Raw genomic sequence first — 144179 nt, 5'->3', positions numbered from 1 at the left:
CTCTCATCGACGTTTCTAGCTCTCTATCCCTCTCTCCTCCTCTCTGTAAAAAAATCAATAAAATATATATTTTTAAAAATCTTCATATAATCAAAAACATTTCCTTTACTTGACTCATTACAAGGGCCTTGTGCCAAGAGTACATCTTCCATGCAAGAGTGGAAGGCAACTCCACTTTTTAAAAGAGGTTTTGTTGTTACACAGACTATATTCTACCCTTTCAGCAGCTTCTGGTTTTTCATGTGCTCCTTATTCAGCCCTTGGATTCCCTGCCCAATTTCCCACTGACTTTCTCATTAAACTTTCAACAAGTGTATTGGTATGTCCTTGGGGTCTTTCCCATTCAAAATTGTTACAAATACACATGAGCCACATGAATGCAGTTTAAATTGTTTCAGTTTACCAGATTTCTACTTCATTACTGAGACTTTACACATGGTTAAAAAAGTAACATTAGCAAATAGAAAGAACTTTACCTTAATGAAAAACCCATCATTGACTTAGTGACCTGCCACTAATCTAAACAGGATGGTTTCAGAGGCATTATGTTTCTTACTAACTTAATGAAAGAAAAGAGGGAAGGAGGAGAGGAGGAAGGACTAGTAAATGAATTCTAACTTTCCATTATGAAGGTTTAGGTCCTCTTTCTCCATCCATATGATATATGTAAACTAGAGGCCCAATGCATAGATTTGTGCACAGGTGGGATCCCTCAGCCTGGCCTGCATCCTCTCATAACCTGGGACCCCTGGGAGATGTCAGACTGCCAGTTTCCACCCAATCCCTGCAGGCCTGTGGGTATTGGGCCAAAACCGGCAGTCCGACATCCCCCGAGGATGTAGTAGTGCACGAAGGAGCAGGGGGCCAGGGAGGAGCCTGAGCTCGGGCCATATGCCACACTACTCCTGCTCATCCTAAGCCTGCTGCACCTGCCGCCACCACTCAATAGCCACCACCACTAGGTAGCGCTGTCATGGAGGCAGGAGAGGCTCATGCCTCTGCAGCTTCATTCGCCAGCTGTGAGCCTGGCATCTGAGGTACATTGGTCAGCTGAACATCACCCCCACTGTAGGAGCACACTGACTACCAGGAGGCAGCTCCTGCAATGAGCATCTGCCCCCTGGTGGTCAGTGTGCATCATCATGTAACTGGTTGACCAGTCGTTTGGTTGCTTAGGCTTTTATATATAAATATACATATTTTTGGAATTAATTTTCAAAGGTAATTAAGTGAGCTAGGACTACTCAGTTTCAGCATCACAATTATGATGGAACTAGAGGCCCGGTGCACAAATTCATGCATGGAGGGGTCCAGCCAGCCTACGCCTATCAGGGCCGATCAGTCCAGGCCAGCCAGGAGGAAGGGCCAGCCCTGCCCCCTGGATGAACTTCTGGTCAAACTCCTGGTTAAGGGGACAATTTGCATATTAGCCTTTTATTATATAGGATGGGTTCAGAGAGTCCACATAGCCAAAGGAATAGGACCATAGACAAGAATTGATTTTAGGAAAAAGTCCTTTTTTCTTTTGGCCAACTGTCTGGAATTATTTGTCTGGGGCCAGGTTAGGCATATATTTTCATAATAAAAATACTTCTGCCCAGCCGAAACTGGTTTGGCTCAGTGGATAGAGCCTCGACCTGCAGATTGAAAGGTCCCAGGTTCGATTTCGGTCAAGGGCATGTACCTTGGTTGTGGGCACATCCCTAGTGGGGGTTGTGCAAGAGGCGGCTGATCGATGATTCTCTCTCATGGATGTTTCTAACTCTCTATCCCCTTCCTTCCTCTCTGTAAAAAATAAATAAAATATATATTTTTAAAAATACTTCTGCCCAGACAGGGTGGCTCAGTGGTTGAGCAACAACCCATGAACTAAGAGGTCACCAGTTCAATTCCCAGTCAGGACACTGTAGAAGTTTAGAGGATCATCAAAAAATTAAAAATACCAAAAAAATTTAAAATGCAACTACTACATGATGCAGCAATTCCATTTCTGAGTATATATCCAAATAAAATGAAATCACTAACTTGAAAAGATACAGGGTGGGGCAAAAGTAGGTTTACAGTTGTTTGTATGAAAAATAATACAATAATCCTATATAAAACCCTAATATGCAAATTGACCCAATGGCAGAATAACTGGTCATTATGACATGCACTTACCACCAGGGGACAGATGCTCAATGCAGGAGCTACCCCTTGGAGGTCAGTGTGCTCCCAAAGGGGGAGCACTCAGCCAGAAGCCAGACTCATGGCTAACAAGTACAGCAGTGGTGGCGGAAGCCTCTCCTGCCTCCCCTGCAGGCGGGTGTAAAGGAGTGAGGAATCCTGGACGAGAGCCACGGACTGTGAGAGGGATGTCTGACTGCTGGCTTAGACCCAATCCCCCGAGGGGTCCAGGACTGCAAGAGGGCGCAGGCCGGGCTGAGGGACTCGCCCCCCAGTACACAAATTTTGTGCACCAGGCCTCTTTATTAATAAATAAATAATAATACAAGAATAAACTGTTTCATATACTCCCAATGTAAATCTATTTTTGCCTTTCCCTATATATTATGTAATATATTGAATATATATAATTTATTATATTGGACTCTATTATATGGGATTAAAGGCCCAATGCCTGAATTCATGCACCAGTGAGGTCCCTTGGCTTGGCCTATGGGATCGGGCCGAAATTGGCTCTCCAACATTCCCTGAGGGGTCCTGGATTGCAAGAGGGTGCAAGCCACGCCAAGGGGCCCCACCAGTGCACAATCTGGGGTCGAAGAGAAATGCAGGAGGTTGGCCAGCTGGGGAGACTGCAGGAGGGCACCATGGCATATCTGGCCCATCTCACTCAGTCCTGATCAACCAGACCCCAGCAGCAAGCTAACCTACCAGTCAGAGCATCTGTTCCCTGGTGCTCAGTGCATGTCATAGCGAGTGGCTAAGTGGTCTTAGCATATCATTAGCATATTACACTTTGATTGGTTGAAGGGCCAACTGGTTGACTGGACACTTAGCATATTAGGCTTTTATTAAATAGGTTTCTATTTGCATTAAGTGCATAAATGTATTATTTGTTATAACTTCTTGGCAAATGGAAACTATATATTATGTTTACAATAATATATTGATAATCTATATATATAAAAGGCTAAGCGACTGTCCAACTGTCCAACTGGCTGGTAGGTATGATGCACACTGACCACCAGGGGGCATACACTCAATGTAGGAGCTGCCAAGCTGCAGTGACTTGGCAGCAGCGGTTCCCGGGTGATGCATCCTGAACCAGAGAGGAGGGAGCCCGATTCCGGGGTGTGTCACCTGAGAACTGCCCTCTTGAAATCCGGAACCCCTTGGGGGATATTGGAGAGCCAGTTTAGGCCCGATCCCCATAGGCCAGCCTGAGGCACCCCATCTGCCAGAGGAATTCCGCTCACTCTGTAGATACCCTTTGAGCCATAGCACCACCCAGGTGTGACCAGCGCCACCCAGGGACCACACGGGAGGTTGGCTCTAGGGTATGTCTGGCCTGCTGGCCACCTTCTAGTTAACTTCCTTTCAATGTGCATGCATGCGTGCACTGGAGCACTAGTTTCAAAATAATCTTTGATAAGGCTTTTTGCATTGTATTCTGTTCTGTGTTTAGATGTATTGGCTCACAACTGGATTATAGACTATTTGGAGAACCTTAACTCATCAAAACAATGATCTTCTTTAAGGAACTGCTCCTTTCTCACGTCTTCTGGGTGTTTCTGTAAATGCCAATCACAGTCCCTCCTTTTCCTTATCCATAATAAGTAGCCCATGGGGTGGGTGAATGGCCCCAGCAGGGCCAAAGTTGAGCTCTTCCCAGATTATTCTGGATTGCAGCTATGGAGGAAGTTTTCTTTCCTCAGTCAGAACACAGTTGAGAATGGTATCTGGGGCTTCCATGTCCCAGGCCAGGTAGTCTCTGTGGAGAATTCTCTCTGCAGTGAGAGAGAATAAGATCACCAAGCAGAGCAGAGAGAAGCAGAAATAATATAGTCTATGCGAGTATGTGTGTGTGTGTGTGTGTGTGTGTGTGTGTGTGTGTGTGTGTGTGTTGGGGGTGATGGTGAGCATTACTGATACATTTGTGTTCATGAATCTTGTGTATATGAGATGATAAATTTCTACTCCACCTCTTCCCCCTTAAGGTAGTTTGATCTATGAATAAGCTCACTTGACATAATTGTGCAGTATTAACATATTCATGAAGTACTTTAAACAGTACTCTGGAATTCTGGCCACAGAAGATAGTGTACCGGCCAATAGCTGTCCTCACCATAAGTATTCATGCTTACAGAAATACAGTGGTAAAATTTTTAAAATATTAATATTGAATATATCTGAGCCCAGCCAGTGTAGTTCAGTGGTTGAGCATCAGCCTATGAACCAGGAGATCACAGTTCGATTCGCAGTCAGGGCATATGCACGAGTTGCAGGTTCAATCCCCAGTAGGGGACATGCAGAAGGCAGCTGACAATGACTCTCTCTCATTATCTCTCTCTCTCTCTCTCTCTCTCCTCCCCCCTTTCCCTTCCTCTTTGAAATCAATAAAATATGTATTTAAAAAAAATTGGACACCTATGCTTGAACAAAAGCATTTTTGTAGGAGTTGTGGAGTCCAACACCTATACACCAAGGACCTAGGAGGATTCTTGCCCACCTGTGCAAACCTGCCCTAACCCCTCTCTTTAGTTGAGAAAAAAACTGGAGAGCATTGACCCATGGAAGAGAGAGAATTTACAGAAATCCAGCTTTCAAAGGGGAGAGTCCACCATGCCATTGGAGCAAAAATATATATACAAGTTTGGACACAACACGGGAGAGATAGTAAGAACTTTACCAGGACTATCTCTTGCTTAAGGCAACACTGCAGAGGGCTGTCCTATCAGGCGGTGCCAACCTATCTTAAATTCCAAGCTCTTAAATTCTAAGTGGAAAAAGAGAGCAGTGAGTACCCAGCTGCTCCAGTGGTGCAGGATGCAGTTGGAGCAGCACCCAGAATACAGCAATGGGAACTCCATAACTGGGGGTGTAGCGAAGGAAAGAGGCAGATAAGAACATAAAACTGCATTAAAGAGCCCAGCCATTGTGGCTCATTGGTTGAGATCAGAAAGTCAGGCTTGATTCCTGGTCAGGATTGTGGGCTCGATCCCTAGTGTGTGGTGTGAGGAGGTAGCTGATCAATGATTATATCTCATTATTTATGTTTCTTTTATTTAATTTTTTAAATATATTTTATTGATTTCAGAGAGAAAGGGAGAGGGAGAGAAACAACCTGGACATATGCCCTTGACCGGAATCAAATCCAGGATTCCTCAGTCCACAAGCTGACGCTCTATACACTGAGTCAAACTACCTAGGGCTCATCATTGATGTTTCTATCTCTGTCTACCCCTTTCCCTTCCTCTCTGAAATCAATAAAAATATATATTTTAAAACTCATTAAAGGGACACCATTCTGCTGACTACACTCAGCAAGAAGTCCAACCAAGAGCCTCTGGGGTGGGGGATGGGGATACCACATCCAGAGAAGCTCTGCTGGCACCCCCTACCCTGAGTGCTAAATACACACTTCCCGGCACTCTGCCACTGGCTTCCTGTGCAGAGAATGCAAGCAGCTAGAGCAGCAGTCAGAGCAAGATCTGGTAGATAAGGAGCATGCACAGGATATGAGGTCTATGCGCAAGGGAGAAACCACAAACTTGAATTATAGCACCACCTGCTGGAAAACAAAAGAGGTTTCTAGCAGCCAGCCTGCAAAGTTGTAAGAACCCAAAAAAGACATGTTTAATTAAGAATTCTGCCACAAGAGGGAGCAAGAAGAACGGAGCTGAAGTCCTCAGACAAAAGCAGAGAAAACCCCAGAAAAGAGCAATGCCAGTGAGCAGAATTCCCCAACTGAAGGCAACTAACAAAGATTTAAGGCGGTATCTGCAGCTTCAAGTGTGAAAACAGTGATGCAGTACTATAAATAACATGAAAAAGCAAGGAAACATGTCATCACCAAAAGAAGAATTCTTTAATAACTGTTGAAAAGAACATTTTGCTATCTAGCTAGTAAAGAATTTAAGAGTTGTTTTGAAGAAACTCAAGAAACTACAAGAAACTACAGACAATTCAATGATAGCACACACACAAAAAAAATACATGTTCAAAATGAGATATTTGCCAAAGAGATAGATTTTTTTTTTTAAAGCAAAACTTCTGGAGCTAAAGAAATCAATGAATAGGAAAGAAAACAAGATAATGGCACAGGTAAACACCTGAATTGTTGCCTCGCACAACTTCAAAACTATAACTAAAAGAGAAAACAGATATTATCCAGAACCACAGGAAGGTTGGCTGAGTGGAAATTCTATAACTAGAAGGGAAGAGAAAAGCACACTGAGACTCCGAGGAGCTGCGGAAGTAAAGGCAGAGGTATGGAGGCCTATGTGCGGAGAGAGCTGGCAACTGAGTATACAGCTGTCTTTTTCAAGCAGGAGGGAGACACAAGCTTCCAACTGCTCCTAACTCCAGTTCTGGGTGAGACTCTGGGAACCCAGACTCATAGAGGGAGAAACTGGACTGTCTGGCAGTGGGCAGAATTTGAGGGAGGCTTTCTCTCAGAGGTGCTTACAGCAATTACAGAGGGACACTGAGACCTGGGGGGCCTCTTAGGGCAGGGCTGATGGAAAGCCATTGCTGCTTGCTCTGCCCTGAGTCTCTGCCCCATCCAAGCTGTGTGCAGAGGATTTTGCATTTGGTCCTTTGAAATCTAAACTTACCTAACAAACTGCAACTGAGTCAGTGAAACCCAGCACATCCAAAAGAAGGCCCAAAGCGCCGCAGCAACTTGCATTGCTTCACAGCTGGGCCTCATCTGAACACCTCCAAACCCCAAACAAAGAAAAGGAATCTGCAGATCTCTCTGTAGCTCCTGCTGGGTGGCCTCAGGCAGAGGCTAAATTAGCACCTCCTTGTATCCAGGGGTCAGAGTAGGACCATCCAGATTACAACTTGTCAGATTCATAAGGGACACACTCAGGGGGCAGACTCAATGAACACCAAAGCCCCACTGAAGCAAGTATTGCCTCATAAGAGTGTCTCCAGCACAGAAGTTCTCCCAGCGGAGACACAGCTGATCCTCACAGCCAATTGGCCTGGAGGTCAATTCCTCCCAGTGATACCAACAATGACCAAGGCTTAACTACAACAAGACTGTGCATACAGCCCACCAGGAGGGTCCACCTCAGGTAATTGGGGAGGCTGAGCCACTGGGCCTACAGGATACCTAGCACACAAAGCCACTCTATCAATTCAGGGAAACAGCCAAAATGTGGAGACAAAGAAACAGGTAACACTAATAAATTTAGTGAGACCCTCAAGGATATAAAAAAGGACTAACTAGAAATTAAGCATATACTGAAATAAAAAGTAATATACAGAGATCCAACAACAGACTAGAGCAATGGTCAACAGACTGCAACAATGTTAACTAATGAGTTTGCTGACCATTGGGATAGGGGCTTAATCACAAGGAACAACAACAGCCTGTAATTATTGGAATCAAGAGTCTAGGTCAGTGGTCAGCAAACTCATTAATCAACAGATGGGCAAACCACGGTTTGTGAGCCACATGTGGCTCATGAGCCGCAGTTTGCTGACCACTAGACTAGAGGATCCCAAGAATCAAGTCAAAGATTTGAAATACGAAGAAGCCAAAAACACTCAACCAGAAAGTAAAAAGAAAAAAGAATCCAAAAATATGAAGATAGTGTAAGGAGCCTCTGGGACAACTTCAAGCATACCAAAATCAGAATTATGGGGGTGTCAGAAGAGAGAGAGCAAGCTACTGAAAACCTATTTGAAGAATATAATGATTGAAAACTTTCCCTACCTGGTGAAAGAAATAGACTTACAAGTCCAGGACTGCACAGAACCCCAAACAAGAGGAATCCAAAGAGAACCATACCAAGACATATCATAATAAAAATGCCAAGGGCAAAAGACAAAGAAAGAATATTAAAAGTAGCAAGAGGAAAACGATTACCTACAAGGGAACACCCATATGATTGTCAGCTAATTTCTTAACAGAAACCATGCAGGCCAGATGTGGCAAGAAATATTCAAAGTGATGAATAGCAAGACCCTACAATGAAGATTACTCTACCCAGCAAAGCTATCATTCAGAACTGAAGGGCAAATAAATAGCTTCACAGATTAAAAACAAACAAACAAAAAAAAAACTAAAGGAGTTCATTACCACCAAACCACTATTATATGAAATGCTGAAAGGTATTCTTTAAGAAGAGGAAGAAGAAAAAAAGTGTAAAGATAAAAATTATGTACAACAAATACCTATCTATCAACAAGTGAATCTTAAAAATCAAGTGAATAAAAAATATGATGAACAGAATAAACTGATGAATATAATAGAATCAGGGGCATAGAAAGAGAGTGGACTGACAATTCTTGTGAGGGAAAGGGTGTGGAAGGTATGGGAAGGGACTGGACAAAAATCATACACGTATGGATGAGGACGGGGGGAGAGGGGAGAGGGCGGTTAAGGGCAGAGGGAGAGGTTGGAACCAGGTGGAGGGAAGCTATGGGGGGGAAAAAGATGAACAATTGTAATAATCTGAACAATAAAGATTTATTGAAATGAAAATAAATAAATAAAATAAAAATATAAAAAATAATAAATAGAAATCAATGAATAAAAATTTTTAAAAATGCAATACAGTACATCTGCAGTATAGAAGAGAAAATTAAAGACAATAAAAGTATATTTCGCTCAGTGGATAGGGCGTTGGCCTATGGACTGAGGAGTTTCAGGTTCGGTTTCAGTCAACGGCACATGCCTGGGTTGCAGGCTAGATCCCCAGAGTGGAGTTGTGCAGGAGGCAACCAATCAAATGATTCTCTCGCATCATTGATGTTTCTATCTCTCTCTTCCCCTTCCTCTCTGAAATCAATAAAATGTTTTATAAATATATTTAAAAACTATAAAAATACATAATGAATGAGAATATAGAAATTTTGAAGTAACCCAGTTAGAGAACAACATAAAAAAAAAAAAAAAAAAAAAAGAGAGAGAGAAGAGCCAAAATCGGTTTGGCTCAATGGATAGAGCGTCGGCTTAGGGACTGAAGGGTCCCAGGTTCGATTCCGGTCAAGAGCATGTACCTGGGTTGCAGGCATAACCCCAGTAGGGGGTGTGTGTTGGGAGCCAGCAGAGTTGAGGCAAGCAACTCAGTCTTAAGGAAATAGAATTAAGTTCTTTCTAGCAGAAGTTATGCGGTGCCCTGAGGGCTTGGCCAGAAGATAAGGTTAACCTGGGGCTTAGAATCTCCTGTCTTCCTGCCTCTTCCCCTACCTGATCCTCCCCCCTAGACAGCCCAGCCTTGGAATGTTGCACCTTGGAATGTTAACATCTTTGCAACTTCCCCTTCCTGATCCTCCCCCATGGACACTGCCAGGGACCCCTCTGTATGGGCGGCCCTGCCCCCCTTTGTCTCTGCTGTATAAATACAGCCATTTCAGAGAATAAAACTGAGGCTTGATCAGAACCTTGTCTTGCCTTCATTCTTTCCCGTTCCTTGTTTGTTTCATTCTCTTAGGTGGTTCCTGCGTGCCCCGTTGTTGTCCCGCGGGTCGGGACAGGTGTGCAAGACGCAGCTGATCGATGACTCTCTCTCATTGATGTTTCTAACTCTCTATCTCTCTCCCTTCCTCTCTGTACAAAATCAATAAAATATATTTTAAAAAAAATAAAAAATAAAAAAGAGAGAAGAAAACCTACGTTATTTGTGTGATTTCATCATAAAAAACACATAAATATTAGAAAAATCAGATTTCCAGAATGATGAGAAATGGAAAAAAGGGCAGAAAGCTTAAAGATATTAATAGCTAGAAAGTAAAATAAAAAATAAATAAATGGAACTACATCAAACTAAAAAGCTTTTGCACAGCAAAAGAAACCGTTAACAAAAAGGCAAGTGACCTAATGGGAGAAGATATTTGCAAACCATACTGACAATAAGGGGCTAAAATCCAAAATATGCCTGGTCAGTGTGGCTCAGTAAACTAGGAGGTCAGGGTTCGATTCCAGGTCAGGGCACATGCCCACATTGTAGGCTTGATCCCCAGTAGAGGGTGTGCAGGACGCACCACTCAATGATTCTCTCTCATCATTGATGTTTCTATCTCTCTTTCCTTCTCCCATCTTCTCTAAAATCAACAAAAAAATATTTTTTTAAAAAAGGGAGAAGACTCAAAATCAGAAATAAGGTATATTAACTGATACTACAGAGATAAAAAGATAAAAAGCATCATAAATGACCACTATGAACAATTTTATGCTATGTTGACTAATGAGTTTGCCGACCACTGGGTTAGATAGATAGTTTTCCCACCAACTGAAGGGTCTGGCTTCCATTCTGGTCAAGAGCATATACCTGGCTTCCAGGTTCAATTCCCCACCATAAGGCAACCAATCCATGTCTCTCTCTCCCATCAATGTTTCTCTCTCTCTGTCTCTCCCCATCCCTTCTATTCTCTCTCAAAATCAATGGAAAAATATCCTTGGGTAAGGATTTTTAAAAAAATATATTTTATTGATTTTTTACAGAGAGGAAGGGAGAGAGATAGAGAGCTAGAAACATCGATGAGAGAGTAACATCGACCAGCTGCCTCTTCCACACCCCCTACCGGGGATGTGCTCGCAACCAAGGTACATGCCCTTGACGGGAATCGAACCCAGGACCTTTCAGTCCATAGACTGACGCTCTACCACTGAGCCAAACCGGCTTTGGCAGGATTTTTTTTTTTTTAATGGTTGGAACTATTCAGTTAAGTTGCAGGCTGGAGAAAAAATGGGACATCTGTAATACTTTCAACTAAAGGTACATTTAAAATAAATAAATAACTACAATAAAGTTATAATTATAGAAAAAAAGAATGTATTACAGATGTCCTCTTTTTCCCTCCATTGACCCCTCCACTCCACATCCATTCCCCCCCACCACCACCAACACCCCCAACCGCCTTCACCACACTGTTGTCTGTGCCCATAGGTTGTGTGTGTGTGTGCATGTAGGTTCTTTGGTTGATCTCACCCCACCCATCACTTTCAATATTATCTATCAATTTTGTCTGGTCTTTAATTATTTCTTTGTCATACTTAAGATTAATCTGTCAATAAGTGGCGATGTTTACCAACTTACAAATTAAATTCTCTTTTCTTTTTCTTTCTCCATGAGGTCATCTGGGAAACTCCAAAACTAATGAACTCCAAGGCTCTGCCTACTCCTCACCTGTATCCAAACTGTTCCTAATAGTTTTGACCTTCTCCAATAATTTTGTTTTCCTATTTTTTTGTCCTTAATCTTCACACACTGATCAATCTTACTTGAAGATACTAAATCATATTTCAAAAATCTATCAATCAATCACATTTCCAAGTGAATAAAACCATCAAATAAAAATAAAAATATGCACACACTAATCAGTTGTGTTTCTCTACACCACATGTGTCAAACACAAGGCCCGCGGGCCAAATCCGTCCCGCCAGGCCTTGCAATGTGGCCCGCACCGCGCTGTCATCACTGCACTCCGCTGTGTTTCCATCACAATGACAGTTTATGACTGTTCAGTAAACCATTCGGCCCGCGATTTAGGCTGGATTTTAGATTTTGGCCCCTTCTCTGATTGAGTTCGACACCCCTACTCTACACTAACAAAACATCTGAAAACGAAATTAAGGAAATTATAACATTCATAATAGCTTCAAAAAACAATACTTAGGAATAGATTTAACCAAGGAAGTAAAAGATGTGTACAATGAGCCTTGGACAGTATGGCTCAGTTGGTTGAGTGACGTCCTGTTCACCAAAAGGTCCCTGGTTCAGCCCTAGCTGGTTTGGCTCAGTGGATAGAGCATCAGCATCCAGACTGAAGGGTCTCAGGTTCGATTCTGGTTGAGGGCACATGCCTGGGTTTCATGCTTGATCCCCAGTGTGTGTGTGTGTGGGCGGGGGAAGGAGTGCAGGAGGTAACCAATCAATGATTCTCTCTCATCATTGATGTTTCTCTCTCTCACTTTCTCTTTTTCTCTCTGAAATCAATGAAAAAATATTTTTTTAAAAAGGTCCCTGAGAAAACCAAGATGGTGGTATAGAGTAGACACCTGACCAAGATGGTGGTATAGGGTAGACACCTAAATGCAGCCTACCACAACAAATTTGAATTTAGAACTGGAAAACAGAGGAGGCATTGCCCTGAAGCACCGGACAGCTAGCTGAGAGGAAGCTCTGCCATCTGGGAAGGAGAAAGACGGCACGCTGAACTTCAGGAACTGTGAAGGTATGGAGAACTGTGCACGCAAAAAGGTGCTGGCTTAATCCCAGTCCGCAGAGAGGAAGGGCCAGACTGAGATTGCAGCTGGCTTACTCCCGGCGCGCGAAGAGGCCAGGCAGGGCTGAGTTCACTACTGGCTTACTCACGATGCACGAAGAGGGCGGACAGCTAATGCTCTGCTGGCTTTCTTGTTTGAGAGGAAAACAGAATCACCCTATTGCTCTGATAGACGGCCCCAGACAGGGAGAGGCCAGACTGTCAGGCAGCGGGCAGAGATCTCTTGGAGGTGTGTGAAGCCAGAGGCCATTACTGCGGGACTTGGGGAGGAGCCCACGGGAAAACAAAGCTTGTCTGCACCAACCTGAGACTCTGCCCCCATCCAAGCTGAGCACAGAGGCTCTCCCAGAGGCTGGTTTTCTCTAAGGAGGGACTGGCCAGAATCCAAAGCTTGTCTGCGCCTTTACCAAAGAGGTGAGCAAGTCTGCAACCAATCTTCCAAAACTCACCAGGAACAGGACTTTTCTAAGGCGAGACTGACAGGGAACCAAAGATTGTCCGCGCCACCCCGAGACCCCACCCCATCCAAGCAGAGTACAGAAGCACTCCTAGCTGAGACACTGCTGATAATCACAGCCAACTGGCTTGGAGATCAACGCTTCCCAGTGATACAAACAATAAGCAAGGCTTAACAACAAGACTGCATACACAGATCACAAAGGGCTACACCAAGACTGTCCACCACAGGTAACTGGGAAGGCTGTTCTACTGGGCTCTACCAGAACAACTAACACACAAAACTATTCCATCAAATCAGGGAAACAACTAAAATGCAGACAAGAGGAAGGACACAAAGGAAGGAGATGGAGGAAAAGAAAAGATTGGACATTGAGTTCAAAACTATAGCTATAAGGTTATTCAACAATATCCTAAAAAAAAAAGGCTGATAAAATAAATAAGACCTATGAGGACATGAAAAGGAACAACTAGAAATAATAAGGGATCAATTAGAAAAGAAGAAAACATTGTCTGAAATAAAAAATATTACACAGAGTCTTAAAAACAGAATGGAAGATCACAAGAATCAAGACAAAAATTTAGAACACAAAGAGCCAGAGGACACTTCTCCACAGAAGCAAGAAGAAAAGAGAACCCAGAAAGTTGAAGATAGTGTAAGAAACCTCTGGGACAATTTCAAGCGAACCAACATCAGAATTATGGGGATCTCAGAAGAAGAGAGACAGCAAGATACCGAAAACATACTGGAAGAAATAGTGACAGAAAACTTCCCCCACCTGGGGAAAGAAATAGACTTACAAGTCCAGGAAGCCCGCAGAACCCCAAACAAAAGGGATCCAAGGAGGACCACACCAAGACACGTCATAATTAAAATTCCAAGAGCAAAAGACAAAGAGAGAATATTAAAAGCAGCAAGAGAAAAGCAGGTAGTTACCTATAAAGTAGCACCCATATGATTGTCAGCTGATTTCTCAACAGAAACCATGCAGGCCAGACAGGAATGGCAAGAAATATTCAAGGTGATGAATAGCAAGAACCTACAGCCAAAAATACTCTACCCAGCAAAGCTATCACTCAGAATCAAAGGCCAGATAAAGAGCTTCACAAATAAAATAAAAAAGCTAAAAGTCCAGGATGGGAGCAGCCAGGCCTGGAGCAGCAGCTGCCAGGTCCGGAGCGGCCGGGCCCAGAACGGCCGGGCCCGGAGCGGCCAGGTCAGGAGCAGCAGCAGCCAGGCCAGGAGCGGCAGTGGCCAGACCCAGAGCAGCTGGTTGTGGAGTGGACCAGAGCAACAGAGGCCAGGCCCGGAGCAGCCAGGCCCAGAACAGCTCACTCCTCACCTGCCCCCGCCCCAAGGCTGCCTCTCAGACATGGCTGGAAACTTTTGGGGGAACTTGAGGGTCTGCTGAATCAAGTGATGAAGGCTTAGATCTGGATGTGTTGAGTTAGTATAGCGCTGGGGTGTTGATCTGTGAGTGCCTTGTGTGGGGCCTGGAAGAGGTTGGTTGATCTATTTGGAAATGTCTTTTGTGTGAAGTGTATCCTTGGGCATGTGGAGGTATTATTGACTTGAGAAAATGCTAAGTAACTGATTTACTATCTGAAAAATTTAAAGTTCTGAAAGTTTAAGGTCTCTTGCCAAAAAGATGTTTTAAAGCTAACACCTTAATTTTAATGGAGAAAGGGGAAGACAAGCCCTTCCTACCCAGAACAGGTAATCCAATTCCAACCAGCAGCTATCTTTAAACAATGTGTCCATTTACACTTGAATGGCTACACCTTTTGATAGTCTAAGGGCAAGTTTACATGTAAACAAGTTTGCTTCTCAATTCCCAGAGCAGAAAAAAAACAAGGTTTAAAATTATTAGATTTTAAAATTTATTCTTAGAAGTGTAAAAGTTTATTAATTAAAAACAACAACAACAACAACAAAAGGAGATTGAAAAACCTGATGAACAATATTAGCTGTTGATTGTAGTAGAGTCGGCAATATGGGAGGGGAGTGGACTGACTGTTCTCGGGGAAAGGGGGAGTGGTGGATGCGGGAAGAGACTGAACATAAACTGTGCACCTATGGACGAAGACAATGGGGGGTGGGGAGGGGGCGGAGGGTGGGGTGGGAACCTGGTGGAGGGGGGAAGAAATGAGGAACCTTTGTAATAATATGAACAATAAAGATTGAGTTAAAATAAAATAAAATAAATTAAAAAAAAAAAGCTAAAAGAGTTCACCACCACCAAACCAGAATTATATGAATTACTGAAGGGGGTTCTTTTGGAAGAGAAAGTAAATAAAGATAAAAAATTATGAACAACAAATACATAACTATCAACAAGTGAATCTAAAAACCAAGGGAATTAAAAAATCTGATGAACAATATTAACTGGTGAATATAATAGAATCAGAGGTATAGAAGGGGAGTGGACTGACGATTCTCGGGGGAAAAGTGGAGTGGGGGTGCAGGAAGAAACTGAACAAAAACTGTGCACCTATGGATGAGGACAATGGCGGATGGGGAAAGGACAGAGGATGGGGTGGGAACCTGGTGGAGGGGAGCAATTGGAGAGAGATAAGAGGAACACATTTGTAATAATCTGAACCATAAAGATTTATTTAAAAAAATAATAAATAAATAAAATAAAATAAATAAAAAGGTCCCTGGTTCAATTCCCAATCAGGGCACATGCTGAATTTGCAGATTCTGTCCCTGATTGAGGTCAGTGCAGAGGCAACTGATTGATATTTCTCTCTCTCCCTCTCTCTTGAAAAGCAACAAAAAACATTTTAAAAAGTGGTAATGTGGGATAATGTTTATAATCATATCTCATTGGCACAACAGTCCCATAACTAAGCAGGCAAACTTTACAATAAATATATTTCAAGTTTATAAATTAACAGTGACTTCAAATCAATCTTCTACTGTAATTTTAACAGGGTACAATCCCATTTTCAAAGACTTCAGATAGGATATTTAATTATTTCAAAGACATACTACAGCCTTAGCTGGTTTGGCTCAGTGGATAGAGCGTTGGCCTGTGAATTAAAAGGTCCCAGGTTTGATTCCAGTCAAGGGCACATGCCCGGGTTGCAGGCTTGATCCCCAGTAGGGGGTGTGCAGGAGGTAGTCCATCCACCATGATTCTCTCTCATCATGGATGTTTCTATCTATCTCTCTGTCTCCTTTCCTCCCTGAAATCAATTTAAAAAATTTTAAAGACACACTATAGAACTAGTTCCTTTGTAAATTTAACTAACAATGCTCCAAAGTGCTTTTCTGCTAGTAAGCAAAGAGGGACAGTTTTATAAAATGTTGTTTGTGGAAAAGACAATAACAGCTCACTCATCCTGTTGTAAGAGAGAGAGAGTCTCTGGTTTTGATTATTCTGTCCCACTTGGTGTGCATTTTACCAGAAACGCTGTAGGCTCACATTTAAAACCCCTCCCAAAGTGATTGAAGTGGCTCAGCACATATTACTTAATCTTCCAACTCAATAAAACATTCATATTTCCTCAAGTACTGATGAGGCCATCTGGAGCCTGGAATGACCAGACAAATGGGCAACACTGGTTACTATTGCTTCTCCTCAAGGAACATTAACTAAAATGTCTTTTTAATGCAAAGCATCTGGCCCTATTTATCACTGTTTAACAATGTGAAGGGGACTGCATCCTAACTAGAGTAGGCATTAAGATGCCGAGTGTACAGGGCAAAAGAACCCAACAAGGAGAAATGACTGCCAACATCTCTCCTTCCCTCTGACTAACTCTCGGTCAGGGTCATGTGTGGCAAAAAAAAATCACCAATCCATGTTTCCATACTTGAGACTCTTTCAAATTTTCAAAATAAGGTGGAAAAATTGTACCTAGATTAGACTCTACAGAAACATATGTAATTTGATGGACACTGAGCCTTTCCCTGACCTACTCAAAAACTCAGATCTGACCAAAACACTGAATAAATTTTGATTTCTCTTCTGAGAAACCTCCTACTGGAGCCCCTGATCCCTGAGTTGAGGGTGCCTCCCTCAGGATTGCTATTGAATCTTGAAGGTTTTTAAGTAGTGGAATGACATATCAGGTTTATGTTTAGATAATTCAGAACCATAAGATTGGGAGAGTTGGTTTCATTGTATCATCTCTGAATTACTTAACAACTGTGGGTGGGTTTTCTGTAGCCCAGGTGATGTTGATATTAATTATATATATATATATATATATATATAGAGAGAGAGAGAGAGAGAGAGAGAGAGAGAGAGAGAGAGAGAGAGCGCGCGAGCGAGCGCCTGGTTGGCATGGTTCAGTGGTTGAACGTTGACCTATGAACCAGGAGGTCACAGTTCAATTCCTGGTCAGAGCACATGCCCAGGTTGCAGGTTCAATCCTCAGTGTGGGGCCTGCAGGAGGCAGCCGATTAATGATTCTCATCATTGATGTTTCTATCTCTCTCTCTTCCTCTCGGTTCCTCTCTGAAATCAACACACACACACACACACACACACACACTCACACACACACATACAAAACATTTGTGTACATTTGAGAGGTGATGACGATTTAAACAAGGTTAATAAGAAGGATGATGAGGGGACAGGATAATATGTTCTGTTTTGATTTCTATTTATGTTAAAGAAATTGACTTCATGCTCATTTTTCTAGTGAGAATTTTTTCTTCTACTGGGAAAATTTAGTGTTCTATAAACCAAGAAAATTCATCTTGTAGACTAAAGAAATGTTAATTATGATCGCAAGATGTTTTCCCATAGAATTGCACCATTGTTTATAGATCTACATCCAGAGAAGTACCCATTAAATTTTTGTTGTTTATAAATTAATTCCATGTCTACACAAAAGACCATTTAATTGATTCATTCAAATGTAAAGGAAACAAGTTCTTGTTCTCTTTTTCTCCATATTCTTATTTATCCCTTCAAAATCCTCAGATTATTCATATATTCAAAAAGAGCTAGCTTCTTATGTGCAAGGAATACAAGGCCATGAAACATGGCTTTTTCTATTGCTATCCTCTCCCTAGCCCAGGCTTTTTCATTCATTCCCTAGTCATTCAGCAACTGTTTGTTGAACAGATTTTATATATGTCCAAGTGCAAATGTAGCTCTGTATATTCAACTCATTTGTTAACATAAGAAAAATCCAAACCCGTAAATAATTTTTGTGAGTTTATTTGTGCCAAACAATTGACGATTGCCTGGAAGCAGAATCTCAATGTATTAAGATTAATGCTCCAGAGAATCATTGCTGTTTACCTTGTTTTTAAATTATAATTAAAGGATGAGGCATAAGTGGGTCACATGGAATCCAGTGGTAATAAATTAGGGAGGTGGGAGAAAGCAGAATGGGAAAAACCTCTGAGATTGGATAAAAAATAAAATGATAGATACATGCTTCTTTTACTTTGGTGGGTTCAGGATTGCTAGCAGTCAACAATTAACAAAGGGAATTTGTGGTCTCTGCCCTGGTGCATTGGTTGTGCCCTGAGGGAAAAGGGAAGTTAAAAGTTACCCTGGCATTTCACAGGTATGTTACCTTAGATGCAAAAAGACTGACTATAGGCTCAGTAAAGATCAAAGTTTATCTTTTTCAGGGAAGATACCTGCCTAGGACATGACTACCCACCATAGACTGTGTTTTAACTAAATTTTAATTTTAGACCATCCTTTGTGGTTAGGTCTCTGAGTTTGCAAGGGCACCCCACAGGCCTTCCCTGAGCTTATCAGGTTAGCACATGGCCCCTCCTTTTTTACAGAGAGGAAGAGAGAGAAAGAGGGACAGAGAGCTAGAAACATCGATGAGAGAGAAACATCAATCAGCTGCCTCCTGCACACCCCCCACTGGGGATGTGCCCACAACCAGAGCATGTGCCCTTGACCAGAATCGAACCTGGAACCTTTCAGTCTGCAGGCTGATGCTCTATCCACTGAGCCAAACTGGTTTTGGCTCATGGCCCCTTTTCATCCACACATCTACTCAGTCAACAAATACATATACTAGTACTGTCAGTTCTATGCCAGGCAGTATGTTAGACATCAGAGCTCCCAGCGTGAGCAAAGCTTGGCATTCTTTTTCTTTTTAAAAAAATATATTTTATTGATTTTTTACAGAGAGGAAGGAAGAGGGATAGAGAGTTAGAAACATCAATCAGCTGCTGAAATATAGTGGCAACCATATTTTGGTAAAAACTGCTGTTTGAATTTTAACCCTTCTAGTTTGGCCCCTGCATCTGATTAAAACACAGGGTACTTACCTCAGCTTCCAGGTGAAGACCTGGAGGCTAAGGCAATTTTCCCTTGCCTAGGGGCCAGGACCACAGGAGATTGATTCCCACTGACTCTGTAGCTATGGGGATAGAAACTGTAGATAACCTTTAGAGTCTAACTGCTGAGCTCTGCTTCTGTGTTATCGCTATCTATCGGAAGATAGGGCCACATTCCAATGTTCTGCAGGATGTGACTGGGAACTGACCCTGAGGGCTGTCCCCAGTCTTTAGAATTTAGTCTTTAGGATTTAGGAACAAAGGGAAAATTCTTGCTGTTTAAACCTTTAAAAGGAATTGCCTACCCCTGAAACGGTGCAGTCATTTGGAGTCCACCTGCGTGTGGTGCTCTTGTGGCTGTCCTGGCCAGTTCAATAAATCCTTGCCTGCTTTTTAAAATTAATTAATCAGCCTCCGGTGGTCTTATTTTTGAATCCAGGGTTCGACCCCACAACACTGCCTCCTGCACACCCTCTACTGGGGATGTGCCCACAACCAAGGTACATGTCCTTGACGGGAATCGAACCTGGGACCTTTCAGTCCACAGGCCGAAGGTCTATCCACTGAGCCAAACCAGTCTCGGCAGCTTGGTGTTCTTTACTCTCTGGAGTTTATAGTGTAGTTTGTAATATAGATATGAACCTAAAAAATCACACAAACATGAGTATATTCAACCACAAAATGAAATAAGAGACAAGTACAATAAAGATAAAGAATATAACCTGCAATAGGGGCCCAGAAAAAGGCTCCCAGAAGTAAGTGATGACTAAGGTAAGATGAGTAGGCTGGCTAGAGTCAGTGGGGGATGGGAGATGGGAGCAAGAGTAGGGACAACAGCACACTGAAAGGCTCCAGCAGGAGGAGTGCTTGCCAATGCCCATTAGCAGAACAAAAGGAAGAGCTGGGGCAGACACCAATATGGGAAGTTGTGGAGATGAGGCTGGCAGAGGGGGATGAGGGGTACCTCAAACTGTGAGAGACAGTAGGTCATGGGAAATAAAGGAAACAAATGAAAGTGAGCAAAGGATTTTAAGTGAGAGGGGAAGCATAGCCAGATTTTTATTTTTATTTTTAAAATATATTTTATTGACTTCTTACAGAGAGGAAGGGAGAGGGATAGAGAGTTAGAAACACTGATGAAAGAGAAACATTGATCAACTGCCTCCTGCACACCCACCACTGGGGACGTGCCCGCAACCAAGGTACATGTCCTTGACCAGAATCGAACCTGGGACCCTTAAGTCCGCAGGCTGATGCTCTATCCACTGAGCCAAACCGGTTTTGGCTGGTTTTTCAAATGATTATTGTTACATTGGGGTACAGATCCAAGTGGGGCCAGGGTGAATGCAGGCAGATGGGCAGGAGGATTCCCTATTTAGTCCAGAAGATGGATTTTTCAGGTTTATAGGAGGTAAAAACAGACTTTGGTGATGGTTATATGCAGGCTGAGGGAGAAGGAGGTATCAAAATTGACTTGACTTCTAGGTCCCCAAATAGTTCAGTAAGGTTTCTACGCAACTTCAAGGTGTGGGTTTTTCCTCCACTACCACACAATTATCTCCAACAGCAGCTGGGTACAATTTAACTCAGTTTTGACACTATGTACCTGGAGATAGCGACAGATCTCGCAAGTTAGGGGTCCAGTCCTACAAGACTGCCCTCCTACCCCCACTCCAGATGCCAATCACAAGTTCAAGTTGTTACTATGCTTCGGACCACCAGCTTTAGCTCAGAGGTTCCCAAGACCCCCTCTTCAGTGTTCAATTGACTTGCTAGAGTGGCCCCAGAGCACAGAGAAACATTTTACTTACTGGATCACCGGTGTATTATAAAAAGATGTAACTCAGGAACAGCCAGATGGAGGAGGTGAGTAGGTCAGGGCCTGCGGAGAGGGCACAGAGCTGCCAAGCTCTTAAAGCATCGTTTTCTGTGCACTCTTGTTCACCAACTCACAAGCTCTCCAAATACCCTCCGTTTGGGGTTTTATAGAGGCTTCCGTACCCAGGCAAGAGTGCTTAAGTCATTAGCCATCAGTGATTGATTCAACTTCCAGTCCTTTCCCATCCCAAAGATCTGGGGGTGGGACTGAAAGTTCCAACCCCCTAATCATGTGGTTGGTTTCCCTGGCAACCAGCCCCCATCCCTACCAGACCTAGGGACTTTCCTAAAGTCACCTCATTAACATTACAAAAGACACCTTAAGGCTCTCCACACAGGAAATTCCAAGGGTTTTCCGGAGCCCCGTGCCAGGAACTGGGACAAAGACCAAATATATATGTCTTATTGCAAATCACAATATCACATTACCAAGTGTTAGAGGTAGGAACAAGGCCCGCTTTCTTTTGGATAAGAATTGCAAGGGCAATCCTTGAGGTTGTTCACATGGTCTATCAGTATGCTTCTACCATGCTGTAAACCGCCCCAAAAATGCAATGGCTTAAAACAATAATCGTTTACTGTATAAGGTAGTTCCTCTGCTTCTAGCCTCTGGGTTCACACACGTCAGCTGTCTGTTTTGCTACCTAAAAGCCCTCAACTGAGAACTTATTGATTGTTCCGAGTGATCTCATCTCCATGACTTTTTAAAAAATATTTTTATTGATTTCAGAGAGGGAGAGGGAGAGAGAGATAGATACATCAATGATGAGAGAGAAGCATTGATCGATTGCCTCCTGCATGCCCCCTACTGGGGATCAAGCCTGTAACCCAGGCATGTGCCCTTGACCTGAACTGAGCCTGGGACCCTACAGTCCTCAGGCGGACGCTCTATCCACTAAGCCAAACCGGTTAGGGCCAAGCCTGGCTTTTTTTACCTGGTGGTCTCAGAGCTCCAGAGAATAACAAGAGTAGCAATTCCCTAAGTGCTATCACTTTTCAAGCTTTTGCTTTGTTAATGAAAAACAAACAAACAAGGTGCCCTTGACCAGAATTGATGGCGGGACCCTTCGCTCTGCAGGCAGATGCTCTATTCATTGAGCAGAACCAGCCAGGGCGTGAACTGCTGAGAGGGCAGGGCGGGGTGAGGGGGCAAGGCGGGGTGAGAGGGCTGGCTGGGTGAGAGGGCAGCTTGGGGCGGGTCCAGCTCCCGGTAAATGGACCCTAGGCCTAACCAACCAATCAGGTCAGCCAAGGTAGCAGCACCACCCTCCCTATAAAACCCATTGATATGTTAAGTTCTTTCTCTTTCTCTCCATGCCCTCGTTGGTAAGTGAGACTGAGCTCGGACTAGTCCGAAATAAATACAGGCTTTCTGCAATTGCATCGCATTCGGCTCCCTGGTAGTCTTTGGGGTTTAAGACACTTGGGCTTAACACTGCCATGGTTTTGATGCATCGATTCCCAAGCCAGCTCTCCAGCCACTGCAAGATAACTTCTAGTGATTTCTTTTTGGTGCATCTAAGGAGGAAATTTTGAAATATTTTCTGGCCTCAAATATCTTGTATTTGACTCCAAGTATTTCATGGATCACCATACATTTGCTTATGTGAGTTTTCCATTTAAAAAAAATGTCCTTTATAATAGACACTATGATTGTATCGGTCTGCTATTGGTATGGGATGACAAAACACATTTTTATGGATACAACAATAAATGTTGATTTTTACTTACATGTCTGTGAGGCAGGTGGGGGAGTCTGCTAATCTAAGGTAAACCTGGGTCAGTTCCCTGTTTCTCACTGTCCTTTATCTATATGGGGTTAGCTAATAAGGATTTTCAAATATAAATTGATTTCAGAGAGGAAGGAAGAGGGAGCGATAGAAACATCAACGATGAAAGAGAATCATTGATCAGCTGCTCCTACTTGTGGATTGAGTCTGCAACCCAGGCATGTGCCCTTGGCTGGAATCAAACCTGGGACCCCTCAGTCCGAAGGCCAACACTCTATCCACTGATCAAAACCAGCTAAGGCAAGATGCCTTTTCTTTTATCCATTTTATTTATGAAATTAACAGAGACATTTTATTTTTTTAAAATATATTTTATTGATTTTTTTACAGAGAGGAAGGGAGAGAGATAGAGAGCTAGAAACATCGATGAAAGAGAAACATCATCGACCAGCTGCCTCTTGCACACCCCCCTCTGGGGATGCGCCTGCAACCAATGTATATGCCCCTAACAGAGACATTTTAGTTTGTCTATTATTTCTATACTTGTCAGTTGCCTAAACAGATGAGAAAGAAATTTCTTCACTAAACTGTTACCAAGTGTATCACTCACTGTGCCCTTTTTGTCCTAAGTATATGAAGACGTTCTTTCCTTTTCTAGTATTATTATTCACAGAGGAATTATCACCTTGTATCCTCAACTTTAAAGGCAAGTTCTAGACATTTATCAAACATCCAGCACTTTCAAAGGCTGCTCAAGCTACTTTGCCAGTTATCCGAGAAGCAATGGCCATGAAAAGAAGTTCTGAAATCCCTCCAGAGAATCAGTGATGAAAAAGATTACTCCTAGAACAGATAAATCTTCTGTGGTTGACAGGATTGGAATTTGCTAATTTAGAGTCACCTACTTAGGTGTAATTACGTATGCTTTATGGATTAATAATAAATATGAATGGCAGAGGTTACTGAAGTAGAAAATAAAGGCTTGAAAGTAAATACATCTGCAAATAGTCATCATAGCAACTTTGAATGAAAGTGGGCCACATTTCTAGGAAGAAAGCCTGTATTATCCACTAGAATGTGGAATCAAAGCTAACACAGTAGGATTGCAGGGCAGGTGGCTGAATTCCATGTCACATCTACTGTTCCACTACCATCTTTTAAAAAATATTTTTTATTAATTTCAGAGAGGAAGGGAGAGGGAGAGAGATATAGAAACATCAAAGATGAGAATCATTGATCAGCTGCCTCCTGCATGCCCATAATGAGGATCGAGCCCACAACCCCAGCATATGCCCTGACTGTGAATGGAACCGTGAACTCTTGCTTCATAAGTCGATGCTCAATCACTGAACCACGCTGGCTGGGCCCACTACCATTTATATTTATTTATTATTTTTATTGATTTTTTACAGAGAGGAAGAGAGAGGGATAGAGAGAAACATCGATGAGAGAGAATCATCGATCAGCTGATTCTTGCACACCCCCTACTAGGGATGTGCCTGCAACCAAGGTACATGCCCTTGACCAGAATCAAACCCGAGACTTTTCAGTCTACAGGCTGACGCTCTATCCACTGAGCCAAACTGGTTTCAGCTCCACTACCATTTCTAGAAGTGTACACTATTCAGCTTTTGGCCCCAGAAATGCACCTGGTATAACAACAGTTAATCATGATCAGAAGAGAGTCAAGGATGCTAAGAAGTCCGGTTAAGAACATTGGCTTTGGAATCTGACATACTTGGGCTAGACACTGTGCTGTTACTCACTCCTATCACTCAACTTCTCTGAAAGGCCTTTAGGAATTCAAGGAGCTTTTCTGCTGCTGGGGAAGATTCTGGTCCTAGGATTAGCCTGCTTGAGTACCAAACACTCCATCATCTATTCCTGTTCACCTGGGAGGCCTCTGAAGCTCCCTTGCCAAGTCTCTGTAGGGAGAAGAGCCTGAGTGTCCCCTATGGTAGAAACTTGGGGCTCAGTCTCCTCTTTTTCCTCACTCACTGCCCTTAGAAGCATTTATCTCTTTCTCCCCCTCCAAGTGATAAAAGGGGAAAAAATACAACAGAAACAAAACATATTGTAACAGCTTAATAAATTATTTAGGCAGAGTGTAAAGTATTAAATAATGTAAATGGTATTTCTGAGAATTAAATGTGATAATGCACGAGAAAGTATATAAAGCAGTGAAGCTGGATATATAGCAACAACTCAATAATAATAATAATAATAATAATAATTATTATTATTATTATTATATATTTTATTTACTTTTCACAGAGAGGAAAGGAGATAGAGAGCTAGAAACATCAATGACAGAGAAACATCGACAAACTACCTCCTGCACACCCCCCACCGGGGATGTGCCTGTAACCAATGTACATGCCCCTGACCGGAATCGAACCTGGGACCTTTCAGTCCACAGACCGACGCTCTATCCACTGAGCCAAACCAGTTTCAGCTCAATAATAATGATAATTATTATTATTATTATTATTATTATTACCTATATATCACCTCACATAAGCAACATTTTATAACCAGAGGGTCAATATTTTATATTAAACCTCGCAGATATTTTCCCCCTGGAAACAGATTTAGATTCAAATTCTGGCTCCTCCTTTTCAAGGACATGCAATATTTTTTATACTTTGGTAACCTGCCTCCCAAGAGCTTCTGAATTTAATATAGTCTATTCTTATTTCCCAAATGTCTACTTTCTATGAGTAGGATTGTGCTAATTAAGATATTGTAGCAGGGGTTTGCATTCTCCCATGGCAACCATCGCCATTCACACAGGTCATGTGATCTACAGAGTCTATCCCTGTTTTCTTTCTTTCTAATATATTTTTATTGATTTCAGAGAGGAAGGGAGAGGGAGATGGAAAGATCAATGTTGAGAATCATTGATGGGCTACCTGCTGCACACCCCTTACTGGGGATAGAACCCCCAACCCGGGCATGTGCCCTTGACCAGAATCGAAACCAGGACCTTCAGTCCACAGGCCGACACTATCCTCTGAGCCAAACTGGGTAGGGCTCTCCCTGTTTTAATTTCTCGCTCACCTCTTTACATTTCTTGTCTGGCCTTTGTTGGGCATTTGTCATTTCGACCTGGGCATAGGGCATGAAGGGACCAGGAGGATACAAAAGTAGGAAGAAAACCACTAGACCCTCTTTCTTTTTAAAATTTTTATTATTTATTGTTAATCTTCACAGGATATTTTCCCACTGATTTTTAGAGAGAGAGTAGGAGAGAGTGGGAGAGACAAAAAGATAAACATCGATGTGAGAGACACATCAATTGGTTGCCTCCCACACCTGCTGGGGATCCAGCTGCAACCAAGGTACGAGTCCTTGACCGGGATTGAACTCAGGACCCTCAGTCAGCGAGTCGAAACTCTATCTACTGAGCCAAACCGGCTAAGGCCTTTTTCTTTTTTATTTCAAAGAGGGAGAGGGAGAGGGAAAGGGAAAGGGACAGAGATAGAAACATCAATGAGAGACAATCAGTGACCAGGGATTGAGCCCACAACCCAGGCATGAGCTCTGACCTGGAATCAAACCATGACCTCCTGGTTCATGGGTTGACAACCACTGAGGTACACCAGCCAGGCAATGCTCTTCCTTTTGTAACACTATCTTATCATGACTACTTTCCTATTAAATAACATTTATTGAGCAGTTGCTCATGACTCCTATTCTAAGCATTTGTATGTATTATTTCCCTTAGCCCTCACAACTTTTAAGAGGTGAAGATTCTTATCTTTTTTTTTCCCCCCTAGATGAGGAAATGATGCAAGTTAACCAACTAGACCAAGACCACAAAACTAATGACTGTGTCAAAACCAGGCAAAGCTCAAAATCCTAACTTTTTCTTTCTTCTCTAGCTCTCACTTGGAGTCAAGGCAGTCTACTCTGTAGTCTCCTGGGATAGGGGTTGAGGGAGTAGATCCTGTCCTTATCCTGGAAGTGTAGTCTTTTTGGATCCTCCTGTAATGCTGGAGAAATGCCTATAAGACTTCCTTTAAGACCTATGGATGAGGACAGAGGTGTGGGGAGGGTTAGGGCAGAGGGTGGGGTGATAACCGGGTGGAGGGGAGCTATGGGGGAGGGGAGAAAGGAGAAACAATTGTAATAACCTGAATAAAGATTTATTAAATTAAAAAAAAACACACTTTATTTTGAATGTGTCCTAATTCTGGACTTCTGGATTCCAAGTGTGAGGCTCAATCAACTTTGGTGCTCTTATAGCTTACTAGAGGCCCAGTGCACAAAATTCATGCACTTGGGGGAGGGTTGGTCCTTCACCCTGGCCTGCACCCTGTTGCAGTCCAGGAGCCCTTGGGGAATGGCTTAGGCCTGCTCCCACTGGGCATCCTTAGCACTACCAGAGAGGCGGGAGAGGCTCCTGCCACTGCCACTGCGCTCCCCAACGATGAGCCTGGCTCAGGGCTTCTGGCTGAGCTGTGGTCCCCCTGTGGGAGCACACTGACCACCAGGGGACAACTTCTGCATTGAACATCTGCTCCCTGGTGGTCAGTGTGCATTATAGCAACCAGTCATTCTGCCATTCAATCTATTTGCATATTTGCCTTTTATTATATAGGATATCTCTGATTAAGGCTATCATTCCCAAAGTAAAATTTAGCCTGGAAGTTCACTACTGTCTTTTCAGCTCTTCAATACTTTTAAGGCAAATATTTTCTAACTTGATTTTTAGAGAGGGAGAGGGGGGGAGGAGAAACATTGATTGCCCCGTCTGATCATCACCTCCTGCAGGGGACTAGGGCTTGAGCCACAACCAGGGCATGTGCCCTGACTGGGAATTGAACTGGAAATCCTTGGGTGCACTGGCCCAACCGAGATACATCAGCCATGGCTACTATCTTGACATTTTTTTAAAATAAATACTTTTATTTCAGAGAGGAAAGGAGAGGGAGACATTAATGATCAGAGAGATTCATTGATTGGCTGCCTCTGGCACACCCCACACTGGGGATTGAGCTTGCAACCCAGGCATGTGCCCTGACCAGGAATCCAACTGTAACCTCCTGGTTCATAGGTCAAGGCTCAAACAATGAGGCACACCAGCTGGGCTATTTTAACATTTTGAATGATTGGATTTGACTAAATAAGCTAGTATGATAGATAAATATGGCCACAGACTATGTGCAGTTTTTCCTATGAAGAGGTGGGAGTCAGTGTTTCCTTCCCTTGAATCTAGGCCAGCCTTATGATTTGCTCTGACCAACAGAGAGCGGTGAAGTGACATTGTGGAACTGCCAAAGCAAAGGCCTCAAGAGGCCTTACAGCTTCCATTTTGCCCGGTTGGGACCATGGGGAAAAGTTTGAGCTATCCTGCTGGCTAGGCAACATGGAAAACAACTTAGGTGCTTTGGCCAGCAGCCTTGGCTGTCAGATGGTCAAGTGAGGTCAACTGGGGCCAGCCAGCCCCCAGCCAACTTGTCATCTGATCGTATGCCCACGGGTGATCCAGACAAGACCAACAGAACTGCCCTCACTGAGCTCAGGCCAAATTGACGGTCACCGAATTATCACCAATAAAATTGTTATGGTTTAAAACCATGAAGTTTTGGAGTAGTCTCCTATGCAACAATAGGTAACTGATATCCCCAGCTAGCAAAATCTACAACTACCCTAAACTGAAAATTTGACTCTAAAAAAGTCACTTTTTGTTATTGTCTTGCGAAGGTAATTCCATAAACCTAACAATTTAAGTATATTTTACATTAGTAACCAAATATTTGATGTCACAATTGAATTTTAATCTTTCCTTCCTTTTGATTTCAGAAAAATCTTTAAGCACATTAAGTTATAATGGCCAAGTTAATTTGGACGTACTAAAGTCAATTGATCACTAAAGCATATAAGAAAAACACCTTCCTTTCTCCAATCCCTTCCCTAAGGGGACTAAAATTAGCGCCACTAAAAGCAATTTTAGAAACAAAACTCATTATTCATTAACCTAGAAACCTGAAGGCAGAGAAAGGAATAGTATAAACTCAGACCATTCACTTGATTGCAAGTTATCATCACTGTTTTGGATTAAAACTTTTTTTTGTTTTTATTGATTTCAAAAATATATTTTTGTTGATTTCAGAGGACGAGGGAGAGAGAGAATCAATCATTGATTGGCTGCCTCCTGCACGCCGCCTATTGGGCCCTAACCAGGAATCTAAAGGCGACCTTCTGGTTCATGGGTTGATGTTCAACCACTGAGCAACACTGGCTGGGCTGAATAAAAACTTTTTAAATGTATCGCTACAGCAGAGCTCCAAAGTTTTGGAAGCAAGGCAGTGCTTCACTATGCCTTCTTCTTTGTCTATGTTTAGCTTCTATACACCCACAATTATATTTCTCTCTAATAGTATGATGCAAAAAATATTATTGCTTCTCTTAGATAAAATTAATTTAGATTTCTTAATTCCAAAGTAGTCTTGCACAAAATAGGATTTCCATTACAACACTGACTAGGAGTAATAAGACATCCTTGTTGTTTCCAAACTTAGAAAAAAAGCATTCACTTTCATCATTAGGTATAGTATTAGCTGTTTTCTTATGTACCCTGTATCAGGTTAAGGAAATTCTCTTCTAATCCTAATTTTAAAAGATTTTAACAGCCGAAACCGGTTTGGCTCAGTGGATAGAACATCCCGGGTTCAATTCTGGTCCAGGGAATGTACCCTGGTTGCGGGCACATCCCCAGTAGAGGGTGTGCAAAAGGCAGCTGATAGATGATTCTCTCTCATCGATGTTTCTAACTCTCTATCCCTCTCTCTTCCTCTCTGTAAAAAAATCAATAAAATATGTTATAAGAAAAAGATTTTAACATAAATGGGTATTAAAATTTAATGATTTTTCTACATCTATTGATATGATCATTTTTAATTCAGTCTATTATACGATGAAGTACACTAATTGATTTATAAGTGTTGATTTATAAATTCTGGAAATTAGCCCCACTTCATGAGGTATTCTTCTTCTTCTTCTTCTTCTTTTTTTTTTTTTTTAAATATATTTTTTAATTGATTTTTTTACAGAGAGGAAGGGAGAGAGATAGTTAGAAACATCAATGAGAATCACCGATCAGCTGCCTCTTGCACACCCCCTACTGGGGATGTGCCCGCAATGAAGGTACATGCCCTTGACTGGAATCGAACCTGGGACCTTTCAGTCCGCAGACCAACGCTCTATCCACTGAGCCAAACCAGTCTTGGCTATTATTCTTCTTATACACTGCTGGATTTTTGCTATTATTTTAAGGATTTTTAAATCTATGTACATGAGAAATATTTGTCTATACTTTTCTTTTCTAGTAATATATTTACTTGGCTTTGGGCTGAGTTAGGGTAATGCTGGCCTCACTAAAAGAATTAAGATTGCTTCTGTCTTATATTTTCTGAAAAAGATTGCAGATTACTTTATTATTTCATCCTTAAATGTTTGATGGGATTTAAGAATAATATCTGGGAATAGGCTAGGAAAAAATGATTCATTTTAAAGATGTCATGGATACCCTGGACCACCAGAAAGATAAACAAGTGGGCCAAAACCGGTTTGGCTCAGTGGATAGAGCATTGGCCTTCGGACTGAAGGGTCCCAGGTACAATTTCGGTCAAGGGCATGTACCTTGGTTGTGGGCACATTCCCCGCAGGGTGTGTGCAGGAGGCAGCTGATTGATGTTTCTCTCTCATAGTTGTTTCTGACTCTATATCCCTCTCTCTTCCTTTCTGTAAAAGAAAAATCAATAAAATATTTGTTTTTAACAAAAGAAAGATAAACAAGTAGGAACTAGAGCAAATCAAGCCCGAAACATCGCGGGAGGCAAAAATGACAAACCTGAAGCTGTCCTACTTCGGGCATATTATGTGAAGAGTCCTTGGGCAAAGACAATAATGCTGGGAAAAATAGAAGGCAGCAGGACAAGAAGACCAAATATGAGATGAATTGAGTCCATAAAATAAGGCTCAGGATTTGCAACAGCATGGATGGACCTGGAGAGCATTATGCTAAGCAAAATAAGTCAGTTGAAAACATCACATGATCTCACTCATTTATGGTATATAATGAACAAAAAAAACTGATGAACAAAAACAGATCCAGAGACAAAGAAGCATGGATCATACTGTCAAACCTCAGAGGGTAGGCAGGGGAGGTTGGTGGTAAGATCAACCAAAGGACTTGTATGTTTGTATATAAGCCTAGTCAATGGACACAGACAACAGGGGGATGAGGGCATGAAAGGGGAAGGGGTGTGGGGGGCTAATGGAGGGATAAAGTCACATATGTAATGCCTAATCCAGTAGTCAGCAAACTCATCAGTCAACAGCCAAATATCAACAGTACAACGATTGAAATTTCTTTTGAGAGCCAAATTTTTTAAACTTAAACTTCTTCTAATGCCACTTCTTCAAAACAGACTCACCCAGGACGTGGTATTTTGTGGAAAAGCCACACTCAAGGGGCCAAAGAGCCACATGTGACTCTCGAGCCGCAGTTTGCCGACACGGCACCAATAAAGAAAAAAAAAAGTATTCACAGGAATGAGTCACCAGGAGCTGTGTGGGGCTGTTGAGGACAGGACATTGCAGACATCACTCATTCACAGGGTTGCTAGGAATTGGAGTGGGCTCAAGGGCATGTAACACAAGTCAACACTATTAACAGGTTCTTCTATGTCCTTCCAGCATGGGCGAAGATCCTAGCCATCTTTTTTAAATGGAAAGGTAATACATGCAATCCTCTGCACCTTGCTTTTTCTCTTTTCCTGGATGTTTTCATGTTCCTAGACAGTATCCTCATTCTTTCTGAAGCTACACATTTTCTATTTTGTAGCTGTACCACAGTTTATGGATGGAACTAGAGTATATTATGCTGACTTGTCCGATGGCTATAAAGGTGGCTATACAGAATGAGTAAATTCTGGAGCTCTCCTGTACAACATAGTGTCTATAGTGAAAAATACCATACTGTGCACTTAAAAATTTAAGAGGGTAGATCTTTCTTTAAAATATATACTTCATTGATTTTTTACAGAGAAGAAGGAAGAGGGAAAGAGTTAGAAACATCGATCGATGAGAGAGAAACATTGATCAGCTGCCTCCTGCACACCCCCTACTGGGGATGAGCCCACAACCAAGGTACATGCCCTTGACTAGAATCGAACCTGGGACCTTTTAGTCTGCAGGCCAACACTCTATCCACTGAGCCAAACCAGTTTCGACAAGAGTAGATCTTGTATTAAGCATTCTTACCACACATACACACAAAGCAAAGGGAACAAAGAAAGTTTTGGAGGTGAAGGAAAGATTTATTACCTTGATTGTGGTGATGGTATGATAGGTTTATGCCTACGTCCAAACGAATCAAATTACATACATGAAATATGTCCAGTTTTCTATATATCAATTATACCTCATTAAAGCTATAAAACTAATTGTTGTACTGTTAGGTAGACACTATAAATGTAAATACCACCTACTCTACTGCCAATGCTGTTCATTTCTTTGCTATGACATTTTTCATTTAGTGATTTCTTCTAAATAGCTATTATTTTTCATTCCTGCGTGACATAAAACACCCATAAACCTAAGACTGAGCTTTGGGCACTTTAAAAAAAAATACTAAAAAATTCAGAAGCAAAGATCCATTATTTTACCAATCAGTTAAAGAACAAAAGATGAAGGTGTGAGGTATTGAGTTGAGAGAATAATGGCACACTTGACTCCACCAACTAATGCAGGTAGAGAAAAATTAAGTATAGAATGAAACCCGGAGGTCATGGTCAGTCAACGAGAGACCCCTATGGATTAAGGCTGCTAATCTTGCTAGGGTGTTTCGGATGCTGAAATAGATAGTGTAGTCTTTTGTAATGGGATTACTGAGGTGCTCATCATTCCAGAAACGACCTCCTCGGCTGTTGGTTATTTCTGCAGAATGTGCCTGATCAAGTGCTAATAGCTGAGGTTCTCATTGCTTCATTAGATTTAGAACTAAGTTATAGTCTATAAATGAGAAATGCAAGTAATAATGAGGGGTCAATTTATTTTAAGTACATTTATCAGGAAATGATCCATGTGTACAATTTCAAACATTTACAAATATTGCAAATTATAGAAAATTAATGTCATCTGAAAAGGATCGGAACAGTGATTTTCACAATTATTTACAATGAACTTGAACTACCTTTGTAGAAACATAAGTATGTTTAAAAGTACCCTGCCACAAAGTAGTAATTTCACAGTACCTTTAATATTTATGTCACTAACGTGGCAGCAGCATCAATAAAACCCAGCAGATTCCACAGCACAATGAGCACTGCAAATTCAAGTTAGCATTAATTCCAAACAAAACTTTTCATATTAGCATATAAATATATTTCCATTTTCAGCACTGATTGAATAAAATAATTAGGAGGCAGTATATTCTTACTTGTAATAAACAGCAATTAATTTTAGGATGTTTTAAAAATTGACATTAAGAAGCTACATTAGGCACACACAATACTAAATATTTTGAGAAATTCTTGGTTTCACTGGAAGCCATTTCTAATAGTAAACCTTTTATCGTTTTGACAGTATGCAGAGGTAATTGTCATCTCAAATAGAAATTATAACTGTGCATCAGCAATTAATAACATATTTGGGTGGAAAGTGATCTTGGCCTTATTTCTAAGGTGTGTTTTAACTTAAATTTTTAACCTATTTGGCTATCCCATCAAAAGGATCCCAAATAAGTTTAAAATGATGTTAAAGGAAAATAACTTTATATGAACTAGTACTTGTGTTTGAAAACAGTATTTACTATAGTATTCCATAGTTTTCTTTCTTTAGCATGTATCCAGCTAAAAATTTTAAGTAAAAATGTAAAGTATAAGAAACATAGTTGAAGTCACAATAAAGTATATTTTCTTTTATTGACATAGAACACATTTAAATTTCAAATGTTGGCTCTTTAAGAAAAAGTTTCTCCTGGTAAATAATATGTATAACTGTTGCCCCAAAACATATACAGCTGTTTTCCCCAAAATATTTATACACATAGTGGTCCACTTAAGACCAGCCCCATTATAACCTACTGAATACAATGTGCTTTTAATTTATAAATGGGCTACCTTTAGTATATAAAATATAGAGGCATGTATGCACTACATACAAAGTAAGAAATATAAAAAGAAAAGAAAAGTGTTCTTTTCTACAAGTTCTGGACACAAATTCAGTGTAATCAGTGAGACCATGTAAAATGTACTCTTAGTTTATAAATGGGGTACCCTCAGTATATAAAATAGATAGGCATGTATGTTATACATATAAGGTAAAAAATATAAAAAGGAGAGATGGGGGGGGGAGAAAAAAGTGTCCTTCCCTATAAGATCCAGACAGAAAGAATTTTGGTTTTGGCAAATACTTTTCAGAAAAATAGCTAAGCTATGATAATACTAAATTTTCATTTTAAGTGTTTAGTAGAGGATCCTACCTACATAATCAGTGAAGATTCTGTGGGCTCCTGCATAGGCAGAAAAGAGAACTTTAGGGTTCTGCTAAAAACAAACACAAAGTCACTCATTTTTAGCCAGGTAGCAATAATCCCTTGATCAAGTGTGTGTAGTGCAGAGAATCAAATCCTGGCCCATCAGCATCTGACAGTGCTCGAGGAAAGCTGCCAATGGACAGGATCTGGATTCTTTCTACATCTTAGAGGAAATGGGGCATGAAGTGATGGCAAAGGAGGGGTCAGCTCCAGAGGTGGCTGGTCCAATCTTAGGATTGATGTTAAAAATCACACCAATGTTTCTATAACATTCTTTCTGCTGCATTTTCTTTATTTCGAGCCACAGGTCAACTTCGAGGGTCATGCAGCAAGTGGCTTATAAATAAAATCAGAGTCTATGAATAGTGTCATCAGAGTAAGAGAGTCACTGGAGTCTCTTGTTGGGTAAAGAGCTCGCACTGTTGGAATCCATGAGTTGTGTTATTTATGGGATACCTAAAGTGGGGGACAAAAACCATGTCAATAACAACATACATGCAATTCAGGAGTTAAAGCAATGAAAACTAATCATTTATAGAGTTAGAAATTCCATATCGTTTCTAAATATTGTTTCAGTTAAAAATGCAGCAAATAGAACAGCCAATTCCAGAATTAGCAAATATTAACACTACTGCTAATTGTTTACCAAGGCAAACAATTCCACTGTTATCAAATCTCAGCATATGTTACCAACAGAGAACCAAAAGTTGGCTACCGTATCCATTTTGAGGGCCTAGGAATTTGGAAACTTAACTTATCCTTTAGCTCAGAGATATGCTACATGTTTCAATTTTCATAGACAGCAGTCCTTTCCATCCTGTCATGGTACCAAAGGGGAATCAGTGGGAAAAGAAAATCAATGAAAACTTTTAGCTGCAATGTTCTTTTCTTTCCTTTTCTAGATGATCATTACACAGCCAAAAATACAGCAAGATACTGAAAAAATCATAGAACTTTCCCCAAAACAGCATAAACATTTCATTACAAATTTAAATTATAGTTCTTCTGGGGAATACTTGCATCTTCCAGCAAGAAAATAGATATCTGCTAATTCAGTATAGATTTATATATATACAGAAGCCCTTTGTAAGGTATAAAGCACTAATACCAACATAAGGTACTGTTATTATGGAAACAGAAGATTCAAACAAATTCATTCCAAATATGAAGAATACAGAAAAAGGCAATCTTAGTTTTAAATTCTCATGCAAGTAACCCATATTTTATGATTAATAAAAATAACCTAATTCCTGATATAAATAATTATCTGACGATGGCAAGCTAAAGTAAGACTTATCAGATTCCTACAAACAGATGTTTCTCCCATATCAATAAAGCTTAAATTTTAAAACTAGGTCATCATCTAATTAATCAAGAGAAATAATTGAACTCTTTCTCTAATCATGAAGACTTTTAAAATGCTACACTTTCTTGGCAACATATGGGACGAGTTGTTTCCATTTAAGTGATTAATTTTAAGAAAAATTGAGCTATCATCAGGAACAGCTTCCAAAATGATGGTTATATTTAAATGAATATAGGTTACACAACTTATTTCATCACATGCTGAGCAATTTTACTTTCATAAAAAACATTTAGTGGAAGTTAAGGTGTAAAACTAATAATTCAGTTTTAGTTCAACCCATTTATTCAGGCAATAATTTTTAAAACTTCAGTTCAAAAAATGTATTTTTTTTCAAACTAAAGCAAAAGAGACTATACATTTTCCCTGGTTTGGGTTTTACAGATACTCTGCTAATTTTCTGAAAGTCCTGTCATTTAGCATTAAAAGTAGTACTTTCACTTCTGCTCATAGTTGACAACACAACAAACACCTCAATCCTTAATTCTGACTGCCACAAAAGATTGTCTAGTCAGAACCTTAATGGATTTTCCAGGTTTCTAAACATTGGAAGAATGAAAAACACTGAACACTTTCTGCTGCGTTATAGACAAACATATTAACGCTAACTAATAAAATTGTCTAATTTAAAGAGTAACTGACCTGAGATGTACCTTGCTCCGATAAACATTATCATGCTACTCATTATAAAAAAGCCCAGGGGTAGACTACAGAAGATACTAGGGTCACCTGTGGTCATCCAAGTAGAAGGGATTTCCCGTCAAGCAAACCAAAAGAGAGACACATAATTACAATATTTGTGTTAAGAATCACATGATAGCAAAACAAAATAAGTTATAAAAAAGTCTATTCATAAAAGCTAGCAAAGAGTTATTACTTCAAATAAAAAATATAATCAATATTAAAGGCTTGTAACAATTAACAAACAATACAGAGGCATGCCACAAGTAGCCAAGAACAGAATGTAGACCATATGCCTTCCGCTGGCAAAGCCAAAGAAAGGCAATGGAGAACTTTTTGGGAGGCTGTGGATTTTAGCTTTCTTGATTCTTCCCCAAAAGATACAAAATCCCCCCACATTCAAATTATAGATGCTTTGGCTATCAGAAAAATTATATTAACCTATTGTAAATAAATGCCAAACCCTATTGGTTTTGTTTTCTTTTATTAAAAAAAAATAGGATTTGGTATATAAGGAAATGCACCCGACTCAATGTTACTCTCATTTGAAAACTACATTGTATTAATGTACATTCTAAAAAATTGCCTGGGAACATGATAGTTCTGATGTTTTCTGAGAATAAAAGATTGAAAGAATGAGGATATTATGCTTACTTAGGAGAAAAAACAAAAGCTTCAAGTAGGAACATCCAAGACTAAAAATACAAGCATGGTGATCCGTGGTGTGCACAGTTCCAGAAGCTTCTCCTAAGAGCCAGATATATTAAAAGTGTTTTGGCCCTGGCCAGGCAGCTCAGTTGTTAGAACACCAAGGTTACAGGTTTGATCCCCAGTCAGGGCACATTTAAGAAGCAAGCAATAAATGCATCAAAAAGTAGAACAAGAAATTGATGTTTCTCTCTCTCTCTCTCTCTCTCAAATCAACAAAAAAACAAATAAATAAAAGTGGTTGTAGGGGGTGGAGGTGGGGGAAAAAGTGGTTCTATACCTACTTTGGTTTGGAAGGCAGGTTATATTTCACTTATAAACTCTTCTTCAGCAAAGTATATGCTTCTGTAAATAAATTTCATTATGTTCCAAATCTTATAGTTAGCAAATAATAAAAATAGTATATTATATTAAAGGCCTGTTTAAGGCTGTTTAAATAGCACAGGCATATTAAAGGAAGCTTAAGGCTATTTATAACTAAATGGTTCCCTACTTCAACTGAATACTTCCCTACCTAAATGATTTATTGGTTCAGGTCATAAAGACCGCCCCCCAAAAAGGTAAAGTAAGACATTAGGAGGGAAAAAACAAAGACTGTAGTTGATTATTTTGTTTTGTTTTTCATTAAGAGGAAGCTAGAAAAATAAGTAGGAACTAGAAATAATTTTACTTTTAGAAAACTCAGCGATAAATAGAAGTACTAGAAACGAACTAATAAGATGGCAGGATATGTGCATAGCAACCTGATAACTAACACTATGCTTAGAACTATACAGTGTTTTCAGAATGTTAGAAGCTCTAGATATATGGTAATGCAGCTTTGCTAAGTGTAAATGGTCAGGTGCTTAAATAAGCTATTTAACATAGTGAGACAAAGTGGCAATAATAATAAAAGCATAGTTACCGCTTTCCGAAGACTCAGCTGTAACCCAGCCCATTGATTTCATCACAGCTTTCTTCCAGGTAGAAAAACGAATTTCACTTTCTAGAAATAGAAGGCAGGAAAAGCACACACACATATGGAAGGCTGTTTACTGAGATGTTCTAAGCACTACACTTATGTTCACTCAGCATCCTTGACAAATTGTTACACATATTAAACATATTAAACTTTACCAGGACTCTGATTTGAGAGAGTATGGTTGAAAGTGATGGTCAGTGACTGGGAGACAGGCTGCCTGCTGAGACAAAGCCATTTGTAAACTCTACACAATTATTTTCTGTAAGAATGAACTATTGCCTTGCCAGTGTGAATCAGTGGTTGAGCGTTGACCTATGAACCAGGAGGTCACAGTTTGATTCCTGGTCAGGGCACATGCCTGGGTTGTAGGCTCGAACCCCAGTGGGGGGCGTGCAGGAGGCAGCCGATTAATGATTCTCTCTCATCATTGATGTTTCTATCTCTGTTTCCCTCTCTCTTTCTCTCTGAAATCAGTAAAAATATATTTCAGCCCTGAATGGTTTGGCTCAATGGATAGAGCATCGGCCTGCGGACTGAAAGGTCCCAGGTTCGATTCCAGTCAAGGGCATGTACCTTGCTTGCGGGCACATCCCCAGTAAGAGGTATGCAGGAGGCAGCTGATCGATGTTTCTCTCTCATTGATGTTTCTAACTCTCTGTCCCTCTCCCTTTCTCTCTGTAAAAAATCAATAAAATATATTTTAAAAAATAAACTGTTGCTGCTTTTTGTCTAGCTAACCCTGCTGTGCTTAAAAGTTACCAGCAGAATGTCCTAGAGTCTGGCTAATCATGTCCTAAAACTGGGCTATTGGCACCAGAGATGATCTGTGTAGAGATTAGGGGTGGGTGGCTGATAGATCTCCTTCTCCCTTTCATAAAAAGGCTATACAAACAAGCTAGAACTGATAGTGTGGTAGTGCTATCCTTCTATACAAAAGGATTGTAAATGTGTGAAAAATAAAAATGTGATTTCATATATGCTTTAGATATTTTTGATTTCAGCGAGAAAGGGAGAGGAAAAGAATGATAGAAACATTGATCAGGTGCCTCTTGCACACACACACATACCCCCACTGGGGACTGAGAATATGCACTGACCAGGAATTGAACCATGACCTCCTGGTTCATAGCTTGACGCTCAACACCACTGAGCCACACCAGTTGGGCTAGAATTTTCTATAATAAGTGATTTCTGTCATCCACACTCATTCAGTGTAACCCAATACGCTTAGTAGCCAAACCTGAAGCAGTAGCATTTGTTATTGTCCTTAGTCCCTTAACTTATGAATACACAGAAAGGCAAGCTCTCTCTTCACAGTATACCATGAAAAGTTTCATTTTTCAAATGTACCCTCAGCATTGATCTGGGGTTCAAACCGCTCCACAGTGACAGCTGACAGATCATCAGGTTCCAGACTCCAAACGCCAACACCTTCTGCGGCCCCCGCTGCCATGGCGGCTCCCAGGGCAGTGGTCTCTGGCATGGAGGGCTTCACTGAGAGGAGAAAGCGACATCAACATCAACAACTTGGTATTTTTTTTACAGATGCCTAAATACTAGCTCCTCCAAAAGAAGCAGTAGTCCCAGAATGTAAAGGAATGAAGGTTTACTCACCTACTGGGATATACAGAATGTCTGCTTGTAGCTGCATAAGAATTTTATTGCTGGTCATTCCTCCATCTACCTGCAGATGACTGAGTGGAATTCCACAGTCACGGTTCATGGCATCCAGAATCTGAAATAAACCAACATAATGAACATAAACTACTTCATAGTAACATCCCTGAAAATGCTGATCTTCTAGCAAAAAAAATAAAATAAAAATAAAAATAAATGCTTAAGAGCTTCCCAAAGCCTATAGAATAAAATTTAGACTTTTATTCTGGTCTTCTAAGCCTTCTTTGGTCTGGTCACAACCAACCTTTTCTCTCCCTACACCTCTGTATACACTCAAACCAAAAAAACTTTATTTTATACCCAGGTTTCCCGCCTCAATGACTATTAGTGCTATTCCCTCTGCCCAATGTGTCCCACTGAGCGTCCCCCCAACCATAAAATATCCAGTGCCTGGCAGATGACAGGAACTCAGAAGGTAATGCCGCCAAAACCGGTTTGTCTCAGTGGATAGAGCGTCGATCTGAGAACTGAGATGTCCCAGGTTCGATTCTGGTCAAGGGCATGTACATTGGTTGTGCTCACATCCCCAGTAGGAAGTGTGCAGGAGGCAGCTGGTCGATGTTTCTCTCTCATTGATGTTTCTAGCTCTTTATCCCTCTCTCTTCCTCTCTGTAAAAAATCAATAATATATATATCTATATATATAGTAATGCCAGCTAACAAAATGAACAAAAACTTACATTTATTACATTAGTGTTTAGGCAGGTCTAATTTTTGATTAAGTATTTAATAAATTGATTCACAAAATTTCTGACACTCATATGTAATTTGTTAAAGAATGATAAAAACAGATTAAGCATCAGAAATCAAGTCCATATTTATTACCTCTCGGGTTTGGAAACAAACAGCTTCTAATGCAGCAAAAGCAATATGGCATTTATTGGTGAACTGAGTGAGCCCACAGATGATCCTAAAAACACCAAGAATTTTAAGATTAGAGTTGACAAGAAAGGAATCATCACTGAAATGTTCTGAATACAGAAAAGCTGAATTTGTTAGAAATGTACCGGGGGGGGGGGGAGGGGGGCCAGGGGATAGAAATGAAAACAACAACAGAAGTCGGGGGAGAAGGGCTCCTAATATGAGGTGATGGGAGAAGATTTGACTTTGGGTGGTGGGCACAGGATGCAATATTCAGACCTTGTAACATAGAAGCCCACACCTGGAACCTATATGTTCATGTTGACCAATGTCACCCCAATTTAATAAAAAAATTCACACAAACTAACAAAAACCAAAGCCAACACTGGACATAAACATTAAGTAGCTTAGAAAGTCATTGTAGTCAAAAATCCTGCTTCCACATATGAAAAAGTTCATGATCCATAGAAAGAGGTGACAAAAATATAAAACCAAATCAACATTTATCTGGATGATATCCCTTTGGTACAGAACTTGCAGATGCCTTGAAGATTAAAAAAAAATAATAATAATAAGCCCTACCCAGTTTGGCTCAATGGATAGAGCTACAGCCTGTGGACTGAAGGGTCCCAGGTTTGATTCTGGTCAGGGCACATGCCTGGGTTGCGGGCTCGACCCTCAGAGTGGGGTGTGCAGGAGGCAGCCAATCAATGATTCTCTCATCATTGATGTTTCTTTCTATCTCCCTCTCCCTCTCTGAAGTCAATAAAAAGATAATAACACCAATACGAATATCGACATGGTGGGTACTTATTGTTAGAGGATTCAAAATCATTTGAAAATAGATAGGAAACTATTGACTAATATTAGACCCACAAAAGTATAGTACCTTATTTTTAATTCTTACCCTCTTGCACTGGGCTCCCAGTAAGGCGCATATAATCCTGAAAATGCCGGGACGAAATAGCAGCCATAAGAAGTACCTACTTCTTTGGCAAGTTTTTCTAAAGTTAAATAAATAAAAAACAAACACACAAGTCACTCTAATACATTCTATTACGTTAGTCAAGAAACACATCTATTAAAAAATTAGGACAGGACTTTTGGTTTCCTATTCATTAGTACCATAAATATTCATCAGTACCATAAAATGTTCCTAATTATAGCAGTATGCTAGGAGCAACCAAAATAAATTGCCCCACATTGAATACCACAACTAAAATGTAACCTACACCCCAAAATAAAAGAACTGGATTAGTTTCGTTAAGGTAGTTTGGCTCATTTCCACTACTGTTAAGGTTGTTGACTGAAAAATGAAGTGACCTCCAATGCATCCCTAATCAAATATGTGTTTCTGATTATCTCACCTTCGAGCAAAATTAAAAAGTTAAATGAAAGCATAGCCTTAGCCGGTTTTGCTCAGTGGATAGAGTGTTGGCCTGTGGACTGAAGGGGGTCAAGGGCACATGCTGGGGTTGTAGGCTTGATCACCAGTAGGGGGCGTGTAGGAGGCAGCTGGTCAATGATTTTCTCTCACCATTCTAGCTCTCTCCCCCTTCCTCTCCAAAATCAATAAAATATTAAAAAAAGAGTTATCCATAAATTGAAAATAGCCACAGTAATACTTACTTACTGGAGTTAATTATAGTTAACTAGAGTTTTAATTCTCACTCTAATCCAAGAGTTAAAGCTCTTTCTCATCAGATAAATTTAACTGGACTACTTCCCCAAAGGTTTTGGCAATCTTTGGTGTTTAATTTTACACTTGAGTAATTTTTATGCCCTACTTTGCCAGTTTAATAATAACCAACACTAAATATGTTAATTCATTGTTTTTACAAATCTTCACAAACTAGTCTTTTAGGTATAAATGAAACTAATAATAGGGACCAATATATGCTAACATAGCACATGGGGTAAAAGCACAAATACTAACAGATTGCAAAGATAAAATATTTAAAATTTTCGTTATTCAGCTTCTAACCCTTTGTTAGAACATACTCACCAATTTCGTCTGAGCTATTTATAATTCCAAGGTTGTCTCTTAGCCAGCGAATGACAGCACCGGCTATTGCTACAGAACCCTATGAAAAAGAAAAGAAAAAAAGAATCCAAGATAAGTATATGTTATCACTATAAAAGGTTTCACTGTGCAAATTCTCTGCGTATGAGACTATCAGATGAATAACATTTTAAAAATTTCAGCTTTGGGACTCTTGACCCATGGGCACTGTGAGATAATAAATACATGGGCACGGTTTAAGCCACTGACATTTCTGGTGATAACGTTATACAGCAATAGTTAACTAACGCATAGGCTTATTCCTAAAATAGGATAGCTGGCTCAAGAGGGATAAAATCACTAAACTCTTAATACTATAATCATAAATCATACAAAAGAAGAGATGGTAGAAAAGACATTTAAATAAACCAAGGTGGGGATACAAGGAACCCCCTTTGAAGCTCCTGTTTAAATAGACAAAAATGGCATAACATAGGATTTGGTAATGTAAACAATGTTTATTGAGTGTCTACTACATGTCAGCTGGCTGAGGTGGCGTGGTGTAAAAGACAAGTATCCTGGCCTAAGGGTATTTATATTCTAGTGACAGAATACAGCACACAGAAGGCTCAAATCCTAAATAACCTCTAGTTCATAATCATATTAAAGCCCCCCAAAGGATTCTGTCTTGTGAAGTAATATTTAGAAACAGATGAACAAGAAAAGAGGAAAACACAGCTTCTGGGAGATAACGCGCTATGAATAGACAGCACAAGGAAAGCAAAAAACACTCAGCCATCCTGTTTCACTTCAGTCTTTTCCACCACTAAGAAAACAATTCCAACTAGAAACAGCGTGACAAATTGAAGCAGTTAAATACGTGTTTAAAGTCTCGGCGCAAGTGAAGGATCATGTGACCCAATTCCTTTTCACGGAGAGTGAAAATGGGAACCATGTCAGGCCTAGATGAATCACACGCCAGGAGGATGTGTAAACGCAGAGGATTAGAGGCAACATGTAACAAGAGAAAACTCAAATAGCGCATGCTGACTCATATATAGAATAGATGTGGACAGAAACAGAAATGCACGGCTTGAAGCCACAGCAGGATGGGTTGTGATTCATTTCTCTATGTGTGAGAGCAGGAGTGGTGGCCAAAAACTGGCTCCACCAGAGCAAAGGGACCCAAATGCTTGGTATAAAAGACGAGGAATAGAATCAGTTTCAGTGCTTGAAGCCAGGCGCTAGGTGGCGCTCTCCTACCAGTGTAGGGACGCTGGCAAATAAGCAAATGTCCACTTGTTGCCTAAGACTACTGCTTCATAGAGGAAAAAGGAAGTGAAAATTCCAAAATACAAGAACTCTATTAAGACAACAAAACCTAAGAGCTGGAATAGAATTCACTCCAGTCTGACAAAGACTTTAAAATAAGTGTGTGCTAAAAGTAATAAAAAACGATAAAGTATGATTTCCATTAAAGTTTTAATAAAATTAGGAATCAAAAGAAAGGAGAAATAAAAACAACCAATTAAGAATCCTAGAAATGAAATGACTGAGTGAAATTAAAAAATGTAATCTATGGAATAAACTGTAGAATAGATAAGAGATGATGAGTAAATTAGTGTTCCCAGACACTGCTGGTAGTATTTTCATATGGTAATAAAAAAAGAAGGAAACAGTAGCTCTATTTAACAATATGGATGAATCTCACAAGCACAAAGTTCAATGAAACAAGCCAGATCAAAAAATACATACTGGCCCTAGCCGGTTTGGCTCAGTGGATAGAGCATCAGCATGTGGACCAAAGGGTCACAGGTTCAATTCCGGTCAAGGGCATGTACCTTGGTTGTAGGCTCCTCCCTGGCCTGGTGCCCTGATCAGGGCTCCTGCAAGAGGCAACCATTGATGTGTTTCTCTCACATTGATGTTTCTCTCTGTCTCTCCTTCTCTCTTCCATTTTCTCTAAAAATCAATGGAAAATTATCCTCAGGTGAGGATTAACAAAAACAAACGAAAAATAAATAAAGGTGATTAAATGTTTAATATACATACTGTATAACTCAGTCTCTCTTACTTTCTTCTCTTTCTTTTATATTTTTAATATAAAGTGTATTAAAAACATGCAAAACTAGCCCTGACTGGTTTGGCTCGGTGGATAAAGCCTTTGGACTGAAAGGTCCCAGGTTCGATTCCGGTCAGGGGCATGTACCTTGGTTGCGGGCACAACCCCAGTGAGGGGTGTGCAGGAGGCAGCTGATCGATGTTTCTCTCTCATCGAAGTTTCTAACTCTTTATCCCTCTCCCTTTCTTTCTGTAAAAAATCAATAAAATATATATTTTTAAAAACATGCAAAACTAAACTCTAGAGCTTAAGCTTGCACATTTAAGAGTTATCACTATAAAAAAGGAAATATTTTAATAACTATGTATAGTGTCAGATGGGTATGAGATTTATCAGATGATCACTTAGTAAGTTATATAATGTCATATTACTGGGGTGAACACCTGAAACTAATATAATATTGTATGTCAACTGTAAGTAAAATTTTTTTTAAAAAGTCAGGGTAAGTGGTTGCCTTAGGGAGAGGGAGGAGGCTGTGATTGGGGAGGGGCACGTAGAGGGTTTCTGGGTGTTGTTAGTGTTCTGTTTCCTGACCTGGGTGAGGTTACATGGGTCCTGTCTTTATAACAATTGGCTAGGCTATACATGATATTACATGCATTTTTCCATATGCAACTTATATTTCAGAGCTTGTTTGGAGGTTCTAGCAGGGGAGCGCAGCTACTCGTATACCCTTGACCGAAGACCGGTCCTCTCCTCTTGGGGGAAAGTCGTCCTCTTCCACTGAGCGCACAGCTTCGGGAGGGACGCGCACATGGATCCGAGAGGGAGGAGGGGGACACCCGCCTAGCCAGCCAGATCAGCCGAATCAACCCTGGTGATCAATGGGGTGACAGATGTCGCAGCCAGATTGACCTCACATCCCATATGCGACTTATATTTCCTAATATTAATAGAAGGTTTTGTTTTATTTGTTTTAAAGAGAGAATTTGGAAATGTAAGGTAGATACTGAGAAACTCATCAGAAATACAGAGAGATTAAAAACATATAAAAGGTCAGTTAAGAAACAGGGAGGGCTGAAACCGGTTTGGCTCAGATAGAGCATCGGTCTGTGGACTGAAAGGTCTCAGGTTCGATTCCGGTCAAGGGCATGTACATTGGTTGCAGGCACATCCCCGGTAGGGGGTGTGCAGGAGGCGGCTGGTCGATGTTTCTCTCTCATCAATGTTTCTAGCTCTCTATCTCTCTCCCTTCCTCTCTGTGGAAAATCAATTAAATATATTTAAAAAAGAAAAAAGAAAAGAAACAGGGAGGGTGTTTCCAATTTCAGAAGAGGATAGCAATAATGGCAGAGAAGCAATATTCGAAGAGATAATTGCTGAAATTTTTCCAGAATTGAAGACAGACTTGTATCCAAGTACCTAAGGGGATAAATAAAAATAAATCCAAACCCAGGCATGTCCTAGTAAAACTATAGAACATCCACAATAAGGAGATAATGTCTACTCCCAGATAATAAACAAGAAGGAATCACAGATCAGAGCAGCAGAGGTCTCATCAGCATAAAAAATGGCCAGAAGGGCCCTAGCCGGTTTGGCTCAGTAGATCCCCATGTTAGAGGACAAAATAAATAACAGGTTTACCAACCCAGACTCATAAATATGATTTACTATCAACTGAAAAGAAAAAAAAGGACTAATTATTGCATGTTCAAGAAAAAGGGGAAATAAAAACTAAGCACAGCAACATGACTGCTGGTGGAGGTGGTGGGGTCCTCAAATGGCCCAGAGGTTAAGAATACTAAACAGTGCTCGCTTCGGCAGCACATATACTAAAAAGAATACTAAACAACTGTGTAATGAAATAATACCTTAAAATTTTTAAGGTACTATAAAAGAAAAACAAAACAACACAAATATTGGAAATGCATTTTGTAGCTTCCAAATCAGAGAGAAATAAAAAAGACTAAAAGCTAAGATGGATAGCTAGTTTCAGTTTTTAAAAGGGGTGGAAAGTAAAGGTTTAAAATAATTTTTTTAAATAATAGTAATTATCTATCCTTTTTAAAAATATATTTTTTTTTATTGATTTCAGAGAGGAAGGTCAAGGGAGAGAGATATATAGAAACGTCAATGATGAGAGAGAATCATTGATCAGCTGCCTTCTGCACGCCCCTTACTGGGGACCAAGCCCACAACCCAGGCATTGTTCCTTTGTTTAGAATAGAATCTGGGACCCTTCAGTCTGCTGGCCAATGCTCTATTCACTGAACCAAACTGGCCAGGGCGAAAGTAAAGTTTTAATACCTAAAATTGCCAAGCCTAACAGCAATCTGTCAAATTAAAGAAATGAGTGTTGAATATATGCTTTGTGAGCACTGACAGAAAAGCAGTAACTTATTTGTTAGAAAAAGGGTTAACAATCTAGCTTTAATCCCTGCCTTCTTTTTTTGTTTGTTTAATTTTATAAAATTGTTTGATGGCCAGTTAGGGCACATATGAGAAGCAACCAATGAATGCATAAAAAAATGGAGCAACAAATCAATGTTTCTCTCTCTCTCTCTCTCTCTCTCTCTCTCTCTCTCTCTCTCTCTCTCTCTCTTCCTCTCTCAGTAAATAAAAAACAAACAAATAAAAAATACTAGACTTGGGAGGCTGAAGTCCAGATTCTCAAGGAAGGAAAAGGCACAGTGGGGTGGCTTATCCATCTATATTTTGAAGCCCAATAACCTGGATATTTGCCTCCTGGATCAGCTACTTACTGGCTGTCAAAAGTTACCTTGGCCAAGTGACTCCAATTTCACTTGTCTACTCTCAGATTCCTCATGTGTGTAAAACAAGGGGAGAGCAGGGTGTAGCAAAGCCTGTTGTCACTTAAATCTATTATCCATCTCTGCTTTAAAATTTTATGAATATAGTATACTTAAATAAAAAATTAATCTTAAATTTTCAAAAAAAATAAAATAAAAATAAAATTTTATGAATTGAAACAAAGTTACATGAATTGAAACAAAATCAGAAAGCATATGCTTATTAAGCCTCCAGATGAGCTAACACTGGAAGAGTAACAGAATACAGTGAAAAAGAATTCAGTCTGTGTTGGCCTAGGCTGAAATCACTATCATGAAATTTAAAAGGAAGAAACGCAGACCTGAATTTAGAGGAACAAAAGATCTGTGCAAGTACAGAATGGAGCAGGCATGTCTTGACAATGACTCATTTGGAAAAGCACTAGATATTTTAGCATGTGCCCCTGGAGCCAAGGATATGATGAGGTTATCAGATCAAATTAATGAACTCTCAGGCTAGAGCAGCCAAAGTAGTGCTTATGGTCAGAGATGCCCAAATCACCCTAGAGTATACATCAGGTTGCATATGGAATATTCTATTCTGTTCTGGAAGACACTGGCAAAATGGAATACATGCAATGAAAGCAGCCCAGAACTAAGGAGAATTTAAAAATCATGTAGCATGAATGTTTTTTTGTTGTTTTTTTTAATCCTCACCCAAGGACATTTTTTCATTAATTCTTAGGGAGAGTGGAAGAGAGAGGGAAAGACAGAGAAAAACATTGATGCGAGAGAAACACATCGATTGGTTGCCTCCTGCATGAGTCCCTGACCAGAACCCGGGGCCAAGGAGGAACCTGCAAACAAGGTACTCGACCCTGACTGGAATCGAACCTGGGACCCTTCCGTCCACAGGCCAATGTTCTATCCACTGAGCTTTCCATTCGGGGAAACAAAGGGAGAAAGGGCTTGTAAGAGTTTAAGTTCTGAGAAGTATTAGGATACCTTTAATACGAAGATCAAGTGTTTCACAAATGCTCTTATTATCCATAGAAAAGGGGTTAGGGCAGAGATTACAGTGTTTATATAGGGGGAGGGCAAGAAATAACTGAAATAAACTAAAACTCCACATGCTCTACACTTAACAATTAAAAAAATGTTTTAACTAAAAGCAAATCTAATACTTTTGAGCAAATTATTATTAGACTAGAGGCCCAGTGGACATGCACCAGTGGGGTCCCTCAGCCTGGCATGCGGGAATCAGGTCAAAACCATTTCTCTGACATCCCCGAGGGGTCTCAGAGTGCAAGAGGGCAGTCCTTGGGTGACACACCCCGGAATTGGACTCCCTCCTTTGGTTCCGGGTGCCTCACCTCAGCTGCCAAGTCACCACAGCTCGGCAACTCCTGCATTGAGCGTCTGCTCCCTGGTGGTCATTACGTGTCATAGCTACATTTGGTTGCTTAGGCTTTTATATATATAGATACTCCAGGAAACAAGTCTCAATAACTTTTCATATCATATAACATATTTGCATAATACAAGGGAGTATTTAAAATTAATTGTAAAGAAATATTTTTAAGAAATTCATTGCCCTGGCTGGTTAGACTATTAGCCTGTGGACTTAAGGGTCTCAGGTTCAGTTCCTGGTCATGGGTACTTACCTTGGTTTCAAGTTCTCTAGACCCAGGTAAGGCATGTGCAGGAGGCAACCAGTAGATTTGTCTCTCTCATGTCACATCAATGTTTCCCTCTCCCTCCTCCCCCCTCCCCTCTCTCTAAAAAGCAATGGGGAAAAATATCCTTGGATGATGATTTAAAAAAAAAGTATCTGATTTTTAATAATATATATTTTTTTATTGATTTCAGAGAGGAAGGGAGAAATATTAATGATGAGAGAGAATCACTGATCGGCTGCCTCCTGCATGACCCCACTGGGGATAGAGCATGTAACTGGGGCACATGCAACCTCCTGGTTCATAGGTCGATGCTCAACTACTGAGCCATGCTGGCCAGGCAGAAACATTTTACAAAGGGTACTGCTTCTTTGACTTTTGAAGTAAATGTTTCTAAGGTTTTTAATACACACTTACCACAAAGCCCTACAGACTTAGGCTGACATTCCTACTAGAATCTACAAACATGTTTTGAAACAAATGCTTTCAGTGAAAGATGGCACTTTCATGAAGTGAGATAAATCTTCTCACATCCTTTCCCACATTAAAATGTGACACAAACTATTTTTATGGAGACACACATGAAGAAAAGCTGCTCTGCCTTTTTTGCCCAGTATTTTTCTTTGGAACACGGGGGCATTATAGTCATAAAAAAAGAACTTTCACCCAGCCGGCATAGCTCAGTGGTTGAGCATTGACCTATGAACCAGGAGATCCTGGTTGATTCCTGGCCGGGGCACATGCCCAGGTTGTGGGCTCAATCTCTAGTGTGGGTGTGTAGGAAGCAGCCAATCAATGATTCTTTCTCATCATCAATGTTTCTCCTCTCTCTCTCTCTCTCTCTCTCTCTCTCTCTCCAGCTCTCTCCTTCTCTCCCTCCCTCTTCATTCCTGTTTGAATTCAATAAAAATATATATATTTTAAAAACCAGAATTTTCAAACTGAAAGAAATATTAGAGCAAATTAATGCCTCATTGTATTTTAGAAATATAAAAATATTACATTGTGAACAGCTAAATAATAGCAATGTGGTTAAGGTCCCACAATTATTTGGTAAAAGAACTGAGTAACCAATATATTCAAGGTCTCCTGGGAGTCCTGACCCCCAGTTCCGTCCCAGGTTCCTTCCATTCAACCAAATGTCAAGAAGAAAACAGTTTTTCAGTCCTATATACTAAGAATTATCAGAAAAGGTGTTAGAAAACACTGTTATTTCTTAGTTTTGATTGTGTGTCATGTTACCCATATTGATTGAAAAATACTTACTTCCAGTGCATAATATACGGGTTTATCTCTACCGAGTTTGTAAGCCACTGTGGTCAGAAGGCCATGTTCAGAAAATACACACTATAGGAAAGAGAAAAAGACTTCATGTGGTCAGGAAAATGAAAAGACAGCATATTTTTTTAAAGTTAAAATAACCTAGGTATAATGTAATTCAATAAATATAACAATTTTAAAAATAAATCTATCTTAGTCAAAATTACCAGTATTAGGAACAATACACTTAAATAGTACAAAAAGTTTATCCCTTGTTTCAAATTAGGTTTGCATTAAGAATCTAACAAGGACCCAAGGTACATATCCCCCCAACACACTAAAAAAATATATAAAATTCAAAGAACTTAGAATGGTTCTTATTTGAACCATTCAAATTTAGTGATATTCATCATTGAGTTCTTAATTAAACCCTGATAAAGATTGAGTAAGAGCTGCAGCTTAAAAGTAATTTAATGGCAAATTATGCTCAAGCATTTATTCATACGAAGTTAAAGAAGACCATCACCCATCTTTTAATATGAAGAGGGGAAAAAAACCCACCTTACGGCCTGTATTACATAGTAAGAAGCAGCCTGTTCCATACCTATAATTGGGGGAAGAATAATAAAAAAATCACTACGACAATTTTATCAAAAGTAAGCAGTGAAACACTAATACAAATTACTCAAACTGACACTTAGTACAAAATAAAAGTCATTATATTAAAGTTTTAGGCCCAGCTGGCATGGCTCAGTGGTTGAGCATTGACCTATGAATCAGGAGGTCACAGTTCGATTCCAGGTCAGGGCACATGCCACGGTGGTGGACTCGATCCCCATTGTGGGGCGTGCAGGAGGCAGCCGACCAATGATTCTCTCATCATTGATATTTCTATCTCTCTCTCCCTCTCCCTTCCTCTCTGAAATCAAGAAAAATACATTAAAAAATAAAGTTTTAGAAGAGTTCCAATAGCTAATAAGTATCACATACTCCTTTTGGAAACATCTTTTAAAGATCAGTCTAGAAGAAAATGTGACTAGTGTAATCTTAATGGAAAAAGGCAGGGATGGCATCTAGTACTTAGTCAGTCATAGCCCAGGGCTGTTTATAAATAATCACTGAATTACAACTAATTCTACCTTCAGTCACAGTGACATTGCTACTCATCCATGTGGAGTGAAGCATTGTGACTAATGGCCATTCATCAATGGGGCAGGCCAGCTTAGTTCCATCATTAGAACAGTCACAAACAGAAACACCACTCTCTTCTGGCACAAAGAGAAGTCCAAGTGCAGAGTATGGGAAAGTATAGCTGGACTGTGGAGATAGGAGTGGCATACAGGGAAAGACTACTACTCAGGCCTAGCTTTCCCATTCCCTCTGCAAGAGTGCACATTCTAACAGCCACCTGGAGAGCCAGGGTCAAGATGCAACAGGGCTGCCATGGAAGAACTGAATTTGTTCTGTGGCAGCTTTATCGGCATAAGCTTTGGATTCTGCAACAAGTCTGGCATGTGGACATGAGCAGTTTTGACTTGTGCCAGGCAGATAAGCAGCATAAACTGATACCAGTAAGGGGCACAGGGCAACAGTTTTCAACTGAGTTGGCTGTGATTGTCACCTTTGGCTTTCCACAAGCTGTCCTGCTTGGGCTAAGGATTCCCTCTCCATGGGCCGAGCTGCTCTGCTCTGTCACAGAGGAATCTCAGCAGTAGCTTATCCAGTCAGCACTATATCAACAGATCCCACCTACTGCTTCTGTCTTGTGGAGAAAACAGAAACTGAGGGTAATTTTGTCCCCATCAACATTTTTCCAGGTACCATTGGTCTGAATAAGAATTAGCCAAACTGGCCGGCACGGCTCAGTGGTTGATCATCAATTTATGATCAGGAGGTCATGGTTCGATTCCTGGTTGGAACACATGACTGGATTGTGGGCTCAGTAGGGGGTGTGTAGGAGGTAGCCAATCCATGATTCTCTTTTATCATTGACTAGTGGTCTGGTGCACAAATTTATGCACATTGAAAGGAAATAGGTTAGAAGAGATATTTTAATATCACTATTCACCCTTTCTCTATAATAGAAGTTTCAATCAAATTTACGATAGACAATGACAGATGGAAACACACATGCAATCGGTGCCAGCCAAGAGCTTTATAAGTATTGTGCATGCGCAAGTCAACTTAGCCTTTTATAGATATATTGTAGAATAAACTTGCTTAATTAGACCTGCTTTCTGATTTAGGTAAAGCTTTTCCAGCCCAGTAAAGCACCACAACTTCTCTTTCAGGTAATTGTCAGCAACACAGCAGTAAATATCAACATGAAGCAGATTATTATTGTAGATCACACAGGGGAAAAAAGGGGTAAAATATTTAACTGTAGCGGTGTGTGCCTATATTCTGTGCAGTGAGAAAACCTGAAGTCATTTTCAAGGTCCATTATTTCTTACTTCTTTTCAGTTGGGTCAAGTTTCTAAGCTTTCTAAATCTCTGTTTTCTGGCTAATGAAAATATTGTAGAATTCCACAGAGTCTCCCATCTACCTACTCCAGGACTTCTGTGAAGATCAAATGAGATGAGGCAATGGAAAATGCTTCACAGACATTTGGTTAAATGTCTGTTTGCACCTGGCTATAAAGCAAGTAGTGTTCCTGGAATGAAGAAACTGCAAGGAGGCTTAGTCCCTAGGAAGAGGAAGACAGGTGTTGCTACATGACATCATTACCTGGATGGACACTTAGAATATTAGCTTTTTATATATAGAGATGTTTCTGTGTGTCTCTATCTCTCATCCTTACTCTCTGAAGGGTGAAACCCAGCGCACAAAATTGTGCATGGGTAGGGTCCCTAGGCCTAGCCTGCAATCAGGGCCATCTTCTGCCCACTCGCCAGTCCCCACCCCACCACCACCCACCCCAGTTCCCCCATGGTTTCCCACTGGCCATCCAGCAATTGGAGCCTGTGGGCTTTGGGGAGGAGCCAAGAGGTGGTCACTGCTCCTCATAGCAACTGGTTGATCAGTCGTTCTGGTTGTTAAGCTGTTATGGTCGCTGGCCTTTTATTATATAGGATACAAACACATATACTAGTATATATAAATTAGTCCAAGACATTCTATTTCTTCTCACCCAAATACAGGGTGCCTCCCAAAATGTATATGCACATTTAATAATTATTAATATTTGTTATTGGTTAATTAATTAATTTTTTGTTTATTTTTCAATATATTTTCATTGATTTCAGAGAGGAAGGGAGAGGGAGAGAGAAAAAAAAATCAATGATGAGAGAAAATCACTGATTGGCTGCCTCCTGCATGCCCCACACTGGGGATTGAGCCTGCAACCTGAGCATGTGCCCTTGACCAGAATTGAACCCAGGACCGCTCAGTCCACATGCTGACATTCTATTCACTAGGTGAAACCGGTTAGGGCCACGCTTTGAGTAATAATTAATCCTAATGGGTTAAATCTGAAAAGAAAGAAACATCAGTTGAGCTATCATTTGTTAAGTGAGTATACATTTTGGGGGGACACCCAATATATTCTCAACCTGCTTGATGCACAACTAACACTTTCAGGGTGCATGGGATTAATGAATATCTACGTTTTAAAAGACACCAGTCAAATAACATTAGGTACAGTAGTAATACATCAACAAGTTAAAACACCTAAATCACTTATACCTTCCCCCCCCCCACAACACTGAAAAGGCTATATATCCGAAGGTCTACATTTTAATAAATATTCATAAAAATGGAAATTTAAGATTTTTCACACTTTGAAAGTATGAATCTACATCAATTTAGCACTCATATAAACATTGGTCATATGAATGCTGGTGTACAAGTCTCAAAAGTACAACATTGATGTGAAGGCTCCAAGCACTTAGTATTATAGAAGTGAATCCTTCAGTTAGCACACTTACTAAGTAATTAATGAGCATTAGCAATGTATGAAGAGACTCCCTTGCTACATTGAGACTACGGCTTTCAAAGCAGTACTCGGGCAATTATTTTCCTCTTAAATTTTTATTATTCTTTCTTCCCAGTCATCCAACAGATAGGGTGCTTTCAGCATTTATCTGGTCTATCTAGCCTTCCTCAAGATTGTCCTGTGCTCACAAACATCACAAAAAGATGCCTGCCCTTCCTAACTTCTGTGAAGGTAAAGGTTCTTGCTATCCTTCATGGGGAAGTGTGCCAAAGGCGGTGCACAGTGGGATGGGGAGTGGCCCTGGCCAAAGCTGTGAAGGAGGTAAAAGGCCTCATTTATTACCCTTAGTGCCTCTGGGGAGAGGGGGAATCTATCTTAAGTTCTTTTTCTTAAAGAAAAATTCATGGTCAAATAATCCCTGTTCATTCAAAACAAAACAAAACAAAACACAAAAACAAAACAACCTTAAAAATACAAATAAAGAAGTGAACAAAACCAGAGTCATCAGGGGAAAGGTAATGTGTGCTCATGGAAACAGAGGCATGGTTCATGCCAATTCTGAAGCAACCTTCCTGCTGAGGCCACTGGACACAGAATCTGTGCGATGCTGTACCCCTCAAGGATTTGAACTTACTGAAAAGGAAATAATTAAAATGGATGTGTTCTCTTGTTTTAAAAAAAATGAAGAAAAAAACAAAAAACTCCTCAGTCTGGAATGTAGGGCTTCCCAACCTGATCCTGGCCTTATTTTCCACCCTTTCCCAACCTGAATGTTCTCTATTGTCCCTGAACAAAGTCTTCCATTTCCCCATTTTGCATTTTGTTCAGTGGTCCAAGCACCTGCCAATATCACTCAAAACATCTTATTGATAGATCCAGAGAGGTAGAAGATGGAACAGACTGGAATCTTAGAGGGAAGGTGTGTGTGTGTGGGGGGGAGTTGGAGAGTGTGTGGGGGGAGAGAGATAAAGCAAAGAACTTGTATGCTTATCTGCATAACCCATGGACACAGACAACAGAGTGGTGAAGGCCTGCGGTGGACTAGAAAGGGTCAATGGGGGGAAATGGGGACATGTGTAATACTGTCAACAATAAAGAGATTTTTAAAAAGATACATGGCCCCACCAAGAACAAAAAAGTAAAAACATCTTATTGATAACATAATCTTTTGAGAGTTTTCTCTCCTCCCTTTAGAACGCAACAGCAGTACTTCCAAGTTTCTTATGCCCTGAAGTTCTCATTTACAATATGATTAACTGTATATTTGCATTCTTCCTTCCTAGAAAGAGAAATATGTGCCCAAAGATCTAATTTGCTATTTCCCTTCGCTGCAGAGGTACCCAATTAGTTCTCCTTTAGTTAAACTCATCATTTTCAGGGCTTGGCTGATAATGTTGAAGGGGGAGAGGAATAGAAAGAAGAAAATCAGGCCATTTTTTTGGGGTACTATGTTAAGTACTTGACAAAGGGAGATAGCATCTGATTAACTAGCATTAGTGTGCCTGTCACAGAGGAAAGAAGGGGTGTGTGGGACGGTGTGTGTGTGTGTGTGTGTGTGTGTGTGTGTGTGTGTGTGTGTAGAAGAGCCTGGGTTTCTATCATTTTTGACTCCTGATTCAGCTGCCTGAAACCCAGAATTCAAAGAATATGTTTCCAGACCCATGCTGATCAAGCTCTCTTGTTCATGGCAACCTCAAGATATCATGCATGACCTGCAAAGAATTTTCATTATCTCCCCCCCACACACAAAAGAACTCTCACACTCTCGCACGAGGATTGCTGACCCGCTAGACAACAAGAACATTTCTTCGAAAATGTTCAACATTCCAGTAGTCACAAAAGACTAACTTAATCACTGAAGTTAAACATTGCCGGGAGATTTAGGAAATTCTCAAGAAAAGAACAATTACATATAGATAATCTCTGGCTAGACCTATGGAAATCTTTATGACCCAGGGGACAATCAATTGTAAAGGGTTAAGAGCCTGGCAAAGTCAAATCAGATGGGTCTGGGTGCAACGATCACTTCTGTCACTTATTAGCTTAACCTCTCGGAACATCTTCTTCCTCCTCCTACAGTGGGAGCAATCTTGTTACTCTTAGATATGAGGCTTGTTGGACTCTATGTGTGTGAGTAGTAAGGAGATGAGATTGGGAGAAAAATGCACAAATCTCTACTTCTATCATTCCTTCTGCCTCTTGTCAAAGGGGAAGCTCCAGATAATGGAGAGAACACAGTGCCAGGAGAATAGCATGAAAAGTTCCACAGAAATATGACTTTCTGGTTACAGTGAAAAAGTCGAGGGAGGAACAATGCTGAAAATTGTAGTTTAAAACATGGCTCTTCCTCGCTTCTGCTCAGATGTGCCTGCCAACCTCTCCAAAAGAGGCATGAATACTGTAAACCAGCCCAAACCAGTTTGGCTCAGTGGATAGAGCATCGACCTTCGGACTGAAGTGTCCCAGGTTCAATTCTGGGCAAGGGCATGTACCTTGGTTGCGGGCACATTCCCAGTGCGGGGTGTGCAGAAGGCAGCTGGTCGATGCTTCTCTCTCATCAATGTTTCTAACTCTCTATCCCTCTCCCTTCCTCTCTGTTAAAAATCAATAAAATATATTTTTTTAAAATACTGTAAACCAAAATTTAGTTTCTGGATTGGAAAAGGTATTGGATTTTATAAATTAAGGTCTTCACAAGCCTCGCCAATGTGTTTACATAAGGCGTAGTATATTTTCTTTGAAGGAGATGAAGGAAAATGAATGGCCCTCAGTGGGCAGAGTGTCAACCTGCGGGAAGGGTCCTGGGTTCAATTGCAGCTAAGGGCAAGTACCTTGGAAGGCAGCTTTGTTCACCACTATACCACCAACGCAACTTAAGGGCAAGTACCTCGGTTGCAACCAATCGACGTGTTTCTCTCACATCGATATTTCTCTCTGTCTTTCCCTCTTTCTCCCACTCTCTCTGAAAATCGATGGAAAAATAACTTCGGGTGAGGATTAAAAAAAAATTTACATATTCCTATTGGAACTCTTAAGCTATTGGTTTTCAGCTTGGATAAACATCAGAAGCTTTTCCTCATTCAAAGCACCAAAGGGAAAAACCAAACACCACTGGTCCTCTGGTCTGTTTCGTACTCACGTATTTTTGGCTTGTCCATCTCGGAAACACATCTGTCCCACCAAGGCAGCAGACTGGTCCCCCAAACACTGAAAGTGTAAATGACAAGAAAGGACACTAAGACAATGTCATTCATTTCCTTTTTATAAGAGCCATAGAATTTATCTTTCCTTTTTTATTTATCAAGGAATGAATTATTTATGCTTTTTTGCATTGCCTCCAGTTGGCCATTTTCTCAGGTGTTAATACCCCTATGAGACAATAGGTAGGGAAAGGGACCATAAGAATTAATTTGTTCAAAAGATTCTCGACCCACATGAGAACAAGAATTAGCTGATTTTGCTGCTAATGGGGCAGATAGATTAAGATATAACAGGAAAGCCTTGACAAGGAAGGGGTGAGGGTGGGGAGGCAGCAGGGAGATATTAGGCGGTGAAACTTACCCCAGATATTGGCACACCTTCCAAGGCCCCAGCTTTCTATTAAAAATTTAAAAACGGATTATGAGTAATCACAAACGGTTGGCTCTACGAACGTAACTGCTATGGGAATGAACATGAACAGTGACATGCCAGAGCATGTGGGGCAGACAAGACAAAGCAAGTGTTTCAACTACATGAGTGGTTCAGAGACAGACATGAGACACATTCCTAAAATGACAAGAAGAGACATGGCATTGGAGAATGGACATGAAGCACTGGACTGGGAGGCTCAGGATTCCTGGGCTGTACTCCTGCTGGTAAGTATGAAGCCACTGATCAGGCCACTGAAACTTCTCTGTGTCTCGATTTATTTATCTACATAAGGGGCCTGGGCTACATAAACACTGACATCCATTAGCTCTTTGCTATTATCGCCATTACTAAGAAAAGACTAACGCATTCTTTCAAATGAACATATCAATAGCTACGAAACCAGCACGGAACTTAGTTATTTTGGAAGACTGCATTTTACCAACTATTCTTCCTGCTCACACAGCTCTTAAAATAAGTAACACAGCGGTGTTCAGGTATTGGGTACTACTAGTTCATAGCCAACATCATTCCTTAAGTTTAGATAAGCAAGAGATCATTTATATCTTGAGCAGGGGTTTTTATTTTGATTAAGCATAGCCAGCATTCCAGGAATAAAAACAAAATTTAAATGGCTGACGCACTAACACAAAGCAATCTGTACTAGTATTAAGGAATTAAGGGAAAGGAATGTGTTCCCTGAGGTAAGTGTGATGTACTAGGAAGTGTACCAAACAAAAGCTTGGACTCACCCCTCAGTCTGCCACTTTGGGGGCCAGTTTCCTGGCCTCTGGGGAGCCTTGGGCCCCCTATCTGTTAGAGTGAGGGTATGAACAGAAGCCACCTCATATGGCTCTGATGATAAGGAAATAATAGCATAATAACGTGGAAACCCTCTCTAACAAGCATGTCAACCTCGCAGCCCACAGGCCACATGCGGTTCAGCCAATATAATGGCATGTAAGAAATGTTTTAATAAAAAATTTCGTAACTTAATTTTTACAATATCCTGTTATACATAATTATTAACAAACTACAACATTCGCTAATGACTGATGACTAGAATTGTGTTGCATTCATTTCCCTTAGACACAGGCACATCATTTCTCTCCACTAATACCAGCAGTGAATATTTTAGCAGCAGATTGCCACATCATTAGTCTTGTACTGACTTGTTTGGTGTGCGCAACAGGAAATATTTCACTTTCGGAGAACAAGAAAAATAGGTTTATTTGCATTAGGCTTATTAATCTGTGCAGTTATTCAAGGTCTGGTAAGTTAAAATGTTCAAGAAAAAATATTAATTTTTATTAAAATGTTCTATTATTTTATGCTAACGATTAGTCATTTATTTCAGCCCTTTGTATTCAGCATGTCTCTATTTAAATAAACCCACGTTTCTATGAAAATAGAAGCTTTTGCTTTTTTTTGCAGCCCACATAAACTTAAACCTTGTTTATTTGAGTTTGACATGCTTGCTTTACAGGATAGAAAACATCCTCAGAGAGTGGATATTCTAGTTCTCCCCTGCTCTCCTATTAATTCAAGACCTGCTATTTTTACTTACTGAAGCTGGATATTAAGTGAAGGGTAAATTTCATAAAAGGCTAAAAGTGAACCAGCAGGAAACCTAGAGGCTGTATATCTTAATATATTTAAATAGCAAAATATGCTTTTGCTTATATTATTATCAAACTACCAGCAGGATCTACTATGTGAGGTCAGGCAGAGAAAGAGTTCCGTTTTCTTTTGAAAGGAGGGGTTTCTGGAAGATTCCTGGGAACATCCTCTGGTGAAGCATGCAGAAAAAGCAACAGTGCATTTCCAACTAACTGGTCTGAAAGGTTGGACAAGGTAGATGTTTAGGACATTTCAGAGCCACATCTATTATGCTAAAGCCAAAGCACATCACAACTGTACTTTGTAATGGGGGCCATCAGAATTTCTTATGCCAGGAAACTACCCATGTCTTTTAGTTTGAAACATTACTCTCAGTCTTATGGAAAACTTAAAAAACAAACAGATAAGATTGAAAACTTTTAAAAACCTAAAGCTCAACTAGAGCTTATAATAATTTGAAGAGTTGTGAGTCTAGATAACTGTTTAGTAAATGGACTTCCGCTTGTTTAACACTAAATGGAAGTGCACTGTATCTTTTCCGAATGAATGGGTAGAATAATTCGTGGGAAACCTACTCACCAGGCTATGAGAGATTTTCTATAGTCAGCAAGGGGGAAAAAGAGGGACAGAAGCATCATATTTTAAATGCAAGAGAAAATGAAGCCAGTTAAACGTTTGTTTTTTATTCCAACCATCCTCTGAAACGGTTTCTCAAGAACAATTTTTCCCCCACTGACTCAAGTCACTTTGTAAATAGCTATAAAAGCATCAAGGCATTTTTCCTATAGATAAGCAGTGACTAACCCTTTAAAAAAATGCATGTTGGCCAGACCTGCATGGCTCAGTGGTTGAACATCGACCTATGAGTCAGGAGGTCACCAGTTCAATTTCTGGTCAGGGCATATGCCCGGGTGGCGGCTCGATCCCCAGTGGGGGCATGCAGAGGCAGCCGATCAATGATTCTCTCATCATTGATGTTTCTTTTGCTCTCCTCCTCTCTGAAATCAATTAAAAAATAGTTTTAAAAACTGCATATTGCTGTAAAAGGCTTTATTATGAATGAAACATTTAAGAATTCTTGCTCAAGCTTTATCCAGAGCACTTAGTATTCAACTTAATTATTATTAAAACTACAAAAAGAGTTTCTAATATTTGCCATGTCTATTTTTTCTACAATTTTTCTTAGATGTATTCTTAATTTTTAGCATAAATTCCAGATTTTTGTGTCCAAACATCAGTTTGAAACCTCCTAGAGCTTTTCATCCCTGATGTGTAATCAGAGATACTCAATGATGCTAAGCGATTTTTTTTTTTTTGCTGAAACTACTTTTTCTCTGAGTTTCAATGAAAGCAAAAGCAAAAATGTCCATTATAGAACAGTTTAATTAGCCATCACATATCAGAAACAGATTCTTTGCTCTCAGTTTCTTTGCTAAAGTTTTGCTCAGGCTGACAAAGAATGTAATCTAAAATATGGTTTGGCCATTAAAAAGAGATTATATACCAACTATTTTTAAATAAAAAATAAATTTAAAAGAAGAGACTCAAGAGAAAAAAGAACACCACTAAAATGTGAAGAGACCTTCCCATAAATTAAAAGCAGATACCACAGCTACTAAACAGTTATTTGGATTAAAAGAATAGATCAAATATTCCCATGCCACCCTGTGTAATTAGACTATCCCAGTAATACTTCAAAAGTATAATACTCAAAGAAAAGCCAATTCAAGTTTATACAATATAAAATGAATTGAAAAAGAATCAATGATTTTTAAGTTATAAAGCCATTTTAAATACTAACATTTTAAGTTATATTCTACCAATGTTCAGAGAGAAGTCACAACCCTCAAACTATCAAATGTTACCCAATTGATTTAAGTTCTGAATAGTAAAATTTTGAAAATGGAAATTTATATTTACCATTAAGCCATAGATTTCAGAAGAACTCCGGACATTTGGAAGAATTTTCATTGGAATTTCAAAAAATCTGAAAGAGAAAAAAATAACAACAATAAGATAAGGTTGGGTATTTAACACTGTTTTAAATAAATATCTGGAAACATTTATATTCACTTAAAGGTAAAAATGTAAGTAACAGCCGAAACCGGTTTGGTTCAGTGGATAGAGCGTCGGCCTGTGGACTGAAGGGTTCCGGGTTCGATTCCAGTCAAGGGCATGTACATTGGTTGCTGGCACATCCCCGATAGGAGGTGTGCAGGAGGCAGCTGGTCAATGTTTCTCTCTCATCGATGTTTCTAGCTCTCTATCCCTCTCTCTTCCTCTCTGTAAAAAATCAATAAAATATACTTTTTAAAAATGTAAGTAACAATTAGTAAATGGATGTATTTGAGTATAAAATTAAATAGTAACAAATAGACCAGCATAACATAGTTGCATGACTAGATATTTAACATTCTAATTTTATTCAAGCCAATTAATAAAACATAGCTGAAACTGGTTTGGCTCAGTGGATAGAGCGTAGGCCTGGGGACTGAAAGGTCCCTGGTTTGATTCCAGTCAAGGGCATGTACCTTGGTTACGGGCACATCCCCAGTAGGAGGTGTGCAGAAGGCAGCTGATCGATGTTTCTCTCTCATCGATGTTTCTAACTCTCTATCCCTCTCTCTTCCTCTCTGTGAAAAATCAATAAAATCTATTTATAAAAAGTAAAAGTAAATAAAAAGCACACAGAAACCAAAGTACTGTTCTGAAAGAACCTTTTAGATTAGATTCTCTAATCTTCCTTGGAGAATAATCAAGGCAATTATTTAATTTGGCATGTTTATTGCACATGCAACAATAGTCTCTCTTAAAAGACTACACAAGTCTACGTTGCATGTTGTACTAGAAATACCACCATTGAAAGTTTAGTGCTCCATTGATGTTGGAAAATAATAAGATTTAGTTTATAAGTAGTTAACATATTTGGAATACTGTTCTTAGGGGAAAACACAACTCACTCGCAGAGCTCTTTATCCCATTCCAAAGAATGAATGTTGAAAAGCATCGTCCTACTTGCATTTGTTACATCTGTACAGTGGACGCCTCCATTGATTCCTCCTGTCAGACACTAGACAGAATAAAAAGGACATGTTAAGTCTGTACTTATCTGCAATTCTATTTACATTTTGTTAAGGGCCATAATCAGCAGCAGGGCATATAAAGCACAATGACACATTTTAATTCCTTAATTTTCTAGTTTTCAGCAATGTCCAACAGAAATATAATGTGAGCTACATTTGTAATTTAAATTATTCTAGTAGCTACACTTGAAAAGCATAAAGAAGCAGGTGAAATTAATTTTCATACTACATATTTGATTTAACTCAATATATCCAAATATCCTTTCAACATAAAAAAAAGTATTACTGAGACATTGTACCCTTTTATTTTTATTTATTTTACTAGAGGCCCGATGCATGAAATTTGTGCAAGAGTAGGCCTTTCTTCCCCCAGCTGCTGGCACCAACTTCCCTCCGGCATCCAGGACCTGGGCTTCCCTAGCAGCCCCAGCTTCTCCAGAAAGTCTTCTGGTCTAATTAGCATATTATACTTTTATTATTATAGATTTTTTATTTTTTAAAATATATTTTTATTGATTTCATCATAGAGGAAGAGAAAGGGAGAGAAACATCAATAATGAGAGAGAATCACTAACTGGCTGCCTCCTTACAGAATCAAGCTCATCCAGGCATGTGCCCAGACTGGGAATTGAAATGGGACTTCCTGGTTCATAGGTAGATGCTCAACCACTGAGCCACACCAGCTGGGCAAATTTTACCTTTTTTTATATTAACTCTTTGAAATCCAATATGTATTTTACGCTCATAGCACATCTCAATTCAGACTAGCCACATTTCAGGGCAAGTGACTACCATATTAGCACAGAACTAGTTAAGTGATTTAAAAAATCACTTTTGTCTTCATCCTTTTATCTTTGGAAAATGCAGTGTCTTACTAAGTCTGGCAAAGTGAAATACATTGAAATGTCTGCCTCTCAGGATCTGACTAAACTCTGTGCTGCTGCTATTCTTTTTGGTTTGTTTTGGAACAATTCTCATTGGGCTGTGCTTGCGTTGATGCAAGCACATTATCTTGAAAGTTTTAAACTCTAATGTTATAATACCCTTGGCCCAGAATGGAAAGCACTGATGCTTTTTTATTTTAATTCTTAAAAATGATTTAAATGTTTATTATTATTATTATTATTATTATTATTAATGCTGATTTCTTTTATGGGGAAGTAATGAGGTAAGAAAGGAATACTAGGCTCTAGCCAGTTTGGCTGTCTCAGTGGTTAGTGTGTCAGTCCTTGGATGGAAGGGCCTCTGGTTTGATTGATGTTGCAGGCTGGATCTCTGGCCCTGGGGCAGGGGGGGGGGGGCACATTCGGGAAGCAACCAATTGTGTCTCTCCCCCTGCTTTCCACTCTAACTAAAAAGTAATGGAAGTGTCCTCGAGTGAGGATTAACAAAAAAAACAACAAAAAGAAAGGAATAAAAGTGGAGAAAGACATCATGGTGGGGGATATGCTTCCTTGAGTACCCTGCAGTTCACAGTTCCCAAATTGTGCTTCTATTTATCCATGCTGAGTTTAGGCAAAAAGAAATTTCCACTATGATTTTTCATATTACCACTTAATTAAATACAAGACAGACAGCTGTGTAATGTTGAAAGCAAATGATAAAAGTAGCCTAGGCAGAGAAACCAAGATGGCAGCATAGGGTAGACACCGGAATGCAGCCTACCACAACAAATTTGAATTTAGAACTGAAAAACAGGGGAGGCATTGCCCTGAAGAGCCAGATGGCTGGCTGAGAGGAGGCTCTGCCATCTGGGAAGGAGAGAGAAGGCACGCTGAACCTCAGGACCTGTGAAGGTTCAGAGAACTGTGTGCTCGAAAAGGCGCTGGCTTAATCCCGGTGCGGAGAGGAGGGGCCGGACCGAGATTGCTGCTGGCTTACTCCCTGCACGCAGAGAGGGCGGGCCAGGCTGAGTTCGCTACTGGCTTACTCCTGGCACGGAGAGGGCGAACAGCTAACGCGGCTGGCTTTCTTGTCCGAGGGGAAAACAGAATCACCCTATTGCTCTGATAAACGGCCCCAGACAGGGAGAGGCCAGACTGTCAGGCAGTGGGCAGAGATCTCTTGGAGGTGTGTGAAGCCAGAGGCCATTACTGTGGGACTTGGGGAGGAGCCGAAGGGAAAACAAAGTTTGTCTGCACCAACCTGAGACTCCGCCCTACCTGTGGCTGAGCACAGAAGCTCTCCCAGAGGCTGGCTTTCTCTAAGGAGGGACTTGCAGGAATCCAAAGCTTGTCTGCGCCTTTACCAAAGAGGTGCGCGTGCACCTGCAACCAATCTTCCAAAACTCTCCATGAACAGGACTTTTCTAAGGCGAGACTGACAGGGAACCAAAGATTGTCTGCACCATCCCGAGACCCCGCCCTATTCAAGCAGAGTACAGAAACCCTCCTAGCTGAGACACTGCTGATCCTCACAGCCAATTGGCTTGGAGATCAACGCTTCCCAGTGATATGAACAATAAGCAAGGCTTAACAACAAGACTGCACACACAGCCCACAAAGGGCTACACCAAGACTGTCTACTGCAGGTAACTGGGAAGGCTGTGCTACTGGGCTCTACCAGAACACATAGCACACAAAGCTATTCCATCAAATCAGGGAAACAACTAAAATGCAGACAAGAAAAAGGACACAAAGGAAGGAGATGGAGGAAAAGAAAAGATTGGACATTGAGTTCAAAACTACAGTTATAAGGTTATTCAACAATATCCTAAAAAAGGCCAATAAAATAAATGAGACCTATGAGGATATGAAAAGGGAGCAACTAGAAATAATAAGGGATAAACAAGAAATGAAGAAAACATTGTCTGAAATAAAAAATATTATACAAAGTCCTAAAAACAGACTGGAAGATCGCAAGAATCAAGACAAAGATTTAGAACACAAAGAGCCAGAGGACACTCCTCTGCAGAAGGGAGAAGATAAGAGAATCCAGAAAGTTGAAGATAGTGTAAGAAACCTCTGAGACAATTTCAAGCGAACCAACATCAGAATTATGGGGATTCCAGAAGAGAGAGAGCAAGATACCGAAAGAGTACTAGAAGAAATAGTGACAGAAAACTTCCCCCACCTGGGGAAAGAAATAGACTTACAAGTCCAGGAAGCCTGCAGAACCCCAAACAAAAGGAATCCAAGGAGGACCACACCAAGACATATCATAATTAAAATTCCAAGAGCAAAAGACAAAGAGAGAATATTAAAAGCAGCAAGAGAAAAGCAGGTAGTGACCTATAAAGGAGCACCCATAAGATTGTCAGCTGATTTCTCAACAGAAACCATGCAGGCCAGACAGGAATGGCAAGAAATATTCAAGGTGATGAATAACAAGAACCTACAGCCAAAAATAATCTACCCAGCAAAGCTATCACTCAGAATCAAAGGACAGATAAAGAGCTTCACAAATAAAAAAAAGCTAAAAGAGTTCATCACCACCAAACCAGAATTATATGAATTGCTGAAGGAGGTTATTTAGGAAGAGGAAGAAGATAAAGATAAAAATTATGATCAATAAATACGTAGCTATCAACAAGTGAATCTAAAAACCAAGGGAATTTAAAAATCTGATGAACAATATTAACTGGTAAATATAATAGAATCAGAGGTATGGAAGGGGAGTGGACTGACGATTCTCAGGGAAAAGGGGAGTGGGGGTGCGGGAAGAGACTGAACAAAAACTGCACCTATGGATGAGGACAATGGGGGATGGGGAAAGGACAGAGGGTGGGGTGGGAACCTGGTGAAGGGGAGCAATTGAGGGGGGGAAGAGGATCACATTTGTAATAATCTGAACAATAAAGATTTATTTTTAAAAAAATTAAAAAAAAGTAGCCTCGGCATTTTATTATGTTAAATAATCATCTCTTCTAAGAAGTGCCTAGTGGAAAACTTTATGGTAGACAAGAGAAAAAGGCTACCTAAATTAGTGATTACTAATGACCTAAATCACTTATTCTAAAGATAATACATGAGATGTTTGGGTAATCATCCTCTATTTGTACTGATATAAAGCAAGAGGGAAAAGAAAGATGAAGTAAGCAAAAATGCCTCTCAAAGGAAGGCTGAAATGTTCTGCTATTTCTTCGGTGACTTTTCTGAATAAAAGTTGCCAACAGAAAAGTTTGAACTCCTAAAAGAAAACAGAAAGTAGGCAAGGCGGTTTTAAAAAGTGTCTTTAAATTTTTTCCGTACTTGCATCTACTGAAACATACCCAAATGAGCCATGAATCAATAGTCCCAAAAAGAGCTCTATCTTCTTCAACAGCCCTTTGAACTTTTTTCACGTTGTCCAGAAGCCAACGAACTTTGACGGCACTGAAGTAAGTGCTAAGTGGAAGGCCTGTTTTGGACTGAAAAGAATTGCAAATTAAATTCATAGCAGTTTAAAATAAAACAAAACACCAAACCCCAAACCCCCACAAATCACAAAATATCCAGTTGCCTTAAATAGGCAACTCCATGCATGGTATTATGGGTAAAAATACTTGATCTCCTGGCAGAGGAAAGCATATTCATGAACAAAGATCAGTGATACGTTTGCAGTTCAAAGAGCATCCACGTAGCAAGGTAGCAAGGTAAAGAGAAAAGGAAATAACATAACACCCTGTAATCTAGACTTCTGCGATGACTTAGTCCAAAGCTTTGCCTTTTATTTTATATTCCATGAAAGTGATATTGAAACTATCAATAATCATGGGGTACTGTATATCAAATTATAAACTGATGACCAAAACTAGAAAATTTTGTTCTAAAACACGGGACTTCACATTATGTTGATGTGTATAAAATTTTACATTATAAATATATATTTACACACATTCATATTCAAATAATATAGTATAAAATTAGTGGCGAATAAGAAAAGCTCAAAGACACAGATTAAAGCAAAACAGAGCAGCTCTCTGTAAGAAAGTAGTTGCCTAGATTAGTGAATAAATTAAACAAAGAGGGAAAGTGAATCGAATTAAGGTTAAAGTGTAATAATAAAACACACATGGCTTATTAATCTTGAGAATGAATCAGGTCCAACTCTTATTTTTGTTTCCATACTAAATATCAAATTTTTATTAGTGGTTAAGAAAATACACACATCAAAATAATGCCAACTATCTTTTCCCTCCATATCCCTCCATATCCCATATCTCATTTATCACCTAACTACAAAAAGTGATATTTTTTCCTTTTTATTTCCTATGGATATGTTTGGTAAGGAAATTCAAGCCAAAGGATTTAATACTTTAATGCAGCCTGTAAATTAAGAGTATTAACTTAGGGCTTCTAGCTTCCCTAGGGAAAAAAAAAATAGATAAATGATCAAACATGATGAAAGGAAATAATTTATGGGATTATTCTCCCACAAAACTAATAGTGAGGTACTATGCATTATCTCATTTTCATAACTTAGGTAGAAAGTGTAAACATTGCTCAAAATAGCGTTAGAGAGAAAAACATGAATCCCTGGGAGTACAATGTACCTAAATATAAGGGTCAAGATTGGATAGGGTGAGAAAGAGAACAAAATAGAAAATGACAAGGGTATATTCAGGAGTAGCCAGAAGTTATTTGAGTGGGTGGGGGCAGGGAATAGTTGTTAAACTGCTCTAATTAATAGGAGTTTAACAAACTTTTATTTTTATTGTTGACACTATTACAGATATCACCATTCCCCCACTCTTTGTCCACCTCCACCCAACTTTCCCTCACTCCCCTTTCCCTCTGGCCATCAACACACTGGTCTGTGTCTATGGGCTATGCATGTTTGTTCTCTAATCTCTTCATCTTCTTTTATCCAATCCCCCCTCCCCTCTGAGAGCTGTCAATCTGTTCCATGCATCCTGAAATTAATAGAATTCGAACATCAGTTTTAAAACCAAGAACCACAAGAAGTTGTCACAAGGAAAAATTAAAAGGGATAAATAAAAAACAGAACTTCCTTTTGAATACTAGGGGAATCTGGTCTTGACCTTGCTAAGAAAATTGCCTGTTTCTAAAATTCTCTATCCATTTATCTGAAGAGAGATCAACCAACATAAGGACTGAAAACCAGGCCATTTTTCATTAGCCATATGCATATGAAGAGAGTGGAAGTATTCAATAAAGAGGTCAATAGCCCAGCTGGTGTGGCTCAGTGGTTGAGATATGGCTCATGAACCAAGAGGTCACCGGTTTGATTCCCCGCCAGGGCACATGCCTGGGTTTTGGGCTTAATCCTCAATGAGGGGTGTGCAGGAGGCAGCCAATCGATGTTTCTATTGCTCTATTCCTCTCTCTTCTCCTCTCTCTAAAAATCAATTACAAGATATATTTAAAAAATATTTAGTTTAAAAAAAAGGTCAATAAAATGACTCTGACCAGTGTGGCTCAGTTGGGTGGAGCTTTGTCCAGTACACCAAAAGGGGCCAGGTTTGATTACCGGTTGGGGCATGTACGGTTGGCAATCAATGTTTCTTTCTCACATGGAAGTTTCTCTCTCTCTCTCTGCCCTTCCTGCCTTAAAATCAATCTCTCTCTTTCTAAAATCAATAAAATGATCTTCTACTTTCTCTCTCTGAATCCATATGCCTAAACACTAAAAAGTGTCCAGAACTATGGATAGTAGAAAACAAGAGGGATGGATTTCTTCATATATACTATATATATATATATATATATATATATATATATATATATATATATGGTATATATAGATATATATGTATATATATATATATATATATTATTGATTTTGTACAGAGAGGAAGGGAGATAGTTAGAAATAGAAACATCGATGAGAGAGAGTCATCGATCAGCTGCCTCTTGCACACCCCCTGGGGATATGGCCGCAACCAAGGTACATGCCCTTGACTGGAATCGAACCTGGGACCCTTCAGTCCGCAGGCCGACGCTCTATCCATTGTGCCAAACTGATTTCGGCAAGAGGGATGGATTTCTTCAAAGGCACGGTTCAATTACAGGAGCACACCTTGGGTAATATGGCTTAAACCACAGGGGTACTTTATAATCCCCTGCAGCCAACCAATCTTAGAATATTATTCCTCCAATCAATCACAAGGCAAGGCAGAAATGACTTGATTTGTCCTCAACTATCTGCAGAGCATACTCTATAAATTGTATCGAATAACTATTGCGCAGTAAGATGTAAGGCCCAAATAGTCCTTTTAAATGAGCATTTTTATAGTATACTTTTGAAGAGATCTCTTACCTTGATAAAGTTATTTCCTGGCATTCTTTTAGTAAGATTCTCAACGGTAGTCTGGGTTCTTAGATCAAGCCAAACTATAGATAAAAAAAATTAATATACATGAAAAACTTCACTAAAAACAAATCAGTTCTTAATCACTGTCAAGGACAGGAGACTGATTAGTTTCCATAAGCAATTAAAATGCTATAGCTTTCAAAAGACAGAAATTAGAAAATTAGAAATGAATGGGCATATTGTTAGAGGAGACTAAATTTAAGAGTGAGAATTTTAAGCTTTTAGGCAAAATCACAAACCCAGTTAGGAGAACAATACAAACCTTAGGGTGCTTATTGCGTATTTTGTATCCATTTTGTAAAGAAAAAAAAAAACCAAAAATGTTTTGGATATGGATTTTCTAAGCATACATGAGTGCAAGAGAAAATCTAAATGGTAATCAAGCTAGTTGCCAAGGCAGAATGCACAGCCCAGGATCACCATACTGTGTATAAAGCACATATGTTTGAAAACTTGGGAGCAATTTGTTATAGATTAGAGAACCTGATACGATTATCTAGGGGAAAATAAGATTGATTCTCTTATGTATGAAATTCTTAATCACATTAAATTCTTTCAAGGTGAACAAGAACCTGGAATCATTAAAATAATTATTTCACCATTCTTTCTCCATGCTGGATTGTAAAAACACACACACACACAAACCCTCCATTGTAACAGAACATTATTTTTAACTAAATAACTATCATTCATTTTCTGATCCCCTATTAGAAAACATTTGTTCTGCTTCATGACAAAGGCTTGAGAAAGAGAAAACATTAAATGATACAGACAGCAATTGTGAAAGGTAACCAATAGGATCGGCTGAGCTTTATTTTGCCAGATTTAAGTTTTGTACTTAACTTTTATTAACTTTTAACGTGTTCGTGGTCACTAGGTATTTTTAGGCACTGACTATGCTCTGATTACTCCCATGGTCTATTTAAAGGACACAAGGGAAGATTGTACAGGTTGGTCCACCACACCTTCAAATACTGATAGTTATTGTCTAGTTTGGGTCACCCGTCACTACTACTTCTTTCTCTTCATTTAAAAAAACGAGTGAAATTCCGGTAGTGAATTTTAATCAATTATTTCTAATGACTTAAACTGTCATTTCCCTTGAGTACTGTCTGTGCTGGATTGACAGTGGCTACAGCAATCCCGGGGTTGAGATTTAAACAGGGAACTTCAGGACACTCTACTGGTTTCCACGGGTGTGAAACGCAGCAAGCAAAGGCTTGTCACAACCAAGGAAATAGGAGCCAAAGAGGAAATGGAAGGCAAACACAGCCTACAGATGACGTCTGCATTGGCTGCCCAGCACCCATTCATCTTCTTCCTGGGAGAAGTTATCTCCAATTCTCTTTAGGCAAGCAACCTTCTCTCATCCTCTGCCATGTGGTTTGCCTGAGATTCTACCCCACCTCCAGCAGACAGCACTCATGCCTGGGATTTGAGAGGTCAAAACCCTTGTGTCCAGTATCCTGTCCAGACCCCAGCGGTAGGTTCAGAAGAGAGCCATGTGGTCTCATCAGCCACACTGAGATTTGTGCTCAGTATGCAGGAGTCCCTCTTCTCAGCTCAGATTGGCAGTGTGTGGCTGGGGCCTGCTGCCCTCGGGAGAGAGAATTGAATCGGCCACATCTGGAGCCATCCCAGGAACAGACTTGTGGGGATCCGGGTGACTGAGTCTGGAATAAATCAGCACCTGAACTAAGCTACCCCGGGATTGCTGGTTCCATGAGCAAAATAATTACTTAAAAAAATTTTTTTTTCTTTCAGTGTGGCTGAGTTTTCTATTACTTGCTCTGTGATTACTACAGCTATTAGCAGCAGCAGCATGGAGTTGGCAAGATGTGCCATGTCCAGGGAACAAGGGCAGTCCACTTTTCACACAGTGGACGTATTGTATGACTCTGACAAAGTGGATTTTCCTCATGAGGCAAGCAGGTATTAATGACTCAATAGGAGTAATTGGGAAAAGTAGAGCAATTTGAAGGAAAAAGTATTAAACCTGGGAGTTAGAATTAATATCTTGACCCTCGGGTTTTTTGTTTGTTTGTTTGTTTGTTTTTGTTTTTTAAATATATTTTATTGATTTTTTACAGAGAGGAAGGGAGAGAGATAGAGAGCTAGAAATGTCGATGAGAGAACATTGATCAGCTGCCTCTTGCACACCCCCTACTGGGGATGTGCCCGCAACCTACGTACATGCCCTTGACTGGAATCGAACCTGGGACCTTTCAGTCCGCAGACCGATGCTCTACCGCTGAGCCAAACCGGTTTCGGCTCTCAGTTGTTTTTTTAAACTACAGTGGGTTAGGGGTTTAAAAGCAATTTAATGAGCTTGGATGACCTATTTTAAAAAACGAAATAGGTTGGATTAGAGTTGAAAATATCAGAGCTCACTGAACTTGGTAGGATAAGTACTGGCTTGTGAAACTTTTGTTTTAGCTCTGTGGGTTTGCTGAATCATGATGCAAAATATATTTCTTGCCAAGGGAAATGAATGAGACATGAAAGCCATTGCTCTAAGCCTTTTGTTGAATGACTCAAAGCCTTCTAGATCAGCATTCTTCTGTATTTTAATGGATATAACAATCACTAGGGAGCTTAAAGATGACCCCAATACCCAGAAATTCTAGGATAATAGGCCTGGGAAGGTGGCACAGAAATACACTTCTTGTAAGAAAACTGCTAGACTCCATAGCAGTTGTTCTTACTCAGAAAGCACACCATAACTACCTGAAAAACTTGGAAATCACACATGAGGCCTCACCTTGCAGGATTCTGGTTGCAGGTCTAGGCAAGGAAGGCCCGAGTGTTTCTACTTTTGTCATAAACATCCCAGGTTTGCCGGGCCAGTGTTGCTCAGTGGTTGAGCATCAACCTATGAACCAGGAGGTTATGGTTCAATTCCCGGTCTGGGCACAAGCCTGGGTTTCAGGCTGGGTCCCCAGTAGGAGGTATGGAGGAGGCAGCCGATCAATGATTCGCTCATCATTGATGTTTCTATCTCTCTCTCTCCCTCTCTCTTCCTCACCTAAATCAATAAAAATATATATATTTATATTTTAAAAAACCAACACATCCCAGGTTCTTCAGTATTATACTAGAACTTGAGAACCTCTTCTCTAGGGCATGTTCTTTAGGATACTGGATTTGTTTCAGTCATTTATTAAAAAACAAAACTAAGACAGGTAATGATAATCAAGTAATTCCCAGGGTCTGTGACTCTGGTGCTCCTTGACAAGGAACACTTAAGTAACTGGGCACTTTACTCTTCATGTGAAAGCTTGAAGTATCCACAGTGGTATCCGAAGAATGTACTTCCTGTCCCCTCCCCCCACCAAAGAGTCAAAACACTGGGTGTGAAATCAGGAGATCCAAGTTCTATGTCTTCTGGCTTTGCCACCAAGAAGCTATGTGACCTGGATTTCCTAAATATAAAATAAGGCAGTTGAACTAGATGCTTTTGAAAATTCTGTAATCACAGAGGGCTGACCTAATATTTACTTTGACTTTTTTTTAATGGCCCATGAGCTTAAGACAATTAGAATGCATACAATGAATTAGTAAGACTGCCCAAGAGAAAAGAAAATGTCAGTGGCTGATATACTATCACCAAGCAATTCACAAATGCTCCAAATTAATGAAATTAAGAACACACCAAAATTAGAGCTCATTAAAGAAGCTAAGATGGCAGAATTAGATTTGCAGAGGCAAGGACCCAAAGCCAAAGAGAGGACCCCAAGCTGGAAGTCTAAGCCCCTTGTGGAGGTCATTTCTGAGAATGATCAGAAGTGCCAGATCCAGATCCAGCGGCAGTGGTCAATTTCCCCCAGGATGCCTGAGTTGGAAGGCCGGGAAGTGAGCATCAGCCAGTGCACCAATACCTGAGGAAGGGCCAGCAGCTGGAACTGAAGAGCCAGAGGGAACAACGGCAACTGGATCTGAAGGGCCAGGAGAAACTGGAGCGGCTGGAGCATTAGGAGAAATAATGGCAATTCATGCTAGAGATGGCCAGATTCAAAGTCTGTGTTCTCTTGTTGACCATTGTAGGGGTGTCGAACTCAATCAGAGAAGGGGCCAAAATCTAAAATCCAGCCTAAATCGCGGGCCGAATGGTTTACTGAACAGTCATAAACTGTCATTGTGATGGAAATGCAGCGGAGTGCAGTGATGACAGCGCGGTGCGGGCCACATTGCAAGGCCTGGCGGGACGGATTTGGCCCGCGGGCCTTGTGTTTGACACATGTGATTTAAGGAATGGGAGCTCATTCCCTTGGGCAAGTTCATCAGAATGAATGTTTTTCTACACATTTGAGTGCAGAAAAAGAAGAGACATGGGGTAGAAAGTGAACAAAAGCAGTCCAGTCAGAGTCTCTGGTTCAATGGCATTTCCATCGGGGCAAGACCAGGTGTAGACCCGTATTTTGCTCAGGAGGACTCTTCCCTACCTGGCCACATAGCTGCGACCTAGTTGGAAAAGTGGCTCAGTTGGTTACTGGGGGCTCACCCAAACACTGAAACGAAAAGTCTATGTGGTATAGTGAGTGAGTACATCCCCAATGGATGTTAGGAAGGCATGCTTAGGAAGTGTTCCCATCTGTGTTGGGGCCATTCGCAGGAAGGGATGTAATAGCTGCTTTGGGAAGGCAGGTCCTCAAGAAAGCACTTCTCTGCTACAGTGGCAGGAAGTGAAAGGCCATCACCACAAAAATAGCATGTTCAGAGGGAACAGGAAATAGCTAAGTTCCAAAGTGAATTTTTTTTTTTAATGAGAAAAATAGTTGCTAGGGCGTCTGGAATATTATACAGCCTGTTTCTAGAAGGCATTTCCCTTTAAACCAAGAAAATTGGATTTAAATGGTTCAGATCATCAAAGTTAAAAAAAAGAACAATACAAAAAAACTCAGATGATCTGAAACTTTCATTTGTATCAAATAAAGCCACTTCCGGTATATCTGATAGATTTGATTTGTGCTGAAAAACAAAGTTTTAAGAGTGAAGAGAAATGCAGTTGCCTCAGTGCCCATGGACCAGGGTTAGCTTAGTGGTGTAGTAACAGCACAAAGGAAAAAGTTATTTTGAGAATATTTAGAAATTTGTGTTATTTTTGGTTAGCCATAACAATAGAAAGGAAAAGTACCTTAAGGGGGGAAAATGCACTAGAGATAATCTAAATTATTTTGTTGACTAGAAGCAAAGGCAAGTAATACATCTCATTTGAGATGGTCTGTCATGAAGAGCTAGTGGCCTGACAGGAAGTGAGAGGAATATGGGAGGCTCCAGCTTATGGAACACACCCTAAGCAAGGACTGCTGACAGCTACACAAAGTGTTATCGAGTTTCCCTCATAAGAGACACAATAGTAAACCAGATTTATTTGCCAGGTGTTACCGCTTGCCAAAAGTTAAGCTATTAATTAAGCTGGGTAAAAGGTCATTTGCAAAGAAGAGTTTATACTGATGACTGTCCCTGATTACATTTTTCAGAAATCAAATGAGGCCAAAGGGAAAATGGAGTGGGGGAGGGGATGAATTAAAATACATCGATGTATATGCCAGAACGTGGGGGCTGAAACCTATGTCAGTGTTAGTTGTATAAATGCCGATGACTGAGACAAGTGTGTGACTCCGAGTAGGCTCTGCATTTCCCCTAAAACACGTGTCATGTATAAATCAATCTTTTCATCTGGCATTCCTGGATTAGAAAGGCTATCAGCCAATTCAAATGAGTGGCCATATAGTCAGCCACACTGTTTTACATACCCTACATGTACTAGGCACTGATCTTTACTTCAACCCTATTAACACTTTTAATTTCTCTAGTTTAGCTCCCAAGAGAACAGGCACAGAATGTAGTAAATTGAAAAGTCACCATTCGAACCCAGAGTCTGAATCCAGAATTAAATCTCTATGACATAGGTATAGCCAGGATGGCTTCATAGTAACAAACAGAACATGAAAAAACACTAAAGATTAGAGACTTCAAAGTCAAAATCTAATGCAGTTATTTTATTTTGCATTTTTAAAGTTTAAATTTTCTTTAAAATTTTTTAAAATATATTTTCAAAAATTTTTTTACAGAGTGGAAGGGAGAGGGAGAGTTAGAAACATTTATGAGAGAGAAACATCGATCAGCTGCCTCCTACACACCCCTTACTGCGAATGTGCCCGCAACCAAGGTATATGCCCTTGACCGGAATCGAACCTGGGACCCTTCAGTCCACAGCCGACACTATCCACTGAGCCAAACCAGTCAGGGCTTAAAATTTTTTTTTAAGTTTAATATATTTTTATTGATTTCAGAGAGAAAGGGAGAGGGAGAGAAACATCAATGATGAGAGAGAATCACTGATCGGCTGCCTCCTGCACACCCCACATTGGGGATGGAGCCTGCAACCCAGGCATGTGCCCTGACCAGGAATTGAGCCATGACCTCCTTGTTCATAGGTCGATGCTCAACCACTGAGTCACACCCGCTGGGCTAAATTTTATTTTTCAATTACAGTTTATATTCAATATTATTTTAATTCAGTTACTTTAAATATAAACTGTCCAGAGTTAAAGAATCCAATCATTGCAAAATATGCCAGTATTTCTTCACCCAGGATTGAAGGAGACAGAAGGCATTCAAAGAACTGTCATAAAAAACTTGAAATAATGAAAAATAGGTGATCTTGATACAGCTGGCTATTCTAGATTTTACAAAAGTAAAATATCTTCAAAACAATAAAAATAAAACCACAGTTTTGTTGTTTAAGGCCCACTGTACTTGAGTTTCAGTCGTTTGCCATCTATGGTTTTCTTTCATGCTGATACTTTGAAACATACCTCAATCCAGAAAAGATTAAAAAAATAAGCTCAAGGTTCTTTCAGATCTCAACAGATGATTACACAGGTTTAATAATTGCCCAGGGTTAACCAATATGTAAAAATTTAAAAAGGCAAAAAGGATGAGGCATGTTTAAAATTGCACACTCAGCCTAAAAAGTTGTGTGTCATAGGGAACTTTAAATCCAACATCTTAGGAAAAATTGTTCGCAATACAATTTAAATAAGGAAAATTATTTCAGAGACAAATGCTTTTGTGGGTGGTTCTCTTTAATACATGGAAGGTCTTAAATCAGTGGTTCTTGCTTCCCTGAATATTAGTCCTTATTATGTTCTATCCTAGTTAGGCCAGAACATTTCACTGGTGGCATCAGTGAAATGTGCATATGAACACACTACATCTCATTGTTTCCAGACTTTCCCCACTCGGCATTGGAATCACTTGGGTACCGTAGTTTTGTCTTTATCAATTTAGCCTGTGGTATATACATAAACCCAAAACCTTCTGTTAATAATATTTAGATATATGTATGTAGACCACTATAAAGTTGATTTTAGAAGAAAGGAGCTTAGAAAAATAGCAGCGAGTGGGTTGGAGGGGACTCTTTGGAAAAGGATATTGATGAAAATAATGCTTAGAGGGAGAGAGAAAAGTACCAGAGGGACCAAAATAAGTGAAGACAGATGAGAGCAGCCGAAGGCCTGATTTAGACTCCAGACCACAAAGCTCCCAGAATCTACCTCTGAGGCCATAATAGTAAATGGTTGCATCATGGCACAGTAACTGGAAGCAGTGATGCAAAGTGACACTTCCTCATTTTAGATACCACACCAATGTTTACGATGGTCAGAGAATGAACACACGAGTTCTAAAGGTATACGAAACTACTAACATGGTTCATCCGTCCGTCAATGGACCCATTTGAACTTTTTTATATGCCTATAATTGTATGTGATACAAAAGATGTCAGTATACAAACACACCTTTATTGCAAGCAAAAACAAATAGCCTTTCTCAGTCTTCAGTTTCTTCAGCAAGTATATTTCCTGTCCACTATCAATCAGTACCTGGAAATTCTCCTACTTCTGCTTACTTTTAAAATTTTTTGTTTCATCTTTAGGTCTCAGCATATGTTTATGTATGGCTTTCTGTATTCATCTTCCCTGGGGATCTAAGTGCTTCTTGATTCTGTGGCTTGATATCTTTCATCTTTTTCCAAAAACTTTAATATGTCTTTTTCCATTTCTTCTGGGACTCCAATTACAAATCCATTGAACCTCCTCACCTTACTCTATATTTCTCTTAGTTTTTTCTTCTTCTGTTTTTTCTAAACCTTTGTCTATCTGTTCTTCAGTTTGGATATTTACTTCTGATCCCTCTTCTGGTTCACTAATTCTAGAATTTCCACTTTTAATTTCTTAATATTTTTAAAATACATACATTTTATTGATTTCTTACAGAGAGGTAGGAAGAGGGAGAGAAAGTTAGAAACATTGAAACATCAATCAGCTGCCTCCTGCACACCCCCTACTTGGAATGTGCCCACAACCAAGGTACATGCCCTTGACTGGAATCAAACCTGGGACCCTTGAGTCCGCAGGCCATCTCTCTATCCAAACCAGTTAGGGCAAATTCCTAATTTTTTCTAATATCATCCATATTGTCAATTAATTGCTTGAATATGCTGATCATGATTATTTTACTTTAAAAAAGGTTTGCATTGATTTTTTTTTTAAAGAGAAAGGAATGGAAAGTTAAAAACATTGACGAGAAACATGATTGTCTGCCTCCAGCATGGCTCCTACTGGGGCATCAAACTGAAACCTGGGCATGTGTCCTGACTGGGAATCAAAATGGTAACCTCTTGGTGCCTGGGATGAGGCTCAATCCATTGAACCACACCAGCCAGGTAATCACAATTATTTTAAAGCCTGGTAACTCCAATATCAGGATTTCCTATGGGTCTGTTTCTAATGTCACTTGCCTCTGTTGTTTTTAGTCACATGTTGCTTTGTAAGCTTGACTATTCTTTTATAGAAAACTAGAAATTGTATATGAAAACTCTAAAAGGAAGTTAGATGAGGAGCACTAGCAACCTCAGAACATCTTAATCTAATCGGGGTTTTCAAGTTATCTGAATCTGGGCTTTAATTCCTGTGAAGATTATTTTCAGTTCACCTTACTTCTAAGAGTGACCCTTCACAGTCCCAATCAGAAGTTTGTGATCTTACCAATATTTCCCCCACCACTGGCAGCCTCTGACTCCATCCTTTGCCTCCCTGACTTCATAACCTATGACAGTGCTGCTTGGCCCTCAGATACTCCTTTCCGAATTGACAGATATCTTGAGCGACAACAAATGCCAGGCCCATCTCTCTGGGCTTTCCTTCTCTCCTGGTCTCACAATTACTCACTGCCTTGGTAGCTGTCCAGTCCTTCAGATAATTGTGTGTGTGTGTGTGTGTGTGTGTGTGTGTGTGTGTCCCACTTCTCTAGGTGTTCTCAACAGACAGGTGCATTTGAAATAACTCATTCCATAACTTTTGTCCCATTTTGCTCCATGTTGCCCAGGGCATGGTTTTCAGGCCCTCTCTATCTTCACCAACTTCTATCTATCAAAATTAGAACACAGGCTTTGGGGTCGGAGAGGTTTATGTTCAAACTGGCTTTACCTCTACACAGCATTGGACAAGTTATATAGCTTTTCTATAATTAATTTAGAAAATAAGGCTAGTAAAATCTATTTCAGGGTCACTGAGATTAAATAACATGGGTTTAGCATAATCCCTAGTCAACAGCAATAGCAGTTAGCATTTATTGAACATCATTTTCACTGCTAGTTCTATTAAAATGCTTAGATAAGCCACTCTATGCTCGAATTTGATCATTGTCTTCACTCTTTGGTGAAACAAGTATACATATTTTCACCTTCATAGATTTTTATACTGTCCTTCAATACTCCCTTTTCCTAATGTAACTCAAATACATTCATCCAGGCCTAAAATGGAGTCCAACCTTCCCCAAAGATATGCCAAAAATTCAAAATCCATACTAACATGTACTTGCTCATTTTTTTTCAATTTAGCAAAACACAATTATCAACTATTCCCTAATTTTGTTAGTTTCTTTCCAAACTGGATTCTAAAGTGCTTACAAAAACAGCCAATAAGTCCTGTCCTCCGTAACATACGCGGGATAGAAATAAACGTGGAAGAAGTTCTCAAAGCATGCATTTGGTTCAGTGTGGAGAAAAAGATCTTCATATTTCATAATTATGGTTGGAATTAATCCTCTAAATCACAGAGAATAGGGGAGGGGTGCAGAGGGACACAGGTAGAAGACAAGGAAATGAGTAAACAAGCACATCACAAACGAAGTTTTTCTGGTAAAATATTTACTTGAAATCCTTCACTATAAGCATAACTTCAACTAACCCAGTTGCATTATTTTAAAATGACAACTCAAAGTCCAAAGTTGCACTTCTACAATTCAAGTTTAGAGTTTAACGGGAACATTCTGGCTCCTTTGAGTAGGCACTTCCTTTCACTAGGAGAACAAAACAAAACAAAACAAACAAACAAAAAAAAAGGAAAACCCTCACTAGTTCAAGAAGTTGGCTAAAATTGATCTGTGAAAAAATACTGTGTTAGGCACTAGTCATTGGAATGATAATACCCTGCTTTACTTATATTCAGAATGAGCTGCTTATAAGGACAAAATAAACATGTAAAAGATGTCCTTTTGAGTAATAGGAGCTTTGACTGCAATTCTTTGAGAGTTTTTGAGTATTTTTTAAAAATCATAACCACAGAAGACATACTAAATGTTTTCTTATAGCATAGTAACATTAAATGCCTCATTTTTTAAAACTTATTTCCAGAAGAATCATGCTACTCTTCACCAGGCAACTTTTTAGTATATTTTCTGTTTATCACTTTCTTCCAATTAATACTAAAGTAACTATATTATTAAAGTCACTGTAAAGTAAAAATAGCTCACTCTAGAAATCATCCCATCTCTGACAATTTTTGCCTCCGTTCCCCACCCCACACACTGGTATTTTATTGACAAAAACCGTGCTTTGCTATTTGTGACAGAATTATGCCTTTTACTGATTATATATTTAGAAAGAAATTTTCCTTTTTGCAAGTGACATAATCATTCAGTGCTCGATTGTCATGTTGACATGATGCTAAAATATACTCCTGGTCATTTACATTTAATAAGACGTGATATCTAATGGTGGTATACTTGAAATTTTTGAGTTTTTGAACTCTTACTGAAATAGCCTAGTTTGTAGCAAAGTGAGCTAAAGTTTTGATTTTCATAACCTCAGAGGAATCTATTGAAATTCCTCTAGGTGGGAAGACCCAAGTACGAAAATGCTTTATAGAGATAGAACTATGAACACTTGTAATTTTGATGTTTTAGGGGAGGAGGAGGAGTGGAGATCTCTTTTAGGTGTCAGAAACAGCAGGGATTATAAAACAGTTCTGGCAACATCAACCCATTTGTATAATACAAATAAATCAGAAAATGGGAAAAAGAGTTAATTCAAGATGTGAATCAATAGCTAAAAATGGTGTATATGCATCACAATAATTTTCTTAGAGGACTCTTCTGCCATTCCATCCAATTATAGGAACCATGACCACATGCTTTTTTAGCCGGATAGTTTAGTATGACAACATTTGCAAGTGGAGAAAGGCCTTGCGTTTGACATCCATGCACAACAGCTTACCTACAGCATTGTAGAGCGGCTCTCCAGTTATTTTGTCCCAGACCACAGTGGTTTCCCTCTGGTTACTGACACCAATAGCTTTAAAGAGAAAGTTCAACAGAAGGGAACAGAAATTAAACAAGAAGAAAACGACTTCAGAATTGTTTTTTGTGTTTTTTTTTTTAAACAGGTTAAACAGGCACGACTAAACACAATTCAAAAAATATCTGGAACAACAACAAAAATATCTGGAACATTTATAATGGTATTGAATTTCTTTTCTTTAAGTGGCCCCAGGAAAAGTGAACACCCAATGTCAAGTGTTTCTTTTTATTGCTACAGACTCCTTCCTGCTTCATTCCCAGCACAAGATGACATGAACCCAGATAAATATCCAGATGAAATGCTTCCAGGTTGCCTTAAAAAGGGGAATGTAGTAACATTCCAAATTTACAATACCCAATTTATTATTCTAAGGAAACCAACAGTCACCTCATTCATTTATTTACTAACTGATACAAGAAATTTCCTTGTGTGTGTGTGTGTGTGTGTGTGTGTGTGTGTGTGTACACACATCTTCATTTTAAGAAAATAGCCACAGATAAGATTCCCCATGCTGGGCAAATGCACATTATGGGTACTTGAAATTCAATCTTATTTGTCTTTTAATAATATAATATGGAACATATGAGTTTTATTTAGCATAAAGACAATATGTGATGGCATTTACATTATACAGTTCTACAGTTACAACTCAAGTGCTATAATTACAGTAAGTTACTATAAAATACAAATCTATACCATCTTTTTCAATTCAGCTAAATCAGAGGTTCTCAGTTTTGATTGTACATTGGAATCAGCTGCAGAGCTTTTAAGAAATACCAATACTCAGACCCTGACCCAAACGTCCGGATTTAACTGATCTAGGGGGGAATCTGAGCATTAATATTTTTTCTTAATATTCCCCAGGTGATCCTACTGTACAACCCAGGTTGAACTCACTGGGCTAAAATATATATATATATTTCGAGCTCTTCCAGAATTTAAGATCAGGACAGACCTTAAAGGCTATTTCTAGAATCACCTATCATGTGACCATTCAGACAGCACGTCTAGTGACAAGATACTACCTCTTCCCCAAGTAGACAATGTCTACTGCATAGCTTTGCTATTAAAAAAATCAAATCCTCTTGTTTGTAGCTTCCACCTTTAGGTCTTAGCTATATTTTTTGGAGATACACAGAATTGGGTTAATCTTTCTTCCATGTCACTCTTGCATACTTGAAGCAGCTACTTTGTCCCTCAAGTCTTCTCTTCCCCTGTCTAATCTACATAATCCAATTTCCTTATACTGCCCCAACTCTATATGGAATATTCCTCTTCTTCTAGGAGCATACAATGATCTGTATTACTCCAATTATACATCCAGAATAAAACACAATAGGAACATTCTGAGCAACATGGAGCTGAGGTGGGGACAGCAAAGCAGCTCCCTTGTTCTAAATAATCTTTATCCACGGATTTATTTACTTTATTGAACACCTTTTCTTTTTTTAAATATATTTTTATTGATTTTTTACAGAAAGGAAGAGAGAGTTAGAAACATCGATGAGAGAGAAACATTGATCAACTGCCTCTTTCATAGCCCCTACTGGGGATGTGCCTGCAACCAAGGTACATGCCCTTGACTGGAATCGAACCTGGGACCCTTCAGTCCACAGGCCGATGCTCTATCCACTGAGCCAAACCGGTTTCGGCTGAACACCTTTTCTAAAGAGACAAAGATGAGTGAGATTCTACTCTAAGGAAGAGATTTGGTTGTTTTTTGTTTTGTTTTGTTTTGTTTAAATAGAAGGCACAAATGTTTATAGGACTTAAGAGCAAGGAGAATGGGGAGCAAGGTTGGGCATCAATGGGACATGGTTCTGATCCTCTTAGTGACAAGAGAGGATGAGATTAATACACAGATGGAGGGAGGAGCCTCAAGTAGGGCAGAAGGCTATGGTTATTTGCTCAAAAATGGGACCTAGAAAAAGCTGAATCACAAGTTTGGGGCACTATTCAGTAGAGATTAGGCTCTGAAGCCAGACTGCTGGGGTTGAAAGTCTAATTCCTCTGCTTCCCAGCAGCGTGACTGTGGATCTGTTTCATTTTCTGTAAAATGAACACAATAGTTCCCACCTTAAGGGTTTGCATGTTAAAACAGTGCCTGGCACATAGTAAGCACTCAATGTTACTTACTGCTACTATTCATTGTCATCATTGAGGAGAGTGGATTAAGAGAATGGGGACTAGCCAAAGCAAGAATGAATTCCCGATAGTACTATGAGCACAACAGAGACTAGAGACCTCAGTGGGACCTTGGCCACAGGCTGCTAAAGTGTAATACTGTGGCCAGAACCGGTTTGGCTCAGTGGTTAGAGTGTCGGCCTGCGGACTGAGGGGTCTTGGGTTCGATTCTGGGCAAGGGCATGTATCTTGGTTGTGGGCACATCCCCAGTAGGGGGTGTGCAGGAGGAGGCTGATGGATGTTTCTCTCTCATAGATGTTTCTAGCTCTCTATCCCTCTCCCTTCCTCTCTGTGAAAAAATCAATAAAATATATTTAAAAATAAGTGTAGTACTATGAATGTGACAACTTCACAATGGTGGCTAGGAATGAATTCACGGTCTACTAAAATCTCCCACTGCTCCACACTACAGACTGGCTGCTCCCTTAGCCACAATCTATGAGTCACTATTCTATGTCCCTCATGTCTCTCCCTTCCTCTCTGAAATAAAAATATATTTAAAAAAATAAAATTAAAACAGAAGGTTTGTGAGGTTATCAGTGTGGCTTAGGAAAAAGAGCACTGGACATAAGACAGGGAGCTGTGCTTTAATGCAGCGTTTTTCAACCGCTGTTCCGCGGCACACTAGTGTGCCGCGAGATGTTGCCTGGTGTGCCGTAGGTGCAGACAAGACAATAATTTTATAATTTTTCACTATCTTGTTTACTTAATATTTCATAATAAAGTAATTATAAAATACTTTCTTTGTGTTTATTTGATTCCTATTCAAGAGAATTACTTTATATATAGTCAATATAGGCACAGAGTTAAATTTTTTAACATTTTCTAATGGTGGTGTGCCTCGTGATTTTTTTCATGAAACAAGTGTGCCTTTGCCCAAAAAAGGTTGAAAAACACTGCTTTAATGTCATCTACCACTACGCAGCCACATGACCTGCAATAAGTCGCATTCATTGGCTCATTCTAACTTGATTCAGAATGTAATCTGAAGCTATTTCCATTTGATTCGTTGGTTATAGGTTCCTCCCTGACCACTCCTTTTCCCTCTATCTTAATTCCTTTGTGCCAAGTAAAATAGTTTTTCTTACAAAGTCCAGAGAAACAGCTTCCCTACAAAGTCCAGTGAAATAGCTTCTCACACCCAGCCAGCGTGGCTCAGTGGTTGAGAGTTGACCTGTGAACCAAGAGGTCATGGCTCGATTCTGGTCAGGGCACATAGCCAGGTTGTGGGCTCAATCCCCAGTAGGGGGGCAGGTGGGAAGCAGCTGATCAATGACTTTCTCTCATCATTGATGTTTCTCTCTCTCTCTCTTCATCTCTGAAATAAAAAATATATTTAAAAAATAAAATTAAAACGGAAGGTTTGTGAGGTTATCAGTGTGGCTTAGGAAAAAGAGCACTGGACCATAAGACAGGGAGCTGTGCTTTAATGTCATGTACCACTACGCAGCCACATGACCTGCAATAGTCGCTTTCCCTCATTTGTAGCTAGAGGTCTTGGTAACCAAAGATCCTTTATAGCATTAGCATTCTGTGATGTATTGTTCTATATAGGCAAGCAAAAGCTTTGTCCTTGGCAGAGCCAATTAATAAATTATCTGACGGGGGTGGGGGGAGGGGCGTTGAGCACAACTGGCTTGGTATGGAGGGGCCTGTGGGACATTCCCTTCCGTGACTATAGGCTGGTAGTGCCAAGAAGAAACTGCTGGGTCACTTTGGCTCAGCTATGGGTTTCACCCTGGCCAGACAGGAGTGTAGAGCAAATAGCAGCATGTTCAGTGTTCTTCCAGATCAGTTACTGCAAGTGAAAGACAAGTCACTTGGCTTGGAGTTGCATGTCATCTTCACATACACCACAAATAAGAGAAAAGGGAATGGTATCTGAGTGGGTACAGAAGGCCAGTAAGCCCTAGCGGGTTTGGCTCAGTGGATAGTGTTGGCCTGCAGACTGAAAGGTCCCAGGTATGATTCCAGTCAAGGACATGGACCTAGGTTGAAGGCTTGATCGCTGGCCCTGGTCAGGGTGCATGAAGGAAGCAACCAATCAATGTGTTTCTCTCACATGGATGTTTTTCTCTCTGTCTGTCTTCCTCCCTTGCACTCTCTCTAAAATTTAATGGGAAAATATCCTCTCAAGTGAGGATTAATAAAATAAATAATAATAAAAGCAAAAAACAGAGGGCCACTAAGTTGCCTACCTTACCTTTAAAGGAGGTAGAATGGTGTCAAAACCATGGCTAACCGCCCTGGAATCTACATCCAGTGCATGGCCAACTATGTGATTTTGAATGTTTTGACATCAGAGTGTGCTGCTGGATGCCTCTTATATGTCCACCCTATTTTGTCTGTGAAAGCTGAGAACAATTCAGGGAAGCAACCAACAAGCATTTCAATGTACAACTCATCTGAAACTTGATGAATGCAACTCTAAAAAGTCTGAAACACTGCCATTTAGAAGGATAAAATATTTTTAAAATGTCACCAGTCATGGCTCAGTGGTTGAGCATAGACCTATGAATCAGGAGGTCCTAGTTAGGACATATGCCTAGGTTGCGGGCTCGATCCCCAGTGAGGCATGCACGAGGCAGCCCATCAATGATTCTCTCCCTTCACTGATGTGTCTATTTCTCTGTTCCTCTCCCTTCCTCTCTGTAAATATTAAACTATATTTTAACAAAATAGCAAATCTACACAAGGGTGTTGGTTTCTCTTTAAAAAGTCTACATTAACAGAAATAACTATCTTATTGTTACAACTTTCCATTAATTTGTAATTATTGATTATTGGACTCATGTTTCCTTCACTTGACTGTTAGCTGCACAACACTATTTGTGTCCCATTGTTTCCCTAGCATGCCCAGCACATAGTAGGCACTCTATAGGTTTGCTGAATAAATGGTTTGATTATGTTTGTCTTTTTTAGTGAGTTTTTAAAATATAACAATAGGGGAAAGTCTGAAAAAAATCAGTTTCATCTCAAGAATACTGGTAAATCTCAGTGCCAAGAAAGATGTGAATCTTAAGACACTGCCATCACCAATGGATGATTTCACCCATCTTGAGTTGATGAAGAAAAAACAGCCCTTGAATGAACTTGAAAAGTTTAAATTACAAAGATATGGTGATTACCACATTATGTTCTGCCCTTTATACTACTTTATCAATTTTGGATGACTGGGCTATTTTTCTTCTCACTGTATAAATGATGCAAACCCAAACTTAGATAGTTTTTTATATTAAAACTACTAGGAATTAAGAGATCTGAAATAGTCTAACACTCTCAAACCAATATTTTTAGGGAGTTGTTACAAGCAAAGTATTTTTATTTCAAACAACCCCCCCCTCCTCTATTCCTCCTCATTCTAAACTTTCTCCTCAAGAAAAGGCATTCCTATCTACTAGGAGCTCTGGCAAAAATCCAAGCATATTTTTAATAGATTTTTTTCAATATATTTTATTGATTTTTTTTTTTTTTACAGAGAGGAAGGGAGATAGTTAGAAACACTGATGAGAGAAACATGAATCAGCTGCCTCCTGCACCCCCCCCCCCACACTGGGGATGTGCCCACAACCAAGACACATGCCCTTGACCAGAATCAAACCTGGGACCCTTCAGTCCGCAGGCTGATGCTCTATCCACTGAGCCAAACCGGCTTCAGCCCAAGCATCATTTTTGACCCATCTTCCCCCATCCTCTCTTTACTACTCTGACAGCTAATCCATCAAGAAGTTCTGGCCCTTTCTCCCCGCCCTCACTGCCATCTTCCTTTTTCTCAAAATTTCCACAGCAATCTCTACTGTGGTCTTCCTGTATCCAATTTAGGCCTTTACCATCCACTCTCCACATGGCTTCACACAGCAGTCAGGAAGTTGTCTTTAAACCACAAATCAGACTCTGTCATCCCTCGAAACCTTTTCATGGCTCTCTGTGATACTAAGAATAACATCCAAGCTCTAGCCGGTTTGGTTCAGTAGATAGTGTCGACCTACAGACTGAAGGGTCATGGGAATTTGATTCAGGTCAAGGGCACCTTCCTTGGTTGCAGGCTAGATCCTGGCCTCTCCATCAGGGCGCATATAAGAGGCAACCAATTGATATGTCCCTCTCACATACATCAATGTTTTCCTCTTTCTATCTATTGCCCTCCCTTCCACTTTCTCTAACAATCAATGGAAAAATAGCCTCTTATGAGGAAAGAGTAACCTCCAAACTCCTAAGTGGTACTACAAAGCCCTAGCTACTTCCCTGGTTTCAACTGCTATTGAAACCTCTTACCTATGTACCCACGCTCACCCCTCACCCATCTTTCACTCTACTTTTGACATGCTGGCTTTCTTTCTGATCCAGAAATGTGCCACAAGCTTATTCCTACCTCAGGACCTTTGCATGTGCTGCTTCCTTTTCCTCAACTACTCTTCCCCCAAATATTGGCATGGCTGGCCCCATTTGGCTTTTGAGACCTCAGTAACAGTGTCATCTCCTCAAAGAGGCATTCTTTGGCCATCCAATCTAAAGTAAGCCTCTCTAGGCACACCCTACCATAGAACTCAGTTTCATTTTCTGCATGGAACCTATCAATATTGAAATTAGCTTGTATTTGTCTGCTCTTATTGTTGATGTCAAAACCTGTCTTCCCACCAACCCCCCCCCCCTCCAAAAAAAAAAAAAGCTTCATGAGAACAGGGACCTGCTTGGCACTGGATAGATACTCAATTATGCACCAAATAAATGAATGAATGAATAGATTTTATTGAGATAATCATACCATGGAGAGAAATATTCTATTAAAAATACCTTTTATGTTGGAAATGTCAATATTGAGTTGTTCAAGTTTCTCACATGTTTTCTCTATACACTCATAGACAGACATCAGAATTTCCTTAGGATCTTGTTCCACCCATCTTTGAACAAAAGAATGCATTTAGTTAGTCCACAAGAAAGCAAAACATTTATATCTCTAGAAATGTTCACTTAAGAGAGTGTGGCTGTTGTATAAATTAAAATCAGATGAGCAAAGCCAAGCATATTCAATAATCTAAAGAAACAATTTAAAGAAAAGTCTATTTTACGTCCCTTACATTTTTATTAGTCTTCATATAGTAATCAATCATTTGAAAGGAAGCAAGTAATAACAGGTCACAAAATTCCAAATATTCTATCTATTTTAAAATTATTTTTTTCAAATCCAGTAAGAAATTAGTTCCCCAGTTCTTTATATCCAATGGGTTTGATACATTGATAAAAGCATCTGCATGTTTCACTAGTCACTATTCCTTTCTTTCTCTAGTTATTTCTAAGTACATTGATATCTACCTCTCAAAAGAAATTCTGAAAAGTCAAATAAGTATACTAATCTATTCCGCGTCGGTCTGCAGACTGAAACATCCTGGGTTCGATTCCGGTCAAGGGCATGTACATTGGTTGCGGGCACATCCCCAGTAGGGGGTGTGCAAGAGGCAGCTGGTCGATGTTTCTCTCTCATCGATGTTTCTAGCTCTCTATCCCTCTCTCCTCCTCTCTGTAAAAAATCAATAAAATATATATATTTTCAAAAAGTGCTGAACAGTATTTCATTGTCACCCATTCTACTGATGACAGACACTTGGGTTGCTTTTGGGTTATTATGAATAAAGCTGCTATAAGCATTCATCTATAAGTCTTTCTTTAGACATATGCTTTCATTGCTCTTGGATTAAATCCTCCTAAGGTTGCAATGCTACAGAAGTATGGTTAATTTTATAAGAAACTGCCACACAATTTTTCAAAGTGGTTGTAACATACATATCATAACATTTTAAACTAGCCATTTTCAACCTTTTTCATCTCATGGCACACATAAACTAATAACTAAAATTCCACAGCACGCCAAAAAATATTTTTGCCAATCTGACAAAAAAAAAATTAGGTATGATTTTGATTCATTTACACAGGACAGCTATTATTGTGTTGGCTGCTGTCATTTTTTTAAATTTGACAATCTAAGGGAAAAGAGGTCAGTGCCATTAACTAGTCAGGTATTTCATGGTTTAAAAATTCTTGGAGCCAAAACCGGTTTGGCTCCATGGATAGAGCGTCAGCTTGGGGACTGAAGGGTCCCGGGTTCGATTCCGGTCAAGGGCATGTACCTTGGTTGCGGGCATATCCCCAGGTAGGGGGTGTGCAAGAGGCAGCTGATCGATGACTCTCTCTCATCCATGTTTCTAACTCTCTATCTCTCTCCCTTTCTCTCTGTACAAAATCAATAAAATAAAAGAAATAAATATTTTTTTAAAAAAATTCTTGTAGCACACAGGTTGAAAATGGCCGTTTAAAATAATATACTCAACATTCTATTTAATCACAATTACTACATATGAACATTACTATAAAAAAAGACAATTTTGGTATGATATGTGAGTGCTTTTTAGAAAAACATATCTTTATTTAAGAAAAACACACACTGTAAAGAGCAAACAGTAGTTGGGCAATGATGCAGACCTAGAATTAAATGACTTCAAAGTAGGATTTCTAATATTTAATACATTGTTGCTTTATTACTTTTATCATCCACTTCTATTCTGTCGCTTAATTCCTAAATCATCAAATACCCAGATATTTTGCTGAGCTATCCCATTTTTGTTCATTTTCCTGACTAATAGCTATCCCATCCCTCAAGTCTTCTTAGAAAGGTGTTTGGTCAAGTTTCTTTAAAAAGCCCCTGGGCAGGTGGGGTGAGATGGCCTAAGAAATGCGATATATGTTTACATAGTAAATTAGGAAACGTACCCTTCTCTTGGAAACTCTTGTTTTATTTCCACTTGATGATGACTAAGTAGTTCGGCTGTTTTTGAATTGAAAACCTGAAAAATATATTGCAATACTGTGTTCAAAACGCAGGCAAAGAGCAAAGGTGTTTCAAGTTATTCAGCAACCGAAGTTCTTATTTACTGATAGAAAAAGCCCCAGATGAAATGCCATATGATGTCCTACTTTCTCTCCAGCTAGAAACATAAAAGTTGTAAGGTAGCTTCAGAAATAACTTCCCTTTATGTAAATAAAAACCTATGGAAGATAAAGCTAAAGAGGCAATTGCTTATTTTTAAAAAAACAAAAATGGCTCCAGATGTAGGAGCTGACCAATTAATTAATAGTAAAGATTTTTTTTTTTTAGAATAATAAAACCAAGAATAAAAGAGCTGGCAAAACGCTGATAGTGATGGTGTGAATGGTCCATTTAGCGTCCACCTTGGATGTGGAGACAGAAAGAAGAGTCACAGATGCCTGAGCAGGGAAGCGTACTGTGGGAATTTCTTTGAAGGGAAGTGCAGCAAATACATCTAGCTCTTATAATAGACAAATAGAAGTGTATCCTGGCAACCAGCTGAGGGCTCTCTGTGACATACTTGTCACGAATTGCTGACCCTTGATATAAAACAGCAAAACCCAAGGGATGAAAGCTGACCAAAAAAAGGCTTTACAATGTCCCACAAATATAATACTCCCGAAACACTTAAAAAAAAAAAACTTAGCAGACTTTTTTCATCTACTGTTGACCCATGAATAATGCCCCTCCTCCATGTATAAGTACATAGGAAATCCATGTAAAAGTACACCCACATAGTTGGATTCCCAACCACAGAGTGGACCATTGAACACCGCAGGTTTGAACACCGCAGGTTCATTGAACTTCTGCCACTTTAAAATAAAACCGTGCTCCCCGCTCTGGAAATCAATAAATGAGCTGTGTTGTTGTGTTGTCTATGGTGGGTGTTGACTATCCCTCCATCAGATTGACAGCCTCTACCCGGCACCCAGCTTTTGGATCTAAAAATAATAAATAAATAAATAAATAAATAAATAAATAAATAAATAAATAATAAATAGATAGATAGATAAAATAAATCCGTGTTGTTCAGGAACCAACTGTATATTGTTTTCACCTATCCTCGAGTACCAAAAAGTACTTAGTCTTTCAGAGTAAGGATTCATAGTTTCATTCAAGTTAACTTCCCAAATCACTATAATTGCAGCAGAGGAGTCATATCCAATTAGGGAAGATTGTATTTCTATGCCTAGGTTTCCTATGGGAGAAAATGACCTGCTCAGTGAAAACTAAGAAACAGAAAAACATAAGAGAAAATACACAGCGAATTGCTGCTCCACTCCCTTTCCACCAAACATACACCTCCTTTTTGGGAGGAAGTAATAAACATCTTCTGAAAGCAAGAAGGCAAATTTTCAAGCCCTTTGAGGAGATAAACTATCTTACAAGTCAAAGGTTAACAACAAACACAGCATAAGTAAAGGGTACTTGGCAGAAGGCCGTATAATTCACAACTTAGCATTAAGAGTATCTTTAGGATATCTGCTCCTTTTGTCCTATTTTATTTGCATCTCTAGGGCCTAGAATAGTGCTTGACAGAGCATTATTACTTTTCCTGACAGCTAAAAAAATACATATATATATATATATATATATGTATATATATATATATATATATATATATATATATATATATATATATATATATAATTATTATTATTTCAGGGAGGGAGAGGGAGAGAGAGAGAGACATCAATGAGAAAGAATCATTCATAGGCTGCCTCCTGCCGGCCCCCACTGGTGACCAAATCCGCAACCCAGGCTTGTGCCCTTGACCGGAATCAAACCTGGGACACTTCAGTCCATAGGATGATGCCCTAACCACTGAGTTAAACCAGCAAGGGTTTTCTGACAGTTTTAATGTTCAATAAATGTGTTGCATGTCTGAAAAAGTATGGTCTGTCAGGTACTTATTAGGAGAATTATCAAATGAGAAATGGTTATGTGGCCTAAACTCTAATAGGAAACCACAGTTGTGTTCTCTTCATCCATATTACTGCTGCTCTCAGGGTCTACTCTCAAATCCCCAAGAGACACTGGTGTCATAACAAGGTGTCCTTTTTTTGCAGGCTGGATTTATAAAAACCTCAACAGCAGACCTATATAGAGCTATGAATGAAGTGCAACCCTTCTTCCATCAACTAGTTTTAACTAGTCTGGCTTCAGGACCCTCATACTAAAAATAGATTTATAGGCCTTTGAAATAGGCAGAGACTTGGGTCAATTCTATTTGCTACATGGAGCATGACGCCATCTGATCACACAGCATTTGGATATGACAAGAAAGAGCCTGGACCTTCCTACTTCTCTAGAACACTGAATCTGAACAGAAAGTGGACATTGTTAAGTCTAATCAAGTACCGGTAACTGAATTGAGACCCCTCCCACAGGAACTGACTTCTCAGATCACTTCACTATGGACATTCCCTTCCCTTTGCTGAGACCACATTTCATTTACTGCGACTACATTCCATGATCTCCCCTCCAGGTGTGCATGAAGAAGTCTCCGCCCAGAAAAAGCCCGCCAAAATTCCTTTAAAAGCTGCTGGCCAACTGGGGGCTGGTGTGCGGATGATTGAATAAATTCGCAATCCCTCACCATTCTGGCCTCGTGCGTTTCCCCTTTGTTGATCTAACCGACATCACCTTTAGCTGTGTTTCCCAAACTTTTGACATATGTGTACCCCTTCTATAATTTTCGTAACGCTGAGTACCCCTAGTACTCATGAGAACGTAGAATTAGGCGCAGCTAAGCACGGTGCAGTGCATATCCCCACCAAACTCTTCCCTACCCCTGGGGGTACGCGTACCACACTTTGGGAAACACTGCATGAGAACTTGACAACACTTTTGAGATTTAATGTTTTTAGACCTTGTGACTTTCTCAGTGCAATGCCATCCAATAGCAATACAATGCAAGCAAATGTTCTCATTAAAATAAATAAATAAGTAAATAAATAACAGTAAAAAGAGCCCTAGCTGGTAAGGCTCAGTTGTCCCTGGTTCCATTTCCGGTGAGGGCACAAACCCAGGGTGTGAGTTCTATCCCCAATAGGGGCGCTTGTGGGAGGTACCCGATCAATGTTTTCCCTCACATCGATGTTTCTCTCCCTTTCCCTTCCTCTCTCTCTAAAACCAATTGAAAACATTTTTAGCCGAAACCCGCTTGGCTCGGTGGATAGAGCATCAGCCTTCGAACTGAAGGGTCCCAGGTTAGATTCCGGTCAAGGGCATGTACCTTGCTGGGGATGTGCAGGAGGCAGCTGATTGATGTTTCTTTCTCATCGATGTTTCTAACTCTCTCTCCCTTCCTCTCTGTAAAAAATCAACAAAATATATATTTAAAAAAATAATAATAATTTCAAACTTAAAGGGAAACCTTTAAGTTGATCTCAAGGCACCTCCACCCTCCTTAAAGAGGATTCCAAACCTCCCAGGGACAAGGAACCTTTGATTGACAGGCTGAAGTTTCTAAAAGACAAATGACTTGAAAAAAACAAAACAGCTCTAAGGATCCTAAAGGAAACTTTTAGCATATGAACTGGCACTTTAAAACTTCTCCCTGTCTCTCCTACCGGAAACCTGACAACATATTTGACAGGACTTAATAACTTTGAATCAGAAACTTGGCAAAATTAGGAGCGAAAGATTCAGAGCCTAATAAAATTTTTAGAAAGCCTCCTCCGCCAAGGCAAAATAAATTATGCATCCGGAGGGAAAGAAGCAAACGTGGAATGACGTACTTGGACCAGCAGGTCAACCTATAATGTCACATGACTTACAAACAAATTCTTGGGGGAATAGAGAACAGTTGTCCATATCTTACAAATCTTTGTGAAACCAGAAATGCAACTCAAGAAGCAGTTCATATCCCACCTATTTTTACCATCCGCAAGTCCTAAGACTGAAAAGAAAAAAGCAAATGACGGTTATTTATGAGTTTTTAAAAATATATATTTTATTGATTTTTCACAGAGAGGAAGAGAGAGGGATAGAGAGTCAGAAACATTGACGAGAGAATCATCAATCAGCTGCCTCCTGCACACCCCCTACTGGGGATGTGCCTGCAACCAAGACACATGCCCTTGACCGGAATCGAACCCGGGACCTTTCAGTCCGCAGGCCAAGGCTCTATCCACTGAGCCAAACCGGTTTCGGCTATGAGTTTGTTTTTTAAAGCCCAAACTGCTATGCTGGGCTCCAACACTCTTTGCCAAGAACAAATACAAATTTTAGTCGTTCTCCACAAATGTTAAGAAAGAAATCCGAACAAATAAACTTATTCCAACTGTTGGGGCAGAAATGTGAATCATGATCTGTTAACCGTGATAGGTATAAGAAATATTAACCATGCTCTGTTAACGGGATTCTTCTGTTCTGATTAGAGAAAGCACATTCTAACCTGACAGAGGAACCCCGGGACAGGAAGTTAACCTCGGAATGAAGTCCATTCACATCCTAGAACTGCCTATTATCATGGAAAGATTAACAGCCTTGTCATTGCCCTTTGCAACCCCCCTCCCCCAGCTCACATTGCCAGCAACCTGTAACCATTACATCCATTCTTTTTTTTTTTTTTTGAATATATTTTATTGATTTTGTACAGAGAGGAAGGGAGAGAAATAGAGAGTTAGAAACATCAATGAGAGTCATCGATCAGCTGCCTCTTGCACACCCCCTACTGGGGATGTGCCTGCAACCAAGGTACATGCCCTTGACAGGAATCGAACCCGGGACCCTTCAGTCCCCAAGCCGACGCTCTATCCATTGAGCCAAACCGTCCCGGCCCATTCTTATTCCTTCTGCCTATTTCCCCAAGTAACCTTTGTCCTTCTATCCCACAAAAGCAGCTGGCTTATGGTGGGGGACAGAGCAGATTTTCGTGGATGACCTGCTGCTCTCCCACAGTGCTGCAGTTACTGGCATAAATGCTCCTACATGATTCAACCCTGTCTCTGCTTAATTGGCTCAAGTAGTGACTGGCAGCCCCACTCTTGCTTGCCTGTTCGCACAACTGCTATCAAGGGTGGTTTTTTGTTTTTTTGTTTTTTGCCTTATTTTACCCGTCTCATGGCTAAACTTTCATTTACGGCTAAAATTACAAAAAAAAAAAAAAAAAAAAAAAAATCCTATGGCCCTGGCCGGTTTGGCTCAGTGGATGGAGCGTCAGCCTGCAGACTGAAGGGTCCCAGGTTCGATTCCGAACAGGGGCATGTACCTTGGTTGTGGGCACATCCCCAGTGAGGGTGGGAGGCAGCTGATCGATGTTTCTCACTCTCTATCCCTCTCCCTTCCTCTCTGTAGAAAATCAATAAAATATATATTAAAAAAAACTATCAGGTCTCTGATAACATCTAGTATTAGTTTATGTATGCCTACCTCTGAGAAAATATTGCTAGAATTGGTTTATAAAGAGTTGTTTAATTGGTTTAAAGGAATCAAATGCTTACATAAAAATCCTCAAAAATAGAAAACTAATCCAAATGCTATTTCAGAATCATGTGATATGAGAAAAAATATATACATTTGTATTTTTTTAATACTCACCTAAGGATAGGCACATTGATTTTAGAGAGGGGAGGGAGGAGATAAACATTTATGACAGAGAAACATCAATTGGTTGCTTCCAGTACAGCCCCAACTAGGGATCAAACCCGAACCTAAGCATGTTCTCTGGCTGGGAATCGAACCCATAGCCTTCTAGTCAGTATATGGGATGATGCTCCAACCAACTGAGCCACACCAGCTAGAGTGAGGAAATATTTTATATTAAAGCTGGTTTGAGTTTGGTTTGGTTGAATAGTCATGTCCTTAGAAGATCATCTTGAAGTATAATGCTTTTATTCTACCTGGGCTTATTAGTCAAAAAGTCCATTTGTTCTCTGACACAAAATTTGTCACCAAGGAAAATAACTCGGTGTGATAAAATTTCATAAGTGACTAAAGATAATTTTTGAGAACAAATCAAACAAATAGATGTAGATGGGCTACAAAGTTTTTTAGTAAACTCAGCAATATTTATGTTTTATGTAAGCCTACTTAAATAGTTTCCCAAAATCTTTTGGTAACTTGAAACCTCAGAGTTTTGCCAAGTTTAATGACGAGTCAAGTTAAATTCAGTGAATATGCAGATCCTTTCCAAATATGATCAAATACTAAGACATTGTTTAAAAAAAGAAGGAAAGCCCTAATCAGTTTGGCTCAGTGGACAGAGCGTCAGCCTGTGGGACTGAAGGGTCCCAGGTTCGATTCCAGTCAAGGGCATGTACCCTGGTTGTGGGCACATCCCCAGTACAGCGTGTGCAGGAGGCAGCTGATCGAAGTTTCTCTCATTGATGTTTCTTATTCTCTATCCTTTTCCCTTCCTCTCTGTAAAAAAATCAATAAAATATTTTTTTAAAGAAAGAAGGAAAGTTATTTTTACTAAAAAAGTTGTTTAAAAAGAACTTTCTGAAACAACACATGTCTTCTCTGTCTCAGAAGAGTAGTGGAGACACAAAATGCTGTCCTTACCCAGTAACTGTCCTTCAGGCCCGCCTTGCTCCTTGTAAAATGTCAGCCATCCCCATCATAAACATGCACATTCATTTCCCTCTGCACGTGATTTCCCCATCAGCCTACTCTTTTATGCCACACTCAACTCTACTCCGTGATAAGACAATTCTCAGGAATGCCAGTTTCCTCCCTAGGACACTCTACTACATAAATGTAAATGACTGAAGATAAAAACGTTACATTGCAAATTTCACAAAGGCCTATTCCAACAAGCCCACAGAACATAGCAAACAGCACTGCATTTTCTTCAAAATGAAATCGTATCAAATAGCTTATACAGACATCTAATACATCTATAGCTGCCAAATTTCTCTTTCCAACATCCCACAAGATTTACCTCTCTCGTCTTCCAAGCCAGTTCTAGTCAGCAGCATGGAGCCCTGCAGGACCCTCTGCTGAGGTCTAGTCACATGATGAGCACCGACCACATGCCAGATGCTGAATTAGGCTTTAGGGAGGAATAAGAGACACCATTCTGTTCCTTAAGGAGCTCAAAATTGAAAGCTCCTGACATTTCTGCTTGTGACAGACAAGAGGACAAAAGAGGGTGGCAGCTCTCTGGTGAGAACATGTTTTTGCCATTTGTATAATGTGATGGGCGAGAAAGCAAACCAACTTAGCGGGGGGGGGGGGGGGGGGGGGGGGGAGGGAGTCCCACAAAAAAAATCACTGCTCTAGTTAACACAAGAGTAGCCTCATTCCCGCTGTGAATCAAATTAGTTTTTTTTTTTTTTTTTTTTTTTAACCAAATTTACTGTTCATTAGCCTCTGGCCCCTAATGGGTGCTTAATAAATATGTATTGAATAAATAAATGAAAGAAAAAAGGCGGAAATACATCCTTGAGCCTTATGAGGACTCTGAGTATAATGAGACAACTGGGGCCAGGGCAGTGTTTTCTGCCAAAACAAGCATGGAACTACAATTCTAGTCATTCTTCACAGAGGCTGGCTATTGGAATGGAATGGTTACGCAACCGTTATCCAGTGACTAACAGGAGCCCAACCCAGGACCCACGGAGTCACAAGATGGTCAAATCAGGAGGACTTATTACTGAAAGGCAACATTTCTGACATATTGCAAAACTAATCTGTAAGTATACTTTTGTTGGTGAAGATTCATTTATGATCATAATCAGAACTGACACTTGAGTGTTAAGTGGGAATGTGGCCTTTTCCAGCCCCCAATCTTCCCTTCAACATACTCAAGGCAGCCAGGGAGCCAAGGCAGGAGTTAGGAGGACAGGCTTCTGAGTATTCCAGACCTGGACTTGAATTCCAATTCCACCAGTTACTCTGCAACCTTAGGCACCATCACCAGCTCGGTCTAATGACCTGTGTGCAGGAGCTTAATAATACTCCCAGCATCACAGTTGTTATAAAGATTAAATGAGATAATACTGGAAAAGTCCTCTATAAAGTACCGGACACGTTTCAGATCACAGCACATTCTACCTAAGCCTTTGTTTTTTTCTTTAACATTCAACGTAATGGGGGGAAAACAGAGTTACCAAATGAGAGAAGGAAGCTGACTGTGTAAGCTGCAACTTTTGTCTTATTATAAAGAAATGGCCCCTCCTTAAAACCTGGTACAGTAATTATCTTTCCAAGAAGTTGTTAACTCTGCAATCTGAGTGACCACGTGCCAATGCAGTTTGCTTTCCTACGGGACGGGACAAGATGGAAATTTTCCTTTAGTACAAAGCATATTCATTCATAGGTTGCCAAGAGTAATTCTTTTGCTAACTGGAGGAAGAAATGAATATATTTTAAAATTGCAGATTGACTTCTAAAATAGAAAAAAAAATGAAGTGAGGAAGTTTTAAGATTTTTTTTTTTGACTACGTAAAAAAAAATAACCAGAGTTAAAATTCAGCTGACCTGTTAAAGGTTAATCTGTATACAGTGTTCCCTTTAGACAAAACAGGTGTTCATTTGCTGTGTTGAGCAAGATGTTTTAAAGAAGACAAAGATGAACTAGACTAAGGTGACCAGACGTCCCGCTTTTGGCGGGACACTCCCGATTTTTAACAATTTGTCCCGCAGCGTTTTAAAAGAGTCCCGATTTTTGGAATCTTTCCAAAAATCCCCGCGGAACAAATTGTTAAAAATCAGGACTGTCCCGCCTTAAACTAGACTCAAAAGGAGGTTCCTGCCCTCAAATATAGCAGGTATAGAATGATAATACAAAGCAGGCGATAGTTAGGGGAAGGGCTGTAGGAAGTGGGAGAAATTCTGACTAAGGGCTTGAGGAAGACTTCTATTAAGGGATGGCAGGCAGTTGAGCCACAATTTGGAGGCAGAGTAGAATTCTAAGAAGGTATGGGGAACGGGGGAGGAGCCCTTTGGAGGAGGAGACATTTCCATTGCATGAAAGACCTTGAGTTAACATCACTAGCAGGGAAAAGGGGAGAAGAAAGCTTGGGGAGGTAACCAGTCTTGTGAAAGCTGAGAACTGGATATGCAAATTGAATGAACAATGTCCAGGAAATTATTTAAATACCTTTATACGCTTCCTTATGACAGTTCTTATCCACTGCAATCTTGGTGAGACACTAAGCAATTATTTTTGAGTCATAATTACATGGGGCAGTATGACTCGAACTCCTGGGAATCACCTTGTGATTGAAGCACTTATTCAGCAAATCTTTTATCTGCCTTTTGCAGGGAGTGGTTTAACAAGCTCTTTCCTTATAAACCATCCTTGTCTTTCTTGACTTTGCACAGGATCTCTAAGTCCCTTACCTACTTCTGAAGAACTCTTTCCTAGTTCTCAGGAATCAGAAAACATTATTGATCCACTTTTACACATCCCACTATAAGCAGGATGGGTGTCTCCTGAATTTGCTTGCACCTTAGCTTATTAATTGAAATCAGAGCCCAATAAACAGATACTGACTTCTGAAGGCTCATGTTGTTCTTGTCACATCCTGAACAGCTGATTATGAGAATATGAAGTCTTCCTTCCCCACAAGAGCAGAAAGATGTCTCTTGGGCAACAGAATCTGAAGGACCAGTAACAAAATGCAGTAGATAAAGATCGCTGGGCTACAGGGAAAGCAAGAGCAAGGAGTCCAAAGGAAGATACGCAGTCAGGCTGGCTTCTAAAAAGCATTCATAGAAGGCAATGACTATAAACTTGCAAACAATCACCAAGTTTATTTAGCCCCCATGGTGCTTTATGAACTAGTTGCCAACATTCTATAGGAAGATTACACTGAAAATTCCAGATGATGACCTTTTCTTAGAGTCTGAAGATCTGGCCACACTGGGCTTGGGTTTCTGTGTGGCAACCATAGACTATCTTCTTGGCCTGGGTCTGCCCTCCAACCTTTACCTGCCTGGCCCCTACAGACATTCTGTGTGGGCAGACCTTGAGCATGGCTTCAAAACTCAACCCACAAATTACTCAGTAAGTGTGTCTTAATGATATTTCTTCATTTTAAATACACAATGATGGCCCTGGCCAGTTAGCTCAATGGTTAGAGCGTTGTCCCAAAGACCAAAATGGTTAGGGTTCCGTTCCAGCCTAAGGGCACTACCTTGGTTGCAGGTTTATCCCCCAGGGGCACATGCAGGAGGCAACCAATGAATGTGTTTCTCTCACATTGATCTCTCTCTCTCTCTCTCTCTCTCTCTCTCTCTCTCTCTCTCCCTCTCTCTCTCTCCCTCCCCTTCTCTCCTCCCCTCCTCTCCCTTTTCCCCTCTCTCTGGTGGTGATGTGGAAATCTATGGAAAAAACATCCTCAGGTGAGGATTAAATACACAATTGACGATTGTATATTTTACATATTAATCAAGTCCAGTGAGGCAGACTTTCTTACTTATGATTCAGGGTTACCATATAAACATTTATGAAAATAAGACAAAGTGAAACCTGCCCTGTGTGATCAAAAGATAAACAATGTAAGAGACGGTAGAACTATGCCTTGGCACCACAAACTAGGGTAAGTCATGAAATAAGATTCAAACTGAAATTGCACCGAAAGCTTTCCAGTGTAGACAGGAAAGGAGTATCAAAACAAAGGCACATGTGAAGGTTCTAGTCAGTGGTCAGCTAAACAGAAGTTTGGAACAACATATACACTGTATGCATATCGTATAGTATACTAAAAAGGTGCATGAAAAAATGATTTGAAGTAAAGTAGTGAAGATGGAGCTAAATAATTACTAAATATTTACATCAACTTGCCAGGTAAGTCAAATGTCCATTGAAGTAAAATGTCCATTAACCAACAACAATTTATCTAAGTTACTTTAAAATTATCTTACTGAACTCAGGACTAGATCACTTTAAGAGTAAGATTCCTAGCGGAATGGTCACTTAAATAAAAAGAGAAACAGAATTTCCCTGTCACTTTCCTCTGGGAAGCATGAAGTGTTTGTAACAGGCGAAGTGTCAGAACTGAAACTTGCAAGTCTTTGATTGGTAAAGACAGAGTAACTGGATTTTTCCCGAAAGTGTTCTGCGCCCCCCTCCCCACCCCTGTAGCATTGTACCTTCTACAATTTCTGTGGGAGAAGATGACAACGCATCATTGCTAATACTATATTTATTCTGCTGCTCCAAAGGACTTTGTGCTAGGCTATCACAGCCGTGACACAGCTTTCCCCCCATCCAAGGACGTCCTGCGCCCCGCAGGCCAAATGCTCCGGGGAAGACCGCAGTAGCGGTCCATGTGACCACCTGTCCCTGGCTGCAAGCGGGCAGCTCCGCGCGGATGCTCAGCGATTCCTAGAACCCTTTGGAAGACTTTCCCCCATTAGGGGGTGACCCGGCTCCACCACCGGCGCCGGGGCTGCTCACATCGGCCACTGGGGTCTCGAGTGGCCGAGGTTCCCAAGTCCGCGTGGGATAGCTACAGCGTGGCGGGACCTGCTTAGGGGGCGGCCTTGGCCTCCTTCCCTTGCCCAAGAGGCCGGGAGCCCCGGGGGCCCGGGGAGCCGCGGGATGGGCACGCTACAACCAAAGCCGGCATCCCGGGATTCCCACGCCGGCTGAGCTCCTTAAATGTCACCCCGGGCTCACCAAAAAGCGCGTCGAGCTGGTGCCCTGGTCCACTGCCCCAACCAACGGCCCCAAAACTGCTTTCTTCGCGGCTGCCATGAAACCAGCTTCGGGTCCGCAGGAGATCGCGACCGGTTTCCCGGGTGACAGCGGCCAGCGGAGGTGACGGCGGCCGGTAGAGAAGGCGCAGGAGCCGGTCTGGAGGGCGAGGAGGCGTGTGACCGCAAATTGATCGGCCCGGGCAGCAGGCAGCCCCTTTACGCGCGTGGAGCCCGCTCACCCCGCCCCTCGGCCGGTGCCCGCCCCAACAGCTTTCCCGAGGACTCCGGAGGCGTGGCGGGAGGGGCGCTGTCTGCCGGGCCAGCCAATCAGCGAGCGTGGAGACCCTGAACGTCCGGAGAGAGGCTTCTGTGACGTCACGGGGGCGGGGCCTGGGATCGGCGGGGGCGGTGGCCCGCGCGGTAGGTCACGTGGGGCCCCGGCGCCCCGAGCCAACCTGCGGCAGGGCTGGGGGTGGAGGCGTTACCGCCCATTGGCAGGGAGGGCCACTGGCCCGAGGCAAGGGCACAACCCCACCCGCGCCCGGGGTGCCTTGGGTTTACTGCGTGCTGATGGGTCCCAAAGTGCAGAACTGCTTGTTCCTCCGAAGGGCCGTGCAGAGTTCGAGGTAAATCGCTTTTTGGACGACCCGGCCTTCCCGCGCTCCCCATGCCCCGCCCACCCTCTCCTCCGCTCCTCCCGGAAAATAATCATAATCTTCAGAAATGACCCTCAAGCAGTGTCACCTCCAGAAGCAAGGAGAATCCTTCACCTTGTAGGCTTTTCAGGGTCAAGAACGCGGAAGTCCTTTCGGTTTAGGATTTAAAGGAAGCACTCGAAATTAACCTCCCTTGGTTGACAATCCGGGCAGATGGCACCTCCCCGTCCTGAGGTGCCCTTCCTGGTCGCCTGACCTCACTCACGTGTCCCCTCCCTCGCACACCATTTCCTCTTCCTCCCTTCTCTGGGAGGCCCACGGAGAGTCAAGGGGCTTTCTCCTTTGACCTTGAATTTACCTTGCCAGGATCCTTCCCTGTCCCGTGTTTCAGGGGGGCTTTCAAACTTTGGACCAAGAGCCGCTGCAGGGAATGGTTTACAAAAACAGACGCAGGCATGTGTGTTCACAGTCATTTGTTGATAACGTGTATTACAGTTACATGTATAAAACACATTATATGTATTTTTATGTGGACAAGAAAGAAACTTATCTACCTTCTAGGTTCTTTATGCTAGTCTAATAAACCCACATGAGACAGATTAACAAGAGAAAATAACCACATTTAATCACGTACGTATTAATAGGAACCCCACATGAGCGAGTCAGAGACCTACATACATGAGAGGTTCAGAGACACAAAGGAAAAATGAGGTATATATGGCATTTTGAGCAAAGGATGAGGTGCTTGAAGCTCCAAAAGAGGGTAAAGTTTGCCCTGCCCTATATGTTATATTTCTGATAACTCAAAATGGTCAAGATCCCCAATTTGAATTATTTAAGGGAGAGGTAAAAGTTTCTCCTGAACTGGCAGGGTCTCCATTGCCTTCAGCCAAAAATAATTCACATGCCACAAAAAGATAAATGCCATATGTTTTCACTTATATATGTGGAACCTAACACACACACACACACACACACACACACACACACACACAAAGCCGAAACCGGTTTGGCTCAGTGGATAGAGCGTCGGCCTGCAGACTGAAAGGTCCCAGGTTCGATTCCGGTCAAGGACATGTACCTTTGTTGCGGGCACATCCCCAGTGGGGGTGTACAAGAGGCAGCTGATTGATGTTTCTCTATCATGGATGTTTCTAACTCTCTAGCCCTCTCTCTTCCTCTCTGTAAAAAAAAATAATTAAAAAAACCCCATATATTAAAAACAAACAAACAAAAAAAACACAAATAAACAAACCAAAAACAGATTCATAGAAATAGAGATCATGCCGAAACCGGTTTGGCTCAGTGGTAGAGCGTCGGTCTGCAGACTGAAAGGTCCTGGGTTCGATTCCAGTCAAGGGCATGTACATTGGTTGTGGGCACATCCCCGGTAGGGGGTGTGCAAGAGGCAGCTGATCGATGTTTCTCTCTCATTGACATTTCTAGCTCTCTATCTCTCTCCCTTCCTCTCTGTAAAATATCAATTATATATATATATATGAAATAGAGATCATGTTGATGGTTGCCAGAGGGGAGCGTGATGGTGGGTGGAGATTGGGTGGAAAGGGTGAAGAGAAATGTAGTCAATAATATTGTGATAAATGTGCACAGTGACTAGACTTGGTGTGGTGATCATATTGTCCAATCACTATATTCTACACCTGAAACTAATATAATATTGTATACCAACTATGTTTAAATAAAATCAAAATTAAAAATCATGTACACGCCAACATGGCATACCTTGAGGAAGACTGTTCTCAACCCCTTCATTTACATATATTGAAAAGATGTTTCCAAAATAATATTTATCCTTCTATGCTATGCATTCCACATTGTTTTATTCTATCACATAACATCTTTGATTTTATTAAATTATCCCCCCCTTTTTATTGCATAGCATTTTTAAAAAAATGCTGGTTGAAAACCACTGAACTGATTTTGTAAATGACCATGCTCTCTATGAATTTCTAAAGCAATCTACTATTCCCACTTAATCTTGAAGTGTTCTGAAATATCAGTTCTGCCTTTTTCCCTTCTAGCTTTACTCTACACTACCTCACTTGGCCATTTCTGTGTTTATAGTTTACTACGGGTGCTCTGCAAATAAACTTTTCCTATAATCTGTTTAGAAATCAATGCTGAGCCGAAACCGGTTTGGCTCAGTGGATAGAGCATCGGCCTGCGGCCTGAAGGCCGTATGTATGTTGGTTGTGGGCACATCCCCAGTGGAGGGTGTGCAGGAGGCAGCTGATCGATGATTCTCTCACATCAATGTTTCCAACTCTCTATCCCTCTCTCTTCCTCTCTGTGAAAAATCAATAAAATATATTTTAAAAAAAGAAATCGATGCTGAACTTGATAACTACAGATAAGCTGGTTTGTGTTAGGACAGGAATGCAGATGAATCATTTTTTTCCTGAATTTCCTGGAAGAGGAAAAGACACAGGCATATATTGATATAAGGCAACTATAAAGGAACTAGGCTAGCATGCCTCTAAACACCGAGAAAGGCATTAATTGAATGCTATATAGATAAGGATTTCTGAGACTTCAGCAGGCAGTGAAAAGAAAGCCACCAATTTTACCACATTGATTCATTTAAAAAAAATTCCTGGCCATGTTTGAACTTTCACACACTTTTGACTCTCAGATTCTAACAAGAGAGAAAATTATTTGTTTGGCAGTAAAGTGGAATCAGAATTCAGACATTTCAGAGTAAGTAGAGCTATATGTACGTGAGAGATGCTCAAATAGATTGATCTGATGGTCCCACAACAATCTGAATTCCACATCTTCATTTCTTTCACACACACACACACACACACACACACACACACACACACACACACACACAAATGAAAGGCCAAAATATTGAGCTTTCGGGAGTCACACACACGTCTCAGCTTTCTTTTAGAGTTCAAGGAAGGTCAAAGGGAAGAGTCTTAAATAGAAGAGTCTAACTCAGCCTATCTCAATGCCACACTCTAAATATTTACTCTCATAGACCTCTTTTCTCTCTTCCTTTTGGAACTATTCTAATTTGTCTGCTCTTTCTCATTCCTTCTTTCTATGACAGAACTGGGATTAGAATTTCAACTCCTTACATTAAGCCTAGCACCCTTTTACAGCAGCTTGAGGGAACGGAAGGGAGCTGAGGAGAATTAGGAAAGAACATGAATAAAAAGGAAGAAAGCAAGATGCTGGTCCACCTTGATCTTTCCGCCACCCACCTATGATCTGAGAGGCAAAGCAGTGGAAGAAACACTGGATTGGAAAGCTTAAGGACATTGATCTGATCTTGGCCCTGTCATTCAACACTTGCTCTTCCTGACCTTAAGTAACTAATTTCCTCCCGTGACTTCCTTTTGCTCATTTGTAAAATAGGGAAAATGTCACTGATGTGGATGGGTTAATGTGAGGCAAGTGACGTAATGCCTGTGAAAGCATTCTGGAAACAGCATGGTTAATCGTGAGAGGCAAGATGCAGTCTCACTGGCACGTTTGTTTTCACCAAAGAAACCCAGTGGTGAAGACCCGAGGTCTTTCATGCAAATGATTTAAGTAGTTTGAGGCATCTGAAGCTCAAGAAATCAATGTTAATCATTTATTTATCCTCTGGCTTTTCCTGTTCTTTGTTAATTTACTAGTACACAGAATTTATATAAGCAAGAAGACTACATTTCCCTAGTGAATATTTAGATTTTTTTTTTTTGTCTGCTAAAGCTTCTTGGTCTTACATGTGCCTGACATATTCTTTCTAGTCTAGTCTATTTGGAAAGTTAGCCTTTCCTTGATCTCTCCTTGCTATTCTAATGACAACTTAGCTATGGATTGATATGGATGTGAAAATCGTAACAAGCCCTAACCGGTTTGGTTCAGTGGATAGAGCATCCGACTGCAGACTGAAAGGTCCCGGGTTCAATTCCAGTCAAGGGCATGTACATTGGTTGCGGGCATGTCCCCAGTGGGGGCGGGTGTGCAGGAGGCAGCTGATCGATGTTTCTCTCTCATCGATGTTTCTAGCTCTCTATCTCTCACCCTTCCTCTCTGTAAAAAAAAATCAATATTAAAAGAAAAGAAAAACGTAACAAAAAGTTAGTGCTGGAAATAATTGCAATAAATAGCACAGGCACTCCTTTATTTTATGGGATTGGGATGATTTTGGCAGATATAAGGAATTTGCCCAAGTTAGCAGAGGGGGCTAAAGAAAGATTAAAGAATTTAATATACTTGATAAAAATAGTCAAATTGGGAGCCCCTCCCCCCAAAGCAAACTGGAGAATCTACTCACATGTATGTTAAAAATCTCAGTGTAGCTGAAGCCGGTTTGGCTCAGCGTTAGAGCGTTGGTCTGCGGACTGAAGGGTCCCGGGTTCAATTCCGGTCAAGGGCATGTACATTGGTTGCGGGGCACATCCCTGGTGGGGGGTGTGCAAGAGGCAGCTGGTTGATGTTTCTCTCTCATCGACGTTTCTAGCTCTCTATCTCTCTTCCTTCCTCTCTGTAAAAAATCAATAAAATATGTTTAAAAAATCTCAGTGTAGTGATCTAAAATTATGTGTCACTTTATATAATGTTGCACTTGTAATAGAGTTAGAATACAGCAATGATTCCAAAACTTTACCTACATCAGAACCACCTAGAGAACATGTTAAAACCCAGATTGCTGGGCCCCAACACCAGAACTTTTGGTTTAGTGGTTGATATCTGAGAATTTTCATTTCTAACAAGTTCCCAAGTGATGCTGATACTGCTGGTACAGAGACTGCACTCTGAGAACTATTGAGCTATGGGTTTGCTGGAATCTCTATTTAAAAAACAACCCATAAAACAGTATAAGCTTCAGGGTGCTACTCTTAAATTTTTTTTTTTATTGATTTCAAAGAGAAAGGGAGAGGGAGAGAGAGATAGAAACATCAATGATGAGAGAGAATCATTGGTTGGCTGCATCCTGCATGCCCCCTACTGATGACCGAGTCTGCAACCCTGGCACATGCCCTTGGCTAGAATTGAACCTGGGACCCATTAATCCACAGGCTGATGCTCTATCCACTGAGCCAAACCAGCTAGGGCTCTGTTTTTTAGGAGTTGACAAAACTGCGTGGTAAGAGAAATCTGTGTTATCATTTGTGTTAGTACTCTTTTCTCACAAAACTTAATTCCCTGCTAACAATCAAGTAATCAACTTAGAACAGTGGTTGGCAAACTACGGCTCGTGAGCCACATGCGGCTCTTTGGCCCCTTGAGTGTGGCTCTTCCACAAAATACTATCGCCTGGGCCAGTCTATTTTGAAGAAGTGGTGTTAGAAGAAGTTTAAGTTTAAAAAATTTGGCTCTCAAAAGAAATTTCAATAGTTGTACTGTTGATATTTGGCTCTGTTGACTAATGAATTTGCCAACCACTGCCCTAGGTGATTCTGATATAGACTAATGTTTGAGAGCCTCTGCCTTAAGCCTTTCTCTATCAATATTCTAAGTCAGTGGTCGGCAAACTCATTAGTCAACAGAGTGGCAAACAGTGGCTCGCGAGCTGCAGTTTGCTAACCATGGACCTAGGGTACTTGTTAAGGATACAGATCCCTACTACCTTCTCCCTACCCCACCCCCTCAAATGAAAGAGCTAGATTCCTTGATGACAAAGATTTTGTCTTGATCATTATTATATCCCTAGGGTCTGGGTGTTCTATAAGTAATGTTGAATGAATGAATGAATGAATGAATGAATGTGATAGACTGTTACATAGGTGGCTTATGAATTATGCCTTCTGGTAATAATGTCCTTGTGTTGTACCCACACACATGTTTTACTGTTTTCAAGTTTTATTGTACATTTTGCTGCTGGATATAAAATAAAGGCATAAAACTGTCAACAAGTAGGGCAGTACCTACAAAGTCTAAGCTGTAAAAACCATTTCAAAATATAAACTTGATTTTTGAAATACATTGTGTCAAAGGCTGCCCATATGAATACTTTAGTACAAAACAGTAACATTTCCCTTGATAAGCAAACAAAACCCATTCATTACCTTGCACATATTCCCATCTCCTTATGACTGCTCAATCTGGTCTAGTCTCAACCACCCTTATTAGTCACAACTCATTTCTGTCCCTTCACAGGAGCAGAGAAGACTGGGCTTGTGACCTGCATAGCCAATAGGCTGTTAGCAAACATGATGCAAGCAGAAAATTGATACCTGCATGTACAAAAGTGGGTCTCTCTCTCTTGGAACTTCGCTGCCAGCTGCCCTGCTGTGAGAAAGCCAATTTAATCTACTAGCAAATGAGAAGCTATGTGGAGGAGAGCAATAGCACTCTAGCCTAAGGTGACCAGACGTCCTGATTTTTAACAATTTGTCCGTGTCTCGTGGCGTTTTAAAAAAGTCCCGATTTTGGGAAAGAATGCACGACAAGCTAGGGAACAATGGGAGAACGGGAAGGGAATATACAGTTTTTGGCAGCCATGTGGCTATTTAGCCAGAATATGAGTTTTATATTATTTTTGTTAATTTTATAATGTTAAACTTTAATAATAACTAATAATTGTTGAGAACTGATTATCGAGAACTGCTTATCAAAGTTCGCTTTGTTGATCAGTTGTTAGAATTGTGGAATACGCGCTGTCCTTACCAGGAATTAATGCTGCGACTGAACACGTTTTTTCTACAGTAAATAAAGTGTGGACATCAGAAAAATCACAATTAAGTGTTGAGACTTTGAAAGCCATTTTATGTGTGAAATATAATTTAACAAATTCTTCTGAAAAATTTCATGACCGTTTAAACAACGACAGCAATCTGCCAAAACCGGTTTGGCTCAGTGGATAGAGCGTCGGCCTGCGGGCTGAAAGGTCCCGGGTTGGATTCCGGTCAAGGGCATGTATCGATACATTGGTTGCAGGCACATCCCCAGTAGGAGGTGTGCAAGAGGCAGCTGGTCGATGATTCTCTCTCATCGATATTTTTAACTCTCTATCCCTCTCTCTTCCTCTCTGTAAAAAATCAATAAAAACAACATATTTAAACGACAGCAATCTACTAAAAAAAATTCACTCAAATGAGAAATATGCTAAAGAATAAAATAATATTATACATAATTTTTTATTATATTTGTAAATTGTACTTATGTTGAAATTTTAAAAATATATATTATAATACTATTTTTGCGTTCTATGAAAATTTTTGTTGCTCCATATAGACCAAATTTTTAATCAAGAACCAAACACCCCCCCCCCCCCCCCCCCCGTCAATGGTGTCCCACTTTACCAATGTTAAAATCTGGTCACCTTACTCTAGCCCAGTGGTTGCCAACTGGTGGTTGGTCCGAAAGGTTGGCGAGCACTGGCTTAAGGAAGCCTAGGTGACCAACAGCAGCTGATCATAGCTGCTAAACCAGTAACTTAGTTGAATGAGTGACCTAAGCCAGTGTCACCTAGCGTGCATGAAAACCATTCAGCTGAGCCCAGCTTGTGTACAGAGTCATGAGAAATAAGAAATTGTTGTTTCTGGCCACGTGGTTTCAGAGTGGTTTCTTAAGCAACAACAGATGAATGACATGATGGGTACATTTTGGTGTGATCTCTATTCTTCACAGAGTTTAATTCTTGCTCATGTTTGGTTACAACCAAGACATTGGTTCTTTTGGGAAAAAATCAAAGTATGAGCATCCAGAGGTTTTTTCACTTTGCAAACATGTTTAGAAACTTGTAACTGATGCAAATCGAGAGATTTTTTTAGGTTCTGGGGCCTAGGTGATACCTGAAATGCCCTTGAAATATTGTTAGGGCAAAGTGCTGCTTAAGGCTAGTCCATTGTCTATGGCTGTTTTTATTTCCTTCCCTCAGCATCCCCTTGGCTTTCCAGTCTCATATTCCTCCTATTTTCCTCAGGTTTTCTGTGCTTGTTTGTTTTGTCTTTCTTATATGCCCACCTCTAAGCCTCTAGTGGCTAATAGCAGAGACACAATGATGTATGTTTCTTTTTATTTTTTGCATTTTGCCACTGTATATAGATATACACTGAGTGGCCAGATTATTATGATCTCTGAACACATAATAATCTGGCCACTCAGTGTGTGTGTGTGTGTGTGTGTGTGTGTGTGTGTGTGTGAGTTTGTGCATGGGTGGAGTCCAGCCAGCCTGGCCAGGGGGAAGGGACATGGGTGGTTGGCCAGCCTGCCTGCTGGTCAAACTCCTGGTCGAGGGGACAATTTCATATTAGCCTTTTATTATATATAGAATATACACTGAGTGGCCAGATTATTATGCATTCAGAGATCATAATAATCTGGCCACTCAGTATATAAAAATATGGATACTTGCCCTGGCCAGTTTGGATCAGCCTATGGATTGAAGGGTCACAGGTTCTATTCCGGTCAAGAGCACATGCCCTGGTTGTGGGCTCAATCCCCAATAGGAGGCTGCAGGAGGCAGCTGATTAATGATTCTCTCTCATTTTTTATGTTTCTCTCTCTTCCTCTTCCTTCCTCTCTGAAATCAATAAAAATATATTGAAAAATATGGATACTAACAAAAATGAAGCCAAAGTAGCTCTGGCCAGTTTTCTCAGTGGTTAGAGCATCAGCCCATGAATGAAAGGGTCATGCTTTTAATTACTGGTCAAGGGCATGTATCTCATTTGCAGGTTTGAACCCTCAAACCAGGGCACATGCAGGAGGTGGCCAGTCGATTAGTCACTCCCACAGCCATGTTTCTTTCTCTCTCCTCCCTCCCATTCTCCTCCCTACCCCTCACTTAGCCAAAGTAGTCACAATTACGTTCAATTATGTTAGTGATTCCAGTTCTATATTACATTTATAATCCTGGGGCACTGATGTTTTAATTGCTAAATTCACACATTATATCATACAAAAAATTATTCAGTGCCTTCTCTGACAAATCACAAAGTACAGTAGGTGCAAAATATATGTTGCATGGATGAAGGGAATTCACTAATCTCAATGAGATTATAATCATTCATTTGCTGATTCTTAAAAAAAATGTGTGCTCTTGAAAAGAAAAGGTAACTTTACAGTTTATTTGTTTAGGCCCCATACTTAAACTTGACTAGAAAAAAATGAAAGACATTTTATCATTTATCATTCAGTAATGGCCTGTAAAGAGAGAGGAACAATGATCTTAATTCAAGTATATTCATTGTCTTCTTTTTTAAAATAAAATGACTATTTACTATTATTATTTTTAAGTGATTTCAGAGAGAGGAAGTGAGACGGAGAGAGAGATAGAAACATCAATGATGAGAGAGAATCATTGATCAGCTGCCTCCTGCATGTCCTCTACTGGGGATCATGCCCAAAATGCAGGCGTGTGCCTGGACCAGGAATCGAACTGTGACCTCCTGGTTCATGGGTTGCCAGTCAACCATGGAGCCACACTGGCTAGGCTTCATTGTCATCTTATTGGGAAACTATACTCATTTTTGAAACATTGCACTGAAATAACATGTATCTTTGGAAGCACTTCTTATTTGTGAAGGACCATGTACATTTATATATATTTTTTAAACTAAAGCTTTAGAAAGAGCACAAATGATTTAGCTCAATGACACTTTTAAGAGCTGAAAAAAATAAAGGCCAGAATGGGTAACTTTTCCATAATTACTCAAATGTATGAAATTGCTCATCAGTGGTGAGATGTAAATGTGTGTTTTCTGAATTTGTCACTATTTATGAAAAAAAATATATAACCAACTTAAAGTAAAACACAACCTACAATGAATTAATAATACTCTTTTAGCCCTAGCTGGTTTGGCTCAGTGGATAGAGCGTCGTCGGCCTGCGAACTGAAAGGCCCCAAGTTTGATTCCGGTCAAGGGCACATGCCTGGGTTGTGGGCTCAATTCCCAGTGGGGGGCTTGCAGAAGGCAGCCCATCAGTGATTCTCTGTCATCCTGGATGTTTCTATCTTCTCTCCCTCATCCTTCCTTTCTGAAATCAATAAAAATATTTAAAAAATAATCTTTTTGCAAAGATACTGTAAACATATAAACATTATATGTATCAATAAGCTATCACTGAAATATCAAATGGTAGTGAGGATGTTGAGCAATAGGAACACTCAGTCAGTGCTGTTGGGAATGCACAATGGTTCAGCCACTTTGGAAGACACTTGTCAGTTTCTTACAAAGCTAAACATATTCTTATCATACAACCCAGCAATTGCACTCCTTGGTATGTACCCAAAGGAGTTGAAAGCTTATGTCCACACAAAAACTTGCACCTAATGTTTATAGCACCTTTTTTCATATTCGCCAAAGTTAGAAGCAACCAAGATGTCTTTTAGTGGTATACAGTTAGTGATAAACTAACTATGGTACATCCAGACAATGAAATATTCAGTGCTAAAAAAAATGAGCTAGCAAGCTTTGAATATATATGGGAGAATCTTAACTGTATATTACATAGCGAAAGAAGGCAATCTGAAAAGGCTACATTCTGAAAAAGGCCAAACTATGGAGATAGTAAAAACATCAGTGCTTGCCAGGGGTTGCTTTGGGGTGGGGATGAATAGGTGGAGCATGGGGGATTTTTTAGTACAATGGAACTATTATGTATTGATACTACCAAGATGGATATATGTCTGCAGGGTTTTTATCCCAATCTAGAAGGGTTCAGGAATCTGGAAAAGGGCTGTGCATAAATGAATGAAGAGACTAGACATGATGCTCTGACCGGTTTGGCTCAGTGGATAGAGCATTGGCCTTCACACTGAAGGGTCTCAGGTTTGATTCAGGTCAGGGGCATGTATGTACCTTGGTTGTGGGCACATCCCCAGTAGGGGGTGTGCAGGAGGCAGCTGGTCAATGTTTCTTTCTCATTGATATTTCTAACTCTCTCTCTTCCTTCCTCTCTGTAAAAAAAAAAAAAAAATCAATAAAATATATATATATATTTTAAAAAGAGACTAGACATGAAATATAAATTTGGAATACATGGGGGTGCCAGAGGAAGTTTATTTCTAGTTACTAAGTTCAATCTCTGCACCCAGGGCTTTTTATCCACACAATTTACCCTCAAACAAAGCAGATATACATATCAAAGGTAAGCTTTGATAAATAATAAAAAGATTATCAGATTGGGGGAACTGCCTTCAACTGTTCCAGCAGCAGGCAATAGTATATGCAGATTTTCAGCCCTGCTTAAGCTGTCCATCAGCCTTCTGATGAACTTCTCGAATTTATTATGCTAACTACTGGAATTTGCTTCCAGCATATGTCATTATATATTTGTCTAAACCCATAGAATGCAAACACTAAGAATGAACCCTAATGTTAACTGTGGACTCTGGGTGATAATGATGTGTCAAAGTGTAGGTTCCTGGGGAATGTTGATAGGGGAGGAGGCTATAGATATGGGGGTAGGGGTCATATGGGACTTCTCTGACTTTTCTATTCAATGTTGCCATGAACCTAAAATGGCTATAAAAATAAAATCTCTTTTTAAAAACTGTAGCGCCGAAACCGGTTTGGCTCAGTGGATACAGCTTCGGCCTGCAGACTGAAGGGCCCCTGGTTCGATTCTGGTTAGGGGCATGTGCCTTGGTTGTGGGCACATCCCCAGTGAGGGGTGTGTGGGAGGTGGCTGATCGATGTTTCTCTCATCTCATCGATGTTTCTAACTCTCTATCCCTCTCTCTTCCTCTCTGTAAAAAATCAATAAAATATATTTAGCTGAAACCGGTTTGGCTCAGTGGATAGAGCGTTGGCCTGCGGACTGAAGGGTCCTAGGTTCGATTCCAGTCAAGGGCATGTACCTTGGTTGCGGGCACATCCCCAGAAGGGGGTGTGCAAGAGGCAACAGATCGATGACTCTCTCTCATTGATGTTTCTGACTCTCTATCACTCTCTCTTCCTCTCTGTAAAAAATCAATAAAATATATATTTAAAAAAAAAAAAAAATATATATATATATATATATATATATATAAAATAAAGAAATAAAAACTGTAGAGATAGTTTTGATAGATTTGGCTGGGTCTGTCCCCTACTTATTCTCCTCAGCTCATTGTACATTCCTGGGGCCTTCATTACCTTGATTGAGATACCACCACTCTTTCCCTCCTATTGCCATTTCAATTCTCTGGCATCGACTTTCTTTACTTTTTAAAAAATATATATATATTTTAGTGATATGTATCAATATATATATATATATATATATATATATATATATATATATATATATTTTTTTTTTTTTTTTTACATAGAGGAAGGAAGAGGGATAGAGAGTTAGAAACATCAATGAGAGAGAAAGTCGATCAGCTGCCTCCTGCACACCTTCCACTGGGGATGTGCCTGAAACCAAAGTACATGCCCTTGACCAGAATCGAACCCAAGGACCCTTCAGTCTGCAGGCTGATGCTCTATCCACTGAGCCAAACCGGTTAGGGCGATTTCCTTTACTTTTGACCACATTACTTTTATTGTTATATTTTCTTGCATTATGATCAAGTTATTTTATTAGAGTTATTTTTAGTTGTATTTAGAATTTAACAATTTTTTAAAAGTTAAGTCTATTGAAAATATTTTGTCAAATATTGGCACAGCATGAAAGCATAACTTATGGAGATCATAGTTTTTTTTCTCCTTTTTAAAACAGTTGCCCCCCAAATTCCTGCTCTTCAGGAAGATCTCAAGTACACTTTGTACTAACATTTTCCAATATACCTTAATTCTCTACTCCCCTTAATGCCCTTTTCCCTGATTGCTGGTTAATGACACTACAGTCAACAGATGGAAATTTTTTCTTTGTAGTTTGTGTCTGTCTGCTGCCTGGAATTGAAGGTGGTGTCATAATCATTGGTAGGCAGTTAGGCAACAGGGCAAGAGGAACCTTGTTAAAGGGGAAATAACTTCTATTGGTAAATTAGTGTTTGTACAATGAAGAAACCATAAGATTTTCTGATTCTCATGGGTCAATCTTCTTCTGGATGGGGTGATACGATCTCTCTGCCTATTAAAGAGAATTGGCTTTGATGTAGTGCCTATGTCTAGACTTTTGGGGATGCCTGCAGGTCTGATAAAGTCCATATTGCTTTGATCTTTGGAGATCTCTAGTCTGCCAATCTCCCATATATGGACACCCAGACTGGCATATGTTTTCAGGAAAAGGGAACAGAGGGATCACTTTTTAGCTTATGATTCACAGCTCTGTGGTTATGAAGCTTACAGGAACACGCTGCATTTCAAGTAAGGTTTTGGTGCCTTCTGTGGTACCCCCGGTGAAATGTTTTGCAGCAGAATAGTTTTTTTCTCCTATAATTACGTTTATTATTTGGGAGCCTTTTCTGAAATCAAGTATATGAGAGCTTGTTTTGAGGAATGCATTCAGGAAAGACTATTTTCATTCTTGTGTTACTTTCTCCCCTGCTAATTCTCCTGAATTTTTTTTTCTAAAAGAGGAAAGGCAGATTATATGTTCCAATGAGAGTGAAAAATACTATATATACTTATTGTATGTTTCATAACTATTTAGACCAGTATTTCTATGGCTTTAGAGTCACAAGTCTCTGAATAATTAAAGTCCGTAGTCTTCCAAAGGTATGTAGTTCAAGTTATAGCAAACTAAAGGTTTTGTTAGACTCACTCCTTAAAAATACCACTGCCCTGATTTTTGGCTTTTTGCTCACAGGTTCTTCTTTACCAGTATTCCTTTCTCCCACCCTGTCCGTTGTAGTTTGTGATATAATATATTGTTGCAATAATGGCTTCCAATGTGTTCACTCCTCCTTGTATCCAGCCCTTGCTTAGTCTCCATCACCTTGAGTCTAAGCTTGACCAGGTGACTTGTTTTGCCTAAGGGAGCAATAGTAAGTATGGCGTGAGCAGACACCCATGATGAGACCATGACAAGTGTCTATTTGTGGGTAGGCTGAAGAATTGGTCCAGTAATGCAACCTATTGTAGTACACTTTCCTCTTTTCATGTCTTTGATATGCTAATTTTTGGGTGATGAACAGAGATGGTAATGTTGTTGACCAATGTTAAAGAGCTGGGTCCAGGCTTACAGGAACTAACTTGTCTATAGGAATGGCTTCTAAGACTGTCCAAATGATAGAGTTTAAAGGGACATGATGGATATGGCTTGCTCTAGATCAGTGTTTCCCAAAGTGTGGTACGCGTACCCCCAGGGGTACGGGAAGAGTTTGGTGGGGGTGTGTGTTGCACTGGAGTTTGGTGGGGATATGCACTGCATCGTGCTTAGCTGCGCCTAATTCTACGTTCTCATGAGTACGAGGGGTACTCAGCGTTATGAAAATTATAGAAGGGGTACACATATGTCAAAAGTTTGGGAAACACTGCTCTAGATCAATGCTATTATTCCACAAGATCCAATATGGTACTATAGCTGCAATCTGTAGTGGAGAGAGCCAGACAGGTTGTTCAGGGCAGAGCTATATGCCTTGGAATGAGAAAGTTGCTTTGCGCATCAGGAAAGCCACACAGATATACAGTCATATAAGTGGTCAACAGAAGAGGCCAGAGGCAAGGTGTTAGCATGACAGCAAGCACTGGCCCAAGGGTAATAGACAAGACTACTTTAAACCCCAGAAGTCTGCTTTGGTCAGGCTTGGCTAGGGCCAGAAATGAAAGCTTATTGAAGGTACTCAGGGCCTGACAAGAAAAAGCAAACATGAACTGATCCTGCTAGCTCACAGCACCTTTTCTGTCTCATAAACCCATTGCCTCCCACCTCTAACCCCTCATACCACTTGTCTAAATGACTCACTTGGCAATTCATCATATTTCACTATATCTGCTTCATTAATTTGTCATGTGTGAATAATGTGTAAAATCATATAACTATTTTTTTAAAATACATTTTTTATTGATTTCAGAGAGGAAGGGAGAGGGAAAGGGAGATAGAAACATCAGTGATGAGAGAGAATCATTGATTGGCTGCTTCCTGCATGCCCCACACAGAGGATCAAGCCCAGAACCCAGGCATGTGCCCTGACTGGGAATCAAAGCGTGACCTCCTGGTCTATAGGTCGACACTCAATCACTGAGCCACACAAGCTGAGCAATCATATAACTATTTTTTAAAAACAAAATTCAGAGGAGGCCCTTGTCCATATAGTTGATTCTGATTGTTTAAGGAGTAGAAATCAGGGTAACAAGGTCAGAAGACCCAGTAAATGTAAACTGATGGCAGGAGGGAGAGGCAATAGAAGTGAATCATTAGCAGGGGTTTACTCTGAGAGCCCTAGAAGAGGCTCTTAATGCCAGCTCGCTGCTAATGGTAGGAAAGGAGGCTGTGACCTGACTGTGTTAGGAAAAGTGGGGGAGGAGCGTCCTCCGAGCACTTAGAGGAAGAAATGGACCTAGGCCAAGCAGCAGTGGAACTCTAAACTTCCTCATCTCTGAATTCAGAGTAAGCTCCTGTTTACCTTTCCAGCCTCATTCTCCACAACTTCCCCATCTGTACTCTACCCATTGCCAATGAGTGTACTTTCCATTCCCCAAAGTCATCCTATTCTTTCCCTATTCTGTATCTTTGACTGTGCTCTTTCCACCACCTAAGATGCTGTCTTTTCAATTTTTGTGCATCAAATTAGTTTTATCCTTCAACCCAATCTCCAATTCCACTTTTTTCCATGAAGTGGATTACTTAAGCAAATATGACTTGTTTCTACTGTAACTCCCATAGGCCATCTCATAGTATGCTTTGTATTATAATTTTACCTGTATTTGTTTTATCAATCCTTTCCTTCCTCTTCCCTCTGTGTTAGTTATCCATTGGACATCCTACATTTTCTCTAGGCCTATAAAAATGTATGTCCTCAAAGTCTCTTCTCTCAAAAGACTTTAGTTAGTCTAAAGGGAGATGGAGATTGTAGCATGTGGTAAAGTTGAAACATAAGTAAGCATAAGTGCTGTTGGAGCCTCTAAGAATGGAAATCTTTAAAAAATGGATGTTAGAGAGAGAGAAGCATTGAAATGTTGTTCCACTTATTTATGTGTTCATTGGTTCATTCTTGTGTGTGCCCTGACCAGGGATCAAACCTACAACCTTGGCATTTTAAGTCAACACACTAACCAACTGAGTTATCTGGCCAGGGCCAAGAAGGGGTATATTAACCAGCCTTTTAGAGTCAGGATCCTGAAGGTAATAGGAAGAAGTCATTCTAGCAGTCAGTAGCATAAGCAAAGACCCTGGGATTGTTCACAAATTGCTGTAATGAGCAACACATTAAATGTTTATATTTAGATCTTGGTAAACTAATAACCTAAATGTATATATTACATGAATACTTTCCTATTTGTTAAACATTCTGACAACCTTCAATAAGCAATCATTAATTTCAATTTATAAATGAGGAAAGCAGGCTCAGGGTTTAATGATTAATCTGGAGTCAATCAAATCCAAAGTAGAAGAGTAAGGGTGACAACATCGGTTTTCTGATGCCAAAGCCATGCTCTTTCCTCTACATTCTGCTTCTCAGATCTGGCTCCTAGTAGTAGAGAACTGGGCAAAAGGTCAAGGAGAGGTTATAAAAAAGAAGTTAGGAGCCGGAGGATAAATGACATAACCCTCATAGTTTTTGCCCAAGACTAATTCTGCTTAATAAAGAGTACAAAATCCAATGTCTAGCAGGTAGATCAGAGTGCCTTAATTCCTTCCCATGGACTCTCCTCTACTTTCAATGGTTGACATTGCCATTCCCATAGGTAATAAGAAGAGGGAGGTGCAAGATGACTTCTACCCCACTAAAAGAACTGATGTGGATACAGTGATGGTAGCCCACAAGAATTTCATAACATTCAAGTGTAAAGGATTGGCTTGAAGTTGCACAAATCACCAGAGTGAAGTTCTAACTTCAGTACCAGTGGCATCCCAATGGTGCGCCATTAAAAAAAAAAAAAGAAAAAAAAAAAAAAGAATAGCACTATATTTTAATTTAAAACAAAGTTTAGTTTCATTTCTACTTAAAACATATACATGTGCTATATATGACATTTTGGAGAAGTAAGAAGAATTTTGTAAAATCTAAGTTTGCTGGAAGTCTAAAATTCTGATCTCTACAGAGACCAGCACTGCCACCTTCAGTAAAAGGTGGAAATTGCATGATCAAGTAGGACTCAGATCCTTAAATGTAAATTGTTCCCCTAAATTAGCAGCCTTGAATGATGGAATATTTATGTTGGAAGAAACTTTGGAGATCACTCCTCATTTTCTACATTAAATATTAAATTAATAGAAATTTGGTGACTTTGCCAGGTAACATTTCTTTGGGATTTTAATATTACATGATGCCATTTTGAAATATTTTGAAGTAGACATGACAGGGGGTATTCCAACTTTATAGATAAGAAAACAAAGCTCAGCCCTGACTTTTTTGGCTCAGTGGATGGACCCTGATAACTGAAAGGTCCCAGGTTTGATTCCGGTCAAGGGCATGTGTGTACCTTGATTGCAGGCACATCCCCAGTAGTGGGTGTGCTGGAGGCAGCTGATCGATATTTCTCTCTCATCGATGTTTCTAACTCGCTATCCCTCTCCCTTCCTCTCTGTAAAAATAATCAATAAAATATATTAAAAAAGAAAAGAAAAGAAAGCTTAAAGAGTTTAAGCCTTGGTAATTAGCGTAAGGATAATAATTGATCATGCCAGGATTTTTGTGTTTTCCTGTACCATGTGACCCTTCATGAATTTTTATTCTGAAGGAAATGATGGTAAGGAACAATAACAGAAAACACTTGGCATTTCACTGTTTTCTTATGTAATCCAATAACAAGGTGGAAAGTGTTTTAGATTAGAGCTTGAGACTTCTTTCCAGCAGTTACTGGCTGAGTGACCTTGGGCTAACTTCTTACATGTGCTCATCCCTGAAGTCATAAGCCTGAAACTTGAGCTGTCATGTAAAGTTGGTGTGAGGCTCAAATGGGATAATGGTTGGGAAAGGACTGTGTAAACAATAAAATGTTAAGTGATTATGTGGTGAAAAAAAATTCTGGACCACCCAAGCTTTAGAAATATAGGGGATAATAAAAACACTGTCTAATATGCCAAAAGAAATTCTTCACTGATACTGCCCCTAGGGCAATGGAAGCTAAAGAGAAAATAAACAAATGGGACTACATCAAAATAAAAAGCTTTTTTACAGCAAGAGAAACCATCAACAAAACAACAAGAAAGTCCACTGTATGGGAGAACATATTTGCAAATGTTGTCACTGATAAAAGTTTAATCTCCAACATCTACAGACAGCTTATACACTTAATAAAAGGAAGATAAATGACCCAATTAAAAAATGGGCAATGGATCTAAATAGAGTCTTCTCAAAAGAAGACAGAAGGAAGGCCAAGAGGCACATGAAAACATGCTCAAAGTCACTAATTATAGGAGAGATGCAAATCAAAACAACAATGCGGTACCATCTCACACCTGTCAGAATGGCCAACATCAACAAATCAACAAACGACAAGTGTTGGCGAGGTTGCGGAGAAAAAGGAACCCTCCTGCACTGCTGGTGGGAATGTAGACTGGTGCAGCCACTGTGGAGAACAGTATGGAGATTCCTCAAAATACTGAAAATGGAACTCCCATTTGATCCAGTAATCCCACTTTTAGGAATATATCCCAAGAAACTAGAAACACCAATCAGAAAGGATATATGCACCCCTATGTTCATAGCAGCACAATTTACAATAGCTAGGATTTGGAAACAGCCTAGATGCCCGTCAGCAGATGATTGGATCAAAAGTCAATGGTACATCTACACAATGGAATATTATGCTGCCATAAAAAGAAGGAATTCTCATCATTTGCAGCAACCTGAATGGAATTAGAGAACATCATGCTGAGTGAAATAAGCCAGTCAATGAAAGAGAAACATCACATGACCTCACTTATTTATGGATGATAAAGAACATCATAAACTGAAGAACCAAAAGATAGATATAGAGACAGTAAAGCAACAAGCAGACTGTCAAATTATAGCGGGGAGGGTAGGGAAATCTGGGGTAGATAAGAGATCAACTGAAGGACTTGTATGTATGCATATAAGTACAACCAATGGACACAAAACTCTGGGGAGGGAGGGCATGTATGGAAGGAGGGGGCAATGGTATATGTACAAAGATAATAATTTAATAAAAAATTTTAAAAAAGAGGCCACAAGAGAATGTACAGCAAACACACACACACACACACACATACACACACACACACACACACACACACACAACAACAACAACACTGCCTAAGTACTAATCCAGTGAGGGCATCTGCAATTTATAAAGGAGGATTTGACAACTTTAACAGTTGAAACAATATTCCTAGACACAAGAAGAAATACTGGGTTGTTGTTCAGGAAGACAATATAAGAAGGAAAGTATTTCACAAGTTAATTTACAGATTCAATACATTACCAATTAAAATCCCAACAGAGTACATAACAGAACCTAACTATCTGTGAATATTTTATGGAAAAACATGCAACCAAGCAATAGTTTTTAGAAAATACAGTAATAGCATAAAATAAACTCTGCCAAACTTTGAAATGATTGTTGCAATTTTCTGGTACTATCTTAAGTAGAGAAAATACAATGATGAAGTAGAATAGATATAGAAAACACTAATAACATTTTAAGATAATATTAACCAAATGACATAAAGTAATAAAAATGAATCACAAATGTGTTAAAGAAAACAGATATGAATATGGAGAAAAATTTACAGCAATATCTTGTATCATATTCTAGGTAATAAAAGTAATATGCAAATTAACAATCACTCCACTATACCAACAAGCCACACCCACCAGCCAATCAGGAGAGAGTATGTAAATTAACCAAACCAAGATGGCTGTGGCTACAGAGAGCAGGAGGGACACTTGGGTTTCCCTGGCAATGGAGGAAGATAAGCTTTCTGCACACCCTGGTGGGCCCGGGTTTCCACTCAAGGATACAACATGTCAATTATAGAAGATACATAAATCCCAACAAAAACGGCTGTGGCCACAGATCAAGCAGGAGACTTGGCTCCACTCAATGCCACAAAGTTTCAATTATAGGAGATAAATAAATCCCAGACTCTAGGGCCTCCACTTGCTCCCAAGGGAACTCCCCATCCTGATCTGGAATACCTTCAGGGTAAACAAGCTGGCCCCCACCCATGCACCATCCTCTATCCTGTCTAATAAAAGAGTAATATGCAAATTGACCATCACTCCAACACACAAGATGGCTGCCTCTATGTGGTCAAAGATCTGCCCCCATGTGGACACAACATGGTCACCACAAGATGGCCATCAGGGGAGGGCAATGATGAAGTAGAATAGATATAGAAAACACTAATAACATTTTAAGATAATATTAACCAAATGACATAAAGTAATAAAAACGAATCACAAATGTGTTAAAGAAAACAGATATGAATATGGAGAAAAATTTACAGCAATATCTTGTATCATATTCTAGGTAATAAAAGAGTAATATGCAAATTAACAATCACTCCACTATACCAACAAGCCACACCCACCAGCCAATGGAGGGACCAGGCCTGTAGCAGAGGAAAGTTGGGGGCAACCAGATCTGTAGGGAAGGGCAGTTGAGGGGGACCTAGGCCTGCAGGGGAGAGCAGTTGGGGGGGAGACCAGGCCTGCAGGGGAAGGCAGTTAGGGTAATCAGGCTGGCAGGGGAGCAGTTAGGCATCAATCAGTCTGGCAGGGGAATGGTTAGGGTGTGATCAGGTTGGTAGGCAGAAGTGGTTAGGGACAACCAGGAAGGCAGGCAGGCAAGCAGTTGGGAGCCAGCAGTCCTGGATTGTGAGAAGGATGTCCAACTGCCCGTTTAGGTCTGATCCTACCAGGCAGTTGGACATCCTAAGTGACTGTTACAACTGAATGACTGAATGACTGGAACAACAGGTTGACCAGTTGCCATGACATGTACTGACCAGCAAGGGGCAGACGCTCAATGCAGGAGCTTCCCCTGGTGGTCAGTGTGCTATAGACAACATCCCACAGCCCCTCCCCCCCTGGTCAGCTGGCCAACTTCCCATGGCCCCTCTCCCTGCCAGCCAACTTCCTGCAATCCCTCCAGCCAGCCAACCTCCTGTGGTCCCTACCCCCTGCCAGCTGGCCCCTCTGACAGGCCTCAATCACAGGCCAGGCTGAGGGGTCCCACCCATACACGAATTCATGCACTGGGGCTCTAGTGAATTTAGAAAGGCAGTAACTACTTTCTAATAGAAGCATGGTCAAATAATATAAATGTACACTTATGTAGAAAGAAATATATGGAGTAATTAAATGTTATATAAAAATTTAGCTTCCAGAATTAGACATTTTATGAATTAGATCAACAATAAGGTTTCTTCTTAACTATAATTAGTCAAAATAAATCAGTTTGAGTAGGTCATTGTTGACAGGGTTGTGGGGAAAAATGATATTCTTATATATTGCTGATAGAATGAGAGCAATCATTACTAAGGAAATACTTCAAAAGAAAGGGAAAGAACCACTTGTACAAATACACTTAGAGTTATATATCATATTCCAGAAGAAACTGAAAAGTATCTGAAATACCTCTGTGAAGAAATTGCTAGGCAACTTGTGATGTGTTTGGGCAATGGATTAATAGTCCCATTATAAATGACAAATGTTAGGACCATATAAAGATGTGGAAATAAATATATAATATAAAAGAATATTAAGTAAAATAAATAAACAATGTATATACATTGGTAACAGCCTTATAAAATTGATAGCATAAGTAGTAGTGTTAGAAGGGACCCTATTGCTAAATAGAGAATCAAGAAACATTGATCAGAGAGAGACATCAATCAGCTGCCTCCTGCACACCTCTACTGGAGATGTGCCCGCAACGTACATGCCCTTGGTTGGAATCAAACCCAGAACCCTTCAGTCCGCAGGCCAATGCTCTATCCACTGAGTCAAACTGAATGACTGGAACGACAGTTTGACTTTATTTTATACTGTGTAACTAAAAAGTTAAAACATAAAAATATGAAAACACATAACAAAGTAAAAGATAAATACAATTCTCCCTGGGATTGTGCATTATTATCTTTAATTTCTTCCCACATCTGTACATTGTGATTTATTTACTGCTAGAGACTGAATGTGTACCCCAAAGTTCACGTTCTGACACCTAATCCCCAATGTGATGGCATTTAGAGATGGGGCATTTGGTAGCTGATTAAGTTGTAAGGGGAGAGTGCTCATGAATGGGATCAGTTACCTTATAAAAGTCCCCAGAGAGCCCACTGTCCCTTCTTCCACATACAGTTATACTGAGAAGACAGCTATATGAGCCAGGAAGTGGGCTGTCATCAGACACCAAATCTGCTGGTGTCTTTGTCTTCCCAGCCTCCAGAATTGTGAGAAATAAATGTTTGTTGTCTATGGCAGTGGTGGGCAAACTGCAGCTCTCGAGCCACAGTTTGTTGCTTTGTTGATTAATGAGTTTGCCGACCACTGCCTTAGGGAAAAACACTTAAATAACACCTTAATAATGTACTAATGTCTTAACCTGAAGTAAAAACTTCTGGGTAAGGGTAATGCCTTACGCAGTGGTAGGCAACAGAGCGGCAAACTGTGGTTTGCAAGCCACATGTCAATTTGCTGACCACTGGTCTATGGGATTTTGTTATAGCAGCCTGACTGGACTAAAATATTCACTATTTATATGTGACTAGAGGCCTGGTGCACAAATTTGTGTATTGGTGGGATCTAGCTTGCCTGCCCCAATGGGGGCCGATTGGCTGGGAGAAGGGGATATGGCAGGTTGGCTGGCCGGGGGGTGATTGAAGGTGGGGCCAGGCAGGAAGAGGGGCCGTGGGCAGTTGGCCGACAGGCCCTGACCCTGTGGTGGTGATGGGGGCAATCGGGGACAGGGCTGGCAGTGGGGAGAGGCCATAGGAGGTTGGGGGGCCAATCAAGGCCCTAATCAGGCTGGTTGGCCCATTGGCCTCTGCAGTGCATGTCATAGCAACTGGTCATTCTGATTGTTCCGGTTGTTTGGTTTTTATATATATAGCTACCTTTTGATAGTTTAAAAAATATTTTTATTGATTTCAGAGAAGAAGGGAGAGGGAGAGAGAAATATCCTATATAATAAGAGAGGAATATGCTAAGTACCCTGTTTCCCCGAAAATAAGACAGTATCTTATATTATTTTTTGCTCCCAAAGATGCACTAGGTCTTATTTTCTGGAGATGTCTTATTTTTCCATGAAGAAGAATACGGTACACATTTATTGTTAAATGAAAATAAAGGAAATTTATTACCTGTATACGGTATGGTAGTACGGTAGTTGTCAGCACAAACCAGACAAACTGTGAATCCTACAGTATCAAGAATTTACTCATTTATTCAATGACAATCATGTCATCATCTTCTGGAACATTATCATAACAATCCAATTCCTGAATTTCCTGGTGAATTTCTTGTGACTCCATTTCTTTCAGAATCAGTGGACCAAATCTCTCATGTTTAGCCGGGGGGGGGGGGGGGGCGCTTATTTTCAGGGGGATGCCTTATATTCCACTCAGAAGGAAACCTGTAAGTAGGTCTTATTTTCGGAGGATGTCTTATTTTCGGGGAAACACAGTATCAATTACGCCTTGAAGTGTAACAACCAAACTCATAACGATCAGATCACGGATCTGCAGGAGGGTGGGACAGTGAATTACAAGTGGGTGGCAAAAAGTTACAGGAAGGGGTAGGACAGCAAGTTATGATGGGGGAGGGAGGAGGGAGATGGGAGGAGCTACAGGAGGGCGGGGCAGTGGGTGGAGAGCTACAAGAGGGTGGCAGAGAACTACTGGTGCACGAATTCATGTGCAGGGCTACTAGTCAATAATAAGAGAAAATCATTGATGGCTTCCTCTCCATACTGGGGACCAGCCAGCAACCTGGGCATGTGCCCAGACTAGGAATCAAACCATGACCTCCTGGTTCATAAGTCAATGCTCAACCATTGAGGCACACCAACTAGGCCCTTTTGATTCTTTAAAAGAATTAACTCAACTTGTAGACTTGGAACTACATGTATTCTTAGATATTATCTTGCCCAACCTTTTCATTTTGATAATTGAGGCCCAGAGAGATAAAGGATTGCTCAAAGCCACAGAACTTCTCAGTTGTAGATTAATTTTTAGATTATATTCAGGTACGGCTTATTTTCTTATAAACAGATTTGCCATATCCCCAAATGAGCATATTATCCAATGTTAACTCAATGTTAAAAATATTATTACCTCAACCTTGCTCATAATTAAAGAAATGAGAATCAAAATAATAAAGTGCTACATATCATTTATAATATTAGTAATAAAATATATATATATATATATATATATATATATATATATATATATATGTATATAGATATATAGATATCTAGTGATGGTTAGAGTTTAGGGAAATAGGCATTGCCATATTGTGTTGGAGGGAATGTCAATTAGCAAAGTGATTTTGGGAGGGCAATTTGGCAATAGCTACCCATCATTTAAATGCACTTTTTGTCCAGCTTGTATGGCTCAGTGGTGAGCATTGACCTATAAACCAAGAGGTCACAAGTTCCATTCCAGGTCTGAGCACATGCTGGGGTTGTGGGCTTGAGCCCCAGTAGGGGGATTGCAGGAGGAAGCTGATATGTTTTGATAGAAATATCAATGATGAGAGAGAATCATTGATTGGCTGCCTCCTGCATGTGTCCTTGACTGGAATAAAACCTGGGACCCTTCAGTTTTCAGGCTGACACTCTATCCACTGAGCTAAACTGGCTAGAATACTCTCATCAATGTTTCTATCCCTCTCCCTTCCTCTCTCTCTAAAATGAAGAAACATGTTAAAAAAAATCAACTTTTCATCCAGAAATTGCACTGCTAGGAATAGAGATATACTTGCAAAAGTTTTTCAAACTCTGTTCAAAAGGATGTTTATTACAACATTATTTAAAAAATATATATATATTTTATTGATTTTTGTACAGAGAGGAAGGGAGAGAGAGAGTTAGAAACATCAATGAGAGAGAGTCATCAATCAGCTGCCTCTTGCACACCCCCTACTGGGGATATGCCCACAACCAAAGTACATGCCCTTGACCGGAATCGAACCTGGGACCCTTCAGTCCTCAAGCCGACGCTCTATCCATTGAGCCAAACCGGTCCCGGCTATTACAACATTATTGTATAGAGAAAAAGAAATCACAAAGGCATAGATTAATTGGAAGCTGGTTAAATAAATTGGGACTATCCATCAGATGGATGATGGAATACTATACAACCAGTAAAAATGAGATTGTGTATGTCAAATTGACAAAGGTCTGTAAAATAAATTATTAAGAGAATAAGAGCAAGTTATCCAGTCATGAATAGTCCCTGGTGTGTATCACACACACACACACACACACACACACACACATATAATAAATTCTAGAGGAAAGCAAAAAAAATCTTTGAAAAGTAGTTGCCTTTGGAGAGTGATATGATGAAAGGGAAAGTGGATAGCTGTCACTTAATATCTTATGCCAATCTCTACAATATCTATTTTCTATCTATTTACTAGTACATCTACTGGTGATACTTTAAAACAGTCACATCCTTTCTGTTGTTTCAGCCAAATAAATAATAAATAAATAAATAAATAAATAAATAAATAAATAAATAAAAAATAAAAAATAAAAATAAAATAGTCACATCCTCAATGTGAAACTGCTGCCACAGTACTCTGTTCTTAACACTTTCTGAAAAACTTTTATTATTCCAGTGCTCCTGCTGAATTACACTATCATCACCACTCTTCCTTGACAAAAAGTATGAATTAGCAGCACTGATTGGAGTTGGAGATGTGTGAAACACAAAAACACACATACACAAAATTTACTCTGCAACTTTACATAGGAAAAGAAAAGGAGACTACAATTTGACTGGAAGTAGAAGTCCCATACAAAATTCAGGAGTGAAAGTTAATTTTGGGATAATAAGAAAAAATTCTTTTATAACAAAAATTATACTGTACAGGAATACCACTTCTTTTATTTAAAAAATAATAATTTTCATTGATTTCAGAGAGGAAGGGAGAGGGAGAGAGATATAGAAACATCAATGATGAGAGAGAATTACTGATCAGCTGCCTCCTGCACACCCACACTGGGGATCAAGCCTGAAATCCAGGCATATGCCCTGACCGGGAATCGAACCGTGACCTCTTGGTTCATAGGTCAACATTCAACAACTGAGCCACGCCGTCTGGGCTACCACTTCTTTTCTAAGGTCTCAAGTGCACCTTTTCGTGAACAATTATGTAATTTCACCCTGAAACTTAATCTTCCTTTCAGGTGTCATGGTGAAGGGGACCAAAGTTTTGTCACCCCAAAACTGTGCCTTTCGTGGTATTGATTTTAAGCTGGCTATTAAGAAACAAAAGACTAAGAAAGAACCTTTGCCTCCCCCTATTTCAAAATCCCAGGTGCCTTCTCCTCTCCCTTCTTTGTCCATAATGATATATAAACCTCAACTTCCCAATGCCTTTTGGGGTCATATTTTATGGCTCCTTGAATGTGCATTTGTATAATAAACTTGGACATTTTCTCCTGTTAATCTGTCTCCGTTAATTTCATTATTAGCCCAGCTTGAAGAACTCATAATTTGAAAACCAGGTCAGAAAAAAAAAATCACGATCTGAAATGCAACCAAAATGAATCCAAATGAGAGTGATTAATCATGAACAAGAGTGACCTAACTGGAGAGGTGGTATGGGTTATGAGGGTTATGAGGGAACTAAGCCAGAACTTAAGTGCAGGTCTCCCAACTTTCAGTTCTAGAAGTTTTACTCTTTTGTTGTTGTTGTTAATCCTCACCAGAGGGTATTTTTCCATTGATTTTGTTGTTTGGAAAGCATGGAAGGTAGAGGGAGAGACACACCAATTGGTTGCCTCCCACACACCTGCAACCAAGTTATGTGCCTTTAACTGGAATTGAACCCCAGGACCCTTCAGTACGCGGGTCAACGCTCTATTCATTGAGCCAAACTAGCTAGGGCAAGTACTCTTTAAAGTGGAGACAAATGCTGATTTATTGCATTTCAGAGGGATGGGCAAAACTTCAAGGCTGAAATGGCTGTCCAAATAGGAGGATCTGTCATTGTTGGCCCAGGACAGAGTTAGACTCTCCTGTTTGGGAGGGCACTTTCCGTATTTGCTCTATCGGGTATTGGGTAAAGGTGTGGGCCCACAGCAGGCTCTCAGCAAGTGTTCACTTGCTGCTTGACATGGTCTATTCTGTAGTGAAATATTTTTTTTAACCTGCCTGAAATGTACAGAACATTAGAAACCAGCTGACAGCCTCCACAATGGTTGGTTCACAAGGAAATGTCAAGAGAGTGTGGGATGAAGAGGCGTTTGGGTGGGATAAGAAGTGGAAATTATGCAGGACTTTGGGCATGTAAATACAGGGGAGGATGGCTGAGAGATACAGTTGCTGAGTCATTTTCAAGGAATTATAAAGAGCCTCATTCATCTGCATGTAATGTGGGTGTATATGCTGGGTTGGGGGGCATAAATAGGGAACACGTACTTGTGTGCCCTTCTCTAAGCAAGTCTACGGGGCATTCTTGTCACCCCTGCTTCTCTCTCCCATCTCCCACTCTACTGACCAAGAGAAAAGACAGGAACACCAAAGCTCACTCCAAACTACATTTACTAAAAGGCCAAGTACTTCTGTGTAGTTAGCACATGTTATTCAAATATGTTGCTGTTGCTGCTGCTGCTATATCCTAAACAGGTATGTAATCTGCTTGTGAAATGCACAGCAAAGAAAGGTAATATCGTTATTGGCAATTTTAAGTTGCACACCTACCCTTTTCCCACCCTCATATCAACTTGCCCCTAAACTTCGGAATCCAGAAAAAAATGCCACATCAACTGAAAGACAGAAGAGTTTTTATTCTGTTGCAATCCCAAAAAGGTCAACCCTAGTGACTTTTATAAAGCTCTATTTTCTGCTCAGTCAGCATGAATCAGTGGTTGAACATTGACCTATGAACCAGGAGGTCGTGGTTTGATTCCCAGATTCCAGGGTCAGTACTCCATCCCTAGTGTTGGGCGTGCAGGAGGCAGCCAATCAATGATTCTCTCTTATCATTGATGCTTCTAGCTCTCTCTCCCTCTCCCTTCCTCTCTGAAGTCAACAAAAATATATTTTTAATAAAGCTCAATTTTCTGAGTTAATGGGAAAAATCATTAGCGTTAGACATTTCATGGCCCCATGCTTTATTGTTTTCTCTTCCAAATAAGGTTTGTGTCATGGCTTATCTTTTCTCTCTGCCTGTCATTGTGGGAAATTTAAGATTTTTACTATATTTATCCTCACTATAAATCAAAAGTTAAATGTCCTTTAGCAAGGAAGAACATTGAGAAATCACTGGTCATTACTCTGCTTACAATTCTACTGTAAGAGTTAAATGTTTTAGGTAAAAGAGTATTATGTTTACTTAACTCTTTTATTTTATTTTTTAATTTTTTAAAATTACTTATTTTTTATATTTATTATTATTATTATTTTAATTTAATAAGTCTTTATTGTTCAGATTATTGCAATTGTTCCTCTTTTTTCCCTATAGCTTCCCTCCACCCAGTTCCCACCTCACCCTCTGCCCGCCCCCACCGTCCTCATCCACAGGTGTACGATTTTAATCCAGTCTTTTCCTGCACCGCAGACCCCTTTCCCCCTGAGAGTTGTCAGTCCACTCCCTTTCTATGCCCCTGATTCTATTATATTCACCACTTTATTCTGTACATCAGATTTTTAATTCACTTGATTTTTAGATTCACTTGTTGTTAGATATGTATTTGTTTTTTTTAAATATATTTTATTGATTTTTTTACAGAGAGGAAGAGAGAGGGATAGAGAGTTAGAAACATCAATGAGAAGTTTTGTCCTTTAGTTGTAGTTTTGAAATTGTGCGAGATGGCAGATTAGTTACCCTGCCATCTTGGTTTTCCCTCAACAATTTTTACTATTTTTTTTTTTAGAGTAGTTCCTGGTTTACAGCAAAATTAAGCAGAAGGCAAAGAGATTTCCCATTTACTCTTTTCCCTCACACATGCTCATTTTAAAAATTATTTTCCATTTAATTATTTTTATACAAGCAAAACATTCATTATAAAACATAAACTCCTTAACTAAGCAAAAAGAGAGGGGAAGGAAAATTCTTTCAAATAACATCTTTTAAAAAATTGTTAATTTTTGGTGGTTACCCTAAGGTAAATAAACATTCTTAAAAATAATCTTGTTTAGACCATAATTGAGTAGAAAATAACTTTTCTTATACGCTATAATTTTATTTTTAAAAGATTTATTCTCTTTTATAAAAAGGTAATAAGTACACACAACACAAGTTTCAAAAATTACCAAAGGGGGAAAAATTACCAAAGGGTATGCAGCTTCTTCCATACCCTCTTAGAGACAAACATTATTTCATATCTTGTTTTTTACTTACAACAGATTTTGGAGATCTATTACATTTCAGTTCCCTGAAATTTTCTATACTTTTGCTAGGTGATAAGAACCATTAAAGCTGGATATATATATTTTTTTTCTAATAAGACTAATTTAAGCAGTTAAAGAGAAGCTAATGCCTTCTGAGTGATGCTCAGAACTGCTAATATCAGGAGGCACAGAGAATGGGGATTAATCAAAGAACAAAGAGCAAGAAGTATGGAGTAGATGGTAGGGAGTTGGTTAAAGCAGTGGTTCCCAACCTTTCTTTGGCCATGCCCCATCTAAGCATCTCTAAAATTCTGATGCCCCCCGCCCCTGTGACATAATTCTTATTATTCAAAAATTGACTCCTATTCACATGGAGGAAGCCTAAAAGACCATTAACTTGGTCTACAAAAGCTTCCAAAGAACATGACATCCATGAAAGAGAAAAATAAATGAAAGAAAGCACATTTGAAGTACTGAGGAAGAAATCACTAAGAAATTATTTTAAAAAAAAGTGATATGAAAAAATAGCAAATAAAGTTTCAAAGCATATAATAGAGAACTGAAATGAATAAATATGTCACAGCCGAAACCAGTTTGGCTCAGTGGATAGAGCATTGGCCTGCAGACTGAAGGGTCCTGGGTTCGATTTTGGTCAGGGGCATGTACCATGGTTGCAGGCACATCCCCGGTGGGGGGTGTGCAAGAGGCAGCTGATTGATGTTTCTCTCTCATCAATGTTTCTAACTCTCTATCCCAGTGTTTTTCAACCTTTTTTGGGCAAAGGCACACTTGTTTCATGAAAAAAATCACGAGGCACACCACCATTAGAAAATGTTAAAAAATTTAACTCTGTGCCTATATTGACTATATATAAAGTAATTCTCTTGAATAGGAATCAAATAAACACAAATAAAGTATTTTATAATTACTTTATTATGAAATATTAAGTAAACAAAATAGTGAAAAATTATAAAATTCTTGTCTTGTCTGCACCTACGGCACACCAGGCAACATCTCGCGGCACACTAGTGTGCCGCAGAACAGCGGTTGAAAAACGCCGCTCTATCCCTCTCTCTTCCTCTCTGTAAAAAATCAAAAAAATATATTAAAAAATATGTCACAATATATATTTATATACTGTATATGAGGCCCCTAGAACCACAGGAAATGCAAAAATTCACTGTTAGTAACTCATTCTCAAATTGCTCCCCCCCTTAAAATCAAATTGCCCCCCTGTTTGGCATGTGTCCTATGTTGGGAACCACTGGGCTAGAGCCTGAGGGATGGTGGGGAAGGAGTTGCTCAGTTCTAGCTGGTAAAGAGAAGAGGTTGGGAGAATGAAAGTGGCCAAGGTCATTGGCTAGAGATAGGAAAGAGAAAATCATGGAGAATGAGAAAAATTTTTTTTTTTGAAATTCTGAAGCATCTCTGGTTTTATTCTACTTTGTATATGGAAAGGGGAAATTTTGGCCTAGTGGCAATTCCTAGTTTATGCTTCATAGTACATCCTCATGGCATATCCTCAAAGCCTATCCATCCCAAATGCTGTCCTAGTTGGCTAATACTGTATCTTGCAATTCTCCTTCCCACCTTAGGACTGCCCTGATGTGAAGGGACTCTCAAAGCCTATCTGGAACTGCTTTGTGTGGCTCTGCTTAAGGTGACTTTTTTTTTTTAAATGTTGTATTATTAATTTTTCTTTTATAAGATGACTTCTTTACCATGGCTGGGACGAATGTTAGAAGGGCATCAACTTCTCCTCTCCTGAGAGTCATTTCCTGCTCTCCCAAAGTTCCCGAATCCTCACTCAGTACCTTTACTGGCATAATGCTAGGGCTTCTGCTTTTCAGAGATACTCTACTCATTGCCTATAGGTGGGAAGGCTTGAGAATTAATGACTGCTTCCCACTTTCTAAAGGAACAGGTTTATGTCAACCTCCTGGGGTTCCAGGCTATACTTAGTGTTATAATTGTTGGGCTTGGGTGGGGATTTCTACTTACCCTCATCAAGTTGACTTGAATCAATGGATTGGTCTCCTTCATCAAAGTAGAGACTTCGTTTTGTACAATGCCTAAAACAGTGCTTAGGCTCTGTGTTCAAAAACTATATTGAGTAGATAGAGACAATTAGTAGAAATAAGAAATGAGCAGATAGAAATTATTATAATCAGGTTTCCAGGGTAGCACAGAAAAGTTAATTTAATCAGAATGGAGGTGGAGGTTAAGAGAACTATAGATGAGAACCACTAGGTGTAGCAATACTCTAGGGGATATGTCTTCAGAGGTTCCTGATTTCTTGAGACAGCATTTTTTTTAAAGGCTAGACTTTTGCCCTAGCCGGTTTGGCTCAGTGGATAGACATACAATTGACCTGTGGGTTGAAAGGTCCCAGGTTCTATTCTGGCCAAGAGCACATGTCCGGGTTGGGGGCTTGATCCCCAGTAGGCAACCAATCAACGATTCTCTGTCATCATTGATGTTTGTATCTCTTCCTCCCTCTCCTTTCCTCTCTTAAAGAAACATATTTAATAAATTAAAGATTTCTAATTTAAAAATAAAGGATAAACTTTAAAAATATCTATATTTTTTTATTGATTTCAGAGAGGGAGAAGAAAGAGCGGTTGAAACATCAATGATGAGAGAATCATTGATCATTTGCTTCCCGCACACTCCACACTGGGGATTGAGCCTGCAACCCAGGCATATGCCCTGACTGGGAATCGAATTGTGACCTGGTTCATAGGTCAATGCTCAACCACTAAGCCTCAGTGGCCAAATGAGATGGCTTTCAATGGGATGGTAGATCCTTCCAGTGCCAAGTTCTAGGTGGAGTCCATATGGACAGGGATTGGAATTCTAGCATTAAGGAATACAGACTATTGGGGAGTGGAAACGCCTTTGGAGGGAGAAATCCATATTGGGTTTGGAGCTTACAGGCTTAACTGGGCATGAGGGAGATGATGAGCCCTGGGAAAGCAAGGTTCTTGTAGAAACGGCAGGTTAGTTGCCTTCCTTTCTTATCTGTATCCACTGGGGAGGTTCGTGTGTATGATTAGTAGAGACTAAAACCTCAGGGCAGGGAGAAGAAGGAGAGAGAGGAGGAACAGCAGCTAAAAAGTTTGGAGTCCTCAGTTACAGAATGGGATTTTCTCATTCCTTCTTTCTTGCTGGTAGATGCTGTTGCCCACCAAGAGAGGTATTTCTGCCCCTAATCCCCTCCCTCTTGCAGAGACACTCCATCCTGCTTTGACCTGGGAAAGGCAATCAGAACTTGGGAAAGCAGAGTAAGAAAAGATAGGCGTGGGAGGAAAGTAGAATCAGTCAGCTAGCATGGGCTGTATTAAGTGAGGGGTAGGGAACAGGAAAGGAACTCCATGGTCCAGAGGGAGGCAGTCTCTTTAAAAAAAAAAATAAATAAAAAAAAAAAAAAATATATATATATATATATATATATATATATATATATATATATATATATATATATATATTGATTTCAGAGAGGAAGGGAGAGGGAGAAAGAGATAGAAACATCAATTATGTGCCCTGGCCAATTTTGCTCAGTAGGTAGAGCATTGGCCTCGGGACTGAAGGGTCCTGGGTTCGATTCTGGTCAAAGGCACATGCCCAGGGTGAGAGCTCAGTCTCCAGTGGGAGGGCATGCAGGAGGCAGCTGATCAATGATTCTCTCTCATCATTCATGTTTCTATCTCCCTCTCCCTCCCTCTCTGAAATCAATAAATATATATTTTAAAAAAAGAAACATCAATAATGTGAGAATCATTCATCAGCTGCCTCCCGCACACCCGCCATGGGGACTGAACCTGCATCCCGGGCATGTGCCCTGACTGGGAATCTAATGGTGACCGCCTGGTTCTTGGGTTGAACACACGTGGAAGGACTAATTGGGGAGCCTGTTTGCATTTTTATGAAAATTGCTAGAGTCCCAGTGCATGGAATTCATGCATGGGATGGGGTGTCCCTCAGCCCAGCCTGCACCCTCTTCAATCTGGGACATCCTCTCACAATCCAGGACTGCTGGCTCCCAACTGCTCGCCTGCCTGCCTTTGTGATTGCCCCATAACCACTTCTGCCTGCCAGCCTGATCACTCCCTAACGACTCCCTGGCCAGCCTGATTGATGCCTAATTGCTCCCCTGCCATCCTGATTTCCCCTAACTGCCTTCCCCTGCAGGCTGGTCACCCCTAACTGCCCTTCTCTGCAGACCCGGTCAACCCCAATTTCCCTCCCTTGCAGGCCTGGTCCATCCCAACTGCCCTCCCCTGCTGGCCTGATCACCCACAATTACCCTCCCTTGCAGGCCTGGTCCCTCCCAACTGCCTTCCCCTGCTGGCCATCTTGTCTCCTCATGGAGACAGCCATCTTTGACCACATAGGGGCAGCCATCTTGTGTGTTGGAGTGATGGCCAATTTGCATATTACTATTTTATTAGATAGGATAGGTAAGCATGAGTAACATTTCTTTCTAGATGAGGAAACTCCCATTGGCTAAAGAAATGGAGTTCCACCTAGGAAAAAGAGCTCTTGTCTTATAAGTTAACCCATAAACTCATTTTGGTGGATTGAGTAATAATACCACTGCCATTATTTTTAGAAAAAAAAATATTCCCCCAAGATGATTAATGCTTATAGTGGTAGATGGTTCCATTGTCACACTCATGCTTGTTTCAGAGCTCCAGTCTTCTCCAGGAACAGGTGTGTTCTTCGTCGGGTGTCTGTCATATGCTCAATATGACATAGACCACATCATGTTCCCATCTGCAGTCTTGGCCACCACATCCTGGTCTTGAAAATCTGAAATGTAAACTGAACTGTGCTCCTTTTAGGGCTCTATTCTTAGTGATTTATGTGAATTAACTTCCTGCCCAAATTTCCACACACTTACGAAGAATTTTCCACACATGCTTTTGCCTCTCCTTGAGGAAATGAAACAAATAACCAAGGCCTTTTGATCACGTGATGTTTTTGTATGCAAACTGGCAAAAGTATCTGTTTCATGTATTTAAGTAGTTCTCTTATTGACGTAGTGATTACAAGTATGCCATATACTGTATAAAATACATTTTAGGTTTTTCATTATAATAGTATTTTAAATTAGGAGATGTTTTAGCAACATGGTTTTGAAGTCAGTCTTCTTGGGTTAAAATCCTAGCTCCCTAGTTACTGGCTCTGTGACTTTGGAAAAGCTAAGTAAGCTCTCTGTTTCCTGATGTATAAAATAGGGCTAACAGGCCCTGTTGAAAGGATTAAATGAGTTAATACATTTAAGATCCTAAGAACAGTTTCAATAAGTGCTCATTAAGTCTTAGCTCTTATTTAAACCCAAAACAGTTCAATACAAGGAAAATGACTTGGTGTAATGGCAACAGAACAAATGTAACATCAGGAAGAGCTAGATTTGCATCTTTAAGTCCTTGCTTGAGCTAGAAAATTATTTAACTCTTTTGAGTTTCAATTCTCTTATTTGTATCATAGAAATAATATCTACTTTGTAAATGTTACTGTGAGGCTTAAATAGGATAATAATAATAATAACCCACATGTGGTAGATATTCTAGTCTCAGCAATACATATGTAAATGAATGCTAAATTTGTTCCACCCAATTCCCCTACTAAGGCTGCTCTATGTTCTTTTAGGTCAGCAGTTTTCAAAGTATGGTTTCTAGACCATTTTAGGAAGTCTAGAGGTCAAAACAATCTTCTTTTTTTTTTTTTCTTCTCCTTCCTCTGAATTCACTAACTGATACACTCCAGAAATTATTAACATGTTTTCTGAACAGAAATAGCTCGCAGAAAAGAACTCTGGACCAAATGTTAGGATAATATTTTCTAGCTGTATTACGTTATGCCTGTATCTGAGTGAGACGAATCTGGGGTGGTCATGTTGAAAATCATTAGTATGGAACAAAGAACTTCTCACAAGTTTATATCCTTTAATTTTTAGCAAGTGTAGTGAAGGAAAAACTTTTCCTTTACCCTCTTAGCCTCAGGGGCTTAAACTAACAAAAGACAGATTAAGAAAAAAAAGCATACAACTTTTATTGATGTTAATATTTTCCATGCACAAGAAGCTTCAGAGAAAAGAAGTTGAAAAACCCCAAAGAAGTGGTTAGACTCAGGGGCTTCTATACCATTTTAATAGGGGCTGATAAATCGTGGAGAAGTGACTAGACAAAGGAAAAGAGGTTTGGGCTTCTGAGGCTGATAAAGTATGTGAGTGACAAGAAAATAAGTATATGGAAGAAACTAATACAGATAAGGGTTATCTTAGTAAGTCTTGTTTATGTGGACTCATCTTGGTGCCAGCCCTCCATCTCTGGTGATAAGAATTTTCCTTCTCACCTTGGTACAGGAGAGGAAAAAATTGATACTTACCTTTTAGGTGGAAAGGGTAGAGCAAAGGGCTATTCTTGCATTTGGCTGCTTCTCAATTGCCTTCAGCTCAAAATAATCAATATGCCAAAGTGGCATATTTGTTGGTAGCATGTCCTAATTCCCATCACAAACAAGCAAGGCCCACTTTATAGATGAGGGCATTAAGGCAATAAAATGTTAGGAAACTTCTCTATAATGAAACTTGAAGGAAGGGGTGAAACCTGTAAAAATGCTCAGTTTTACTGACTCTTATTCACACGTCAAAACCATTTCATAACACCAAGACATTGACATTTGCATTGATGTGTAGAGAGCACCTGGGCAGGCACATGGGCATTTCTTTAATGATTGTCAGGTGAATCCAGTGGCGTTGGCAGAGCCATGTCCTGGAAACACTCCTTGCCAGAGGCAGGAATATTGTTAGCTTGACCTTCAGCCCAGGTGCCAAGGGGTGGGTTTCATTATCTCAATCCAGCCAAGCACCAGGAATGAATACAACTCGGGCCTACACAAGAATGCACATAATCTCTTTTGTCTTGAATTTTAGTAAAACCGCCTGGTTTTTGCTATACAAAATAAACAAGCTGTATTGGCTCTGGGTCCCTATCTCTCCATCAGAGGACAGTGATCCCATCCGTCCCCAGCTTTTCCCTTCCATCTCTGTGTCTGTCTCTTTCTTTAATTTTCTCAGTCCCCACCAGTCCCTACTCAGGAACTGAACGGCTATCTAACTTTGCTGGATGCTGAAAAGAGAAATATTTACACTGATGGTGAAAAGCAATAAAAATAAAATTCTGGTTCATTAGCACAAATCAAGGCAGTGACACCAAACCTTCAAACCCTACTAGTAAGCATTTTCTTCTTTATCACAATTTAAGAAAAATTGCCAAGATACTACTGTCTTGTGTGTAAATTCCACTGTTTGGTTGATTTGCTTATTAGGGTTTTATTACATAGGATAACTCTTGTGCTTTAGATTTTTTTTCTTTAAAAGGCCATAGAAAATTACTTAACTTAATCTACCCAAAATTGAAAGCACTAATATTTACCAAAGAGAATTCTCACTAGTATAATAATCTACCACTGTCCTGAATGATAAAGAACCATTTTTTTAGAAGTATGAATTTTTTTAAAAATATATTTTATTGATTTTGTACAGAGAGGAAGGAAGAGAGATAGAGAGTTAGAAACATCGATGAGAGAGAGTCATCGATCAGTTGCCTCTTGCACACCCCCTACTGGGGATATGCCCGCAACCAAGGTACATGCCCTTGACCGGAATCGAACCCGGGTCCCTTCAGTCCCCAAGCCGACACTTTATCCATTGAGCTAAACTGGTCTCGGCTAGAAGTATGAATTTTTAAACAAATAATGAGTTCTTTCCTTTTTTACATGGAACATACTAGATGAAGTCCTTTAATAATCAATTTCTCTAGGTTAAACTGTACATTTTCCATAAGAATAAACATTTTATTTTAAAGATAGCAGAAATATAAAATTATAAAGTAGAGATGGTGTAAAATACCACCTTATTTTCATATCTTTAAAATCTTGAGTATCATTCTGCTCTGATGGATTTTTATGTAAACAACTAGGAATTTGCACACAAGACAGTAGTATCTTGGCAATTTTTCTGAATGCAATCCCAATTAAAATATATTAAATTCTTAATTGTATTTTCTTCAGAGTGCTGTTATCATTAAGAGCATTGAAATACAAAACAATTTTAAAAAATGTACCAACTTAAAAAAAAAGAAAAAAAAGAAGGGAGTCTGCCACTTTGATGAAAATAATTGACAGTATATATTGCCAAGGATAACATTTGTTTGCAAATTAAAATGAAAATTTGGAAAAACTTAATCTACCCTTATGATCTTGAAGGCCTCCCAACGTAACTGGACTGCCAGTCACAACTTCATCCAATTAAGCAGAGACAGGGTTGAATCTTATATGAGCATTTATTCTAATACTGCCAGCAGTAAGGGAGAACAGCAGGTCATCCACTAAAATCTGCTTTGCCTCTCCCCATAATCCAGCTGCTTATATTGGACAGAAGAACAAAGGTTAGTGTAACTAACTTGTGAATTTAGTGTAACTTGTGAATTAAGTTGATTTGAACAAATGGGTAGGTGTTAATTAAGTTAACATTTATTGAAAGGTCCCAGGACTTTTCAGTACTTATTAGTAAGAGTTAAATAATTTTCTAGCTCAAGCAAGGACTAGGACTTAAAGATGCAAATCTAGCTCTTCCTGATGTTTAGTTTGTTCTGTTGCCATTACACTACATTTACTGTTTTGGGTATAAATAAAAGCTACTAAGACTTAATGAGCACTTACTGAAACTGTTTTAGGATCTTAAATGTATTAATTCATTTGATCCTTTCAACAGGGCTAACCTTTTATAGTCAATTATATACTTAACTAGAGGACCGATGCACAAAATTTGTGCATGGGGGGGTATCCTACAGTCCAGCCTGCACCCTCTCCAATCTGGGACCCCTTGAGGAATGTCCAGCTGCCCATTTAGGCCCAATCACACTGGGATCAGGCCTAAATGGGTGGTTGGACATCCTTCTCACAATCCAACTGCCCTCTCCTGCAGGCTTGATCTCCCCCAAATGCCCTCCCTTGCAGGGCTAGTCCCACCAACTGCACTCCCCTACAGGCCTGGTCCCCCCCAACTGCCTTCCCCTGCAGGCCTGGCCCCCTCCCAACTGCCTTCCCCTGTAGGCCTGGTCCCTCTCTTCAAACCCCCACAACTGCCTTCCTTTGCAGGCTATCTTGTGGTGGCTATTTTGTATTCACATGGGGGCAGCCATCTTGTGTCTTCCTGTGATGGTCAATTTGCATATCACTCTTTTATTAGATAGGATTTTATTATTTAATAAAAGTTAATTCTCATCATTGATGTTTCTATTTCTCTCTCCCTCTCCCTTCCCCTCTGAAATCAATAAAAATATATTTAAAACTTAAAAAAAAAATACAGTACTCTTCCCTTTTCCAGCTGCATATTTCTAAGAGGCTGGATTTTCTTCATATACTTCAAGTTGAAGTTTTCAGCCCAAACAACATATCCCAAAATAGAAATTACAGGCATTAGAAATTAGGCACGGGATAACCACTGCAGGTTACAAGTCATGAGGGCTGGGGAAGTGTGGCGGGGGGGTGTCTCAGAGGGTGGGAGCCTCCAGGATCAGATTACAGGTAATTAGGGGTGGGGTTTTAAAGAGCATGTGCCTTCAGGACTAGATTGTTTCAGCCACAAGGTTGTAAATTTTTTCATAATGATAGGCAGTTCTTGGGAAAGGAGGATGGACTGCATTCAGCTCCCCTGTCCCAGGGTGTACAACTTCCAGCCAAGTTAGAATGTACTTTCTTTAATCAGAATAGAATCACCATGGTTAACAGAGCATGATTAACATTTCTTTTTTTTTTTTTAATAAATCTTTATTGTTCAGATTATTACAAATGTGATCCTCTTCCCCTCCTCAATTGCTCCCCTTCACCAGGTTCCCACCCCACCCTCTGTCCTTTCCCCATCCCCCATTGTCCTCATCCATAGGTGCACAGTTTTTGTTCAGTCTCTTCCCGCACCCCCACTCCCCTTTTCCCTGAGAATCGTCAGTCCACTCCCCTTCCATACCTCTGATTCTATTATATTCACCAGTTAATATTGTTCATCAGATTTTTAAATTCCCTTGGTTTTTAGATTCACTTGTTGATAGCTACGTATTTGTTGATCATAATTTTTATCTTTATCTTCTTCCTCTTCCTAAATAACCTCCTTCAGCAATTCATATAATTCTGGTTTGGTGGTGATGAACTCTTTTAGCTTTTTTTTATTTGAGAAGCTCTTTATCTGTCCTTTGATTCTGAGTGATAGCTTTGCTGGGTAGATTATTTTTGGCTGTAGGTTCTTGTTATTCATCACCTTGAATATTTCTTGCCATTCCCGTCTGGCCTGCATGGTTTCTGTTGAGAAATCAGCTGACAATCTTATGGGTGCTCCTTTATAGGTCACTACCTGCTTTTCTCTTGCTGCTTTTAATATTCTCTCTTTGTCTTTTGCTCTTGGAATTTTAATTATGATATGTCTTGGTGTGGTCCTCCTTGGATTCCTTTTGTTTGGGGTTCTGCGGGCTTCCTGGACTTGTAAGTCTATTTCTTTCCCCAGGTGGGGGAAGTTTTCTGTCACTATTTCTTCTAGTACTCTTTCGGTATCTTGCTCTCTCTCTTCTGGAATCCCCATAATTCTGATGTTGGTTCGCTTGAAATTGTCCCAGAGGTTTCTTACACTATCTTCAACTTTCTGGATTCTCTTATCTTCTTCCTTCTGCAGAGGAGTGTCCTCTGGCTCTTTGTGTTCTAAATCTTTGTCTTGATTCTTGCGATCTTCCAGTCTGTTTTTAGGACTTTGTATAATATCTTTTATTTCAGACAATGTTTTCTTCATTTCTTGTTGATCCCTTATTATTTCTAGTTGCTCCCTTTTCATATCCTCATAGGTCTCATTTATTTTATCGGCCTTTTTTAGGATATTGTTGAATAACCTTATAACTGTAGTTTTGAACTCAATGTCCAATCTTTTCTTTTCCTCCATCTCCTTCCTTTGTGTCCTTCTTCTTGTCTGCATTTTAGTTGTTTCCCTGATTTGATGGAATAGCTTTGTGTGCTATGTGTTCTGGTAGAGCCCAGTAGCACAGCCTTCCCAGTTACCTGCAGTAGACAGTCTTGGTGTAGCCCTTTTTGGGCTGTGTGTGCAGTCTTGTTGTTAAGCCTTGCTTATTGTTGGTATCACTGGGAAGCGTTGATCTCCAAGCCAATTGGCTGTGAGGATCAGCAGTGTCTCAGCTAGGAGGGTTTCCGTACTCTGCTTGAATAGGGCGGGGTCTCGGGATGGTGCAGACAATCTTTGGTTCCCTGTCAGTCTCGCCTTAGAAAAGTCCTGTTCATGGAGAGTTTTGGAAGATTGGTTGCAGGCGCGCGCGCGCACCTCTTTGGTAAAGGCGCAGACAAGCTTTGGATTCCTGCAAGTCCCTCCTTAGAGAAAGCCAGCCTCTGGGAGAGCTTCTGTGCTCAGCCACAGGTAGGGCGGAGTCTCAGGTTGGTGCAGACAAACTTTGTTTTCCCTTCGGCTCCTCCCCAAGTCCCGCAGTAATGGCCTCTGGCTTCACACACCTCCAAGAGATCTCTGCCCACTGCCTGACAGTCTGGCCTCTCCCTGTCTGGGGCCATTTATCAGAGCAATAGGGTGATTCTGTTTTCCCCTCGGACAAGAAAGCCAGCCGCGTTAGCTGTTCGCCCTCTCCGTGCCAGGAGTAAGCCAGTAGCGAACTCAGCCGGGCCCGCCCTCTCTGCGTGCAGGGAGTAAGCCAGCAGCAATCTTGGTCCGGCCCTTCCTCTCCGCACCGGGATTAAGCCAGCGCCTTTTCACGCACACAGTTCTCCGTACCTTCACAGTTCCTGAGGTTCAGCGTGCCTTCTCTCTCCTTCCC

The 144179-nt window shown here is 40.1% G+C and overlaps 1 protein-coding gene across 9 annotated transcripts; it reads right to left on the bottom strand.

Moving 5' to 3' along the window:
• Positions 1–32792: 32792 nt before the first annotated feature.
• On the bottom strand, positions 32793–102368 carry GK (glycerol kinase). 9 transcript variants are annotated; one of them, XR_004988295.2, is made up of 23 exons: positions 102135–102368; positions 90457–90530; positions 88486–88592; positions 81423–81500; positions 73738–73821; positions 69806–69879; positions 66816–66953; positions 62483–62592; positions 61443–61509; positions 60102–60119; positions 57834–57869; positions 57412–57479; positions 50899–50941; positions 50344–50424; positions 42554–42632; positions 41456–41552; positions 40513–40597; positions 39625–39745; positions 39361–39504; positions 37954–38034; positions 37334–37394; positions 36303–36389; positions 32793–34753 (listed from the first exon to the last, which is right to left on the bottom strand). XR_004988295.2 is itself a non-coding variant. In XM_036439719.2 (22 exons), exons 1-21 carry the CDS (start codon positions 102210–102212, stop codon positions 37363–37365), a joined length of 1695 nt encoding a protein of 564 aa, XP_036295612.1. In that variant the 5' UTR covers positions 102213–102368; the 3' UTR covers positions 32793–34753; positions 37334–37362. The 9 variants fall into 9 exon arrangements, 7 of the variants coding, with proteins under 7 accessions (XP_036295612.1, XP_036295610.1, XP_036295615.1 ...); XR_004988294.2 differs by lacking the exon at positions 37334–37394 and having other exon boundaries at positions 32793–34014; positions 34148–34753; XM_036439719.2 differs by lacking the exon at positions 36303–36389.
• Positions 102369–144179: the final 41811 nt, after the last annotated feature.

This window comes from Pipistrellus kuhlii, unplaced genomic scaffold (genome assembly GCF_014108245.1).
Source record: "Pipistrellus kuhlii isolate mPipKuh1 unplaced genomic scaffold, mPipKuh1.p scaffold_m20_p_16, whole genome shotgun sequence".
In the NCBI taxonomy this organism is placed as follows: domain Eukaryota; kingdom Metazoa; phylum Chordata; class Mammalia; order Chiroptera; family Vespertilionidae; genus Pipistrellus; species Pipistrellus kuhlii.
This window is presented reverse-complemented; position numbering and strand designations above follow the sequence as displayed.

Excerpts from the sequence above, each read along its gene's own strand:
- GK (XM_036439717.2), bottom strand. The coding sequence starts at position 102,212 with ATGGCAGCCGCGAAGAAAGCAGTTTTGGGGCCGTTGGTTGGGGCAGTG. Across the intron at positions 73,822-81,422 it reads GCCGCTCTACAATGCTGTAG|CCGCTCCAGTTTCTCCTGGC; the intron begins GTAAGCTGTTGT and ends CTAATGCTCCAG. Across the intron at positions 50,942-57,411 it reads GATGGACAAGCCAAAAATAC|GTATGGAACAGGCTGCTTCT; the intron begins GTGAGTACGAAA and ends CCCCAATTATAG.